The following is a 121,896-nucleotide window of genomic DNA, read 5'->3' as shown; positions in this document are numbered from 1 at the left end:
AAGTTATTACAGCATATTAATTACGTATATTGCCTTTTTAAAATGAATATAGGCATCAGGTTGTATACAGAATTCTCCCTTTCAATCCACACACATTACATAATGATATGAAATTACAGTACATAATTGGTTAGACATTACCCTTTAAAACTTCTTGAATCTTGTAGCCAATCTTAAATACTGCATGTACTCTATTAAATACAAGCTCACCCAAGAGACATAAACTGACTGAAGCTAGGAAATTCTAAACGAAGGCTCAAGCTGACATTGTGTCCCTAACTTATACAACTATGTTTCCTCATAATTACTCAGAATGCATATCCTAATGCAGTTTTTTTTCTTTATTTGTACAAATAATATTATTGCAGCAGTCAGCGTCTTCATTTAAGAAAGTAAGATAAATAAACCACCTTGAAATTTGGCCTTTGGAAAGACATAGTTATGGAGTCTCTTAAGAGGAGGAGAAGTTCTCCTCTTAAGCATAGAGGAGTCCTATGCTCCTTTTCTGACATTTTATTGAAAGTGTTTTCACAGATCTGATGAAAACAAAAACAAAGTTAAGAAGAAAATTTAATGAAATTCCCAGACTACTTCCAATTTGTGATTAAATAACTTCAGCCAGCTCCGAATGGTGTTATTTTAACCACACCTCTTGGATTGCTACTGCCAAAATAAATCTGAAAACAATAACATGAATCCATAGTAAACAAAAACAAAAAATAAAAATTCAACAGCTATAAGGGGATGAGAAAGGAACCCTGCAAATAATATATAGCCTTGTACTCCAGAGATAGGAGAAAACAGAATTTAGATCGTCCATCATGTCAAAAGTTAAACTGTTCAATATCACTCCCTTTTTACAGTAAAGTAGATTTTCTGTGAAGGTTTTTTCAGATTCTACATTTCTTTCTCTGGCTCAGTGATATGCTGACAATAGAATATCAAAGAAAGGTGGACTCAGGACAGAAATAATATCAAAGTTATTGTAGCTCAAAAAATATGATGCTAGTCCTCAAAAGCAGGATTTGTCAATGATTAGATATAAAAATGATTAGCAACTATTTAATAACAAGAGCCAATAAATATAAATAAAACAAAATAGGTTTCATCATGCTTCATTCTACCACCAAGTGTCCTCACATGCTTGGGCAAATAACAGTTTTAGAGCTTCATTTTGTCTGTCTGTTAAATGGTCTACTCTTAGCCATACTGCAAGGTTACATGGGTAGAAGAAACCTCTGTAAGTCTGCAGATGGATAAAAGCCAATGAATGTCAAAAAAAGTTCAAAATCTTTTATCCATAGCTGATTTCAGCAAGACAGTTTTGCTAAAACTTCAGTACAAAGCCGCAACGTGTTGCTGCAGGTGACTGACCCCAGTGGCTTCCATAAGTTAGCATTTGGGTAATTGGGACACTGAGAACAGGATCAAACATCATGTGGCCTGTTGAATCCTGAGCTGGCCCACTAACCCACAAACCACAACTGAGGTGCAGGGAGGTCACTGCTGGGACTGGAATATGAGTTAGCTGAAGTTTGAAAGAAGCAGATCTTCTTTTGTATTTTAAAAGACCAGTAAATATAGGCATGAGGTTGTGTACAGAATTCTCCCTTTCAATGCACACACATTACATAATGATATTAAATTACAGTACATAATTGGTTAGACATTATTAAACCAGACCAGTATTAAAATAGACCAGTATTTTTGTGGTGCTGTGCCTGTAAGTAAATTCCTTCAAGACCGTGGTAGGAAGCTCACCCTGCTTGGACTTACTGGTGTGGGATCTCCGCACCATACTGCACTGTGTTTAAAGCCACCAGAGGTCTTTAAGTAATCTGAGAGGTTACTACATTCAGTTTGCCCCTTATAGTCAAATTCAAACTCTGAGCTGCTTTTAAAACGCAGAAGGCAATTGGTTTTGTAAGGCGCCTTTTTTCTGTAATATAAAATTGCATAATTTGGTGGTAATTGCATAATTTGGTCCTAACACTCCTAGCGCTGTAAATCCATTTGCATGTTTCTCTCTCTTCTAACTTTACTTTGCATCTCAACAGACTCAGTTAGAAAAGAATTGTTCCTAGCAGGGAGATTATTATGGTTCACAGTCTGCCATCACTACTCATACTGGATGCTCCCTTACACTGCCTGTATCCCAATCAAATCACAGTGCTATTCACAGAATAATACAACCCCTGAAAAGGCTTTTTTCAGCTAGGAAGACGTTGCTGGTGCATTTCAGGTAATTTAAATACAATGTTTCCATTTGTTCCCTAAGATGTCATCTCAAACGCCTAACATTTTTAGGTTGAGTCTTAGACTTTCTATGACAGATAGCAACAAACAACAGTGCTGGTAAAGTGGGGAGAAAAGATTGTTATTTTTCAAATACTCCATTTACTAAAATGTCAGGTTTGCAAAGTGAGTCACATTAAATTTGACTAAAGTTTCTGCTGTTTTTTCCTTTTTGATTATCACCATCAACACTCAAAAAAAAAAAAAAATCCTTCCTGTCCAGAGAGCAGATCAAAAATATCAAGTATTCACAAACATTTGGTTTACTTCTCTTATCCTAAATGATTCTGGATGAAAAAGGCATTTGAAAGAGACCTAACAAGCAAAAACAAAACCTCTTAAGTGCTACAGTCAATAAAATGCTCTGAAGTCTCTCAAAGAAATGAATGACCCATGGGTTGGACATTTTAAACTACAGTGATCATGGCAACAATTAATGTGCCAGAAAGGACAAACCTACAGTGCAAAGAAGGATATCAGACTCAGAGGTCTTGAACACATTTAACAGCAAGGATATTCCACTGCTCCATGTAACAGAGCTTAAGTGAATGCCCACAAACATTTACTGCAATACTCACGTTTCTTCTCACTCTTTAATTTTGCTCCTTCTATCACACTACACAGTCCAATTAATTTTATAACCTCCTAAATTTGGGGTGAATTATTTTTTTCTCCTGAACAGCTTTATTGAATAAAGGTGTGATAGCGTAAATATGCATCACTTTCCTGGTATTTATTCCTTTTAATCCATTTCTACAAGGCAAAATGAAATATCCCTTGATATTTGCTCTAGGTCTGGAAAAATGGTTGAACAGACTCTTGTTGTTTTTGGCTGAAGACATCATTAGCTGCTTGATGCCTTCTTCCTGCTAAAGGAAAGAGTTTCCCAAACGGATCAAGGTGGAAGGTTCATCCAAGATTAAAAGCCTAAATTTGAAACATAGCTTTGCATTGTCCAAAGACAGATGAAGTTCCAAAAAACCCTAAGAACGTAGAGCTATTCAGGACTTTTACAAAAATCACTTTAATTTTTCTATGAAATCACTGTAGAGAGACCAGAATTATTTAAAAATGATTATTTATTAAACATTTTTCTTTACAAAGTACAATCAATGGTTTGCATTAAATTTTGTGTTTTGGTGTTTGCCTGTATGTACACAAAAGCTTATAAACAGAAAATGTGTCCTGATTTTACACTTGGGACACAATACTGAGTTATCTTCATATTCTGATTTCTACCAACATAAGCAGTTGATAATAACTTTCAGCTTATCTGCTGGTTCTAAAACTGAAGATGAAGAGACAACATTTCTGCAGAGTGTCAGTTTTTATCAATGTACTCAGAGATGACAAAGTAGGAATGAGTAATTCTTTGAGGATTTTCCACTGAGCATGGGCAGAACATGAAATTCTTTCTGGCAGGTTACTGGACTATCCTTATGATCCTAAAAATTATTCTTGCAGTTATAAGATAAGAAGAATTGAGGAGCTAGGTAAGTTTAATAATACCCTATTAGCAGCAGTTGATAGTAAATGCAACATAACGTTTGTTTTGTCTGTCATACAAGGACGTGTCCTAGCAGACACTATTGTATTGTTCTCTACTTGAACAAAAGTATCTGCATGTATTGTATGTCTTTGGAAAAACAAAACAAAAATAAAGAGACAGAAAGCCATTTATTGTCATGAGTGACTATTGCCATCGCTAATATGAATGCATTGCTAAAATTAGTGAAGACAGGAAAATGCTGTAACGTATATATATACAGAGTTAAAATACACTTCTTATCCACTAGATAGTGATTTTGTGGCACTGTGGTTTTCAGAATATAACGTCTGTTGAGAGCAATTTAATTTTCAGTGCAAGCTAAAGCAAAAATACCTGCCCGCTGTCATAAACATGACAAACATCTGGAATGTTCAAAGTAAGTTCATCTTCCACTTCTCCACTCTTGAGGCACGTTTTAAGACATGGCACTTACTGTAAACCATCTAAAAATCAAGAAAGCAGACACAATAAGCCTGAATTTTCCATAGCAACTTTAAAAAATCACTGCCAGAGTCACTCGCATACGTAAACGATGCCCATGTAAGGCTTGCCAGCAAAGCATCTTTCCTGAGAATGGAGCTGGGACACTCGTTGTGTATCATAAGTGTGCGTGCTCAGAGCTGTGATCGCTGTCGTGGCTGTCGTCGTTGGCTAGTGAGTCCCCCGTGTGCTGGAGACCAGCAGCCCCGATGCCAGAGAGCTCGGAGGGGAGCAGTGTGCCCTTTTTCACGTTCACCAGTTCCTTTTCCCGGGCTGCTGCCCCTTGCTGGCCCCCTTTTACCCTCTTCCACTTCATTCGTCTGTTCTGGAACCAAACTTTTACCTTCATTAAAGAGAGACAAAACACAAAAGTAAAAATGGGGTCGTTAAAGGTCAATAATGATCCGTGTAGCAGTAGAAAATCAGAATGCTTTTTATGTGTAGCACATTGCCTTTCCATCTGCTGGGGAAAAAGTGCAGCAGGGCTTCCCTGAAGAGTGGGCAACCCAGTGCTGGGCAGGGTGCCGACACGGGGCCTGTGCGGGTACCGACCATGGGCGAGGGAAACGGGTGCCCGCAATAATGCCGCAGAGTCACCTCCAGCACACAGCACTGCCACCATGCCCTCCGCAGGAAGAGCTCAGGGCTCTTCAGAAAGCATCAAAAAGTCAATGAATGTCTGTTCACAGGTAAAGAACCAGAACCAGAAGCAAAATTGCAGCAGACAAGAACTTACCTCTTGTGTAGTACAGAGTCCAGCGTGGTGACCCAGACCCACCCCATTGTCCCCCTTTCTTACAGTGCTTTTCTAAATACATTTCAAAGGATGCCAATTACTTTGGAAGAGAACTTTTCATTGAAAAATTTACATTGCCTTTTGCTTCTGTAAACTGGTGAGATTCAAGAGAAGCACTTCAAAAGCTCTCTTTTTTCTTGATAAAGCATCGGAAAGAGGATTTCTCACAATCAGAACTTATAATGACTTCCCTATCTATTTCACAAATATATTTAAAAGAACCTAGTTGACAGATCCTATTCCAGATCCTAGATCCTAATCTATTTAGCCATAGATCCTGGTCATGTTTTTCAGAGAAAAAAAATACCTCCATAACTGGAGGGCAAGGCATTTATAAATTTGCGTCAAAATCAACAAATAATTTTAGACAAGAATGGAAAAGAGTGAAAGATACCTTTTCATAGAATGAAAGACAAAAAAAGCATCTACAGCTAAGCCATAGGAAAACCCAAGATTTTACTCTGGCTGAAACTCATTTCCCCCCTTCCCCTTCTCTATATAGAACTATATATATAAAAAAGAAAACCTAAATGATTTGCATAGTTCTAAAGTACCAGCACTGCAAACCACAAGGACCATTTTTTCAATAGCCAAAAGAAGAAAAAAATGTGCATAGCATCTGTCAAATGTATTTGATCAGATTCAAGGCTGATTTCAAATCAATTTACAATACTGTCACTGAAAACAGGATTGGTGAATGAGGATTTTTCATCCATTTAGAGTTAATTGTGCTAAAAAAATCTCCTGTATGTGCCTTTGTGCATCTCTAAACATGAATGTTCTACAGAAAAATAAGCAATAGCTGCAATTTTTCTCTTGGAAACAAAGCAAGAAAGCTTGCACTGTCGGTGTATTGTCTGCTGTGTTTAGCAGAATGTGTTGCAGAGTTTTAAAAGAAACAGCAAGGAACACTCACAGCAGGACATATTGTACAACATGAGTAACAGAGCCACAAAAATGCTGTTTTGCTAAATGTGTCTTATACATCCAGGAAATACTGCAGTGTTTAACCTTTACTATCACTTTGAATTTTACAGAAAGATTTTACTACAACTGAATTGATAGTTAACATCACAATTTGTATGTACGTATGTGGGAAAGAAGAGAAGTATATTTATTTCTTTTATCCACCATGTTCCTGTTAAAGCCAATGTGAGCTGTTACAGCCAATCACTTGGGAAAAGAGCAAAACGATTCCAGGTTAGTTAAGAGCCTCAAAGCACAGCACATCCTTTCCTCTCGTCTACTCATCAGAGCCAAAGAATCTGGCTTGTAAAGTGAAATGAGTGTAAAGGGGAAGGTATTTATTACTGGCTGCTGTGATGTTGGGAATTATCATACTTAGGTCATATATCAGAGGTGGCCATGGAAACAGTGTCTTCAAAAGGGCACGGCGTTAGCATAGCACTGGCAGCGCTCTGGGGGAAGTTACAGATGTCATTTTATTTATTTTTGTTTTTTAAGACAATGAAGTTTCTCTTGTAAAAGACACTACTGTACTGGTGCCAGACAGCGTAGTAAAAGCAGAGTGAATGGAACTGCAGTCATAGTCCAAAGATCAAAAAATGACATACTTTGGATTCAACCAAGTACCTCAGAATAGTGTCACTCTTTTTTTCTGTGTATTTTTATATCCATGAACATTCAAGGAATACATCGCAGCTCTAAAAGCCTAAAACAAAATAATAAAGTATGCAAAAAGTGGTTTCAAGAAAAATGTGGTTTCAAGAAAAATGACAGTGTTGTATTTGAAGGAAAATTTCATTGCACGATCTGGATTCAACCTACTCTAGCTTACTGGAATCTCCTCTATGAACAAGAGAGGTCCTGGCAAACCTCCTTCCAAATGCATCCATTTCTTTTTTGGCTGCTTCGGAAACTAAAGGTAATGCTCCTAAAGGCACTCTCAGGGACTATTCTGGTTGGGACAGACGTGGGTTGGGTGTTTACTGCCTGGCTAGTGGCACAGGTGTTCATTTCTGTCCTCCTCCTCTCATAGATAGAGCCAAACCCTTGGATCTGCCTGCCTAACTAATTTTTTGACTGTTTTCTGTCCTAACCTCCTGTTTTGAAATTTTTCTTTTATTATTTTTGTTGCCTTCTTAAGCGCAGATCACTTGACAAAAAGGACAGTAGCGAGCAGTCTCTCCCCTTGAGCAGCAAACCCAGGAGAACTGAGTGGCACCAGCTTCCAAGTAAGGAGCTAGACAAGCTCCAGGTTGGCGGTTGCCTTTGGATTCAGATCAGCTACCGTCACACTAGCTCACCTGATGATGCCCTCAAACGCCTACCCTAGTGATGACTCTGGGTCTGCGTGCGTATACCAGCTGAGATAAATCAGTTATAGGGAGGTGATTTCCCTTTGCAAGAATAGGAGCAAGATCAATTTCTAAATTCCTCAGCGGATCCAGCAAGCGCTGCTACGTCTGCACATGAACCATGGTCCGGGAAACACAGCCTTCAGGGAAGGCAGGGCTAAAAGGACGCCAAGTATCTTTGCGTGCGCTCTCTTGAGTGTTGCATGAAGAGAGCAACCCTGCTGCTCCCAAAGGAGAATACACACGAATCAGTTCCACGGACAGGCATATAGCCCGTCAGGCTGCCCATAAAAGAGAGACTAGTAACAATTTTAAAAAGAAAAATAGGGGGAGAAAATATTTTTTTAATTAAATAATGACTTCAAGTAATTTGCATCTGATTGACTCAAAAATATCAAATAGGAAATTTTTTTATTTGGTATACCAAAGATTATTTCCAAAAGCTTGAAATAAATTATAGTGAAGTTTATTTTTAAAAGTATTTTTAAAAGTTATTTTAAATTTTTTATATAATTGATATATTAATTATTTATTATTTTAAAAGTTTGTTTTGATATCATTTGCTGCATTAATGTAGTGAGGGAATGTTATATGTTATACTTCAGGGGTTTTTTTAATGTTTTTATTTATATCCTCAGTTATAAAGTACTGAAATCCACTTTTGGCCTGATCCAAAGTACACGAATGTCAGTGTGAGTTTCTCCACTGGGTTCAATGGATTCTGGATGAAGTCTTTAAAGCTCAGATGCTAATAATATAAGAAAGGTCCTTCACTTGTTATTACCTCCAGAGATCAAATTCAGATATCTGAAATCTGAACTTCCTCTGCAGCTGAAGAGTCAATAATGGGAGGGGGTAGTAGTTACTGATATGTGATCCATCAGTATTTTAGTAATGGGAAGGAAGCGAAACAAATTGTATGAAGTACTTCGGAGCAATAATTTACACGGATTCATGGAAAACTGCTTTTCAAATGAACAACTTATTTGAAACCATTACAGGTGTATCACAAAACATGCAGTATATATTGATAAAGGAAGAGACAAAGACTAAGAATGAACAAGAAAGAATGAAAGAAAGAGCAAGAGAGAGTGAGAGCCAGAGCAAAACTAAAAGACCAAAAAGAGAGAAAGAGCAAAAGATAGTGAGAGAGAAAAAGAAAGAGAAGAAAAGAAAGAGAAAGAAAAAGGAAGAAAAAAGAAAAGGAAAGAAAGAAGGAAAGACAAGAAAGAAAGAAAGATCCTGACTGAAGTGAAAAAACTCTCAAACTTTTCCCCAGTGAGAAAGAATGTTTGCTCTATTTTCAACTTCTGCAGAAACTACATCCGTTAAAAGTAGTTTAAAGATCTACTATAAGAAACATAGTATTGTAGGTTTTCTGAACATTTTATGCTGTTTCTTCTCATCTAAGTTAGCTCCAGCACAAGTTGAGAGTGTTCACTATCTCCAAGAATCAGAACTTGATTGCCCATTATTATTAAAATGCATCCCCTCTTCTCCACCCTCTATCTAGCACAACTTAACTGTATAGAGCAAGCATGCGCATTTTTGGAAAGCATAGGAAGTGGAAGGAAATGAACTACATTAAAGACTATGGTAGCATCAACAGCTGTTTCTAAATCAGCAATTAAGAGCCCGTCTATTAAGCACATCTGCTTACTGGCACGAAAGCACAGCTTCTTTTCCCTTAGTCAACAAGTTGTTTAGTATTTGCATCTCCACATCTGATGATTAGGCTGTTACTTAAGACAGCAGTAAATGATTTCACATTGCACATCTTCTGATGCACAAGAGAAATGTTTTCCTGTGATCAATTTATTTTAAGGAGTCCTCTGCCAGAATCACAGGATGAGGATCAAAACAAGGGGGCTGACATTCTTAATAATAGTGTCTACATTACTAAAAATAGTCAATATATACCTATGATAGTAGGCCAAAGGGCCACATTAAGTGCTGTCTTCCACCTATATACTCAGTATTACTTCATAATGTGGACATCAGCATGTCATTTTGGTTCCAGAAGAACAAATCACTTAAACTTCTGATTTAATGCTGCTTCCTCAGCAGAGCACTTCAGTTACATTAGCTTTAAGAATGGTTAACTTCGATCATGCTCTGTCAAATGTAGATCCTTCCTCATATCCTGCTAAAAGTGGGATTTTAGCATTCTGTACTTGCAGAGAAAAGTTAAACAAATAATTTCTATAATTAAAGGTTACTCCTTAATAAAGAATTTTTTGTCTAAAAAATGAAAGGATTAACTGTCTGAGTTAAAACTGTACAACTACTTTAATTGCATTCTGCCTGTCTTTTTTTTTTTAAAGTACAGAGACATTTCTCTTTGAAAGAGCTCTCTCCTCAAATGAAGTATTTTGTCTTAATATCAGTTTTCTATTCCAGATTTTAGTGGCCCATGACTCCCAAACAAGATTAAAATTTCAGGCCTGATATCTCACAAACCTTAAAAATCAGAAATAAGAGGGCTGTAGACTTGAGACTGTTATTTTTCTATAAGAGATGCATACTTCTGAGTCTTTTAAGTCAGCATCCCAATTCCATGAATTTTATTACACCTATTTAGGTGTGGCATAAAGACCAAATCAACAAGCCTTTTAGGCATTTTTCCCCAGGTCAGCCACTGTCTGTTTTCTTTCCTTTTTATTTTTTTTAATCTACCAATTTATTTTACTCCAATAAACATGTTTACTTCATGTAAGCGTATGCAAAACAAAAATAATTCTGATTTTTCAGCATTAAAAAAATTGAAAGCCTTCCTTCTGGACTTTATTTAGCTCTGAAACAAATCCAGTAAGTACACATATGCTGCCAAGTTTTAGAGAAAGTCAAACTCCTGAACTTACAGAAATCACTGGTGTTATACAGATGAAACTTACCTTTTTCACAGATACAGAGATAATATTTTCATGATAATTTATGCAACAAATTTACAAAAGGAAATAGGAATGGAAAAACAGGAAAGCGTCTTTTCCTGCTGTAGTCTGTGAATGAATATGAGGGCTGAAAGAATCAAATCTGTTAGTTTCAAATATTTACAGAAATGGTAGATGGAATTATCAGTTAATTGCACTAATTATAACTAACATAAGTTTTTAAATAATTCTGCTAACTTTCAGCCATGTGACATTCATAGGAGAGAAACAATTTACCTAGAAAACTTAAGGTATTTATAATCAATTAACCTTATTTTTCTTGCTTGGATGATTTAATGGAATTTCGACTTCCAATCCGAAAAAAACACTCTTAAAAATCTTAAATACATTTTAAGCTTAAAACCAGTTTAAAAAAGTATGTCTGAATATTAAATGTCTTCTGAGTTATTACAAAATAGTAACAAAATATATCAGTGGGCAAAAATGAACTTTTCTTCAGAAATTAAGTAGTGGTACCAGTAACTTGTGAATAAAATTGCTTAAATCACCTGCTCACTGATTTAAAAAATCACCTGCTCACTGATTTAAAGCAATCTGTTCCGTGTTACATTACAGGATTTCGCAGCGAACGCACGCAAGTGCTTTGCAGCAGCTGTTGAGAAAAACGGGAGGTTTTGGCAGGTGCACAAAGGACAGCTGGAACTTTTGGCACCCAGGAAGGTGTAGGAGGGAGTCCTGGTTTTCTGTTACATAGAAGTCAGTTGAGGTTTGTGTCCTGCTTAGGTGATACATTCCCCTTCCTACCTCCCACGTTTAGACAGGGATGGAATAGACGTTATATTTCAGAGGAGGGCAGCGACTGGAGCGTTTTGTTCCCATTTCAGAAGTCTCTGACAACAACTGATTTACCTCCCTTTACTCCATCCGAAGAAATGGCACCTTCTCCACCAGTGAAACAGTTAACTCTCCCTACTCAGAACCTCTCTTAACTAGGCTTCAGAGTTAACATGCCTTAAACAGAATGAGACACACTGCTTCAGGTTGTCTCCTCTTACTGAAAATGCAGAACTGGTTTGTTGTATATAATCTAAGGGAGTATTTTTTATAGAATTAGTCTGTTTTTTTGTGCAGAGGCAAAGAAAGGTGGGGTGTGGGGCTGCTGCTAGGACTCCCTCTACCTTATTCTCCTACCGCATGTCTTTTAGGATCTATCTCCATCCAAATCCTCTGCATATATAGAGAAATCTACAAAACAGGCCCATGGCGGGAAATCAATCTGTGGGGAAGATTTTCTTCGGCTAACCTTTGCCATTGCTTTGTATAGGCATTGATCTGCACGAATTACTCGTGCATATAGCATTTTACTCCATGGTAAATTCTAACTTGTACCACTGCACCCATTTTGCTCAGGTCAACTGAGTGTGAAAGTTAAAAGGCACTAGGTAATTGGGGCTGGTTTTGGCTGAGTATACTGACACTTTCCTCTACTATTACTTTAATGTAAAGGAAGTTAAATGTCCAGAAGCAGGACTCAACAGAAAATAACCTCTGACTACTGGTCCGTGACAATCATCCAGGGCTCTACGGCTGTGGGAGCCACCTCCCAGGCCAAGAGAAAAGCACCCTCATTTGTATTAATTTAACTAGTTCCACAGTTCAAATCTAGAGGGATTTTTGCCTTCCAAAACAAGCCAATCTTGAGACTTTTGATGGTAAACTAGCCCCAAAATCAACATCTAATCTTAGAGCTAGCAAGCTTCTGGGAGCTGCAGCTATTTTCAGCTGGGCCTGCCCTGAAGAGAAGGAACTAGTGAAATCAGAAAAAGATTCTACATTTTTCAACACCTGGCAGAAAAAAAAAAAAAAAAAAAAAGCTTTGTTTTATAGGTATCCCCCAAGTCCATTTGTAAGTCTCCAATAAACTTTGTTTCTTACTGATTTTTCCTCTTTGTTTTTTAAAATGACCACAAAGCTAAAAAGCTCTTATCTCCTTTAAAGGTCCACAGAACAAGCCAAATCTTCCTTAGACTTGTGTATAAGAAAAGGGTGGGGGGTGGGGGGCAGCAGAGCCTTCCTGACTTTGTAAAAGCAGCCATATGAGCTGCTAACATGTCTGTCTATATTGCATATGCTGCTTGGCCCAGACAGAGGCTTCTCCCCACCTAGGAGCCCATGGGGTTTCTCTGCAGGTGCAGTGTCTGCTCACAGCGAGCAGCTTGAGGCACTTGGATCTTTGCACATGGGATTGCTTGTTAGAATGCAATAAATATTGCAGAAGTAAATACATTGTTTGAAGTTCTGCCATGTACCTTTTTTAAAGAATTATCATACAAATCAAAATTATGCATGAGTTGTAATTAAGTTTGCCAGGAGCACTCTTTCCTAAGAAAGAACAAACTGAGTTAGCATAGTAATTCTTATCACCAGTATTTACATTTCTCAAGAGAAACATAAAAGTATTACTGAGTTTTATTTTAAGAGTGTTACTTTAAATAAAGCAAACAATGCAAAGGATTTCAAGCCACACATGCTCATTATCATAACATGCATAGATAGTGTTGAATACATGAAAGTTTGGAATAAGCAGCTGCCCTTCAGACAAGATGTGACAGTACAATAAATCAGACAGATATGGTCAACTATGTTGTATCAATCCATACTTTGTTTTAAAGTACACTAGCGAATAATTTTGCCACCTAACCTTAGAAATTTAGCTTCCTAAATTGGGAAACTAGTCTTACTGTGTGATTTATGGAGAGGCAGGGCTCTTCTAGAGGTGATTCAGAACAAGAGACTAATTGAGGAGCTTTGAACTAATCTGTGGTGGAGCCTTTCTCACCCCAAAGACTAAGGGGAGCTACTCTTACCTTATGGATTGAAATTCAATGTCTAAAAATGGCAGTGATTATGCTCCCCTCAAACTCTGTGATGCTGAGAAGGATTTTAAGCAAGTCACTTGTGACCCAGGATTGAGGTAACCTTTGTCTGGAGGAAACTTTTGTTATGGGAATCTTCTTTTATTATTTGTATAGTCATAGCAGCAAAATGCTCCAAGATGGGTTACGGCCCCATTGCCCTAGGTAGTATCCTAGCATTGCCCAAGTGAATTTAAATAATAATGCTGTCTGCTTTTCTTTCTGGTAAAAGGTACTTCTTTTGTCACTTTTCCCATGTTGGGAACCATTGCTACCACATATGTGGAAGTTACACACAAGTGCAAAAGCACTCTTTTTTTTGACAAAATTTTGTTCTTTGTCTACCCAAAAGCAATGATTTCAGGCATTTTATAAACAATTGGTGGCTTCTGGGAGGGTACTGGAAATTAAAGTTACCAAGAAATAAACCCTCTCATTGCCATCAGCAGAATTTAATCTGACTAGGTGGGATTTTCCATTTATGTTGGCAGACAGAAGTATTACGTATTTGGACTGTTTATTCCGGTAACCTTAGCTAGCCTGCAGAACTGCAACATTGCTCTTTTGATTAGCTCCAAGCAAAAAGATCTTGTGAGGTGGAAAGATCTCCTACTCCTTCTATATTTGGCAGGACCAACTCCATAAAAATGTCCATTTTGCCATGCCTCTGATACCCCACTGCAGCTGCTTCCTCTCCTCATCCCACAGCGAGATATTAAAAAGTTTGGATGGAACCTTCTCCAAGTTTATCTGGATGGACAAAAAAGCCAAGAATGCGCTTGTCAAGGTTACAAATATCTAGGGAGCTAAGAGAGTTTTTAGTCTAACTGGCTCTTCAGAATAATATCATAGAGGCCTGCCAGCTGAAAATTATTAACTGCTGGCTGAGCAGGAGTTTTGAGTGCATTCTATAGGAGACAGAGCAGGAATTATATGTACCTATACTGCTGGAATTCTTACAATACCATAATAGAGCCATCCTACCACCAGATGTGCTTATAATGCTCTTAAACTGCACTCTTAGTATCTAGGCATTTGCGGCACTTATTTCATTTCATTCACTCTTGTAACTCAGATTTCCTTTTTAGGGAGTGATAGGATTAATTCCTTCTCCTGATCCATATGTTGTGATTTTTTTCATTATTATTTTTGTGAAAATGGCCTTCCATGAGGCAGTTATGTTTGAATTGATCTTGTAAGTTGTTTCAAAAGTCAACTGGAGCCTTACTTTGATGATTGTAGAAAACTTTAATACCCTTCTATAGCTTTTAAATATGGTCAGACATATGTTTTTTCTACAGCTTGTCTAAATGCCAGAAAGGTAATTATGAAGTGTTAGTTGGCCAGTGCCTCTTTTAAGCTGCAGCGTATGGTTGAAATTATCACTATAGTCAAGAGGAAGATAGAGCTTTCTTAAGATAATAGGCTCCATGATTTATCTCACATCTCAGGAAATAATTGAAAGTAGTAACTTTAGGATGACCTGACAATACTTTCCCCTGATTATTTTTTGCTCTTCTGCCTTCTGAGTAATATGATGCTTGCCATTAAAAAAAAAAACTGTAAAATTGAGTATGTTAAACAATTCATTCCATCAGGGGTTAGGGCTGCTCTCAAACCCTGTTTCTGAGGGGATACGTTTAGTTCATCTGATACCCACTGCTGGTTTTCCTCATTGTATTGTTTGAAGCAAGTTTCACTTCTCTATGTGCAAATTGAATGGTTTCATGAGAGATCAAGAGAGCTTCCAACATAAATAGGCCTACAGCCTGTGATGAGATGGAGGTTATAACTTGTGTGTTCACTTAATTCAAACAAAGGAACTACTGCCTATCAAGTACCATTTTCTGCAATGCAGTCTCTAACGGAAAAATGAGAAAGGGAAACTCTTCCAGAAATAGCAATTTTCTAAAAATACTACATCACTGGAAAGAGTGTTTTTGAAAACCCCATCAAATATATTTGGCTAATGAAAATGTATTTTATTTCGGTCATAAGAAATTTAGAGAAGGGATGGTTTTCTTTCATATATTTAAGATAACTAATAAATACGATCTCCTCAGTTGGGAGAACTAGTAAAAGTAATAAATAATACTAGTATGTAAATAAATAGATACTGATACTGACTCAAGAACAGCCACTCATTCTGCTAACAAGGAAGAGAGGTCCTGCATATACACTCAGGTTCTTTACTGAAAAGACAAATATTAATCTCATGCTAGGTTTATCCTGGAGTAATTTTTTTGAAATCACCAAAGTAATACTGATGTAAAACAAGTATGAAAGAAGGTTCAAACCCCTCAATTTACTGCTTTCAGTTTTTGAAGACTGCTATATGCCGTGAAAACAAAGATCCCAATTTCATGCCTATTTACGCCATTTTTTTCCATCAAAACAATTTATCTGATTTCAGAAAGGGACGTTTCTAATTAACAACATTGGAAGTGACATCACTATTTGGCACAGCGTGGTTTGGAAAAGTGTAAAACACATCCAGATTTTCCTCTGAATCTTTCTTCTTGTTTTCGATAAAAAGACAATTTTTATGCTGTTGATAAATTCTTTTTTTCCCCCCTTCAGATCATTTTACAGGGGCAAGATATAGAATTGGACTCTATCAAGCTAAAAAGCTTAGAGATTTCCCTTTCTAAGTAAGGTTGGCTTTTTGCAGGAAGGCAGGAAAGAAGGAAGGAAGAATGGAAGGAAGGAAGGAAGGAAGGAAGGGAGTTATCTCTAGCAGCTCAGTTGTCACTCTGTGATAATCTGGAGAAGCAGAAAAGAATCAGATTAGATAACAGAATAATTATAATTTGATAAAAATTATCACAATGATCAGAGTAATGCACAGAACTGACATTATGTGACAGCTAGAAAACAGTGAGTATTCCCATGACTTAAATGAATTCTTTGCACTTGTGTAGCACAGGCTGCCTTCTTTCCTTCAGAGACACACATTTGAATATTTTTCTGTCCCTTTTCAGTATGTTAATGTTTTTTATTTAATTATTTCCTTTAGAATATTGAACTGTCTCTTCACTTAGTTGTACTACTCCACCTGCTTTATAAAGAACAGAATTAAGAATTTATCAGGGAGAAAGTTAAATACAAGACCAAATTCACCATTACTGAAAACAGGGATATGTTTTCTGCAGTCAGCTGAGTGATACCTGACAGATTTGCACAGCGGATTATTATTTAAAATTTATCTGTTGTTGCTCAGTCCTATACAGAGTCTTTCCCCTTGTCACTCAGATAAGAATTCATTCCACCTCCCTTTAGCTATCAGTCAGGTGTGTAGGCTAATCCAATTGTCCAGGCTTATTTTAGTCAGTGGGTGGAATGGAAGAGAAAAAGGCAAGATTAAATTAATATTCGCCATTCATTTTTTTCACATTATAATACTTTTTCCCCACTGGTTTGATACCAAATGGTATGCTTTAGAAATATAACAAATATATTTAAGTAACTGAAAATGACCCCAGTAGAATCTGGTAGCATCTTCCTTTCAAACGAGAAATTACTGGCTTCTACTTGACAAGCTAGAAGGGAAAGCTTTTCTCTAGAAATCCTCAAAGAAAATGCTGTTTCATTTACTTGTATGAGTGAATGTGTGTGCATATGTACAAAAAAGGCCTGATTTTAATTGATCTGTCTACTTACAGGAGATGTTAATGAAGTTCAAGACAATTGATCCAATAGCTTGTCATATCTAAAGTTCACAAATTATGCTGCTATTCTTATCATCAAACCTGGTCATCACAAACATTTTCATATGTAGCGTTTCTCATATTCACCAAATATTATTATAGCTTGAGTAATATAGTGATTCGATGATCATGCATACACATACATACTGGTATCTCTACTCAACACGCTACTTTGATTCCTTATAATCCATAATACATCATCATTTTATCAACTGCATCTAAAAAAATCCTTCCATCTAACAGTGATTCCCGAGAAAAGCAGGACTATCTATCAGTGGGCAAAGGCTTTCAACTTTAATGATGAAATCATAGGTAATATTTCATATGATTTGGTGTAATTTGGGTCCAAAATTCTAAATGTCTTGACTAAAATACATTTTAAAAATACGTATGTTGATGTAATTGCTATTTGACATGTGACTTGACCATCCATTTGGTATGTTGGGATGAGATCCTGAAACACTTCAGTGCATGCTTAACACATGAATAACAGAAACTCTGGAGAAATGGCAACTGCATATATTTAGTAGACTAAAACAAGATGCTCATATTTGTTGCATGCAGGCAAATCAGCTGCCTGTACATGCCATACTTGGGGCCTACCACTTCCCAGCTACATCACTGTGCTCAGATTATAAAAAATGTGTACCAGTTTAACAGATATACCACTTACGCATTTATCTTCCACCTCTGCCTTGTTGATGAATATAAAAATATAGATTACCTACACAGCAAAAACAGATAATAAATGTGTCGCATTTTGGTATAAACATTCCATCTGATATACTGACATATCTATGAATAATGTGAACACAACTCCGCTGTGACGAGCTGCTAACCACTGGTAAATATTGAGCAAACATTCAAGTCCATTATTTTGCATCAGTACCTGTCTTTCAGTGAGGTCAAGGTTTACTGCTATCTCGTATCGCCTCAGCCTGGTCAAATAGTTATGATGAGCAAATTCTGCCTCTAGCTCTCTGATTTGCTCCTTGGTGAAAGCTGTCCTTTCCTTCCTGGGTTTACTGTTGACCTCTGACTTGTAGTTTCCTTCCTGGGAATCTGAAAAAGAAGATGAAAAACGGAAGTCATTACAAGTGTACAGCTAATTAGGAAACAACCCCAATGATCAACAACATGCTTGCCTTCTATGTGAGTTAAGCTCTTCACACTTTATTCTCTCTGAAATAAAGGAAACCCACTCTTTCTTTCATACGTATGGATCCTCCACTGTAAATCAGGATGGCAGCAGTAATTCTGACAGACATAAGTTGCTGCTTCCACTCACGCAAGGCAAACGTTAGCTCTAAAACTGCACACTTCTCTGTAGGATTTTTGCAAAGCTTGAGGTCTTTCCCATTTCTGGCAGCTCTCAGTGCATCCAACCATGACAGAGTAGGATGTGTACTCATTAAGAAATGATTAGTGTCTTAATGAGTAATACTTTAAGAGTTGTTCTCTCCTATCATTTGACTAATACCTTAAGCTAAAGCTCTGTTTTAAAGAACACGTGTTAAGGTCGAGTCCAGTTACACTTTGAGAGAAAGGTAACCGTCGCAGCATGGGAGATTCAGTGAGCATCACAAAGAAGTCAGAGAGCACCTCCTGCATGGTAAAGGGGTTCCTCGCCTTCACGCCTAGCTGCAGGTAGGGAGATTATGCCACAGCTGGTATCAGTAGAGAAAATTTTCTACCACTAACCCTCAATAAGCAAAGGCATACTTCTGGCCAGGAGCTATGCTGAAGCTGTCATTACCATCCTCCTGGTGCCTTTTACTGTCAGAAAGAGGCACATTTGGTCCTTAGCCAAACTACCACAGTCAGTCCTTCTGTTGCTGTCAGTTAAGTCTGTTTAAATAAATGCTGTGAAAAGTGATCAAACTGTCAGAAGTTAAAAAAAAAAAAAAAAAGAGAGAGAGCATGAGAGGGAAAGACAGACCAAAAAAAAAAAAAAAAACAAAACCCACAAACAGAGGACCGGACATTTATAAGTTTGGAAGTTTGGGAATGATACAACACCTATAAATCCAAAATTAGCAGGAGATCAGTAGGAGCATCATTAGTAAAATTCTGGCTTCGTGAACCATCTTAAAAATGTCACAGATAAATTCACACTTCAGCTGCTGACTTAAATAGAAACCTGCATCAACTTCCAAATGAACAGGCCCATAAGAAATCACTCCCTGGGACTCTGTGTCAGATGAATCATCAACATGCCTGAGACTGTTCAACTGGCCAGTGAGTCTGGTTTCAAAACTACAGTCAACTATCTACATTTATAAAGGTATAAATTTTTTTTTCACTTTTTGTCAGAGTTACCCCGTTGCTTGGAAGGAGAATGTCTCTTGGTTTTGCTCTGTCATGAGAGCTGTTGATGCTTGACTCAGTGCTACAGTCATTAATTTATAATGTTTTAAAGAGAATGAGTTTAAATCATCAAACCTCTTCACTTTTGCTGACATGACACACTGGATTTTGCTGCATATGTGCAGCATACTGCCGGTGTGTATGGCTGAGGGTATCCACCAAACTCACTGAGTGGATTTGGGACAAATGGGAGTTACTCAGCCACAAGATATTAGGGTGCAGGAGAAACCTGCTGCAGGGCTTCTCCAGGACAGGAGCCCCTTAGGTGGCACAGCCATTGGCAGCCAGGGTCAAGGTCTGTTAACCAGTCTGGTCTGGCACAAGACACAAGGAGCTTGAGAAGTGTTGTTTCAAATGCTATGGGAGAGACGGGCATGAGACAGGAGTCCACCATTTCTCACTGAGACTCAACATAGAAAACTTGATAGATGAAAACCACCCTGAACCTGGCAGGCATACAGGCAGCTCACATTTCTTCCTCTATACTAATTGTCAAACTAGAAGCACTATAACTTCTCTCTGCACTTTCCAGGTGCAGGAACATGCACATTGCTTTTCTCCTCTGAAATTTCCTCCTCTGCCACCTCACCATATCCTGAGGAGGTCCAAATGCTATGTAGACAACCTGAATTTAAATACTTATACCCCTATACCAGCACTCCAATGAATCACTGAAGAGAGATACCTCTACCATTTTTCTCTTACATTCCGACTTCCACCAGAGACATGTTTCATGCATGTTTGAAAGCATGTGAATGTGCATACTGCTCATCTACATTACAACACGGAAACATATTTTGTACAAGTCACTGCTACAGTCTTTTTTAATCCCCTGGTAAACCTGTGCCCATGTGAGGCCATGAACCAAGGAATCTTCCCATGTTGTTACTTGCCATAGGAAAGATCCATGATTCACTGGTGCCCAAACTAAAGGTTGTGACCTTAAATAAGAGTGCTGCACCTACAGATGGTGTAGACACCCTACTGAAAATTCAGTACTAGAAATGAAGACATAAGCCTGGAAATGCAACAGAAAGTGGGGTCATGGGTACAAAAGCTTGGTAGCTATTACTGTAGAGAATAGTCAAAGAGGAAACCTTCGAGAGTACCCATCCAAACACCACTCAGGAGAACCTGGATCTATATAAGTGACTGAGACTCATAACACAAGCAATTTTTGTGCAAGCAGATGGTTCCATGATGAAACCAGAGTTACTGCACAGCCAGTAAAACATAATAAGGCAAGTCCTGTTGGTTAATGTCCCAACAGTCATACTCTTATTTCTGAGTTTTTATGAATTTATGAATGCTGTTAGCATTGAAATTCCAGGTTCCTGGGATACCGGCATAAGGAGAAGGAAATGTAACTGCACGTGAGAAGCAAGTGTCCTTCATGTTTACCAGGAGAGGGGATTCAGCGCTGCTAGTAATGTTAACCCACACTGATCCTGTACAAATATAAGCCTGCTTGGGCAACTTGTTATTTACACATTCCTGCCATTACTGGATACTGGCTTTAAGGAACAGACTGTGAATGTCCAGCAGCTGCAGTTCTGTCAGCAGGACATTTCATCAGCAGACTAACACAGTCGCAGTTTCAATTATTTATTTATATGTTGTGTATGTCATTGAACACCTTTGTCTTTGCTCGCTGTTTGCAACCGCATGCCTGGTGAGGCACAGCCTAGCCTGTGCACTGGCCATAGCTGTGCACAAATCACTTGTTGGCTTTTCACTTTGTCATACAAACCTGTCTTGGCTGGTATGGCCTGCTAACACGGTCATAAATCCCTTATTTAGCATGGGGCAGCCTGGACAACACATTGTGTGGATTTTGACAGAGCCTACACCTGCTTACCTTCCCTGTAGCAGCTAAGAAGAAAATGTTAATTTCTACATTACATCAGATGTGTTCGTCTGCAGTAGCTCTGCACTTTGATGGAAGGATTCCACGTCATGGCCACTGCAGTCGTAGTAGCTTTTGCCACTTTGGGTGCCCACCCCAACTGTCTTTAGGTGATAGAACTGCAAGATTAACTCTTAAACCTCATTGCTGTAGTCACACTGAGTCATCATACAATATGTGGAAGAACAGAGTCACAAATTCCTGGTTGATAATTTTTTTTACAGTGTGTTACTATTTAGCCTCTTCGAGTCACTGGAAATGCTAACAGTTTAGGATACTTTTACAACTCAGCTCAAACCAAGTTAGAAATTATGAATCTTTTCAACCACATTGTTGACAATGTGTTTACTGACTCAGATTTTTGTAAGAAACACATAGAAGTGCCAGAAAAAATGTTAAACTGTGATCATTTTCATTTCTTTAAACAACCACATCTCCTACGGCATCTTGTAATAGTCAAAATACTCTGAGAAAGCACATGATATACTCAAATATTGCTGAAAGGAAAAACTGGAAAGGTATGCAGAAACCCTAGAAGGGGAATACCTCTCTCTCAGTAATGAGATTTATGCGACTGAATGATTAGACTTCTAGGGAATTTGGTTCAGGAAAGGTCTGGATGATGCTGGCATTGAAATCGGAGGGTTATCTAACCAGCTCTCTCAATTCTGAGATGCTCTGAGCTACAATGCCATGAGGTGATCTCAGCAAGTGTGTCTACTAAAGATTTAAGATAATTAGAGAGTAGTAACTATGCCAGCAAGACATGAGGCAATAGTATTTTGCTTAATGCATTTAAAATATTGAAAATGTATCTAAAAACATCCACTTAGATGGATGCCAGTTAGGGAGTGTCAGTTGTCAACTCTTGCTGTCCTTTGATTTTCTCTGCTGCAGTGTTCCTGTGGTTCCTATACAGGTTATCTTTTATTTCCCATTAACATCACACTACTCAGAACAGTAAATTTTAGAAATGTCACCTCCATGAACTTTGGTTGTTTTAATATCCAAAGCAGTAAATCTAAGGGTTTTTTTGATTGCTTCCTTTTTAACAGTCTCTATAGGGTCAGGATTGGGAGCTCCCAGATCTTTCTGACCTTCAGCTTTCAGTTCATATCACCTGACTTGTTTCTCTTTGGTGGAAAATGGGTGGGAGACTTGGAAGAGATTTTTGGCAGAACTTATGTCAGCCTACATCTGTTTCGCAGCTGTTGCAACTAAGGCAAAAAAAAAAAAAAAGAAAAAGAAAAAAAGAGAGAAGAAAAGAAAAAAAAACTAACAAACTTTAGTTTTCTTCTACTGGCTACATCTTACGCCAAATGGTGGGTGCAGAGGCAGAAAACAAAGCCTTGCGCGATCTAAGTTACACTCCTTACCTCTCAAAAAGCACATACAAAATATATACAGATGGTATAGACCACTTGATGAAAAATACAGCAATCTATATCATCTCCCAGCCAAATTCTAGCATGCTCTCAGAAGACATAGTCCACATGCAGGTATTAGTACCCTATCAGTCTTTCTTTTGCAAACCTTTGTTCTTTCTATCTCTACTATGTAGGACACTTAAAGACTACTTTGAGGGCTACAGGTTATGCCACTTTCCCAGAACTGTTATTATTAATTTTCAAAAACTCCAGTCAGGATCTTTAATATCCTGTTAGACAAAAATGCTGGTTGGTAACTGATGTAGCAGGTGGTGTTTGGAAAGACATGCAAAGTTATAAATTACTGTTCTACAGATCTGTTGGAGGCTTAAATCTTTTCCTGAGCTTAGAAATGGCTCCAAAATTGCTACAAAAATCATTACTACTTGTGCCCCATCCTGAAAAGATATTTCTACTTCACTCTAAGGAAAGGATTGCTGTTAATCCCAGCATTCATAAGGTCTTGTCAGAGTTTGTCTCCTCTCTATATCATTGCTTCGGAAAACAGGAGCATACCAAGTAAACACAGAATCAAACTTTATGTGCAGAATATGAAGAGTAGTCACTTTGGTATTTTTGCTTTTGATGCATGCTTAGGAAAAAAAGGACTACTTATAGAGTAGGGAAAAAATACTGGGCAGAGTATCAGTGATGCAAAGATCTACTAATAATTGGGTAGGGTCAGAATCATGCACATGCTGTTTTTCCTTGGATTATTTCAATAGCTGACATGCCATAATTTCTCAGCTAGCAATGAACTTTCAGCTAATAGCTGCAATGTTAGATCCAGATAAGAATTTTCAAAAATAAGTAAGATTGCTCCTAGTATTTTATTAGCCATTACAGACAGTTGTCAGATGCTGATATCCTTACTTACAGTAAGTAGTGACAATAGCCACTAATAATTTGGGACAAAAAGGCCACCAGAATTTCATGCCTAGAACTGTTACTCAATGTGCAGTTTTTGCAGCTTTAACTCACACTGGGGAGCACTTATTCTCAAAAAGTCCCTTAAATCCTTACCAATACAAGACTGAACAGCCCATTTCTAGATTTATTTCACTATAAATTTATTGTGAAGTTGCAAGAATTAAATATTCTTAATTGCATGCTTTCCTGTAAATAATGTTCAAGTGTTTGCAGGGAACAACTACTACATGGTTATTTACTTTCAAATGAAGCAATCTGTACAAATAAATCAATGTGAAAAGCTTAACTTAACTTAATGTTGCATGAAAGAGCATTTCTTTCAAACTTAATTCCTCTACATTTGTTTAAATCACTAATGTGTAAACAAAAGCTTTAGAGCTTCTAAGCATCAATAGGACACAACAATGGTATGTGATTCAATGCCAAATGCTATTTTTGCCTTCAAGACATCAGCGATATAAACATAGGGAAAATTACTTTAGTATCAGGGCAATAATCTAGGAAAATATCATTAATCTGAAATACGCATATGAAGAAAATATCAAATTTGTACTATACAGAAGCAAAGGGATATTATGAAAGAGAGAACAACTTTGTTTTTTAATGGTAGGAAGTACATACTGGTACACAGTTGAATTCCTTACCTAATTGTTTCTGATATTTTATAGTTAATCATATTTTCTGACAAAATGAAATAGTTTACTGAGACACAAGCAGGGAACTGGCATAAAGGTCTCCACTTGCTTCCTGCCAGCAACTACATGTGTGAGAAAGGCATCAAAATATACCCAGAAATGGTCAATTTCAAACACTTTTAACATTTAATACAGAACACTAGAGAGTTTTCCGTTACCTTTTTTTTCTAAATTTTCAGTAAAAAGTTTCCCAGAAATTGATATGCAAGCTCACTCTGGGTCCAAAGCATTGTCTAGTTGCTTTTCAGGTTCCTAACTTAAATCCTTACTCCCTACAACAGCTTTTGAGTATAATCTTTTTACTAAAAGAATTACTAAAATCCTGGGCTATATAAAACTGCATAGCTATGCTGACTTCAGTGCACCTATACTTATTTGCACCAGCTGAAGATACATGATCAAATGCTGCAGACTTAGTCTACTTTTTGTTTCATTGTTTTCCTTCATTAAAATAGTATTCTTAGAAGGTTTTGCTCAGTTAAATAGTGCAGTTCCTAATCACTGAGCATAGTCAGTTTGAGTGCCTCTTTTGGGAATGTCGTTGAAAGCATTTCTGGACCTGCAATTCACAAAACACATTTTTAGAATATTCTCTTTGAAAACTGGAACAAACAGCATCTTCGTTTCCATGATTCCAACCCTACATGTGCAAATGGGCAAAGCCGCACAGTAGCACTAGTGCGACATCAAAATTACATGAATCCTTCTTTTCATTCTAATGAAAACAAACTTTTGTTTGCTTATTGAGTTAATGCCTTCTAACCCAGTCTGTGACAATTTACAATTTAAAATGGCCTTATATCCCCTCCCAATAAAAACATGAATTGGCACAGCAAAACCCGTGGGTATTCTGAAACACACTATATACCGTCCTAAACCATTACCTACTAGTTGTTGCTGCCAACTTTTTTTGTTATTACTGCCTCCTGAAAGTACAAGTTCAGGAATTATATTACAGCATTGGAAACACTGATTCATAGCACTGTGATCGCTAATGTTGCAGATACCTTTGGAAAGATGTGCTTCTGCCAGTTCATCTTATCCATCCAACTATATAGCATATACCTGTCCCTTATTATTCCAACCTTGCAAATATGAATGCCAACATATGAATTGTCTCATGAATAATTGCACTACTCAGTAGATGTTCACATGGGAGACACTACATTCAGCCCCATTAATTTGTACAGTTGTGGCTGATATTAGTAAAAGAGACTTGGGAGACACTTTAAAAAACAAGAAAAAATATAAATTTGCCTAAAAAGTCAAAACATGGGAGTTCCCTTAAATAAACCTTACAGGCTGCATTTTAATAGAAATTTATCTAGCAGCACCTCCAATTCCCACTTTTAGTCCCAGAGATACATTTCTTACATGCACCAGCAGATAGCACATATGTGGAGATTGTTCACATATTCCCAGAACCATTTTTGTAACTAGCTTTCATTTGGAAGAATTTCAGTAAATGAAGGTGCCAGCCACCAGCCCTGTCTCTCCACAGATTAGCAGCAAGTCCTCTGGAGAAAAAGTTAACCTGCAGAACTAAAACAAGGAATCTTCCCTAAGACATACCTTTAAATGGAAGAAACGGGAGCTGATGCAGCAGTTTATGGAATTTTCCCTCCATCCTTAGGGAGGAGCCTTGTGGATCTCAGGCATCCACCGCAGTAGGGGATTTTTCCCTACCCCAAGGGCAAGACTCCCCTGGAAGCACAACAGAAGTTGGGAGAGACCAAGCCCACCCCAAACACTGCCCATGCTGCGGTCACCAGCAAACGGCTGGCCAAAGCCTTTCCCTGGGCACAGCCTGCACCAGCATTCTCAGGAGGGATTTAAATACTCCTTTGGGATCTACTTTGTTGTAAGAATATTTAGGAAAACAGATTTTTCCTGCAAAAATGATACATGAAAGATCTAAAGCACTACAAACCGTAGGGAAGTGGCTGCTTAAGAAAACAAAATAGCATATGATGCACAGAACTTACGTAAATAAGCGCCTCTCAGCAAGTCTTATCTCCCTAAAACACTGAGCTGTAGTTTTCATTTCAGCTTCATGAAGCAGGCAGACCTTTGTCCTGCCAAAAATACTAGAGCAGACAGCATAGGCAATGTTCTGGGGCTCAGGTTTAACAAAAAGCCATATTTAATTTATATCTGAAAAAGAAAAAAACTAAAATACTTACAGGATAAAGACTGCATTCAGTATGTTTTACTCATTTTGGCCAGTGAGCTTTTCAAGGGGATGTTTTCTTTCAAGAATAGGTGGATCCGCCTGTATGTCATGATTAAACTATAATTCAGGTTGCTCCACCACTTTACATGGATTTCATTCGCATAAAATACTAAATATTTAGCTTAGGCTATTGCCAGCAACAAAAACAGAGACGAGGCTAGGGAATGGTGAAATATGTTGCACTGCCTTCTAGCTAAGAAATATATAGCAAAACTATACCAGTATGTATCCTCCATGAGCTATCTAAATTTTAAATATCTTGAAAATAATTAGTTTTGAATTATTTTCTGCGAGTCCAGGCTGCCTTGATATTTAGGATCCAAAATACAGTTGGGATAGGAAGAGATGTTAACTGATGCATTTTAGAAACCTGTAAGTTGTTTCTAAATTAACTTCTGTATATAAATGACAATTAGTTTTACACGCTTTCAAATTTCCGTTCGAAGTCCCTTGCATTTAAAGAAGCTGGGCATTCCCAGCAAGACTAGCGATGTCTGCTTCCCAAATGGCAGTCGGCTCTTGCTAATAATTCTGTTGCTTGGAAAGTTCAGACCTTCTAGATGTTATTCGTAGGATCCAGAAGTAAAACACTTTTAATGAGGTGTTGGTGCAAACTTGCTAACTCCACATAAAGGTCTGAATTATTTAATTTTCAAATATCACAGTAATAAATCACTGTGAATTTCCAAATATCATTCTAATAAACAATCATTGTTGTGATTTACCCATATGTAAATAGACTTTAGTTTTTTCAAAACAACATCTATAATCACCTTATGGTGATTCAGCTCTGTGTGCTGAAATCGAGGCATGACTTCCACAGACTTCCCAAGGTCTAAAGCCTGATGCTCTTTCTTCCTTAGCAGAGGTGCTACGTACAGATAGTGCCCTCCCCTCCCACACACAAGACAGTACGTTAAAAAAAAGTAAAAGCCAGTGCCTACGCTAATAGTTGTAGATCTTGTAAGAGACCATATTGTGCCACAAACCTTTGCTAGAGCAAACAGCCCAGAAACGAGTGTGCCATTTTTGCCAGTTCCTAGGTATGGGCCAAATTCCTCTAATTACAGTGGTGCAAGCATGGAGCAGCTCCACAGATTTCAGTGGAACTGCTCCAAAGTCCCCAGGGTACCAAAGCCATTCCCGATCCTATTAGACCTCCCAGCTTACTTTGTGTGTGATCACAAGAGATCCTGAGTTGATTAAGGAAAGGTATTTTCTTAGGCTCCTACACAGTATTTTCTCAAAATATGTATGCTGAACTTACAGTCAAAATCTTGCTGTCTTCTAAGTTTGCTTTTTTTTAAAAAAAAAAATCTTGCTGCAAATGCCTGAGCTCCTGTCTGAACAAAAAATAAATAGCTTGCGCTTAAGCCAAAGAATCCAGGCTTTCAGTTTTCCATACTTAGCAATAAAAGTTGAAACACTTACTTACAAAAGTTTAATACAGTTGGAGTTTCTTTAGGGCTCCGTATTGCCTTACTCACCCGTTTTTCCAAAGCAGGTCTTCAGGACACAGGTACACAAGGAACAATAGAAATTGGTACCAATAACTCTACTTCAACTCTTTCTAAGAATTATTTTGCTGCTACAGGAAAAAGGAAGCCATTTCACAACAACCTTTTTCAGGGTAATTTTTCAGTGTTACACTGGCTATTTTTTTTCCCCCATTCATCATGAAACAGATTTGTTTGGAACTTCTTAATGATGTAGTGAAAATTTTATATATGTGGAACATGTGACAGAAAAAAACAGTGGCTGGAGCAAATCTAACATATAATATTTCTACTTAATCCTCTGTTAGCATGCCCTTTCTCCTTTCTCTTTATTTTTAAATCAGTTTGCCTCAAGTGCTTTTGCTCTTTTTAAAAACTTTCCTTTTAAAACACCCGTTAACTCGCCTCTGCAGTGTATATAGCACCTCGCAGAATCACTGGCTCACAAATCATTTTCCATTTCACAGTCTCGACCAGTGTCCTGGTCCTCCCGAGAAGCTGCACAGAGTTGTCCTCCGCCTTGCTGGCTCTATTTGTTAGGCTGGCTCAGCTTGTATGGCACAGCAGCTTTCAGTACGAGACACAAATGTAACCTCTCGCCGGTTCTTTAAGAGATATCATAGATTTCTCTGCAAATGAATATGCCTGCATATGTCTTAGTGATGTTTTGTAAATCTTATTATCCCACAGAAAGTATTAAAATGACGCCAACAGGCCCAGCTGTGCTCGTAACATACCTCAATAGATATCCAGACTTTTTTTTAAGAACAGAAAAAACACACGCCCTAAACAGGGTTGCTGGTACGTGTGTATTCTACTATTTCATTCACAGTTTACCTAACAACATTGCGCTGAAGTATAACACTAACTATAAAAATGGAAAAACAGTGGAAAGTACTTTCCCACATGCAATTAGATGGAATTACCTGTCTTTCAGGGGAAACCAAAATAAAAAGGTTTATAAAATAAATTTTTTCAGCTGTTTAAGCTATTTATACTATTGGCTTTCTGATCAACCATGAAAGTATTCATTTTTCACTTAAAACTACTACTATCAGTAAATTAGGCAGAGATCCTCCTAATGACTACTTTAGAAGTCCTCACAAACAGCCGTTTTTGACTTACAAGTCCTCCCACTTAGTGGCTTGCCACATTTTCCTTTCTTTGTGTTTTCTCAAATGATTATCGTAAATGGCAGAATCCTTCCAAAAAAAAAAAAAAAAAAAAAAACCCAAACAAAGGATTTGCCATGCTTGCAGCTAACACAATTTCCCTTTTAGAGCTACAGCATAATTGTTAAAAGATGGAAAAATGCTCATATGATTAAACAAAAAAACATGAATAGTTTTCTAAATTGAATATTGGGTAAAAAGGAACTAAATCTGTAAAAGAAAATCTAACTAACAGTGCAGGTTCAAGTTTTCTGTAAAATTTATTTTACTATTAATTTTACAGTCATGGCTTCTAGGGTTTTTTGGTGAATAATTTTTCTTGCTTGCTAACAATCAAACTTGATGTACAGTTAAAGTTTGTGACTCATAATGGAAAGCTTTGGCAGGGTGCAATAAAAAAAACCTCTCAACTTTGATGTGAGCGAGAGCCGCAACATAATTGTTTGGAGTACTTCCTATTATTTTAAGATTACAATGCAAGAAAATATTTACAGTATGTCTAAGAGGGAAACTCACTTTAACTAAGTGTTCAAGCATAGCTTGTGAGATGGCAAACCTCTTTATGTCACCGTTACGCTATCCCCTTTTAAATTTGTATGATATCTAGTGACTACAAATAAAGTAATTAAGCTTACTTTATACACCTACAATGGAGGACTACTTCCAAATTAGTTGATACTTCTTACATAGTCTTGCATTTTCATTTGGAAGAAGAAAGTGCAATAGTAAGGGCCTGATTTTGAAAACATTTCAGTATGTACATAAAGTTCTGCAGAATCAGGTCTTAAGCGGAGACTTTGAGAACAGCTATATTTAGAGATAGAAAAAAGGGAAAAAAAAGAAAGAAACAAATGCCCGCAAACCCAAGAGTGTCCAATAATTAGACCACAAGTCCACAGTACACTAGTCATATCCAAAGGTCAGTTTGTCCCCAGCTTCATTTCCAACTCTTTTTCAGTAATGGAAAGTCTTTCTGTAGTCACTATATTAATACAAAAGTAGAATCTTTTACTTTCCCAAATAAGAGAGACCATTTGGCACACAAATGTCAAATAACATGGCCTGACTCTCCCGTCACTCAGCTCGCACAACTCACTGTGCCTACGCTGGAGAAGAAAGGCCTTCCTGCTAAAGTGCAGTGCTACTGATACAGCCTCACAGTGCATGTCAGAGCATAGAAAATCCTATATATTTTTACAGTCCCAGCCACTATGTTCTACCCTTTCAAACAAGCTCATTTGAAATATCTTATTCTACTGGGATAAGAAAATTAAGAAACACAGCTGTTGTTGCTACAGTTGAAGAGACAAGTTGGGTGAATATAATTTTTTCTCTACATTAAAACTTCAATACTGAAAACAAATGCAAAGGTAATTTAATTCTTCTCTAAAACAGCCCAGATCCATCACCACATTCCCATTTGTGAACAGTTGGCTCCAGTGATGGCTGGCAGGCTGCAGGTAAAACACCCCCCCCTTTTGACTCTGCAAGTGCTGAACTCCATCTAAGGAATGAAAATTGCCGTTTTATTTCTTTGCTCTTCTTCCCAACCTTGTCAATGATGGTTGTATGCTCTGCAATAAGAGTGGACCCAATATTTTATATTATCAGGCCATAGATGTGAAAAAATGAAAAGACCAATAAAATCATCTAGCACATCTGCTGGGTGATGTGGGAGTGCACCCTGAAAAGCAGAGACTTGAAGTCACAGTGAAATTGCAGCGCATTTCTGGGTAACCAGCAATCCCAGGGCTGGACTAAGTGCTGTTGCAATGAATCTGTCAGTGCTAATGGTGTTGGGAGGGAGATAAATCCCCCTCTGAACCTCAAAAAACACACTCTTGAACTCTGTTTTAGCAGCTCTGAGAAAGAGTATGCAACAGTTCTGAAATGGCACAAAGTTCAGAGGTATATTAAGAAGTTGAATATATGCTTGCAGTTTTCCAACAAAATGAGATTTGGTAGTTAGATATGAGTTCTGGGGTGTTATCCTTTTCAATATAAATATTTTTCAATATAAAATAAAAATTTCAAACTCTTTCAGTATAAAATCTTTTCTGATGTTATTCTTTTCAATATAAAACTTTACCCCATCTAGCTTTAAACTACTCAGTCATTGGGTTTCCACCCAGTTGAATAAGCTGATTGAACACTGTTTTTATAAAGTGTATCTTATTTTTAAACTACATAGCTTTGAAAAACCTTCATGCCAACAAAAGGAGCTGTTTCAATACTTTTTATCCACTGATAACCACCCAGAATATGGGCCTCTCGCATTCTTCCTCAGGATCTTCATGTGGAGGCAAAGGGGAAGCCGGCGAATGATGGACTGCTCCCTCAGGGCAGCCCTCCTTGTGATATATTTACTGGCAGTTTATCCTGACGTAAAACAAAAACTGAAGGATCCAGTCTAAACGGAGGGCAGCCCAGAATACGGTATTACCCTTCCACGGGAATTGTCCCTTGGGTGACAAAGTGTCAGGAGATGCATGTAAAGGTAAGTTTTGAAAAATCTTCTCTTGCTCGCCCAGCCTTTTGGCGAGAGCCCTGAGCGGCACCGCGCGGGATTCAGCGGCTCACTGCTGGGTTAGTTAAAAAGTCCAGCTAGCACGACTTGCATCTCCCTTCCTCTGTGAGGTCCCCAGTGACTCCAGCAACCAGAACAAATGTCACTGGCACTTGGATTTATTTTAAATGCTGGACTGAACATACTTTCATACAGCAAAATCCTATAAAAATGGGACTTGTTGAATAACTGCGCTGGGTTGTTTCACATTGTTGCAACGTTTTCCGGGGGATTTATAGGCCTCTGGGGCACTGAAAATATGGAGCAATAGCCTCTTTTGCAGATGTAAACATGGGGTTTAGTAAATAGTTAATTTAAGCTGGTGTTACAGCATTTTGGTGGATGTTCCTAGTCATAAACAAGCTCTCTCCATCTTTCAAAACCAAAACAAAAACTGGATGGTGACTTTCTCCATCATCCAATCCCCCAGCTTTCTTCTGAAAGAAAACTGGACCCGGTTCATTTCACAACTGAGATCTGAGGCAAAATTCAAAATGAGGGGAGGTTAAAACGTTGGTCTGGTTAGAGTTAGGATTATGCTGCATTCACATAAAAGACAAAAGAGCATAACATTCTGATATATCTGATGTTTTTATGCAGGACTGCCTTGTTTCCATAAAATGGCGAAAAGACAGCTACTGTTTAACTGAAGAAACTGATGGAAAATCCTCATTACTATATAAACAGTGGTTTAGGCATAAAAAGTGTTTAGTTAATGCATCTGTGCGTTTAGCTGAACACTAAGCTTTGTCTAAACACAATTTAGTGCCTTCCTGCTCCCATATATTTTCACTTTCTTTCTGAAAGCAGGAAATCTGTGTCTTCTCATGCCTCAATAATGTAAAACAAAAAAAAATTAATGATTTTTGTATTGAATGTTCTGCCTAGTCTGACAGAGAATTGCAGTACATTGTTCCCAGAGTTGGACTTCTCCTTTCAAGTCTGTCTTTTCTTTTTTTACCATCATTGTAAAAGACCTCATTGGTTACATCATATATAATTATTCTATTTTGGGATTTAAACTGCTTGCTTATTTGGTGTTCTGTCATTCAGCTGGTTATCTAGACCTACAGCTGAAGGAAAAAAAAATCACATAGTCATGCAATTACAATTGAGTGTTCTCATTTTACTTGTCTTAGCTTTTAAGTCGTGTCGATAAAAATGTATACATAATCCAATTTTTAAACGATGGCTTCCATTTCTAGTTCCACAAATTTTACCTCTTACAAGCTGGTCTAGTCCCTAATAAAAAACTCAGTACCAATCCCTCTCTGTCTTCATTCACTTTCATGACGTAAGTTCAAGCCCTTAAAGTATAAAATGTCTTCTATATACAACAACAAAATTCTAAGTAATTTACATTTCCTTTGCAAACAGCTGTCATGCAAATTAACCTTCAGTTTTGCAGATAAAATGAGAGGATGATGATAAGGCAAAGCTGAGAAATAACATCAACGAATCGCAGGTCACTCCTTGCTGGATTGCACCAATGGTGATCAAGTAAGAACTTTAAATTAACTGTCCTCCTTCAATGTTTTAATGTGCATTAACATACCCACATACTGACATGCAAGCGAAACAGGATTATTTGTGTGGATAGGTGCTCTCTTCATAAATAGGACCAGTGCCAAAAGCCACTGAATAGGTCCATGCTTGCTTTTGTGTATCTTAGTACATCAAAAATGCCTTTTAATTGTTTAAGAGTTAATTCTGATTTGTTTTCATTTGCTTTGTTTTTCACTTGCACTGAGAAAGAATAGGAGCCTATTTCTGACAGGTTGCTACTACTTAGAATTATTCATCATTACTTCTCAGAGAAGGGGTACTGTCAGGCCCCTAATGCATGACCCTACTAAGCCTTTCACCTTCAAGGGAAATATATAAATAAATATTTTTTATATATATAAGAATGCTTGGAAACAACTACTGAAAAAAGCCTGTCTTGCTAGGTAGGTTAGCTCCCTAGCTAAAAGTACACTTGTTTTGTTCAAGAAATGTAGACAGACCCCAGAAGCTTTCTCCTTGAATGAAGACATCTACATACAAATAGAACACGACAGAGAAATTTCCAAATACGTTATTCTTTAGCATTTGTGCAGCAGTGTTGCCTAAAGGTCCCTTCACATTATGCCAGACACTGCATGCTAATAAATGAAAGTCCATGCTTCCATGTGCTGACATTGCATTTGTCAGACATGCTGCGCCCCTCTCTGTCACATTATCAAACAAGGGTACGCTTTGATCACTGCATGCCAGCTACCATGATGGGTATTGCACCTGAGTAGGTTTTAAGGAAAGACTGAGGGAGGACACTGTAGTTGCTATGTCCTTCTACTTAGTCCCCCAATGTATTTAACTGAAAACTACAGGAACTCTTATCTTGAATAAGACTTTGACTGCTTATTCAAGAGGTGGTAGGAGCAGGCCAAAGCCTCTGAATACTGATATACACAGATTAAATACTGTTTTCCGTATTAAGAGTATCTCAAGTATTTTGCACTTTAAATAACGGATCTGGGGGAGTCAGATTGTGTCTGATCTCGACAGATGTGTGCAGACAAAGGGGCACAGCAAAAGGGGGTAGGACAATGTCCAGGTCACTTCTTATAGAGTAGAACTGCAGAAGCAATGGCGAAGCAGTCTGTTTCTCTGAGTCAAAATGCCTTCTTAAGTGGGGCAACTCTGAAATTCGTTACGGTACGCTTTTGCCAAAAAGTATAATTAAAGTGAAAGGCTGCAGGAAATGAAAGAGTCATAGGAAAAGGCCAACATTTAGGCAAAAGGCTGAAAGGAAACATGGATGGAGTCTAAAACAAGTTAAGGAGGAAAGGCCAAAAGCAACATGAAAAAATACTGATAGTTCTCAACAAACCTATAGAGACTTCATAAGAGCTATGTCAACAGATACTCAGGTACAGGTCCACAAAGCTGCACAGTAATTCAGATTTGCTAACTTCTGAACCCCTAGTCTCTGTGGGTATGAATCAGCGTATCTTCTACATGACAAATTCGTTATATGAAATGTGAGTAAGATCTATTCCTTTTATAATTGAATGATTCAAACAGATGAAGAGATCCCTAGAGATATAAACCTGACCTAAAAACTCCAAAATATATTTAGGAGGCAGAGATACAAGCCACAAGTTCCCTGAAAAAGGTTTCAGAATGGAAGCAATCTCTTGAATTACAGAAGCACCATTGCAAATGCAAGATATCAATTTATCAGTTAAAGTAACTATGAAAATTAGACATTTCTTTTTAGGCAACTCATGCATCGAGTTTCCCAGGAGTAAAATCACTTATCAGTATTTAAACTTTCATCTTCCTAAGCTCATTTAGAAAATAGCCCTTTTGAAACTCCCTGTGCACACAAGAGATGTTTAGAGGAACCAAACGCATTTTAAAAAACTATGTAAAAGGACATACGGAGTGTATAAAATTCATTTGGTCAAATCCAGTTCTGAAAACCTGTTTACAAATAACAATCTCATGGAGCACAAATACAGGATGTGCACAGTAAGTTGTTTCACAACTCTCAGCAATCTGCGTTTGAAAAGAAACAAGTGGTAGAAAGTGCTCAGAAAAGGACATTGCCTTCTGTACCCATTTTTCTAGAGCAGAATGACCTTCCTTGACCCACAAGTCTGGAGCAGTCATCTCTCTGCAACTTGTGGTGTTATTGATCTTCAAATTTACCTGTCCCACTTCTAAGCGGTGATTATGCTCAGCCTTTTCTCTCAGATCCAGAACTCTGTGAATCATTATGAATAAAATGTCCTAGGATACCTATACCACTCTTTCCCCAAAGCATTTAGTATTTCTATACAAGTAATTTAAGAACTAGTAAGTCAATATTGTTGAGATGCCAAAAATGATGTTCAGCACCTCATTTACTCTAAATCAATATTAAGAAAAATGTAGGAGATGGCAATGTTATATCCGGTACAAATCATCACTTGCACAAAGCATAGCTGACTCTAGACAGGACCAAAGTACTTGTCTGAAATGCTTCCTTCTTTCTTCCTGAAGCATTTCTTTCTGAAATGCTTCCGCCTTGCCCCCCTCCTCCTGATGTTAAAAAGTGAAGGCAGATGCCCTTGTCACTGACTAGCCTCTGTGTATTCGCTTGTCTTGATTCTCAGTGTGTTTTACTCTCCCTCCAGATGATGAAGATTATATCTCTTCTTAGCCGAAACAAAGCAGGCACCAATGAGCAAACTGAATTTGCTAACTGATGCAATTCATATGCAGGTATTAAGTTGTGCATGCTTAAAAAAGTTTGAGCCAATACATAAACACACAAGCAGTCTGCTGAGCGTGACGATTCACAGGACATACCACTTTCTTTCTCTGCTTTGGGCACTGGCTCTCCCCTCAAGGTCTCTGACTAGCTATTTAAAACCCTCCACAGTAGTAGCTTTAGCAGCCTGGAAGCTTTGTCCCACCAAGATATTACTCTCCAAAGGCAATTGTGTTCCACTGAAATAATTATAAAATTTAAGAGTGTGAGAGGCTGACAAATGCAGAGCCAGAATCTTTTCTGTTTTTCAATCCCAAGACTGAATCTCCATTCCTACGAGAAAAGTGTCTCCAGAATGCCTGACTTACAGGAGCAGATACAAAGCACCCTTAACTCTGATTTAATAAATTACATACTACACAAACAAAAGCTTATTATTTATCACAAATTTTGTGAAGAACACCCAGGAAGAAGTTAATTCTTTAATGCCATATGAATACACAGAACTCATGGAGTAACATGACATCTTTTGCTTTTGAAAGTTAGCTTACCTACGAATATTATTGCCTGTTATCTCAGTTCAGCACACACTAAAAGCAGTGGACTGATATAACTAAAAGCAGTGGACCAGCTTTGAAAGACTGGCTGTAACGTTTGCTGTGAACAACCACTGAAATATTTTGATGCTTACCTGGAGATTGCCCGATGTCTCAAAGCTTAGATTCAGGTGACAGGATTAGTTCTCAGAAAAGAAGTATCTTTCTGTTCAGGTTTATAACTCTCTGCATGATACTTCTCTTCACGTCAACTTTTGGTTGGAAGACAAAGCAAACAGAAAACTGCCAAGCACTTAACCATTAAAAAGCTATCAAAGACAGAAATTTTGGAGTTTTGAGTTGTAGGATGATTTGAACCGGTTTGGCGATCCATTTTAGTATTAACTCATCCTACTATTTTTGATCTGGAAAAATCTTTTTCCTCACTGTATTATTTACAACTTCAGAGATACTAAATTAATCGATAGTTAAAATGAGCCCTTACATCCTCGGTAAAATGTAAAACTTCCTCTACAGTTCCTAGACAGTTAAATTCCATGAAATTCATATAATGTAGAACTAAGTGTTTAGGAGCCCTCAAATTTTGCTACTTCCTGTAACAAGGTGCTTTAGCAGTTACATAATTAAATCATCTGAGGACATAATTTAGGACTTTTATGAGATGTTTTTTTCACACATCCTGAAAGACATACCTGTGTTTATATAATCTCTCTTTTTTTTTTCTCTCTATTTCTTTTATAGACCAACTTGAAAGTGTCCGAATCAGGATTTAAAAACTCCACTCATCTGTGCAGAAGACCACATGCTGATACAAGGATACAGATGTGGCTGTTTCTTCAGGGACATAACTGAACAACAAACATCCTTTATTATTAATGATGGGCTAAAAGTCTCTGTGGAAAGAGAAAATAAATGCAGAAGACGACAAGGCCAACAGGCGTGACCAGGCTTTACATCTGCTACTTCATATTTCTTACATTCACACCAGCTAGATTTGAGATTTAGCACTTGCAGCAAATTCAACTTTTACAGCCCCTCCTGTTCTCTCCGATTCTTCCCCCCATTATGTTATTCATGCCAACTTAATTTAGATTAAGGCTTTGATACATCAGGACCTCAGCAGTTGTGAACTTTCAGAAAATGTGACATTTTAGGACTTGAAGCTATCAAAATCACATCACACAAAATCTCTTTATTACTAAGCACCTTTTCATAACGTGTATGGATTAATTTCAGGGTATTTTGGCAAATGTAATTTGGAAACTAATCTCAGTATTATAACTGGTCAATAAACAAATTGTGTACTCTGTAGGGATTAAACTGTCATATGTATGACAGACAGATACATGCCTTTCTTTTCTTCATTTTTGTTGTATTATTGAAAAAACACCACTTATGTGGCATTAAACATCATCCAGGAAATATACACACTGTTGACTGAAGCCCCAGGTTATTTCCAGAAGTTTTGCAAATGAGGTCTGACATCGCATTCCCCAGCAATTGCCAAGTCCTCTGGGTTTGGTTTTATATCATCTTACCCTGGGTCTGTTCTTACATCTCCCCCTCACTACTGTGATCAACTGTAAGTCTAGGGAATAAAAAAGGAGTGAGGAAAGGAAGAAGGGTGGAAGGGAGGAGAAGGTGCAGGAGAAGATGAAGGAGAAGGCAGGAAGCAAGGCGACACTCTCTTTAATACAGAGAGCAGGAAAGAGAAAGCCGGGCTTTCCCACAGAGAGACCTCAGGGGTTTTCAGCACGTTACCATTTGGCCCATGGGATCAATAAACATGGCAAAAAGTCTGGTGTGATGCTTAAGAGACAGAAAACCGGAGCACTGAAAGCAGCTGTATCATCTGGGCATCTTTGACCTATTGCCACGGCTCTGTTTTGCGGTAGCGGTCATGTTTTAGGATTTAAGGGCGGGTGCCGTCAGCATCCCTGCACGAAGGGAGGGCTGGGAGCTGTCACCCTCCCGCCAGCTCGCACGACGTGCCTGGGGCGCGCGCCTGGCCCGGCAGAGCCCACTCCCCTGGCTCTGCACAGCACAGGCTTTCTGTCCCGTCCCCCGCAGTGAGCCAAGAAAGCAACTCCACCGGGAAACAGGCACGTTTCAGTACGGGGCTGGGCGTGCGCAAACTCCCAGGCCATGGCAGGCGAGGGACAGAGGCAGCAATGTCCCCTTAGGCATCGCTTGTGAAAACATGTAAATTAACAACAAAGAAAAGGCAACATTAACCTATAAAACTCAGTTTTAAAGTATGAGAGTGCAATCTTTAATACAGAGGAAAGAATAAGCGCTTGGGATAGGACACAACTTAAGCCTGTGTTTACACTTGCAGTAATTACAAGAATATTTTCTACCTTATCATGAGTTCAAAATGTAAAGTACTAAATTTGATGGCAATAAGAAACTACACTGGAATGTCAGCACAAGTCAGAAAATAAGGCACTTAAAAGGATTTGGATGAGAACAAATCAAATATTTTATTTACAGGATTTAAGACAAAAACTTTAGTTGCTCAGGACACAAATGCAAGACAGAACATTTACTGCAACTTTAATAATACTGTTCTCTAACGCAGAAAAAAACACTTTGGAATTACTGTGTTAAAACTCTTAACAAGCATCAAATGAGTTAGAAACAAGCATAAAAAATGGAATGGATAAAGAAATCTGAAAGGTATTTCAGCACTATTTATAAACTATGTTATAAAGCTGTCCCATTTAAAATTTCTCATTAGCTTTTGTTGGGCCACGGGTGCACACCTAATTCATTAGATTTTTCTAAAAAAAAAATCTTTCTTCTATTATTGATTGTTCCTGTCATGAGTTCAGCTTCCATGAGCCATTTCTTGTATTTTTCAAATTCACAGACATTTGTACAAGTCAAAAGTCAGTTTTTATTAGGAAGAAAGCCGAATGCTACTTTACTGAAAAATAACTGCGAAGTTTTAACAGGAACATTTTTCTTCACTTTTATGAAAAATTAAACTATATTACTTAACACAAAAATGACTCAGAACCTAGCAACAAGGTTTTTTTCTTTCCCCTCAGAAAAACTACACTAGCCTGTCAAAAGCTCAGCTTCCAAAAACGTTTTCAGCAGGGAACGACCAGAAGGAATTAAGGACTTACTAGCTGTTCAAGACCGATTTTCCATATTAAAGACGAGGTAAAAGAGAAGAGTTAGGGCACCGAATTGCTGCAAAACAGAGATTGCAATGAAATAAATCCCAGCTCAAGAATAAAGAAAAAGCAGATGCGAACTTACATGTGCAAACACTTCATGCTAAGGGAAGTTAATGCACAGCGAAGTACTTTGTGCAATGAAACACCAAAAGCAGCAAGCAGAGGAGTATCTGGTTTGAAACGAGAGTCACAGAGGTGCGGAGGTCAGGAATATGGCGCGAGGAGAACAGCAGCTGACTCAATGGCTGCGACAGACCTCGAACGGCTTCCCGGCCTCTTTCTGCTTTCAAATTTCCTATGTCCCTATGAAACTGGCTGGCTCAAAGTAGTTTCCACGGGCCTGCAATTCATTTCTTGGCTAGGCCAGCTCACTTTCACTGGATGCAGTGATCTGAGGTTTGTCTGAATTCCTGCTGTGTGGAAATCTACTGTACTTTCTAGCAGGTGTGAGAACACTGAGGCTCCTTCAGTTGCAGCTCGTTTCCACTTACTAACTACTTTATCTCCGTGGATGAAGCAAAAGTGACTTTTGTGTTTCCTGGCAGTCTGCTGCTTCAAAGAACCTAATAGTGATTTGTTTATTTCAGAGGAAATGGAGACCAGTCAGTGATGACAGATTTATTGGTTAAATGGACATCACAAAAAAATTTTCATGCAGTACCGGCTGGCTCTAACCACACTGCGAGAACGCGTAGTAAGGGGTGATGTGCATTCCAGAAATCCAATCCTATTTAATCCACTCCACTCTCATCTGTACATTTATATAGCACCCTTCACACAATTTCCTAGAATGCGGCACAGAAATGTAATAACCACTGTACTGAAAAAAATCCAGGTATATTAATGGCTTACATTTAGACTTGAAATTGCTGCAAAAGAAGCCAGACTGTCGAATATCTCCTGGCAATGAGTCAGCCAGAGACAGACAAGAAAAAACTGGGTGTCTGATCTCCTCCAATGAAATCTCAGGATAGAAGAGACGTTCTTAGCTCTTGGAGAGGGAATTCACAATATGGCATAAGCATCAATAGCTCCCAGAGCTAAGGAACGAGATGGTGGAGAATTTTACATCGGAGCAATAAAACATAAAAATTAATATGAAACTTCAGTGGGAGCCAATGTAAATTGTACAATATGGCTGAACAAACTCAGTTCTAAAATTAAAGTTAAGTAAGTTAAGTAAGTAAGTTAATTTTTTTCTAAAACTATAAGTAGGAACAGCACTGAGTTTTCAGCAGTTGGTAGGTTTGGAAGGTATGAACACCTATTCAGAGAACCGCATGGCCTGAATATGAAAAATAAATAAATAAAGCATTCTAGAGTAAGGTACTACCAGCTTTACATTACTATATTCTTCACATGCTAACTGGACATAATATTTACATCTGTCAAAGAGGGTAGAGTTATGGATAACATTGAAAATCCCAGACAGCCTGACAACTGCCCAGTTTCTTTAAGAGTGAGGAACATTGATCCGGGCAAGCAATGAGGTCCAATCAGTTGGCAGGTCATTCCACTCGATCTGGATTCAATTTCAGAAAAAAGTCTGGCTGAGGTTGTGCATCAGCCAAACAAACACACCATTTGGAAAGAGCTGGAATATTTGTTGAGGCAGAGAAATATATCTGTACATCACCTCTATACATATGGTTGGCTAAAGCACATTGCCAATAATTGGCTCAAAAATAATCAAAATGATAAAAATGCCTCTCTTTTGGATGATAAAATAAAGTCTGTTATTTATTCTTTGGAACCACATACCTGCTCAAAAATACCATCATCAGTAATTCATCTAGCAATTACTAACAGGAATTATTTTCCTGTTAGTTCCACCTACTCCCCAGTCTAGCTTGACATCCTAAATGGTTTAGCTTGCTTTATACATAAACCAGCATTTCCCATTTTACAGCTGAAGAACTGAAGCATGGAGTAAGTACAGCACAATGTAAAGATTATTGAAATGACTCTGAAGGAAATGAAACAAGCAGGTCTACACAGGATCTCCTGTAAGGAGTACAGCCAGGGTGATTTGCCCAAAATAATGCACTTGCTTCCCAGCAGGGGCAATTTGCCTGACAAAAGCACCATGCTGACCCATATGTGCTAAATTCCAGCTCTGCAGATAGCTTGGGTGCTTCTGCACAACGTTGCATTAGACAGAAGTCTATGGCTGAGCCTGGACCTCAGCCTCTCTCTCCTCGATTTCTTTCCAGTGCCTTATTTCAAAGCCATCTACCTTCTTTTCTCTATGTTTGTGGTGGAGGATAGTATGGTGGCTTATTTATTTAAAATTAGTCTTCTAAACCTATGGGATCATCATTTTAGTAATCATATCTAAATTTAAAATACTGTGATCTGAGACTGAAGTCGAAAGGAGCTTTTGCAACAGGTTCAATATCTATCTGTTTATACAGCATGTAACATAATAACAGTTCAAATTCTATTTTCCCACACTGTGTGTGTGTGTGTGTGTGTGTTTGTATAGAAAAACTATTCATAATTAAGACCCAAGTGTTAGTATCTTTTCTTAACTATAAGAAAGCACAATAGATGCCTTGTTTGATCTTGATTTAACCCAATCTTGTCTGCCAATATCAACTGCATTTTATGAGTCTTAAAACTTAAGCACACCAACTTCTGTGTAATGGCTTGCAAGTATCAATATATCATGTATCAATACCCTAGTCTTACTGAAGAATCTTTCTAAGACTGGGAGCTTACTTTGCAGATGAAAGTGCACAGCCCTGGTTTCTTTAAAATATGTTATATTATTCATGAGTACCAACCTAAAGCAAACAAGAGCATGTGACTGTACTGCATTTTAAAGAAAGTCCACACCCTGCTTGAAAACATATTCCCGAAGCATTAGATGCAGAGCAGTGGGTCTCCAGTATGAAAACAACTTGAGAGACACACATTTTTTAAACTCAGCTGAAGGGGTTGCAATCCTGCAGTATTAGCACGGATGCTAAATGCTCGAAGGATACAGATGAGGGACAACTCTGGAACAAAATGTTTACAGTTAAGAGTTCTACAGCCAGGAAGAGATAGGCTAAAGCCTAAAAAGCTGCCTCAACAAAAAAGGATCGGTTTTCCAGAAAGCTGTACACCCAACTGTTACCATTTAGGCAACTAAGAACAATGGGGGCTGCTGGGTTCGGAGCTCTTTCAAGCATCTGGTCCAAATTCTTTCCTTCCATATGAATCAAAACAAATGTTTAGGCTACCAGCTTTCCGTTGCCCTTTTGAGTTTAATGCCAGCTTTTCAAGCTTTTAAATTCCTTCGTATAATAAGATGAATAAAACACTAACTTAGCAAAATGCTAGCTAGGGACTATTTGTAATATTTCCTTTTTTATTAGTAGCAGACACAAATTTTTTATAAAGTCATTGTAAAAATACAGCTTTAAAAACAGTATCTGTCAGAATGAGATTTTTGGTTTAATACATTTAAAAAAATATGAATCCATCTTATTTGGCTATCAAAAACTAATCACAGATTTGCTCACAGATTTGAAGATTAAACAGATGGAAAATCAGCATAAAGCAAAACACAGCAGCAGAAACGGTCAGAAAGTTACTAGTTAAATCAAATACGGAAGCAGAAAGCAGAATACATCCTCATTGGCAGCACAACATGGGTCGATTTGGGCTGTGCTGTGATGTGCCACACGACAGTAAAGGAAATTTTAAAGCTACACAATTTCTGCTGCTCGGGACAACTGGGTCCAACCTACAGTGCTGCGGAGGCTCATATGGGAGCTGCAATACTCTGCAGCAGTAACAATGACCTATCCTGAGCCTAGGGAGGCCCATGCCTGGACCTTAACGCATCCTACGATGGTCGAAAGCTGTGCTAAATAGTCATATGATTTTGTATTTAAATGTTAGAGGGCAAACATTGAGACAGACAGGCTAAATGCACTAGACTAAGTGCTAGCGCTGTATATCTGTGGCTGAATCAACTGGCATAGAAGCATAGAGCATCACTCGATAATAACCCTGGGAGAGTAAAGGCCCCTTTCCAGTCCTCTTCCCACCACAGGAAAAAATTGTTCTGCAGAGATGTGAAAATTCAAACATTTTAAGAGTTCCACTAGAGAAATTAAGCAGGCTTATCACTGAAATCTTCAGCACTTTCTAACAGGTTCATGAATAACCGAACTCAGCTGGACAAAAGGGAAGAAAACTGGGTATCTCATTTTAGTTTTACAACACATAGAGCAGCAAAGGAAAGAGCGGCTAGTGAAAATACAAAACCATGGGTGGATATATGGCTCTTTTTCTGAATGGAATGAGAGAAAGCTGCTTCAAGAAGCACATAAAGAAGGTTGGCAGGAAACATCTTTAATAATTTACATGCGCTATTTAAATAATATTTGGGGGATGGAAAGAAGCAGACAGTTCATGTTTAGCTTTTTTTATAGCAAATGAACATTCCTCTCATCGATGTTTTTCTTTTCCAATTTATATTCAGGGTTAATGCTTCTATTGCTTTCTGATCCTTACCTAAATTATCTTCTATAAGTGATACTGTTCTAAACAGCCGTTATGCCAAAGTCCCCTCTGACTTTCATTTGTAGAGTGTTCATTAAGAGAATACGTAATTTTGAAGCCGAATGAATGACTTGAAGATGAGAACAAAAAGTAATCCCCAAACTAATTCTGTATGAGGACACATGGGAATTGCTTTCTAATACTGGGGGATGAAGAGAAAGGAGGAATTATTTAGGATAGTAACAGACTGTGAAACAAGGCTCGCTAAAAGAATGTTCAGGGCATTTTAAGATGAGTATCAGGCCAAAATTCCTGCAAGTGAGATTTATTACACCATGCAGTCTGTTTCCTGAGACTATTAATGAAGGCAAGTTATTTTTTAAAGTTCAAATGAGCATTCAATAAATTAATACCACACTTATGAACCATACACATAACCCCTTTGGTCATACTGAATTGAAAAAAATCACCCCACATTTAAGTCTTTCAGTTGCCAATACTTCACGCCATCTGTCACTCGTCTAATAAAAGAATATAATATGGATTGCTGTTTGAAGGGCGTTTTACCTTTTCCCGTATAAACAGGATTCTTCTAGGTAAATTCACACTGAATTTTTGCAAGGGCTTTTTTTCCCCCCTCTCTTTACCTGTACTGTGTTTTCTGTTGTTCCAGTCATTCCTAGGTACATACAGGCGGACAGCAAAGTTCCTGTCATTAATTCTCTGAGAGGGCTGTTCAGCTGCCTACCACTGTCTCATCCAACCATCCTCTGGGTTAGTTAGACTGGAAGTAACAGCATCCCTAACAGAGTCTGTGAACTCCATAGCTCCTCTCCTTTCAGGAGCGAGGGAAAGCTTTCCCTGGAGTAGAGCGGAATGGGAGAAGAGAGGGAAAGAAGGGTTGTTTTTTCCTCTTCTGTGAAGGTTGGAAGTGAGGTGAGGTGAGTAGTGACGAAAGTCAGCATGGCTACGACAAAAAAAGCTTTCAGCTATGAGAGTTTTGCAGCATTTCCTGAAGGGGGGCAGCCTCTTGATCCTTTTTTATTATCCTTATTAGTCTCCAGTTCAAGAAGCGTGTGTGCGGACATGTTTAACTCCCATCGAAGTCAATGGTTCTTAAGCATATGCTCAAATTTTTTCACAAATCAGGCGTTTAATCTGTTCCTTATGTACATTTAGGATTACAGAGAAGTCTTCTGTTTTTGAAGTTGCTGGAAACATCAGCTAGCTGATTGGAGGTGGGGGAAGGGAGAAGGACTCCATCACTTTCAGAGGTCTGCAACTTTCTTGTTTAAATTTTTTCTAATTTTGGCCAGACAATATCTGTTTATCAGTTTCTGAAATGCTATCTATTAGCTTCTAATGTGTGCTGCAGAAATGCCACTCACTCACACAATGCTCTTCTGGGACTGTATTAAAGTCACAAATACTATGGCGAGGGTCCGATTCCCCCCCTTTTTCCCTATAAAGTTGATACAATTCTTACCAAAAAAAGAAAGAGGTTTATCCCTAGCAGGGGGAAAGAAGAGTTGAGACAAAAGCTGTAAAAATGTCTCCATGCAACACTGCAAATACACCTCAATTCTGGCATTGAGTGCTTCTGGCTATTTTAGTCCTGGAAAAGAATCTTCTTCACTGAGCCTGAAGGTTGTGCCGAACTCTATGGCGATTTTTGTGATATGGAAAAAAAGCCCACTAGGGACTTCCCAGAAAGCAGCCAATCTTGTGATCCGATCCTCATGTGAATTTATGTCTCCAGAGTTTAGATTTAATATCTTCTGTAATTTTACCATGCATTGTACTTGCTGATATTATGCTGAAAAACTCTAGATATTGAAAAGCACTGCAAAAATTGCCAAGCCCAAGCATTCAAATTGTATCGGCAAGAATAGGTACCTTATTTTCCTTCCCCTTGTCCAGCATCCCTCCCCCTTCCCAAACTATTTTAAAAACACATTCAGGAACAAAATAGCACAGTAGAACCAAGTGCTGGTCCAGTCAAATAAAGTGGACTATCCCAAGTCACTATCTACTTTTATTTTCGAATTGACGTGCACACACATGTGCACACACTCAACAAATGTTTATAAGTCTGTTACAACACTGAATCACAAAAATTCTTTTACCACTTTCAAAATTCCTCTCACAGAGTAACAGAGTGAAGGAACAAATTGCCAATGCTATTTAAAGAGTTTAACCTTCACTTCCAAATGAGACTTTACTTTCTTTGAAGCAGGTTTGCTCTGGAACAAGTAATTATTACCTAAAAACTTGGAATTAAAAACTATGTTTTATGGACATTAAAGCTCTTTTTTTCACCCATTTGGCTTAGTTTCAAATACTCTATTTTTATGCTGTGCTCTGCTCAACACTGGCTACCTCACTGGTATTAAATACTAATCATCAGCATTGTCATGTGTGGTTCATGCCTGACTTCAGCTACAGTCGTCCACAGACTGTAAACGCTACTCGTGGTGCACATCCTTGTGAGGCTGAAACCTCACGAAGAGACAAGAAAGCACATGAGACATCTTTTTCTTTTGTTTGCTCTCGGCCTTGCACACTTTTCTTACACACCATAAGTGCATAGAAAAGCCGTGACTGACCTACAGTCATAAGGTCCAGTAAAACAGCTGGTGCTTTGGGAACAGTGAGATAATGAAATAATATTGTTTCGGGAAGTTTCTTTTATGAATGTAAGCCGTACTGAAGACTGAGAAGAGTGTGGATGGAATGAGGAAGAACGTGCTCAAGATAGTACAGAGAAAGTGGTAAGAAACAGGATCAGAAATGTAGGCTGAGCCAGAGCTGGGCAAAGCCTTACAGGGAAGTAAAAGTTTAACTCTGAAGAGACAAGCTGGAACCAGAAAAAGGATTCTAGGGAGGGAATTTAAAAAGGGTATGATCAAAAGGTAGGATCATTTGATCAGCTTTGTTTTTGGCAGGGATAAAACAAGAGCCGAGAGAGGACCAGGACAGAAAAAACAGGACTGGATTTCTGCTCAGTGGTGTAGGAGACACTTGCAAAACAGTCTGGAAACATGTAGGAGACAGAGAGGAGTGATAAAAACAACTTGCAAACTCAAGCGGCAAGTAAGATCTTCTCAACCATAGCTCTCCTCCTGCTCAGAACAAGAAGCGGCCGATGGCCTTGCGCTGGGGAAACCAACAGCAATGTTGCTTTTCCCGGTAATAACATGGTTTGTGTTCACCCTCGTGTCTGTTTTGCAAGCATTTTTTTACGTGTGTCTGTGCATTTTTCTCCTGGAAGGAAAGGAGATGCTCTAATCATCTAAAAAGAAACCGATTTTGACTGCCTAAAGCTAACTTTTTAGGGCTTTACGGAGAGTAGAGGATTAGGAGTTACTGAATGAAATGGCAGTGAAGGTGCAGACCAGCGAAGAAGACAGACCAGCGAAACCTTTCTGTTGTGCTCGTTGGGCAGTAGGCTACACTTTCCCTGGGACTGCTCCAGTATGGCCTTTTCCAAACTTGCAGAAATACACTTCCTGAGGTATTTAGGGAACACGTACCCCCATGCAACTTCTGTACAAGTAGGGCTCCATATAGGTTCATAGGGAGGCCTCCGGTAAGAGCAGTCTCTTTTGCATTTCTAGCCCGGTGTGGATTTGACCTCCATCTTTTGTAATAATAGTCTTCTGCTATATTAACAATGATGCAGCCAGACCCCACTGAATGGGTAGCATCAAGCTTTCCACTTATCTACATGATTGAGTTGACTGTGTGTTTCAAGGTTAACATAAATGTGGCTTTTTGTGTGTGCATGTGTGAATTAAGACTACCAATTAGTTTTGGAAACACACTTGAAAAACACAAAGCAAACCAGAACCTGCATAAATAATATTTTTACGGTATCTACCCATATGTCGTGTGACTACAAACATTTCTTAGCCGCACACCACTGAGCGGAAAGAATCGATGACAGAATAGCAGCCAATGTGCCTGCGCTCAAGGTTTTGAATGTAATACTGTTAATTCCACTGAAGTTATATACAGTGACCAAAGCTTTGACAGGATTAGACCTTCAGTACACAGATTATTATAAAAGACCTAGTCTGGTAAAGTGCTGAGTGACTCTTGCAGGAACGACAGAAACGGCGTTCCCGAGAACACCAAAGGACTGGGTCACTCCGTAAGTTATGTTTCACTAAACATGCTGCAGAACAGCTGGACACATTTAGACACTGTACTTGAAACATACAATCTCTATCCAAAAAAAAGTATTCGTTTGGGTGTCATGTCTGGCAGAGTTCTCGTGATATGTTTGCAAATACAAAAATGTTAAATCCCTGATATTTTTCATGCCAACAGACGGCAAACTCAGTTGGCGCCTTCTCTGCATGTCTATATTTCAGTTTGGAACTAGTGAAATAAAGATAGCTTTATAGGGTTTGAATACTGCTAGATTTCTGTACGTGCCCTCATATTAAAGCAATAAAGATGTTTGCCTCATAAAGTTGTAGCAATGTATTGAAATGTAAAAAGCAAAGGGGGGCAGAACGAGGGGAGGAAAAAAATTAAAACACAACACTAAACCAAACCTACAGGAAAGTTTGGCAGCATATTTCTTCATAATTTAAACCAATACTGAATATTTACCCTCCTATCTCCAGCTTTTTCTTCTGCATTTGTTCGCATCAATTTTTTAAATTTATGTTTCAAGTTGTTCCATTTACTACTTTTAATAATAACACATTCCACAAAACCAAACAGTATAGACAGAATAGTCACTATTTTAAATGCCCGATAATTGACTCTTATAAAAGCATGTAAGTTAATACGTACATACAAGTTGATATAGAATACGAGAAAAGATAATAAACACTACAGATTCAAGTTGCCTTACGGGCAGCTGATAATGAAACCTTCTATTTTTATCTGATTTTGTTCATCAGTTCATAACTCTTTCATCCTGCATTACCTAATGGATTTATTGTCCAGTTCCGTTTAGTTGATTCCTGCAGTTCTGAAGTTATTGTAACATCTAATGGAAATCTGATTGAGATAAAAGAGTGGTATTTTTTGTTTTGCAATAAAGAAAGTGTTCTTTCTGCAAGGATGAATGGAAATGTAAAGGCGTAAGGACAGACTCCTTCTGAAACGTAATGTATAAAAAAAGAGAGAGTCGGGAGTTAGACCGTTAGTATGTGTTGTTCTAATGTCTGAAGAAGTGCAAAAAGTTTGACCCACACAGCTGCTGCTTGAGGTCACTGTGGTACCTTCCCAACACTTGAACATGTACATATATATATATATACATATACAAAAAAAGAGAGAGCTTAATACTACCATGTCACTTGTAAGTCAATCATCATTAATAGTTTCAAAGCACAAAGAGCTTGCAGTGCTGTCAGTTCTCCCGAAGCTCTACATAAAGTGAGCATGCTGCCTGCCCGCCATGCAGGTTCACTACACTTGAAGGTCTGGTTGAAAAAACTATCAATTTCAATGCAGTCAACATGCCTTATCCCGTATTAGACTGCTGTTTTCTTGTGACACAAAGCATCGCTCCTCATTCTAAATACAAAGCTTTACAACACGTCCTCAAGCAGTCGTAGGCTCTGCAGCCACACTGCCTTGGATTTACACCATTTTTACCAGTTCCGTGGACTAAAGCATCACAAACTATAGCACAATATAGTTTATCAAGACATCCAACTTCACTTCTTTTGCCTTCAATAACCAGCTGATAGTTTAATCATTTTAGGAGATATTTACTGTTCCTACCATTCTTTTTCCAGTAAAAAGCACATTTGAGCAAGCAGGCTTTGGCTGTCAGTAGATCCTAACGGGATGGGGCCGACAGTGTCCTGATATTCTGCATTGACTGGAAGAAATTAAAAGGCTTACTAAAAAAAGGGAGACCCAGTTGCCTCATGAGCCTCACTCACCCTGCTAAAATACCATCCCCCAAAGGAGCACTTGGGGAAAGGTGCGGAGATTCACAGTCCCTTACCTTCTTCTAGAACTTGCCGTTTTTGTGCTGGGCAGGTAGAAAACCCCACAGTTCATTCAGCTTTCTTCACAGCTATATCATCATTCCAGATATGTCTGACAGATTTTTAGTGTCTATTTTTAGAAGTGCCAAAGTAGGAAACTGGTTTTTTTCCGCTTTGTAAATTTAAGTGACTAATGCCCCCCACTCACCAAAACACATAACCGTACACTTAAATTCAGGTGTGTTAGTATCAAAGTAGTGGAGTTTTCTGATGTGAAATCCTGGCTCCATTCAAAAGTGAGCTTTGCCTTTAGCACACGCAAGGTTTCCTCTCCCACTGTACAGAATTAAATGCACACTGGCACCCTTGCAGGATCACACTCTACGACCAAAAACCCACAATCGTGGCAGAGGAATCTGAAGTATATCTATCATGATTTATGTAAGGCAGCATTTGCTCTGGCTCGCTTGCTAAAAATAAAAAATAGCTATTATAGATCTGAGAGAGTGCAGAAGGAAGAAGGACTTTTAAAAGCCTGCGGTAATCTGTTTCAGTTTTAGGCTTTCATATCCTATTTGCTATAAAATAATGTTCAATCAACCAATTCTTCTCTAGTCCAAGAAGCAGCTTCTGAGGAAACAAAGAAAGAAAGAAAGAAAGAAAGAAAGAAAGAAAAAAGAAAACAGAGAAAGGAAAAGAAAGAAAGAAAAAGAAAGAAAGAAAGAAAGAAAAGATTACTTGGCTTTCAGTTAGGGTTTCGTAATCCACTGGATTTTATTGGTTTAGTAAAACTATGTTCTTCTATCATAAATGAAAGATTTGACTCATTCCTTTGAGACTTGTTTCTTCTGCTGTTTGGTCAATTATTTTGTTTCATTTTTTGTTGAAAAGAAAGATAAAAGGAAACATAGGTTCAAGTACAAAATAACTTTTCTGTTAAATGACTGTTAAGTTTTCACAAATGTTTTCTTTTGTTCATATATTTGAAGGGCCCCTTTTTCTAGTACTTGAAGGTTTGCTGAGCACAGGTAATTTTCAGTACAAAGTTGAGATTACTTTTTTTCTATGTATTGAGCACAGCAAGAAGCCCCAATGATTTCAGTATGTGTAGTATTGAATGATTATATTCATCATTAAACAACAAAATATTCAGTAGCCATTTTCCAAATGTGATTTCTGATTTTTGATTTGATGTATAATTGTATGTCTATTTAGTAATATGCACACCTTCCAGGCAAGTAGTATAGCCCTAAAATTCAGAATTCTGTGTAGAAAATAACTCACGTTCCAAACAAGAGGTCTGTTACTGTCTTCTGTAGGTCCAAGATTTCAAAATGATGGATATTTAATATCTAATATACAATGAATATTGCATCTTTAATGTTGTTGGCATTGACATTAATAGAATTTTAACTGCTAAAGTTGTCTATTTATAATGTTTATAAGAACATTTTAGAAGCAACTCTGCATATATGGTAGTAAAGTGTCTACTACTTTATCCCACCATATATATGACTTTTTCCAGTTTGCATCATTCACAAGGTGTTAGGATAAAATGATGCAACTCTGTACTAGTGATACTGCAGATTTTTTTTTTAATAACAGAGATTGAAGAATATCAGCATGATGAAAATTTTTGTCTATTAAAATAGTATTTTGAAAGGATATTTTTAAAAAAGGTCTCGATAAACTGCTCAAAAGACACGTTTTGCAATATAAATTAATAAATAATAAGAACGACAAGTACGCTTCCACCACACCATAAGGCTAAGACCAATGGCAGCTGTCTTTTTTTTTTAAATGAACATTCCTTCGCTGTGTTTGCTGCTGTCCTCTGAAGCGTGCAAGACACAGTGTATCACAAAAAGTATAACCACAAGCAGGGCTGACCAGTCTCACTCCTTCACCTAAGCTAAGCTACATTCATTGTAAGAACACATTTGTTAAATTCTGGCCCTGTTAAAAATCAGTGGGATTTTTGTCACCAATTTCTTCCAGGTGAAACCTCACTTAGCATTTACAATTTTAAATCATTTCTTTTAATAACTTTTTTGGTGATTCAACTACTTCAGATACACGCAAGAGCAGACCGCACGTATCCAACACATCAGGCTACTTCTGAATTCCCATTTTCACTAAATACAGCCCAGGAGCACATACCCAATCGGCAAAGATCCCACACACAGAGTTTTCAGATGCCTTTTTGCTGTGCCCATCTATGCAATCACAGCAAATTCGCACGGCTAAAGGTGACGCGATTGCACTGCTGATTAATTGGCAGGACACTTTTTTCTGAGGGGTGGCTGTGCACTGCGTCGCTAATAGCTGTATCCTGCCACCAGCAGCACTTGAGAAATGGTAAGGCATTTCTGTAAGGCTTTAAAGCCTACTAAAAAAAACTCAAAGCTTTTCATTTACTAAAAGCTTATAGTTCTTCACACATGGAAGGAAAACGCTGCTATGGCCATTGCATAGGCTGAGGAAGCAGACATAAAAGGGACAGGGCACAGGTTTGAGGCAGACCGTAAGACTGGTTCAGTGCCCAACCATGCACTGATGTAATGAAGTAGCCCCAAGCACTGTTTATCAAACTTCTCTAACACCACACTATTTTTGTTAGAAACCTTATTAGTGGCATATGCAAGTATTTATATTTAAAAAATATGACTTTCCTTTCGCGTCCTTTCAAGTTGAATTCTTAAGTGTATTAGAAAAAGGACACAGGATAGCAGAGTAAAAGTAGGGACTGAACGCAAACCCACCAAACCTACATTTTCCTGATGGATTTTAAAATGCTTGTTCTAGCAGATTTAATTTGCTTCATTTTCCAGGATTAGGAAAACTGCTTGGATAGAATTCGCTTTACCCTACTGAAAGAAACATGCTGCAGACACCATTCATACTCCAATGCGGCATGGTATTTGCCAAAAGCAACGATCTTGCAAGCAGTATCGGATTAGTAGCAGAGAGCAGCAAAGAAAATGTTGTCACCTTCCCTTGAATTTCAAGATGCAGAGCGCAATCCTGCTCTTGAGGAATTCAAAGGTACAGCATATCGAGTCATCACATCACTGAAAAATGAACATTTCCAAACAGTGAGCTATATTCAGTTTAACGGGCTCAATTAAAAATACTTATTAAATAATTGGCACCTCTACAAAGGGCAACAAATCTGACCAAAAAAAAAAAATCCAGGATCTGATTGCTTACTGTGCAAAATACTGGAAAAGTTACACTAAATATGTTAGGATAAATTTTATCCTAGGATGCTGAAACCAATTAAATTAGAATTCAATTTATGTACATGATGCTGGATTAGGAATGCTCAAACTATCAAGCAAAGCTAATATTTTATCAGTAAGTATCTGCAAGAATTACAGATCATTGTTGTGTCCCCACTATCCAACAGTAGTTTAAAAATACTAAAAGAAAACTACAATCATGACTTCTGCAATAAACTTTAATGAAATTTTCAGTTTTCCAAGTATTGCCAACATTTTTGGATCTTTCATCCACATGTGTGTGTAACTCGTTCTGCATTTGGTTCTAGTACCACACTTCTTGCTCAGTCACTTTGCTTTGAAGACAGGGATCCTTGATAGGTTATCCTAAACAATACTTAAATAGCTTAATACTATATAATAAAAAAATTACATGCAATTACATTTCTATGTCAGAGATTGAAAGTAGGGTAACAGAATTAGGCTCCAATAGCTTAAATAACCTTAAGCACTTAAGTAGTTCCACTAAAGTCAACAGAACTTCTCACATAAACATTTGTGCTCCAATGTACTGCTGGATTGGGACTGCAATGTTTCTAAACGGAGCGGGGGGGGGGGGGGGGGAGAGCATAAATCATAGTAAATGATATATAAACTGACAGAAATATATAGTTAGAGAGTATACCTATTCCTATCCCCAGAAAATCACTCTTTAGCTATGAGTAAAGAATTCTAAGAATATATCAGTAAAATTGAAATACTAGTGCTCAAAATTTTATCAATTACATTCCCTGATAGCAAAGTGGACATGTTATTGTAAATTTTGATCTATTAAACAATCCAGACAATAGCCCACTAGGTAACCCAAGATTTGCTAAGCAATCAGCCTTATTAGTTTTCTCCTAAAAATGTGATTATTATTCATCACATTTGGAACTGGTTTCATATTTGTAATCTTTAAGTTTTTTTAATGTTAGGTGATGCTTTCATACTGGATACCAAGCAAATTAACTTTTTCAAGAAAAACTGTGCTTTATTATGTATTTTTTCTTGCTTCCGTTAACAACCATGCTGAAAAGCACCGACATATTGATGAATCAGTTACACAGCTCTTTTTGACTACAAGTGTGCAGCTCATTTTTCTTACTGATGTGTTTCAGAAACCAATCAGAAGTCCTCAAAACCAATGGTTTCACAGCATTTATAATCATTTATCAGAATGATCTGCTTTTAGTGACCATTTCAAACAAGTGCACATGCTTTATGATATTTAGATGTGTTTAAAATAAATTTGCTGGAGATGTAACTTTTTATTGCTCACATTTTGAGAATAGGTAGGTTATAAAAGATGTTCAAACATTAGAAAAAAGAGTATTGCTTTCTTTCCATGTGATTTGTCAATGAAAAAAAAAGCAGTATAACAGCTATTGAAACACTGGATTCCTGAATTGCTTTTGTAGGTTTGACAGTGGTGTTTCTACATGATAGTATTGTAAATACAGTTAAAAAAAAAAGAAAAAAGAATAGATGTTATTACCTACTAGCCTTTCACTGGAAAAGTGCATGATATAAAAACATTTTTCCATGTCAAACAAAAAAAAAGAAAAGCTTCTCATGCCTGAGGGTATGTTTAATTACATTAAACTTTTAAGTCACTGGAGTCAAATTTACTTTTAACACACATTTATGTATTGTAATTAAATGTTCAAACAGTTGTAGTGCTTATCAGAACTCCTTAAATAGTACTCACCCTCCCCCTAACCTTTCCAGCACGGCACTGAAATTTTTTGCCATAGCATTTTAGGCCTCCTCAGGGTTACCAGATTCACTTTCTTTTAGTATTTCTCAGTAAACCTAGAACATACTTTCTATATGTGCATTAACATGCTTTTCTTCTGACTAAAGTTTTAAGAAAATTTGGATCTCAGTATGCCAACTCAGACAATTGTAGCAGTAATTTTGAATTTGATGTGTTCTACATTGCCTGAGAATCATGACCTACTCAATAAAAAACAGAAATAAAATGGCCTCAAAAGTTACAGGCAACTAATGAGAGGGGAAGGCATTAGAAAAATCCAAGATACTCCATACAGAACAACTCACAGCACAAAGCAACAAAGCCCTCCAAGAATATGTTTTTTATACACTCAACATGGTTTTCATCCACACCTCATTAGCACACAGATAATTCTGACCATTACGGCACTTTAAAATAAGTGAATTTATTTGCAACCTATCCTCAGATTTCGTATCATCTTTTTTACTACTGCAGCCTGGACAGACGCAGAGCTTGAGTTACAAAGGCAAGGTCGTCAGCGATGCTATGCGCTGCAACATGTTAACATCTAAAGCCCCGTGTGCCCCCGTCCCCAGCTCGCCTGCTCACCGGTTTGCTGACCCACTTCTGGGCCTACGCAGGTTGAAAGGAATGTCCTGAAGATAATGAGCGAGCGGCTGCGCAGTATGCAGACGATGACAGCTGCAGCATATAGGAGTCGATGCCTAAGTAAGTACTATTTCCCAGGCCTTTATAGCAAGAACGGTGGACAATTTCCCACTGCTCTGTAGCAGCCTATTCAGTATCTTCAAAGGGGACTTCCCCAACTGCCTAAAACCTGAGTGAGGGCAGAAGAAAACTCTAAGTCAGACAGCTTGTATGAAACTACTGCAAAAGCACATTTCATCTTGGTTTCTCGGTCCCACACAAAACTGTAACAAAGCATATCGCAAATGCCATTTCTGCCTTCCCATTCCCCTGCAATGTGATCTTCAGGAAAGAAAAGAGCAAGCTTAGCCACAGACAGTCCATCGACCAAAACTCTACTTGCCCTCTGGATTGCCTTCAACAGATAGCTAAAAATATTACACTCCCGCCATCATAATAAATGAGCAAAATCATATATCTCTGCTGGTAAATTTAAAGTGTAACTATACAGTTAAGCAGCAGTTACTGTTTTCAGAGGTAAACGATACAAGTGATTTTCATGTTTTTCTTCCTTTAAACTATCTATAAAGTCAGCTTTAGGAATCAACGTTCTCGATCTCAAGCACTCAGGAATGAAAGCAAAGCAGCACAAGTAAGGGGGAGCCTAAGGTTAATTCAGTTCTGAAAAGTGGAGCAGAGTCAGCGTTCGAGAAAACCCTGAACATTGTGTGGCTTTGTGTGATGTGCTTAAGAAGAGGAAATATATCTGTAAATAAGCAATAGTATTAATAATTGTCCCAGAATGCTGGCACTGTAACTAAAACAATCTTTTTCCTTCTTAGCCTACTGAAGTAATTCCAAGTGTGATGATTATGTCTCAAAAGTGGGGAGAGGGAGGGTGAGATCCTTTAAAGTTCGGTAATTTGTTTAAAAAATGGATTAATGGGAAAAGTAGGAGATTTCTTCAAATGAGGAGCGGTTATGGATGACAAATACAGAAACACACCAACTGAAAAACAGTTCTTGCTGCCATACGTTGGGAGGACATTAAGTATCTAGCACTACTGTTGAGGTTTAATAAAGGGGTGGGGTTAAATGTTCAGTCCAAAAGTCAGGTTTTTCCTGAAGAAGAAACAAAGATTCTTCAGCTACTCAGTTGTCATCAAAAGATACCTACTTTTAGTTTGAGAGACTCCTAATCGTGTGAATGGACACAATATTTTTCCTTAAGGGAAGAGAGGATGAAATAGTTACCTGCCTTGATCTTCAGAAAGTCTCAGAAAGTGAAGTCTGGAGGACAGTGCAATATAAGCATAATCACAACTAAAGGCTCAAACTCTTGTCCACTAAATCCAATGGAAAACTCCAGTGGCTTCAGGATGAGGTCTGGGACATTCCCCACTGCTTTTTGCATTGCAAAATGAAATAAACAGAAAGCAATGCAGAAATTTCCCTGACAGTGAAAGGGATCAATAGCCTTTTTTCCTTTAGCCTTAAACAGACTGACAAAAGATAATAAACCCTTACACAAACAGGCATCCAGTTATTTTCCAGTAGCAATGGGACACAAATTTTAGTACTGCTCATAGACCTCACAGAATCAAAAAATTCCTTTTATTTCATAAAATGTAGTGAAGATGCAACAATCGATTTTGCCACAAATGTTTTGCAAAAATATGGCTTTCACTCTCAGAAGTTTTCAGCCCATATACCAGCTACATATGATAAAATAAAGTTAAACCCATCCCGAATCACCGTAAACGTTTCCCAGTGTAATGGGTGATGAACAAAATGATGGTATCCTTGAGGGGTCTTTTTTAAAGCAGCTTCTGTTGCTTACTGCTTCACCAAGCTCATAATATTTCAGGTGAAAGAGGTCACGGTTTCAACTGTGAACTTCGTAAGTATCTCGAAAATCCTTTCACTTTCTCTTCCTTGGGAACAACCAAACAATTCGCTACACCCGCTCCTGAGTTTTCAAAACACTGAGTTTTCAAAATGCTCTTTTTCAAGAGCCCACTGCCTGCCTCAGCCCGGTTTTGGGGGGCCTTCGGGCCGTGCATGCTCTGAGGGAAGCGCCACTGCCCCGCAGAAAGCCTTTTCTCGGGGGGGCTCTGACAGGCTTTGCCATGCTAAAAGCAGCGATGGGGGCAGGTTTTTGCACGCCTCGAGATGCCTCATCATCACCCTGCAACGGTTTCGCTCGTCTCTAAATAAAACGCCGTGGTGTGTTGGAAAGTCAGACAGCTCCTGCCTTACCCCCCGCCCCCGGCGCTGGCGCACGGGGCTGAGAGGCTCCCGGGGAGGCCGGTTCCCCCGTTTGGCCGCGGGACGCCCGGCTCGGCCCCCGTGGGGCGGCGGACGCCGGGCCGCGGCCGAGCCCGGCCGGGCCGCGCATCTCCCGCGCCCGCGCTGGGGGCGAAGCGCCCGGCGTTGTGCCGCCGCCTCGGAGCGGGGGAAGGGGCGGGGGGGAAGCGAGCGCGCTGTACTCTGAATTTTGGAGCAGAGGCGGCGTATCGGGCGGGGAGGGGAGGGGGGACACGGCACCAGATGCTAAAATCCTCATCAAAACTACAAACGTTTCTCCCCTGGACTGTACGAAACTCTCTTCCCCCCCCCGCAATTTCATGCTCTATCACGTGCTGGACTTTTCCTTTTTATTTTCGCCCCGCAGCCCTAATAAAGCCTGCTTTAATGACGGGGATCCCGAGCGCGCGTCTGCGCGAAGGCGCGACCCGGCAGCCCGGCGTCAGCGGGCGGCGGGCGCAGCGCGGAGCAGCGCGGAGCAGCGCAGCGGCCGGGCCGGGCCGGGGCTGCCCGCGGCGGCGGCGGCGGCGGCGGCGGGGACCCGCGGCCCAGCACCCTCCGCCCCGGGGTCCCGCCCGCCGGGGAAAGCGCGAGCCGTTACCTGAGCTGTCGCTTTTCCTTTTGCCGGACCTCTTCTCTGTTTCCACCGGCGACAGAGCCTGCCTGCCATAGTCCCCTGGCGCACACGCTGCCCCCGTGGGGGTGTTAGTGCCCAGGCTGGAAGAGTTTGAACACAGCACGGGGGGGCTGCTGCCCAGCTCCGGGGGTCCTCCTGAGTCGGGCTGGAGGCAGAGGCTGTGCCTGGCCGCGGCGGGAGGAGACGACATCTGAGGAATGTGCCAGTTCGTCTGCAAAGCCTGGTGCTGCTGTTGCTGGTGGTGGTGGTGGTGATGGTGGTGGTGGTGGTGGTGCCCCCTATGATGCTGGCTGGCAAACATGCCCTCCTCATTGGGGTATCCCGCTATTATGCAAGAGGAAGAAGAAGAAGACAGATCAGGGTAGGACATGTGGTCAGATCTTCCATGCAGGGCAAGAGAAGACTGGGAGAAAGGGTGCAAGCTCTGCGCGGTGGCATGGGGGCTGCGCAGGCAGCCAAAGAGTGTGTGATCCATGGCATGCAAGTCTCAGGTTCCAGGCAGGAGAGTTTAGGAAAGATCCAACTTCACCACCCTTTGTCAACTTTCACTGTAAACAGATCGGGGTTGGGATTTTTTTTCCAAAACGGCAACGACAGACTTTGCAGCCCGCAGCTGAGCTCAGATAATCCAGGTCTTTAGCCCTAGTGGCCAGTCTCCGCTGCATAAACACTCGGACCTAGATGAGCCTTTCTCAGAGCTGCTCGGATGTCAAGAAGTGGGAGAGGTTGAAGCCAATAGAAGGTGGTCCCAGAGAACTGCTCGAAGGGGGAAACAGCTCTCGGAGGTTATAAATACAGTAGTGTGTAATGTGAGCTGGGGGCTGGCTTAGGAGCACGGCGCTGACCACATGCAAACTCCCTCCAAAACGCCAGCGCCGTCCCCGCGCCCAGCCGCTCCGTCAGCGGGCGGCAGCGCTGCGCGTCCGCGCCCCGGGCGCCCGCGGCAGCCGCGGGGGGAGCGCGAGGGGCAGCGCGGGGCCGGCTCCGCGGGAGCGCAGCCCGCCTCCGCCTGCCCCCGGGCGGGCCGCGGGGAGCGCGCCTCGGCGCCGCGGCGGGGCGGGGGGGGGGGGAGGTGAGGAGCGCGGCCGCGGCGCCCCCGCAGCTGCGCGGCCCCACGCGCGGCCATCACCGCCCCGTCGGGGCGCTCGCGGGTGCCACCGCCCCCTGGAAAGCGAGCGGAGGAGCGCGATAAGCACGTGAAACACAGTCCGCGGGGGCTACTCCGAGGGGGCGGGAGGGGCCTAAAGGGGCCGGCGAGGCCCCTCACCTGCGCTCCCAGGTGGGCGGGCGCCCGCCGCCCCCGCGGGAGCCGCGCAGCCCCCGAGGGGCCTGTGCGGTGCCCGGCCGCACCGCCGCGCTTGTCCTCGGGCGTCCCGCAGCGGGTCACCGGCGCTTAGCGAGCTGCGCAAGGCGGTGGAGGAAAGAGGGTTTCCTTCTTTGCCCCCTGCCCCTCCAAAACAAGAACACACATTATTTTTATTCTCTGCACCTTCGTTTTCTTCGTCGCGGTCTTTAGTGACTCGAGTGGGACAGGCTAGGGAGCCGGGCTTGCCTTTTTTTTTAAAAAAACATACTCCTAGTAGAATTAACAGGAGCCACGAAGAAGGCAGTTACCTGGTCTAAATGAGGATAACGTGTTTACTGATCACTGACCAAGAGGTGCCCACTGCAAAAATATTTCGTTGCTTAGCCCTTCCTCCTCGCTCTACCTTCCTCCTCCTCCTCCCCCCAAATCAAAATTCAAAACAAAACAAAACCATAACGCGCCTGCAATTCAAGTCTAAATTCTTGGGTCCATGTGTAAAAGATAAAATGAATTTCAGTTGCTACTGGAAAAAATCAGGAATTGTATGAGATTTGCAAGAGCTAGTTTCTTAAACGGAAATTGAGTCCTATTTTGTGGGAAATTAGTTTTGCAGACTTTCTGAAAAAAAAAATCTAAAACTTTTGTTCAGCAGCTGCTCCACTTTTCCCTGCAGTTTCAGACTGAGCTGGAACCTGCAGCAGTCTTTCGACGGTAAGATTTTCCCCCCTTTTCTGAGATCTAATGCTTTTTAAAAATTGTCTTTAGATTTAGCTGTAACAACGCGGTCTTTAAAAAGAGCGCGGCGTCCAAAGCAGAAGTTGCTGCCTCTGTGCACTGTTCAAAACTTGATATTTCTTCCGAATAAAGGAAATACACAGTTACAACACTGATGAAATATTTTGTGCTTTTCATTGTGTTTATCGTTTCAATATGTGCTCTAATATTAAAAGAAAGGGGTACAAAGCAAACGCAGTGGCTGAGCGCCTCTTGGTTTTGCGAGCTCCCGGCGCTGCGAGCGCGGGGGTGTCACGCAGCCGGGGCCGGGCGCGCACCGCCGAGCGCGCTGCCTCGCGCTGCGGGCTGCGCCCAGGGCCGCGGCCCCGTCGGGGCGGCCCGAGGCGCCGCCGGCTCCGCGGCGGGCGGCGCAGGCCGAGCGCGGGCCGCCCCAGGTGGGCGCCCCGGCAGCGGCGGCGCGGCCCCGCGGCGGCCTCCATGGGGGCGGGCGGGCGCGGCGCGCCCCGCCGACCCGCTGCCGCCCGCCGCCGTCGGGGGGCAGGAATAGCGGCAGCCCTCCTGCCGGGGCCGGGGCCGGGGCCGGGGCCGGGGCCGCTGCAGCCCGGAGCCCGAGGCAGCGGCGGCGGCGCTGGGCAAGTCCCAGACCCGCGGCCAGCGTAAAAATGCTCCCCCCCCCCTTTTTTTTCCTTGCTTTTTTTAATTCTAGGGGATGGCCGCACAGGATTTCTCGAGAATAGAAAGCGAAATAAGTGGAGTACAATGAAGAAAGCGAGAGGGTGCGAGGGGGAGGGAGAAAGATTAGGTTTCCCAGAGAAATAAGAGACGGAGCCAAACAGCGCTTTTTAGGGAGAGGTAGGAAGGGCTCCAAAAGGTGAAGAAGAAGAAGAAGAAATAGCACAATAACAAAGTAATCACGGCAGAGCTAAGCATTCGTCATTAGCTTTGTAATCAAATCTGAATATGCAGGACTGTATCTCCGTTGGGTCTTAATTCCCCTAGTAAGTGCACAAGTCCCACATCAAGTGTTCTTATTTCTTCTTTAATAAGAGTTTTTAAGCACACAAGAGCTGGAAGTACAAATTTCTGTAGAGCCTTATGCTTTCATTTTAAATAGTATAAGGAGAATGAAAATAGAGGCAATTAATGTTGACATGAATAAACAACATAAAACGTTTACGGAAACATCCCCCAAAGTTTCTGTATGGAGTTATCAAATAACTATATAATACACCATCCTTTGTAAAAATTTGCAACCTTTCTGTCAAAGAAAATTCCGCTGCAAAGCTTTTCACTGAAATATTTACTGAGCAAAGTGTAAATAGTTATTACCTCTTGATATTGTTGATTGGATTCTCGTTCATGTTGTATCTTTTTAGAGTGTGCGTTTGACCTACATGTGGTACGAAAGCATAACTTAATGCCAGCAACTTTGCCCAAAGCTTACAACATCAAGTGAAAAAATAGAATGTCTTAAATATATGGAAACAGTAAACTGTTTAACTCATAAAAACATCTGGAGCCAACATAGTTTGGAACATCATTTATATTTTACAGACTAATATTTGCATATTTTTTTTAATTTACTATTTATGGTAAAAGAGATCATATAAAAAATTGACCCAAATGAATCAGTGTAGCTTTCCTCCACTTCTGTACGACTTCTGTAGTCTTGCTCAGCCTTTTACACTGGAGGCTAAATGCACCATCTTCCTGAATGTTGATCAGAGCATAAGTAAGATTCTTACACACTTCTTCCCAGTGTGCAGCTTAGTACTTTATGCATACTACAAGAAAATCAGACAAACAGTCATACTTGCGGACCAGTATTTCAGTGGTATAAACTGTTACGGCTTCTTAGCACTCAGCGTAAAGATGACATTTTTCGCCATTTGAGAATATGCTCCTTACTGTCAAAGAGGAAGCTTACAAATATGAATTCAGGTTATTTTAGCCAAAGATTTTATTGTACTCAAGAGCCTACCAAAGCAAGAGGACTAGATTTTATTGTACTGTAATTATGATCAGTTCGTATTTTTCCATGGCAATTTGGTGATACAGGCATCATTATTTAACCTTAGAGTCAATCCAGATTCACAACAGATGTATGTTTATTTTCAGTCTTTTCTTTTTCCTCTAAATTTTCCCTGTTTAACTCCCATTGAAGCAATATAATTCGTTTCTCTTGATACCTGTGCTGCAATGAAAACCTATAGATACAAGCAGTAATAAAGCCAGGGGATTATGCATCATTTCAGAGATGCTTCGATGCCTTAACTGAAAAGCCTTATGCAGAAAATGAATAATTTGTTGACTGACTTGTCAAAAATACTGAACTCCTGCATAGTTAAAAATGATGATAATCGCATTTACCATTCATAAATCTGCTATGCCAATATCTTCACTATACTTCATCATAAAAACAGTTTTTGTGAGAAATTACACTGCCGCAAAGCACACCGCATACCCTTAACATTGTATTTCTGTGGTGTACTTCCATTTCACTCTTTTTAGCGGATACATGTGCCATGGTTTAATACGTATCAGACACAATTTTCAGTTTAAAGACTACAACATATCTATAAAGCTTTAAGCCTGAATCCATATTTTCAGTTACTTCTCCTGTGTACATATGGATTGCGTTCTAATTTTCATGATCTACAAGTATTACAAATTTTAAAGCTATGCCAGCAATTTAGTGTGTTACATAAAAGCTGTGCTGAACTATGAGGCCCTCACTGAAACTGATTTACAAGTTTGCATTACATCATTAAAAGTTATTTGAACTGCCAACCCACTCTCACCAGTAAAATATCCTATGCTTCCTATTTAATTTAAGTGAACAGATGAAATACTAAAATAGTTAATGTACTTGAGGCTTCACACCTGAACTACAATGTTTCAAAAATGCTTTTAGAGTTTAAACTATGGGAAACTTGCCTTCCACACTAGATACTCAGAAGCCTCAAAATAAGTTCTTCTATAAACCTTGGGGTGTGTTTGTTTTAAATAGATAATTTATTTGCAAGCAGAACTGTCTCGCACAATACCATTTATTGCCCAATCTTCATGATACTGTAATTTAGCAATTGTTTCATTCTCTACTATTATCTCCAGTTAAGAACTCTGAACTGAGAAACAGCTATCATAACCCCTGTGCCGTAGTTTAGTAATACAAATCTTTCATTCGTATTTAGAAATGTATTCAAAGTGCATGTGCAAGCAAGTCAATGATGCCTGAAAAATGTTTTCCATTTTGTTTTCTCCCGATCTTGACAGTTAGACGCTGCATGCAGTTAGTTCTTTTATTAAAATTATTAATCATAGAGTAAAGAAAAGGCTTGTATTTTCACATATTATTCAGTTTATTATTTCATGTAATTTGTGTTGTGGATTTAATCTGATTTTCAGTTTGAAAGGCGGTTTACCAGGGCCCCAATCAAAAATACAGACATGGTAATGTATGGAATCATGGCTAAGTGTATTTCAAACACTTTGTATATTAAACAGTGACTATTCCTTATTGTGCTGCATAATTAATATTTTGCTGATTATACTTGATCATTTAATCAGAATAAAATAATGCAGCTGACTCAAATATCTCTGCATCAGATCTTTCAAACGAAGACTTTTACCTGTTTAGTAGGTAAATAGTGCTTACATTACAAAGACCAAACTAAAGAGAAAAACTACCATTAGCTAAAATATTTGTTGTGTTCTCTTGCGTCTCTTGTGTCATCCGGCTAACGTTTCTGGGCCTTTACAAGACCAGCAGCAGGGGATATATTTCATAATTTTGCCTCCATCAGCAGATGTTAGCAGAGTGATAAGTCACTAATCTTCATCACCTTTTCTATGTGTTAATGAGTAATGCACTATTCACAATATGAGTATTCCTAGTCATTCTGAATTTTCTTTCCTGGAGAGTGAGAAAAAGACATATGTGCATATATATATGCCCCAAGAATAAATAACTACAAAATACCTAGGTTTTAGTAGCTGTTAGGATTAAGTCTCTTACTTTGCAGGTATATTTGCGTATGATTTATAGTGTGGTGAGCTCTAGACTTGGACCAGAAAGCCATAACTAGCTGGTATTCGGAGCAGAAAGATATTCACTGCCATGAAGAGCTCAGGCTCTGCTCATTTTCCTGGTTTCACATGGGAGCACTCCTGTGCTTTTACGGAGTCCTGTTCATGTTCATGGCGATTTGCTTGAATAGAAGCATTTGCAGAGTTGGAACCTTAATTAATAATAGCTGGAGGGAACAAAGAGCTAAAAATTGCCTGTACACTTTTACACATAGCTGTATCGTGCTCCTCAAAGCCCAACGTCAGATAATGCTAACAACAGACACTGGATAGGAGAAATCCAATACGAAGTAACAACTGTTGGAAGCGATTGTTTCAGATGAAGCTGCTTCATTTAAATTCTGATACCAAGGCTTGTGAAAGAAGGAAAAAAAAAAAAAAAAAAGAAAAGAAAGCTAGATTTCTCTGAAAAAATACATGCCAAGAAGAGCTTAATTTGCAGCGACATGACCAAAAGATCAAATCACATCTGTTTCAAAGATTCTGATTCAGCAAACTTTTTTTTAAGTACGCTGGAGCCAATGACACTACTGATGCTTAAAAAATTAGACAAATTCTTAAGTATCTTGAAAAAGGGTCTAAGTGACATACCTGACATACCTTAATGGCACTGACACTTTCCAAAAACACATTTTTGGAGATAAACAATTTTTTGGTGTTATTTCCCTCAAACAGAATGCACCTTAATCAATGACCTGGGAATATATTATATTATTTCTTGAAATGAACCTTTCAGAGGTTTTTGTGTTCGTCATGCTGTATTAGGCAGTACACTTTGATGCAATGCAAATCGATCTCAGGGTGGGTTACAGAAACTATTCCAGCCAGAGACAGTCTTTGACCGGCTTTCATAGGATCTAAGTATACATATCTGACTTTGACACACCGAATCGCTCTCTGGAGCCACCTTCCTCTCTTCATTTATATCTTTGGCATTTATTTCATCTAAATTGGTTGCCCACAATAAAAGCGTGAAGCTCCTTTATTCCTACCCACTGTTTTCCATACATAACGTGCCTTGTACCATGTGCTTGGTGATTCTCAGCTGTACAACAAATAAGTGTATTATTTGGCATACTTTTCGGCTGACTGAGACACAAACGCAAAATACAGCATTTGGGGACACTGGCTGGATTTGTGCAACTCCCTTGTAGACTTTTAGTCCATGAGCATTACGCATTTGTGCGTTTTCACTGTAGGATGTATCACTTATTATTTAATAATCCAAGTATATTTCAATACAAGATGGCAAACTAAAAATATTTTCCATTTAACTGTTTCAAAACGCCATGTGCAAGAAAACACAACAAAATGGAATTAACTCGTAACATATGCAACTCTTATTAGTGCAAGAGCAGTATATGCCCCTAAATCCAGACTGCAGCATCTGGAGGCATAGCAAGTCTCTAATGGAAGAGAAAGGCATGAGACATGTCAGCTTCCTGGCTACGTTACATTGAAAGCTGTGCCTTTTCCTTCATGATACCCAATACAACTCTTATTGAAACTAATAAAGCAGATGTGACTGTTCAGGTAAAATGCCTTGGAAGCATTTTGGATTTTTCATCTCATCAGTTGTAGGCAGTAGGAATAAGCTGGGATAGATATTTACATTATTTACAATAAAATCTTAATTACAGTAAGGTCTTACAATAAAATCTTATGTAAGGCTCTTTAACTTGAAGTGATCAAATTTGAATGAAAACTAATGTTCTTTAGTATGAATCATGTACTCATAGTGCATCCAAAAGTAAAAATTTCCATTGTAGAAATAAGTTTTGCTGTGACCAAAGTGTTCATAGTGTATCTCTCTCGTTACTATGTTTTACCTCTAGCAGTATCATGGAATAATGTATTTTTTATCCTTCTATTGCCATCTAAGGTAGAGTCTCTGAAAACATTTTTAGAAAACCTTAAAACCTTAAACCATCCCTTAAATGTTTTATAACATGAACTGTCTTCAGACTTGACCTTGAGAAGTGCTGAGTCTTTTCTTTTCCCTAGTGACCTCACGGGAGATGCTTTACAGGAGCAGCTTCATTGTTAGACTGTAGTAGCAATTAAAAAAAGGACAGCTACACATAAATACTCTCTCTTGTGGTTAAAAAAAAAAAAAACCTACTGAAAACAGCATTTTGAAACAAACACGTGTGAAAGAGACCTAGTGTATAACATATCTTTATGAATGCATTTTTAAATTTTTCTTGCACTAAAATCCTAAAATGTTCTACTATAGATGTTCAGACCTCTAATATTAAATTTTCTTTCATTGATTTTTATCAATTAATCTCCTCCATTCCATTCACACTAAGCAAGGGAGAAAGTATGCCTGTCTGTTGTAGTGATTCTTATTTGAAGAAAATGCAAGTAAAAACTGAGAAACTGCATTGCTGCAAAGATTTGTTTACTAAATGTTGAAAATTCTGTCATGAATGACTTACTGCATATGTGTACACACACACACACACACACACACACACACACACACACACACACACACAAAGAGGGTGTTCAAATATGCAAAAATACGAGCATACCTCCAGGCTCAAATCCTTAACGTATGGTTAAAACAAATCAGGTTAGTGCCTGTTTTCTTTTAATAATCTGGAGAGTTCTTAGATGCATTATACAGAAATAAAATGCCTCACATTAAAGCACGTGAAGGCCCAGAGCACACTCTTTGCACAGACTACCAGAAAGCGCTCTGATTTTGCTTACTGGCTGAGCAAAATGTTTGCGAATGTATCTTATCTAGCACACCCTATAAAACTGTACAGTAGCCGTGGGTACAGCAGCGAGCTGTGTGGAAGTAAAGGTCACATCCCATAGCAAAATTCCAAGGTTTCAGCCTGCAATCCAAAACTGCCTGTTTAGTTTCTAAATTGTGAAGTTCTGTACCCATTGTGGGAAGCAGATAGGTAGGCTTCCCTCATACATGTACAGTGCTTTCATTATGTGTGACAAACTGCAGCTGTGGCAGTGAGAGTCTTTTTTAAAAAATATACCTTGACTTGAGGATGAGAATATTTGTCTCTAAAAATAAGTCGTATATTTCATTTCTGATATGGCAGGCATGGCGTGGGTCCAGAGGTGCACACAGTACATTTACCCTGTACAATTTGTAGTCAATCAAACTTTCCCAAATGAAGCCCCATAAATATGAACATACATTGCTTGTTTGTTTTCTTATTTTTTTTAAGTTTCCTTGATTGGTATTATAATAGTATGACCCAAATATAAGGAAATAACCATATCATATTAAATGCAGGAATACGCTTTCACAGTCGTTTATTGTGCATAGCTAGTAAACATTTCCTGGCAAACAATTTAGAGAGTCCATAAATTCCATCCTAACGCTACTTCCGTAGCTACATGCAATGCACTGTACACGAGGGTATTAGCTCAGTCTCTCTCATCCGGACTGGGTGGACTGGAATTGAAAATCCCCACCCCCCAGTATAGCACCATATGTCTCGAAAGTCTATCCTCTCTTAGGGCAAAGCGCTCCTCACAGATCCGCCTGATGGATCACGGCTAAAATGCTGCTGTCCCTTGCTATTTAATCTCACAGCATTGCTGAAGTATCTACTGAGAAAGCGCAACAAGCCGAGTCTCCCTTTGGCGATAGTGGCAGCTCCGCACACAGCCAGGAGCCGGGAGGACGGAATAGCGAAGGGAATATCGGCCGCGCCACGCCAATTTGTATGGAAAATTTGATTCTGAAGCGAGGGGCAGGGAAAAGAGTAAAAGCTCTCACTTCAGAAAGCTAAACAGTGTTCACGATTCCCTGGTTCCTTATATAATCAGTTAACCATTCTTAGTACACCGGCTTTGCAGCATCTTCAAAGGTGCTGAGTCTATTAGAATTTCAAATAATTTGCTCTAGATATCTTAGTTAGGTGTTTATAGAATGAGGGATTATTAGGGAAACAATTTACCCGTAAAGATTTTTGGAGGATTAGAATTCAGCTTGGTCTTTGTCAGTTCTCTTGCTGGGTGCATGTCAACTTATACTGGGGGAAAAAAAATCTTTTAAGCGACCCTCAAACCTTTTCACATTTGAAAGAATTCTTATGAAATGATCACGCTGAGGTAAAGTTCGAATGGCTAGTACAAGAGACTAAACTGGCATATTTCAACCAGTTTGTATTCTTATTACAGGTATACATTAATATCATTCCTATTACAGCTATTATTTCCAGGTTATTTTGGATTGAAAACAAAGAGTTAGCAAAAATCTGGACTCCTTCCAAGGCTCCACAGACCAGCTCAAAAGCTCGAAGGGGTTCAGTTACCATATCAGTGTTCTGCTTTACAACCTTTAATTTTACGGGATATAATATCAAAACCTCTCCCCTGTACCCCTTGAATCAGATTTTGAGGAAGGGTTGTGTGATAACAAAGATGACTAAGAGCAGAAAGATTTTATTTGCCTGATTGTGAAAGTCTTGCTTTTTACTCCTTGCTTTTAAAATTCTCATTTATTTATATCAAATGGAACCGCTATGAAACAAATAGCCCTGCTCTTAGTCACAGGCTGCGTTACAAATATTTGATAATGCGTTTATATTACTGTAATCTTGAGCCAAATGTGCTCTCCTTTGGAAGATTATTAGGTGAGCAGCAAAGGCTTCAGAGTAATAAATACAAGGGATTATTATACCTTTTGGTGCTAATAAAAATGATCAGGACATCAAGGTGTTAGGATTCTAGATTTTTTTCCGTATTCTCCTTTGCCTACTGCTCATTAGCAGGCCTTTCGCAAGGGTCCCTTGTTTTCTGGATGCTCATCTTTACCACATCACTGAACTTCCTCCAATACCTACATGGCAGCGCATTTAGGCATCCGTCCTTCAGCAGTTTTCTGAAGAGAAGTAGTTTGTGGTCTGCAATTTGCTCAACTTATTGTCTCATGATAAAGATCCTAATTCCTTTCCTGGAGGAGGACCTCAGCCAGCTTCCTTTCATTGTGCAGATGGGCAAACAGAGCAAGGAGAAAGATAACGCTCCGCTTGTTCAGCACAACTCCAGCAATCATTTTCTCTTTTATGTTTTCAGTGAATCTGATTGCTCACAAAAGCTGCCAGAAAAAGACAACTCTGATCAGAGAGAGCATGAGCAGAGAAAGTCCAGTTTCCCAGATACGCAGCCTCAAGGACTATTTTGTACCGGTGTTAGGGTACGTTACTCGCTGTGTCCCGTCAACCTTGGCCTCTCACAAATCGAACAAGTGTTCCTGCTTGTGTGAATGTTTTTTACTGATGATTTTGCTGTGGATGCTTGTCTGATTGGCACAATACACTTTTCTTATATTTAGCATTCCACTTCTGCATGGCTATCTGGATTTTTTTTCCTGATTATCCTCACGATACATAATGCCGATAACAAATTCAATTCATGTGTTTTATGTACATTAAATAGTAGGAAATACATCTGTGCAGAAAATATAGCTAGTTCCTGTACTTGCAAAGTCTCCCTGGATTTATTGTATTAAAGCCAAATCTACTGTTAATCCATTTAATACTGATTGCATTCTCCAAATATGTTTGGTGTTTCCTTTCAGAACTGTCATACATGCAAGTCAGTATTAATAAGCTAATAAGGTACTCGTGTAGAATCGCTAAAGAGAGGTAATACATTGCATCCTTGCTGATAAAATACTTATATCATCTCTAAATAATTTTAGATTTTGACCAGTGGAATTCATGGCTATATTTCAATATGATCTCTACTGAGATCCTTGCCCTAGAGTGTCTGGTACTATGCACTGAATAGGAGAGCTTTTCATCTAAACAGGCAGAATAAAGGGTAAGAGAAATGAAGCTGGGTCATTATAAGGCAAGTATATCTAAAATTAGAAATGGGTACTATAGACATTGAGTTCAGATCTGCTGTTAAGAATGGTTTGTTTACTACGCAAACAGGAATGCTATATTCACTTTTAGAAATGTTTCTAGGACATTATATAAAAAAAATTAGCAGATGCATTCACTGAAAGCGTTCTTATTTAATACCATTTTTGAATAGATTTCCCTCTCTTAAAGAATGGGATTAGGTTGGAATGAGGTAATTGGGCTTTATGGTCCAGTTACTGAACTTTACCATGAAACTAGTGGCAAGTTAAATCATTATAGTATGGAACAGCGTTTTGTGGAGAAAACTGCTGGAAGTCTAACAGTTTGAGTGCTATTGACTTCAAAGGGGCTAGAATTTCAGCCCTGATTTCCAGAATTCTATGATTTGTGACAATTATATCTGCAATTTTGGTCTGATACGTATTTCTGCTCAAAGCATTAAACTGAACAATGTGCATATGATACTGTAAAAAAGTAGAGACTACAACAGAATACTGTGAGTCTAGGTTCACATTTTACTCTTACAAAAAGAAAATAACCTGCTCCTACACTCTAAATCTTTCACACTTCTTTGTAACTATGTCAATATTTTAAAAACTACAGTCTATTAAGATGGCTAAGTAATAATTCAAATTGTTGTTATATCAGACTGGCATTTTATATCTTACTTTTTGTGTCTCATTTAAAAGATTCTCATTGCTGTAACATTTAAATAATAATTTTAAAAGTCTGTATTTCTTCCATGCAGGTCATATCTTAACATGGAAAAATGCTTATGGGGTACAGAATAATATTAACATGAGCTGGAAAACTCAGAGTGTTCATAATAAAACATCAGCTATATTAAACAAATGAAAAATGACAATTTCCTTAACTGCATCCAGCAAAGAGAAATTCTCTGCTAGACTTCATGGTGACAAAGAGGAATCAGAGCATTAAAAATTAATTGCTTATGTGCACATAACTACAACTTGATTATATTTGTTATGAGCAAATGGAATAAAATCAAATATTTATATTTGGTGATTTAAGACAGTTAGCTATCACAAAGTTAAAAGTGAGTGTGAACTGGTTATCTGGAAAAAGTATTAAAGGAAAAATTTCAGTGACAACTTCATACTGCTAAGGAGCACTTTAGTGGATGCCTCAGAAAGGGCACAATCAAGAAAAATCCTTCGTATTTTTGTTGATAATAACAAAATGATTTAGAAAGTATGTGAAGGCAGCTATTGAAAAAAAAAACAGAACAAAATGGAGGAACAGGGGAAGATGTAGCAATTAGCACAAATTAGAAGCTGGGAATTGTAAAACATTGAGAAACACAGGCAAAAGTCGCAAACAAAAAACAGAGATAAGAACAATATGAAGACATTTTGAAGTTATGAACAAAAAATCTCAAGAATTGCCTTCCTCCATTATTAGATGGAAATTGGTAGGACGGCTGATAATAACATAAAAAAGGCATTCTCAAATACTTTTCTTCTGTGTTTGGGAAAAAGTCAAATGATGTATTCATATCATATGATTATGATGAATCTCTATTTCAGTAGTAGCACAGGAGAACGTTAACTGGCAGCTAATAAAACTAGACATTTTTAAAATCAGTAGACCCGAATAATTTGCATGGAGGTATTTTAATACATTTGGCAGAGAACCTGTCTGTACAGTTACTGATGACTTTTAGTACGTCTTGGAGAACTAGGGAAGTTCCAGAGAACTATGCAAAAATATTAGTTTCATCAATAGTTAAAAAGAATAAATGTAATGATCTAAATGTGTATAGCCATTTCAACCTCACATTGATCTCAAGTAAAATAAGGAATGGCTTCTAGGAATATTAATTCATTTTTAGTCAAAGCAGAGAGAACAGAAGTTTATGGAAAATTATCTTGCCAAAGTAACTAGATATCTTTTAATGAGAGCATATATTTGGTAGGATGAAGGTAATTTTAGTAGCATTAAATATGCAGAGGAATACTGGAAAGTCTCTTAGTCGTTAATCACAATTTTTGATGAAGAAAAAATTTCTTGAAATCAATATTGTGCCTATTAAACAGACTCAAATATCAGCCTCAAGCATGTTGTAAGTGGGGAATAATTATAAGTGGTAATTATTTTAGCGCTGACCCATAACAGCACAGCCCTGTGTTTTGGGGGTTTTGTTTGTTTTTTTCTATCTGTGTCTCTTTTATCAATTATAAAAGAAAATAATTAGAAAATTTGCAGCTGAAATGATTAGGGGATGAGAAAATAAAGAGAGAGAGCCAAGTCACTGTGGAACCCAGATTTCTCGGGAAACTGGGCACAATTAAACAAGCTGTACATTGCAGTCTGGACAAAGGTAAGACACCGATCTAACAACAAAAAATGCCAGTCACTGCTGCAAGGCAGGGACTCTGTCCACAGGCTGAAGCCGTTCTGAAAAAGACTGCAGGGCAGAAAACTGGCCAGGAAGAGCCCTGAGTCTCATGGGGTAGACAAGGCTCTGACACAACCCATGGGACATAACTGGAGAAGTAGGCAACCTCTCTCCTTGGCACTGCCGCAGCCAGCTCTGGCATACGGGGTCCACAGTTAAAGAAAGAGCGTTGAAAATTGGAAGCGATTCAGTGGAAAACAATGAGCACGGTGAAAGGACTGGAAAACGTTCCTTGTAATGAAAGGCTCCAGGGGCTCAATCTATTTAGGTTATCAGGGAGATGTTTAAAAGGCCACTTGATCACAGCTTATAAATAACTACGTGAGAAACAGCTATTTGATAACACCAGATTTTTTAGCCCAGTGACAGGTATAATAGAAGTCCGTGGTTAGAAGATGTAGTTGGAAAAATACCCTGCAAGTGTTTAAATCAAGATCAAATGCTTTGCTCCATTTAAATCTATGCTACAGCTCAGAAAAAAAGAGTAATTTAAGAAAGTTCCAGTGCCCCTTAGAAAGTGGGGCAGGCTGAAGAGATGACCATAACAGCCTTTTACCTTTATAGCCCATGAATCTACGGCTTCAATTGCAGCCTTCTCTGCTCCTGATTTTCTTACGCCATCGCTGGGCTGATCCAACCAGTGCAAAGTTAATCGCAACCAGGTGGAGCCTGTCTTTGCGGCACAAGGGAGCTTCCCCCGAAGCTGCACTGGATAAGCCCAGGATTTGCCGGGACTGAAGGAATTAATATAGTACAAAAAGCGTGCGTCTATCATATTGGCACCTATCATTTGTAATTACCACATCAGACTAGTGATATTTGAGCAAATGTAAAACACTGACTGGAGGGGTGAAATATGGTAAATTTTAAGGCAAAGTGAATTTAACCCCCCCCCCCCCCCCCCCCCCGCACACACACACACCTTAGGGACTCCAGAGAAATAAAAGGAAATAGAAAATTACACACAAGCACATGCTGCACTGTTTAAATGAGACAGAATACAATAGAGAGGACCTACTCATTTGGCCTGATTTTTGCACTCCTGAGAATAGCATAGATCTGAAAACTTTACTTCCACCACAGATGTTTATTTCCGAATTAACGTTATAGTTAGGAGCGACTGCAGCGAGAGGTGGAGCAACAACAAAAAGAGAAATACTAACGGAAAAAACACATACAAACAACATACCATATGTAGGACACTCACCATATGCCAGCCTCACTTTTTTTCCTCTCCCTCTAACGTGGTCCAATAATTGCAGTCATCTAGAGGGATATTCACAGCATTCACTTCAGGCATCTGCTGTAGGTGCTTTGAGTGGCCGTGCCCCCTGCCCCGGCACCTCTCCCTCACTGCCAGCTGTGCGAGGAAGTACAAGCACCTAAGTTTAGTCCTAAATTACATACCTAGATTGGCCTGATGCGGATTGCATAAATACCTCTATTTGCTATTTAAAATATAGTTTTAAAAACTCATTGCTATGGAAAAAAAATGCTTAAATTACAGGGATATGAAAACGTAGGAAAGTTTACACATTCGAGGTCAGATCCTTAGCTGGGGCAGTTCATATTGTAATATTAAAATAAACAGACTGATTTCCATTTGTCCCAGTAAAAACACAGCCTTCAAGTTGGTTTTACAAATCTAGTAGATCACCTGACTCCTGGGTAGAGTACATACATTTCTATAAAATATAGAAAGGGACACTTCACAACATAAGTTCTTTAAAAAAAAACCTCAGAGGAGAAAAAAAAAGAAAAAGTTGTCTCGGAAACGGCAGCTATTGCAATCCGCATAAAGCGCTACTCTTAGAGAAGCAAATTAAAAATAGTGAGAGATCAGCATCAGGCTCAATCACAATTGCAAATAATATAGTTTTCTGAGAAAGTCTCCTACCTCCCTTTCTCCTGTCCTCCCTAAATAAATAATCATTTTATTTATAAAAGTTCTAAGCAATTTGCTGTCTCACATTAGCTAATAGCTTCACTGTATACTTCACTTTTATCTTGTGGTACTGCAGCACTCCAAACTAAGCAAAGAATGCAGTTCTCTCTTCAGTATAAAGCTAGATTTTTCACAACAAGAGTAAAGGCAACTTTGCATAAATATTGTTGAAGGACAGTGAAGAGAGAAGAGGAAATTCTGCATCTTTAATGCAAGGTCTTTAATGCTAATATATATCAAAATGCTCTGTACACTCTTGGAACCCTTCTGTTAAAATGTCTCTAACTCTAGGGACTCATTGTATAAGGCAGTTATGCACCATTTAAATGTGAAAAATGCACACTTTACTTGGAAAAAGATGTGTGATGTGAAGTGTTTTTAAGAATAATTGAATGATTTTGTGATTCATTAAATGCTTTTTCCTCAGCAAGCAAGTAATGGCTTTTCCACTAAGCACCCGAAGGGTGAAAAGTCAAACAGTTAGGAGTAAAGCGTCCTTAGGAAAAGGATCATATACAGACCTTTTTGTTTTATTCCTTATCTCCTTCTGTTCCAAGAGGAACAGAACAATGAGGGAGGAAAAAGAATGTGAATAGCTCCGTGTAGGAAATTAAAAAGATTGAATGCCGGGGACAAAAGGATATGTGGCAGTTGTCTATTCTTCGATTTAAGAGGAAATATAGAAAAACTGTGGCACCTAAGGTTTATTGAATATGGTTTCACATACATATCCCTGCTGAGACCATGGGATCAGTTCTTTTATGGGAGGAAAAAAAAAGAGCTGTTTTCATATACCCAATATATCTTTAAGCCAAAGTGTAAATCTTCAGTTTCTTTCCCTTTCTTTTCTTTATTTATTTATTTTTTTTTTTTTTTGAAAAACTAGGGAAACAATACACACCTTGACTCCTGCAAAAAAGATCTCTGGCAAAATCACAAGACGCCTGCTTAAGTAATACCCAAAAGGTAACTCCATGCATTCCACTGGCCAGAAATAATTCACAGCACGATGAATCCACAAGAAAGTCAAGAGGATATTATAACGCTCTTAGGGGAGCTGTAGCTGTAAGAGCAATGTGAGGCAATGCCTTAGCATGAGCTATCACTTTATATATGTGCTGTATACATGAGCATGAATTATATTACAACATTTGACACACTATGGCTTTTGATCTACTGTGACTTATGAACTCTGTCCTATCGTGACCTTTATGCCTAAATCTGTAGAGAATAGTTCAGACAATAGAACATACATGATAGATGATACTTCAATGGGATAAAAGTGTATGAGAAATATAAATAGTCATGCCCAGGGCATTAGCCAGCCGAAAACTGCCAGAGATTAGGAAGATACTTCCCTTGGGATATGATATTACGAATTTTCTTGCACCTTCCTCTGAGGCATCTGGAGCCAGGATACTAGTCTAGATGGACCACTGGTCTGATTAGGTATGGCAGTTCTAATATTTCTGTGAACTAGCGTGGAAAAATACAGCTTATGTGGTTAATAGAAAGTTCTGAATAACACAGGAAGGAGTCTTTGATTGATGATAAAATCCCTGCAAGCTTTCAGCTGAAAATCCAGTTGAACTTTTTATAGGTTCTGTTTCCATCCAGATCAGCTGTGATTTCCAGTTGATTTCCGCAGGAGCAGAACGAAAGCTGCAAAGAAACCCTACATACTCCCTTATGTGAGAGGAGCATTCAGCTTCCCACAAACAGCTATCATTTATTTTTAAAAGAGGTAATAACAATACCTGTAGATCTCAGGCCTCTTAAGATTTTCCAGGCAGCCAAGGCTGGTACTCACCTCCCTTTGGAAGTGGGAGAATTTGAAGGCAGTCTTTTATAGCTCACCTTTATCAGCCTCTGTTGCTGCTTTATTTTTCAACAGATCCAATTTGGTTAGCATATTCCAGCAGTTTCCAGCTGCAATCTTTGACTCCAAAGACTGGCTTCCTGATCACCAAATACCTGGCTCCGTGGAACAGTCCAAAGAACAGGCATTCAAATGCAATTAAATTGCTCTCCAAAAGAAAGCTGGAGAGCAAGAGACAGTGTTGGCATGCTGCAGAAAAGCAGGAAGACAAGGAATCCACTGACAGTCTATAGAGCAAAAGACTGGAGCCTTTGGCTAAAATGTGGAATTATACTGCATCTTGGAAAAAAAGTAGGGACAAAAAAGCAGCCGTGGAATGGAGATATCCATAAGGTCTTGGCTGGGAAAGCTTTCAGCATTTTTCAACAGATGGATGTAGACACATTAGTAAAGCTTTGCTTGTAAATCATATTTTCAAGATTATTAGCACAGTCTTTAGACCTGAAAATTAAAATCTTTTCATAAAATGTAAAATCTATGGTTTGTCTGTAAGGGGTATAAATGTAAATTTATTTAACTAACTCGTTTAAAAACAAACAAACAGAAAACAGTTTCTTGGATAGCCTTTGAATTTTGCAAAAGCTTAATTTATTTCAGTATAGCCCTGGCTGATTAGCTAAACAAAAACAAGCCAGTGAACCAGTAGCAAGGCTTTGGAAACCAGGATTTATATTTGTTTAAAAAAAATCTGTTTAAAACACAGGAAGTTATACCAGTACATACAGATAAACCCTATCATGCCCGTCAGCCTGTATTCTCAGCTCTGTCAGAACTGTGTTCTAACGCTGCTCCGTGGAATGAGTTGAATTTTATGAATTATAAAAAGTCCAGTGTTCCCACCATACACTTTGCAGCTTATGTGACAAGAGGAACCTGAATTATTGCCAACTTAACTTGTTATAAATCAGGAGGTAGTTCTATAGCAGTTCATGGAATTAACGCTAAGGAAAAAATGGTATAGGAGAGAAATATCTTGTGTTAAGCAAGGCCTAGAGATTGGCAAACTGCCTTTCTGATGGGAAGCTTAGACATATGCAAGTTATTAGTAGCATCTTATGATGTAACAAAATATACAACTCCCAGCTCAAACAAGCCTCAAGTGATACCTGCCATCTACACATGCCATAACACACAGATATTCTTGATCTGTTATCCTTGATATGCTGGGAATGTGATGGGAAACAGCATTTGAATGTGAGACGTCCAAAGGACAAGGTGAGTGGACTGACTTCTGCTGTCCTCTTTTCATGATGACTGCTATTACAGGGAATAGATACAAAGCATGCTAACTTACTGTGTTATAACCATTCAAAGCAATACTGCAGAATTTGAACACGCTGTAAATACTGCTCACTTGGGAGTATAATTTTTTCTTGATTTATTTCCATTCTCAGAAGAAGCAGAACTAGATATTGCTGTGCTGGCTAAATAATACGGATGCTAAGTGATATAAGGATAACAGTAAAAGGATTAAGCATTCTGAAGTGAGATTCACCTCACATAGGTTTAGCTGTTAATAGTATCGATGATAAAATGTCAGATCCCAGTTGGAAGAGGCAGGTACTTTAAAGCATAATACATCTGACCATGTCTACTTTAGATAAGATTGAATCACTCGCTATCCTCTGCTGACTACATCTCCAAATAGCTCTTAGTAGCAGAAAAAGATGCCAGTTGAAGAGTTGCACTCTGTTCTAGGCATATTGCTCTCACCAGAGTCCCCAGAAAAGACAACCCTTCTCTTACTGTTATACTATCATGAAACGAATCTATAAAGTAGTATGCAAATTGTCATTACTTTCCATCTATAATCTAGGGAAGGAATTGAATGGTACTATTATCTCAATATATAAAAAAGCATACGGATTGTAAAATAATAGGCTGTCAGCAGTACATGCCAATCTATTTAGCATGATTTGAGACAGAGATGCATTACAGAGAGAAAGTTGACACTGGTGGAATTTATATTCCCCCTATGACACCGAGTGTGAACCTTGCCTCCAGATCCTTTGTCTTCACACTTCTCTGACATTGTTCCTTTGCCTGTGCTCCTTCTGCCTCCCTGCTTTTCAAGTTGTTCCTCAAACACCTGGTTTTTTTTTGATGAATTTCCCAACCAGTGCTTTCAAACCATACATTTTTGATCTCACAGACATATGAACCGAGACATCATATTTAATCTAAAGAAAGAAAGTCAAAACTCAGTGTGCACTCAGAACAGAAAAAAATGATGTAGTCTACTTCCTGGAAAGTAGTGAGACTGGGCAAACAATACGGATTTTATTTTTTAAAAACAACCAGAAAAAAAGAAAGTTGAAAAACACATTGATTCCAGTCAATCCAAAGTACATTTTTGTCTTTTCTCTTGCCAAATATGATACTATACACAGAATTCCATTGATGCAAAGCATTTTATTTGCATGGATATGTAAAAAAGCTGAAGAAGCATGTAATCCACAGAACTGAAGGAGTATCCATACTTTTGCTTAGAATCAGGGCTATCATTCATTCCCATGGAGAAGTGTGTTCAATTCCCTTCATGTCATGCTGTATTAGCCCTGTTCAGTGCACCCTCTTTGTGATGGAGGACAGGAAGGTGGCAAATGTAATACCAAATATCTATAAATGAGAGATGTATGGAACTGCAGGTCAATAAATTGATTCTCTAGCAGGAAAAGCAGGAAAAGCTATAAGAAACAGTAAAATTAGTGGATAAATAAACTGTTATGACATAAAGGAGTTCTTTCAACAAATATAAGGCTAAAGATTAAGCCTACTGTTTTTTTGACAGAACCTTCACTAAAACTCCTTAAAAAACTTAACAGTCATGGGACGAAAGGGGAAGACTTCACGTTTTAATTGTTTAAGGGCACAGGACAAAATTAAATGGTTAATTTTCAGATTAGAAGAAGGTCCCCAGTTGAGGCCCTCAGAGATGCTGTTCAACACATTCACTATCTTTATCTGGAAAATAGGCCCAGGATTGAGATGACAACATTTACTAATTATAAGTTACTCAGGGGCAGTAAGGGTTGATTACAAGAAATTGAATGACTTTTAAAAGCCAGATAACTACACAATATAATGGTAGATTATTTTCAATGTAGAAAAGTGCAAAGCACTTCAATAAAACAGGTCATAATGGTATAAATAAAATCCTGGGATCTTTGCAGACTATTATGACTAAAGGACAAGATCTTTCATTTTAATAGATGGATCCATGACAATGCTCAGTCATAGAAAAAAAGCAAAGTAAGTATTACAAATTGCTAGGAAAGACACAGAAAGCATAATATCTATTCATTCCACTGTATAAATCTATGATGTGCCTATATTTTGAATACTGCATGTAGCTCCACCTGTGTCAGCAGATAAAGTAGAACTGTGACAAGGGAAGATGAAGGTCATGGAAAAGCTGCTAGAAGAGGAAGACTAAGTAGACCGGGACTTTTGGAAAAGAGAAAACAAAGAAGCAATTTGATCGCGGCCTATGAAATCATGAGTGGTGTGGAAAGGCTAAAAACAGAATGACTTTTTCTCCTCCAGTTCAGTAACTAGTGGGCATCAAATGAAGCTAGTAGGTAGCAGCTCTAAAACAGAGGGAGGTAAAGTAGCTATTCATACAAACACAATAATGCTGTGTGTGTGATTCCTTACAACAGAAGTTGAGGATGCAAAAAGTCACCAGCTAAACTCATGGAAATAGCTAGTAACTACTGAACGTGAGACAACAGTCTTCCTGGATGAAAAGTTCCTGAGTCTAAAACCACTGGCGACTGAGTAGTTTGGGGAATTAACAAATATGTACTTGCCTGGGTTTATTTCTTTTTTTTCTTTCACTTATCCATAAACATTTCTCTTCTATTGTCCATTTTCAGAGATAAGTTACTGGCCTAGACAGATCTTTAATATGATCCAGTATAGATTTATGATCTTTTTTCCCTTCATAGTGCCTAATTTCAAGAGCGTCCTTGATCTCTCTGATTGACATTGTTACCCTTCAGGCAGATGCAGAATATGCACTATGTCAGAGAAGATGGTCGCGTGTAGGAGATTTAACTGAAGATGTAACACCTAAGTTAAAAAAAGAGAGAGATAGAGACAGACAGAGAGTTCAGTTTTAGAAATCATTTCTCCAACTGTGGGGTGTTTTGTTTTTCTTTCTTTGCTTTCCTCTTCTGTAAACAAGACTATGAATAGAAGGTTTGTGACTGAGTTGACTTCTGTATGTCCAAAGTGTCCATTCACTTTCATGACATTACACCATTTTCTGTAGGCAGTTACTGTCTTTGCCACAGAGGCAGAGAGACAAGGGTTGGCCTGTGTGGATCCAGAGGGGTAATTAGCTTGGGTATATTGCAGGTGAACGCTGTTATGTTACCTATATGGCCACTTCAAATCCAGCAGCAGTTTTAACTCATTACTCCAATGATGAGTCTGGGGCAGCTCAAAACCAGCTCAGATGTCTCAGGATGTCTCCTGTTAAGGAGAGTGCTTTCTAGCTATATCCAAATGGCATTTAATGAGTCCAGATCACAGCCAGTGTAGCTGACACTGGAGGTACCAACACTTTAAGACTGCAGGCCTCAAAAGGCCCATTTTCACAAATTTCGCTCTGCAGAAAGTGAATAATACCGTGAGGTCAGTGCTGCACCTCAGTGTAATATCATCTCCTGTGATATGACGAACTTGGGAGCACAGTGTACATATGGATAACTCCACAGGAGACACCACAGAGCCGGTCAAGCTGGGCTTGGCCTACCTTCAGAGCTAGCTGCTTGTTTGTGTATGTGCCATGCCTTCTAACACCCATTTATGCAGGTTGGTAAATAATTTTGAATATTCCAGTCCTTTTAACTCCAGATTATAGACATCTGTTGATTTAGATTTCTCATTTTCACTGGTCTCCTTTTATCTTTGAGTGCTTATAATTGAATGCTTGTTACAACATCTCAGAAGTAACTTTATATGTGGAAGAGAGGGAAAAAACCCTTTTAATAGAGACACTTCTAAAAGCAGTTGAGACGTTTTAAAAAATGTTTTTAACAAGCAGTGCCGCTTGTTTGATCAGCATAGCTGATCCTAAACTCACATGTGGGCCGAGAGCAGAATGCCATCAGCACCACAATTTATACTATACATTTATGCTCACAAAATGGAGGAAGTGGAAGTGATGAATTAAGTGAGAAGCTTTTGTTATGATTCTTTTAGGTTTTAAGGGTAAGAAATTGAGAATGGATCTCCTTGGAGAGGAAGGATAGAGAATGGTACATCTGAAGGACACAATTTATCATGCTAAACATTGGTAAGTGACATTTCCTTGGGCAGTTCAAGCCTAAATGTCTTCTTTTTTTTTTTTTTTTTGACTTGTGCTGGTAGAATAAAGGAATCTCATGCCTTCATTTTCAAAAAGGATAGCCACAGTACAGTGAGCGTAATTTGGTACACAACCTACTGGTAGAGTTGTAGTTAGCATACTTAGCTCCATACAATTTTCCAGTGTGGCTATTTTGGGAGGAAAGGAATTTGTTTGTTTGATTTTGTGTGTGGTTTTTTATTATTTTTATTTAAGGTGCCTGTAATATGTTATAAAGCATCATGCTCACAGAAGAACTGCAGCCCTTCCTGTAAATTCAACAAACTGGTATTTGCTGAAAACAGCCTCTGAATGATTTACCCTTTTTACAAAGAGAGGTGAAGAGTAGGAAAGGGATGGGAAAACAACAGATTTTTTAAAATTATATTAACACTCACTACCTGCAAAAGCAGTTGTAGAGTTACCCAAATCTCTTGTGAGCATTTCAGCAGAAGTCCAATACAGAAATACACCAGAAAGGAATGACTAGTTGATTGGGCTACAGGCCAATCTCAGCTACAACTGTATGGTGTCATAAAACACCTTGGCCCCTTCCACAAGAAGAAGTAATCAAGTCTCCATGATACTGTATTCCTGAGGAATGTGATTTTTCCAGATAATTCTCATTTTCTTAGTCACTGTTAATTTTCTTTAGTCCCATGTACATATTGCACTCCTGTTACAAAGGGCAACACTTTATGGAAGAACTGAGATGGCCAGAAAGCAATAGGAAAAGAATGTTAAAAGCAATTACTTCCTCCAAAAGACACCAGTGGTTATTTGGGTGTCTTAAAAGTATGACAGGTTAGATTCAACCGTGAGGCTCAGGAAACCAACCACCAATCTCTCCTTGGTTTCCTCTCCAGCGTGGTAGCCACAAGGTCCCTAGAGGAGCCTCAGCAGCAGCCTGCACCACTGCTCCACTCAGGCAACCTTGGTTTCCTTCAAGACTCTATCCAACTGGGAATGAATATAGTGTTTTGTTACTAAAGTTATTGCTTTAAGACTCACCACCATTGACAAGTCAGTAAAATTCCCTCCTTATGACTTATTCTAACCACACAAATCTATCAGAAAAAAACCCTACATATTGCTATATAAAGTTATTCTAGCAATTATTTCAATTAAGTGATTAAGAATGGGCACCGTATTATCTTCCATATGTTATTAGAATACACAGTAGTTGTCCAGTGCTCACTAAGATTTACATTTGTGTTGGAATAATATTCATGAATTGGGAATTAAAAATCTCACTCAAACGTGCCTTCACACAGTGGGCCAAATAAAGCAAAGTTGTTCAACAAGGGACTTCTGTGTTAGAGACCTTGAAAATAATGACTTAACAGTATGCTAACTTGTTGAAAAGAATCTCATCAGAGGTCTGTCCAGCAATGACATGTTATGGATTTACTTTGGACTGAGCCAATGGGCTGAGGTATGCCATCGAGATGAAGGAATACAACTTGAAAGATATATATGTCTGTTTTAAGTAGGAATGTTCATTCATTAGCTCACTGCTTCATTCACTAAGCTGTGCACAAACTGCTACACAAATGAATGATTCAATACAGATGCCTTTAATACACCACATAGCAGTAAGTAAAGAACAAGGTACTTGCCATCATGACTCTCCTACCGAGAAAAGGAAGCAATTTCTTCATGGCTGCATTGCGAGGCAGCAGCCTTGAAATGGAAGAGTACAGGCTACACTGGGCAGAGTATTCTTTAACCAGAAATGATCTACTCAGAATCCTCCCTCACATGCCTTGAATTTCATGGATTTCTTTTGGGGGAGCAGGACATAGAAGTAGAAGAAATGAGTCAGTTCAAGGTTCAGGCTGAGCAAAACTGTCCAAAACAGCAGCTCCAGAGGCCACTGGAATAATATACAACCTTTCACAGTGCAAAGTATGCTAAAGTGGGTCTACTTCCAGATGTTCCAGCCCTCAGAGTGTTTCCTAATAATATAGATGAGACTTTCTGTATGAGGCCAGATCTGTTCAGAAAGGGGCAAAGCTTGTGCAGAATAATTTACTGGGATATAAAACAAAATAAACAAACAAATAAAATCATATAGTCCCTGTATTTAGAACTGAAGTGATTAAATTTTTAGTGTTAATAAAATGATTTATCAAAGTTCACAGAAAGCCTTTTTTTTTTTTTCCTGGAAAGTTTCCAAGCTCAAGAAATACTCTAAATAGAGGAGAAAGTTTAACAAATATCAAACATTGGCAGGATAAGCCTAAGAGGAAGCAGAAAAAAGACCAAGTGCTGTAAATGATAAAAGCTTGCAGGAAGAGTATTGTGAAGTGGCTGCCTATTTGAAGAAGCATTCAGTTTTAACACTATCTTTTTGTTGAAGTCATTAAGTATCTGTAACTAAGACTTTTAAGATGTCATTTTGGTAACCAGCCCTAAAAGGATGTAGATATTTTAACAAGAGGGCTTGGAATATGGACAGTGGCATATTCTCCAAATAAAGCAGTGTATAAAAATATATTTTAGTCACTAAAAAGAAGTCTGCCTCTTACAGTAGAAACAAATGAACAGTGCATTAAATAGCATTATATATGGACTCAAGCCAACAGAGTTTGTATTTTTGGCCTATATCTACAGAACACAAAATATAATTTACACTTGACTTTATGGGTCCTCCCACAGATTACTACATGGTACTATAGGATCTATGTTTCCTAAGTGAGTACAGTTGTTCTTATACTTATGTATATATACTTATGTGCTATAGCACATTCTCATCATAGAAATGAGCAACAAACAGTTTCTCATGAATTTCTTTTTCTTAAGAAACAAACAACCCCCCCCCCCCCCCCAAGTCTTGATGCCTTTAGCCTTGCCTTGCAAAATATTGTAGCCATTAATGCTCCCATTTAACAATGGAGTAGAACGAAGTGCCAGTGGAGGATGTGATTTAAGGAGGACAGAAGACCATAAGCACAGATGTGATGTATTTGTATACTCTTTTCAGTGAGATCCATCTGCACTCCAGGTCTTTTTGGAATAGCAAAATACAAGCTCTCTGTGCATCACTGGCACGTACAACCAAAATAACTGTACATCAACTCCAGGATTTTTTGCAGCAGTCACCATCAATTTAACTTGCCTGCTCTAATTTTGATTTAGGCCAGCAGTAGAAATCACAAAGCAAATTAAGACAAAACTGTACCTAGCTTGAGTAACTTGAATTGGACAAAGTAAGGAAGTCAGAGGCAGACTCGGTAGCAGAAACGTGACATTTTAATTGTCAGCTACCTGTTTAAAACAAAGAGTCATCCTTCCTTCTGTCATTTCACAGCACTTTCCCTTCCCACAGTATTTTTAATAGTGAGAGCTACCTTCAGAGTATATACACTTTTTTTTTTTTTTTTTTTTTAACCACAGAGCACCTTGGTTACTTTTTCCTGAGCAATTTTATAGCCAGAAGATAACTTTTGGTCATCTAAGTTGATCTGCTTTATAAGTTAGAGAACAATACTCCGTAATTTCTGCATCAGCTATAACATCTGTTCTAGACTGGATGTATTTCTGAGAGATACGCTGCAGTTCAATTTAAAAGCTCCAACAGATGGAAAATCCAGCCCATTGCTGTGTAGGAATTTGTTCCAAACATTAATTACTATTACTTGATATTTATGCACTGTTTCCAGCCTAAAATCACCAAACTTAAACTTTCATTAGTTCCATCCCTTATTAATAATTGGATAATAATCAAGCAATAGCAATTATTAATAATTAAAAATTAATTGTAACTGAGCTGCTTTAGTGTCTCACTATAAGATACACTTTCCAGACCTCATATCATCCTTGTTTGCTTCTGAGCTCATTCCAGTCTGCCAATGCCCTTCTCAAAGTGCCAGAAATGGGCACAGTAATTCCAGTAATGCTCTCACTGATGACATACGTAGGAGTAATATGACACCCTCTATCCATATTCCCTTGCTTAGACATGAAAGGACAGCGTTTGCCTCCTTAACCATAGCATTGTTCCAGGAGCTCACATTCAAATTATTAAGTCTTTTCTGATGTAGCAGCTTTCTAGGATTCAGTACCGCTATACTAAATGTTATCTACATCCTTCATCCTTTGGTCTCAGGTCTGGCTGTGCAAAAATATCCTGTTTTATTGAATCCATCTTAATGAGCACTCCACATTGGTTCATTCCCCTTTCTTCATCATTAGTTGCTTGTCAAATGATTTTGTGACCTGCAAGTTTTGTTATTCATAATTTCATATTTTCCAGACTTTGCTAAATACATTGAATAGTATTGGACAGAGAGCAGATTCTTACAGCACCACACTAGAAATATTTCCACAGGTGACTGTTCCATATCTATATTTATTTTTTAACACTTACATTTTATTCAGTCTTTTTAAAGCTTTTTAATAGATTTTTATTAGAAAATATCAGCACTAATATTTTCAAGTCTGCTCCAATTTTCCCAGCATTCTCAAATTCAAAAATGACTATTAGCACATTGAAATAAACCATCTTAACGTGCATCAAGTCTATCACCTGACCTTGCCAAATTGAAAAAAATGTAATAATATCTGTGCAGCATGCTTTCTAGCTACTGATGTGATAGAAAGTACCTATCACTAGCTGCAAGGTAGAAGCAGATCTTCCTGCCTTTTTCTAGGTAAAAAGCAGATGTTTATGAGTACATCTGTCTTTTGCCCTTCATGAACCATGTATTTTCTATCCTTGTTGAGTACTGGATTTAAACCATTACTAGGCTCTATTTCTTTATATACTTAAAGTATTATTTCTTATTTTCTTCAAACCTCTACAGAGTTTTTCAAAGATAACTTCAACTTCCTGTATCAATTGCCTGTATTTTCCCTAGAGTCAGTTTTAAACTCATTGCTATTAGTCTTGTTTTTACATTTGTGATTTTTTATTGCTGCCTTCATTTTCTCTTCTCAATGAATAGCATATTTTTAGACTGAAGATGACTTTTAAGTATTGCAAAATAGTGTGTCTTTTGACACTGAATTTATCAAATCCCAATTATATTTCATATTTTCATGTTTAAACGTTTCCTGCCACATAATTTTGCTCAGAGCTTTCCCAGTCTTGGGAAACTAGCTTTCTGAAAGGCCCAATATATATATTACTAGTCAAGTATTGCAAAGGCAGATATTGGCAAAACTACATAAATATTTCTGATGGGAAAAAATAACAATCTCCCTCTTCCCTTTCCCAAAATGCACATTAAAATGTAGAAATATCCTGTTTTTTTAATTCAGCAAATTAAATTAGCAATGTTTTTAATCTAAGCATTTAACAGTTTAATTCATCAGCTTGCACTGATTTGTCCTAAGGAAAGATATATAGTAATTTAGAAATTAATCCTGAATGCAAAAGAGCCAAAATCAGTTCTCTACTCTGACTGATTCCCTCTGTGATCTGGAAAAAATTGCTTAGCCTCTCTGTGCCTCAATTTCTTGCCAGTAAAATGGAAATAGCGGTTCTCTAATATGTAGAACATTTACAAACATACGTAAATGCAAAATTATGACATGACTGGGAAAATACCCTGTGAATAATATGTAAGTATTTCTGACTGAAAACTAAACTGTTAACTTACATGGATCTGTATTCATTGTAATAATGCTAAGTGCAGAAATGTCTTAGAACTGTCTGTAGTGTTCATTATTTGCATTTTGGAAAGTACAGTTTGGAAAGGTCAGTTGTATCTCTTCTGCTTCAGCAGTTCTACACTTCTTAATTTGAAAATTAAATATTAAATGCATGTGCTTGAGGCTAATAATACCAAGAAGTTCTTATTTCATTTCCTTATGTGTGAAGAGCTCAAAATATTAAGAAAGAAATGGATTAGTATCTTCTACAGATTTTATAGAGGTTATATTAATAGCACTGATTCCTCTAGGCATCTGTGGCTTCCTTGACTTCAGTGAGTGTCACAAAAAGCAAGCTTAGAGTTTGTTGTCTGCATCTCTAATTTAGCTGAGGCATCTGTTAAAAAGTCCATATAGGTAGACATTGTGACAACACTGCTAAATAGTCTGAAGAGTATAAGTTATTCCATCCAAAATCAACATTAAACTGGCATCAGATTCACCCTTTTTCCAATTAATGGCCCAGAAATAGTTTATGTGCTTCGAAAAAAAGACTCAACCATTTGGAGCCAAACCCATCCTGTCTTTTGGAGATTCACCAGTAGAACTGGAGAGAAAATAGAGAAACATAACCTTTACAGAATCACAGAAAAATGTGAATGTAAACGTGAAGTACTGGCTACCATCAGCTTTCAAATTCTCAATTTATAGATGCAGATCTGACAAGCGAATTTGTCTTTACACATTTAATTAACGTGTACATAGGACAAACACCAACTGTTTTACCTAGGCCACCAAAGAAGCTCCCTCTACCACCACTTCGTAGGAGTCTTGTTCAGACTTAAGCTCATATGTCATGATCTCTATTTTTTTTTCTCCAGGAAGAGAGAACGGTTATGAAGACTTCTGATATGCAAGCATTTCAGTTTTCAAAGGGAAGATTTTGTCATATTTCCTACCCAAAACCACAGGTCTCAGCTCACATCAGTGTACATAACATCCATCTCTAGAGCACAGAAACTTCCAACTCCAAACCCAAACATCTTAACCTTTAGCATCTGATCCAGATTTTGAGCATTGAAGCACCAGCATTTCAATTCCAGCTTGAGGTTCTGCGCAACAACGAATTGAGAATGTCAGCGTTCAGAGGTGTTTGTGTGTATGTGCACACCTATCAAATTTTCACAGGGTTAAAACTGAGCTTATGTAATCAGGAACTGGGTCACAAATAGATACATCTATGAATTTGCCTGTTTGGCTGAAAATACTCTGTTAATTTTCATTAAAACGTAACCCAGCTGTAACTTGACCCATTTTGAGCAGCTATGCTTAAACCAGTGTTATGTTTTCAGTACTAAAGACTGATAACTTGATAGCTCCCCAGGGTTTGTTGGTTACAGTTTAAGTACAGAGCTGACATTACATGCTATTTTTCTGAAAATCCCAGCAGTAATATTACAGATGAGATACTGGTATTCAGAGATATATTCAGTAATTAGGTTAGAGAGTGGATATCTTCAAACACATAGCATCAGCCACTGTTCTGCCCTTTCATTCATTTTCACATTCCTTTAATCCTATGAAAATGGAGCTGTAAAATCTAACAAAACAGCAGTTTGGAAGAATTCTTTGGGCCAAGCCAAAACCATCCTGGATTCTGTCATCCTTACTCACAGTGAATGGTAACTTACTCTGTAAATAGTCCTCATTATTTCAATATGAATAAAGGTCAGAGAATTTAGTGCTTAGGGTTTACATATTAATTTTTCATTTATATTTCTCAACTTTTTTAGGAAGCGTGCATAACATGCTCATTCTTGTTTCTCAGCTGGGAAGCCAATGTAAAGTTAGATCAAATAAGTTATCCTGTTTAACAGGACAGAAGGAGCCAAGAACAGAATCTCATTTCTTTTTTTGAATTGATTTCAACAGAACAGGGTAGCATTCTATTAGCATTTTTATTCTGCATTGCCATTTCCCAAAAGCTACATTTCAAATCAAACAGATGCCTACTCGATCTGTTTTTATTACTGTGATTTCTTAGCCCATCAGTGGATGCAAGCGATGATGCTCTCTGATCACATGGCAAACACTTATTCCGAACTCAGAAAAAAAAATTACCATAGGTAATCTATGAATCTGAATGATTTAAGGCTTTCATGCAGATTAATGGAGGGTTTTATTCTATTTCCCAGAATTTATGTGTTTGTTTTCTCATAATAAAGGAAGTTTCTAGCTTCTGGTTGTGAAGATAGCCTTGACAATGTAAACCAACATACTTTCATCTTGTTGAGTCCTCATCCTTACCAGCTAAAACAATAGCATCAAGAGAAGTTAACTTCCCCCATTCATCTTAGCGGAGTGTCAGCTTTGAAGCATAAACATGCACAATTAAATACCCACACTGTTAACCAATTCACTGCTTACTATCAGGTTAGAAATAACTAGTCAGCACAATTAGATAGTGGCTGGATGTTCGGGATGTTTCTTGACATGCTATTACTTGAAAATGTGGAATAATAATACAGCTGCACATTATTAATATGAAAAAGGGGGCAATCTACTAATTTTAAGATCTGTTTCCTAAAATAAGTATCTGCATAATGTCACACCATTAAGATTTGGAATGCTTTTAAACATCTCCCAAACAGTGACTCTAGGATTTCTCACCTACTCCCTGCCTCTAACTTCTCCATGGCACTCTTGGCCAATTTATTCTCAACTGCTAGCCTCCTCTGCTCTGACATGACTCACTGACAGATGATATATGTTTAACTTCACTGAGAGAATTGTGAGAAAGAAGCATTCCATATTGGCTCAAAAGCACCTTAATATACATATATCCTGAACTGTTTGAAGAAACCAAACAGAAATTACAAAAAGTCACCATCATCACAGTATTGCAAGAGGGAGGGAGGAGACAATGGGACCACATGAAACCTGCCCTGTCTTCCCAGGCTTCCCAGATTAAAATAAGCAATGCCTAGCTATTATATAACACATTTTCTCTCTAGAACTCAAAGCACTTTACTGATGGCTTTATTACTGCATCCATTTTACAGCTGAACAAACTGAGGCACGAAGGGGAAATGGTCATTCAGCAAGAGAGCAGCAGCAGAGACAGGAAAAGAAGCCGGATTCCCAAGACCGCTCTCAGTTTACTAAACTGCTTTGCCTCTGCTCAGGTGGAGTCTTAAGCACAAACTCTGCTAACAACTGCTGGGAAAGAAGCTTATCTTCGCTCTGGCCCCCTTACCTTGAATTTTTGAGTTATAGCATGGACCTGGAGCCACAGCATCAAACACAGAGAGGCAGAATCCCACCTTTGCCACAGATCAGTGAACAATGCTGCTATCTCTGCTTAGCCATGCTGCCAACCTGCCAGAGGACAAGGCTGGTGGAGGAAACTCGCCTCTGCTACAAAAATACTTTGTAAAGTCCCCAAACAATGGAAATGGACCTTAACAGGAACCAAAGGCATATTACTGATTCCTCTCTCTCTATTGTTCAGTGTGCTTTGGTTTGGAACAGGAGCAAATTAATCCAATTAATACACACTGCAACTACCTGATTCCTGGAAGTCTGTCTATGTTTCACCACTAGGAATTTTCCTTTTCTACTCACCTGCATTCATCTGCTGGATGAAAGTTTATTGACAGCTTTTCTCAATCTTTCTTTCTGCCTACATGTTCTTACCTTTGCCTCTTTCTTGAGGTCACCTTAAGATCATTTTTTTTCATGCTGAAAATACAGTTAAACACCCAATAATTTTAAAAGCTGCTATGCTATGAGTAAGTGTGGTATCTTCTTTAAATATGCCAGTGAAGATCTCTTGGACTGGGTACATTTCAGAATAAAACACTGTTTTCTTTTCTGACATAGTTCTGAGAGAACACCTATGCTGCTGTGTTTAGTGAGCAATACTTTACATACACTGAACAGTGATCATGATAACATTTAATTAGATGTCTTTGTGTCTTTAAATGTGAAGGGAAATATGTCTTTAAATGAAGGGAAGCTTTTAAAAGAGATTTCAAAAACTGTAATTACTTTCTCTGGCAAGTGTTTAGCTATTGCACAAGGATTCTTTCTAACTCATTTTTATTTAGAAGGCACTTTTTACTTTCAGCAAACATTCAGTTGAGTATTACACAAGTTGCATGATTATTTTGTTAATGCATTTATATTTAGATATCCCAGAGCGGCGTGCAGAAGCCACAGTTTGGAAGAAGAGCATGAACGAAGGCAGGGGAAGATACCAGACTGGTGGTGATCCCAAGCCTCTCACACGCTGACGGTGAGGACAGCACATGTGGGTGCCACATGAGCAGGTGAAACTCTGATTCCACACATGCAGAAGGGAGGATAGTAATTAAACAATCAGACGTACTAAGTGTGTCATGCTGGGACATCACTACATTTCAGCTGAGTTGCTAGGTTTGAAACCTAAGGCAGTGACTCGGGAAGTGGCCACGTTACAGTTGTAGCTGTAAGGTCTTCCACACAGACCCTGGAGCGCCACGGTACCAGTCGTGTCCTGACATACTCCCTGGTAGCATGCCAGACCCATCACAGCCGAAGGCGAGCATTATACATCTTTCAGCTGCTAAGACTCCCTGATTTTAGCTCTGGGTATAGTCCAAGACTCATGTCTTGCACGCCTTTAGATACTCCAGCTCTTTCTAGCGGCAGCCCGTGAGATTCGCCGCTGGCCACTGCTCCCGGGCTGGTGAGTTGCCCTCTCCCGCAGCGAAAGGAGCCCGGCCGCGACACAAGCCGGCTCGGCACTCTGCCCTCTGCCGATGGTGCGCTGGCCCCGAGCGGCGCCGCACCGCCTGCGCCCCGCTGCACCCGCACGGCTCCCGCAGCCGTCTGCCCGGGGAGGCCGGGGACCACGGGGGCACTCGGGGGGCCTGGGCAACGAGTCGTTGGCTTCCGATTTAAATCGTGGCTGCTAAAATAGTTGCAATGGTGACAAAAAGAATTTTAATAAAGCCTAAGGAGTTAAAAGCAGTCCTCGCAGTGCTTTGCAAGCAGTCGAAAGCTTTCACTGCGCCTCGGTAGAGCATGGCCTGCTGCATCCTGATTTTTGGCTGACACTCTTTGTCTGGACAGTGTTTTAGCTAGAATATGATAGTTACATTAAAAAAAAAAAAAGGAGTAATTTCTTTTGAGGTAGAGGTTATATTGGCTAGAGGACACGGATTTAGGCTTTCCACTGTAACTGAATATTAACCTGCACTGCATGGAAACGCTACACCAAATAGCCAAGCATTTGTTCAGCTGGTCTTGGCCTTTTTTAAAGCCAGGGAAGTTTCTCAAGAAGAGACAGAGTGGAGGGTCACAGAGGGCACCTGCCCCTCCGCCTCTGAGCCCTGACCTGAGCACCACCGTGGGGCCCTGTCGTCCCTCCTGCTCAGCATGGAGATGGAGCTGCTAGAGGGACTGTACAGTCATATCAGGGTACCGCCACATGTTTCCACACAAACAGGCTTTCCACGTGCGAATGTGTGAAGGGAAAACAAACAGAGCAAAGCCCCCGTGGATTCAAAAGTCACAACTCGCAGTGTGAGGCTCCTCAAAGGGAGCCATCAGGGCCAGGGGACCCGGCTCGGCATCTGGGACTGCTCCTCGCCCTGCTCCTGCCACTGACAGCTTTGTGGCCTTGTATAAGTCACTGCTCTTATATGTCTGTTTCCCTTTCCATCCTTTTTGTAACATCTGTATTTTAAATCATAAGCTCTTCTGGGTGAGGACTATGTCTATCTACACACTTACAAAGTGTTTAACGCAACAGACCTCATCTCTTGCATGGCCTCAAAGAACTACACTAATACACTGCTACTAGTAAATGTTTATCTGCTAATATTTTACTCCATTGTTTCTCACTGAATACAAAGCAGCTTGAAACTTTGACTCTCATGATAGAAACCTTGCATCACATAAGCCCAAGCTACTTCATAGACCACCTGCCTTTTCTTAGCCATGTGTAGAATTTCCTACTAGGGATCCTCATGTGTTTTATATGTTATTAACAAAGTTAACATTTCTATTGAATGCTACTCCTTTCTGGGATTTTCACCCAAACTTGAACATAATAATCAAGAAAAAACTTTCTGTCACGTTATTAAATGTTCAGTTGCAACAGCATAGAAGACTCTGGTAGCATAATGCCATGTTGGCGTCTTTCCAGTATGGGAAATTTTTTCCACAGTTTTTTTTTCAAATCAATTTATTGCAAAACAGTTGCTTTCTGTAATATCACAGATTTATCCAGAGTTTACAATGTAATCATTGCTCCTTGCTATTGGGAGTGATTTATTTAGCCAGTTTTGGCCTTCATTCTAAAAGGCTGAATGCCAAATCATTACAGTGTATCTGGTGTTCTGTTGTCAGAAAATATGATCTAGCATTAAGATACTATTCAGAGACTCTAAAAGCCAGAGAAAATAATTGTGGTAAATCAAAACCTCATAAATACTTTATAAAGTTGTTTTTAACGTCTGTCCTCATGTGTGACAAAAAAGTACCAGTTTACATGCAATGAGAATACATGGGTTTTGAGGCTTCAATTCCTACATCATCTAAGTTTTAAAACAATATTGAAGTCTATCCCACATAGACCCAAAATCAGGCAGTTGTTGACACATTATATATTCAGATACTACTGGCATTTTAATAAGCCAAGAGACAGCAAACCACTTTTTTAGAGTTAACTCCAAGTGACATATTTTCTTTCTATTTTTTTTTTAAGAGGATACTAAGAGGCAAAGAACCACATATGTGTCTCTGAAGCTGAGGCCACAACCGCGCAAACACATACACCCAGGCAATGCTGAATGCAGTTACAGAAGAGCACATGCCAAAGACTTAGGAGCAGCTGGCCCTGAATTTTGGCCTCAACACGGCATGTGAAATTGAACATATGTGTGGACTAGGTTTGACTCCCTTCAGATGCTTCTGGAACATGATGATGTCTCACTGAGTAGGAAAGTTGGTTTGTTTTCCAAACCAGCCATGCCAATAACGTTTTTATTTCCCCACCAAAAAATCCAGAATACTTTTCCTGTGTAGCACATCAATGTGACAGATATCAGCAAATGACAGAAGCTAGAAGATGGCAGTGTGTCTGGGCTGGATATTGAATTGAGTCTGTCTATCATTGTGGGGAGTTGGAGGAGGCAGAATGACAAACTCAAGCAAAGATCATGTCCAGATCTTACTCTGAAAATATTCCACTTTATTTTTTGAGTACCAGAAATCTATCATTTACCTTTAAGGTTATAAAATTAAATCACCCACAAGAAAACTGGGGGCCAGGGAAGCTGCTACCTCAAATGATATTGCATACCCATTCTGAAGGAACTAGCCAGTGCAATATGGAGAGTTGCTTTTTGCAAAGAGGAAACCATGGAGGCCAGGAGGGAGCACTGGGTTGAGAACGGCGGCTGCATTTGGAGGTGGTGCTGAGCCTCCAGTTGACACTGAACAGTTTAAACTGTGGCTGTGCTCCAGAGGAGGATAGAGGTTATTTACTCACTCTCATGCGTCAGTGATGGAAGACATAGAAGGGTAGGGAAAACCTGCCAAGATCTGATATTCATGCTAGTAAGCGATAGAAGCAGTAGCAGTTTGACCCAACCCTGTGCTTTTTCCTAGAGGGGAAGGAGACTGATCTATATCTTCACAAGTGATCAATAATTTTACGTGCTTTGGTCATAGAGAAGAGGTTTTCACAGGAGACTTGTTGAGCACTTTCTGAATATTAGGCAACTTTAATGGCATTTCATATTGAACACTCAGCACCTGATGATATTCAGAATCTTTAATCACCTTTGAAAATTCTGGCTGTCATATGGATGTGTTTCTGATAATAGTAGTCAGGGCATCTCACCAAGAAACCCAAGAACAGGAAGAGAAAAATCTGGGAACACTGTATACAGTCGGTCTACTTACACTTCTCCCATTGGAGTGTTTAATCCAGCCCCAATTCCTATTATATCAAAGAGCTTTGGAATAAGCAAGCCCCTCTGCTGATTCTGCAATGACAATCTCATTTTTTAAAATCTCCCAGTGGTAGCTAGCCATAATAAATATGGTATCAAAACCAGAAGTTCTGGAAGGGCTTGATTTTCTGCCAGGTAAGTCTCAAGATAACAGACTTGCACAGTATATTCCAGTTTAGGAGACCTCAGGTAAAATTATACATGGATTACTCCTAGTTTTATTAGGACTGTGGAATAAGAACCCTGCAGCTGGACACTGCCTTCAACAGTCCTTAAATGCCCTCATAGTTTGATGATAAGGCTGGAGTATAAAAGGAAACTCACTAGCGGTGAAAAAGGGAAAATTACAATGTAGGAAAAAAAAACCCCTTTACTCAGATTCAGCTTCTAAGAAACATAAAGAGTTTTATACCAACCAAAAAATAGTTTTAACTGAAACATCCTAACATATTACATACACATACTTACACACATCCTTACAGTTAAAGCACACTGAAATTTCATAGTGAAGCATTCAAAATTCACAACTTATTTCTATCTGAGTAATATTAATTCGTTCTCCTTAAATGTATACATTGCAATACTGTCTTGGACTAGGTGATCACATATTGTATTTTCATAGGGTCTTTGTTTCATCAGGAATATTTGTAGTAGCATCTAGTGAATATTTTATTTTGTCCGTGTTATTCGAGATACGACTTCATGTCATATTTTCAGTGCAAACTTAGTCCTCTTCTGAAGAAGGAATCTACATCAATTTTCTCTCATATTTCCCCACAGCATTCATTTGTAGAGCATTTTGATGGTACATCTGTTTCCATAATACCCGTGAAAGTTAAGGGGAAATCATCATCCACATGTTCATCCAGAAGGAACTGAGGTACAGACATCAGAATCTGTTGGGGCTGGCAGACCAATTTCACACCACCTAGGCATGATTTTAAAAATGTCATATGTATCATATCAACATGTATCACAGCAAGTGTTCTGCTGCTTTCCAAATCACAGCTTCCTATGCAGCTTAGCTACAAGTGTGTGTGCTCAGTACTTGTGCAAATCAGTCCTCCATAACCTCTGCCACCAGACACCCAGAAAGCAAGTAGTACACAATTGCTGATTGCCTTTGAGAAGCTTGTTTCTAGAAAGTCATGCAGTGCCCCCCCACAGGAGGCCCGCAACAGAGATAAGAAGAGAACCCAGATCATCAGGGCATCATCAAGCTGCTGCACGTGCATGGTCATCTTTGCGTCTTCTGCAGTCTCTAACTCGTTCAGCACATCTTCCAGCCTCTGCAGCAAGCGGCAACTGTTCCCTTCACTACAAAATCTTGATTCAGCCCTTGATGAGCCCACCCCGCTTGCTGAACAACTTTCTCTGCTGAAATAGTAGATGAACGTAAGCAAGCCTTTTATAATTAGAGATGTGGATGGGATTCAGGCTTTCTGGTAATGTTCCACAGGAAATTCTGCAGTTAAGAAATGTTGAATGTGCTTCTCAAATGCATAAAAAGTAAGTTTTCTGAAGCTGATCTGTTTGTTTTGTTTTCAACTTTTGGAGCTATTTGAAGTTTTCTAATATTGGATTTATTTCAAAATACAAAGCAAGCTGACAAGAAATACCAATGCATTCCACTCTGAAAACAGAGAAACAAAACCATCCAGCAGTATCAAAGCACCTTTTCCTCTCCCTCCCCACACTCCCACCATCCCAGGAAATCTTTGAAATTTCTAGATATTACTATAAAATATCTGTAACCTCAATTCTGGCACCACTCAAATTTTGTAATGTTCAGAACCACGATAATATTATTTTATATTGCTTGTGTATATGTTGTTTCTTAGGTCTCTTAAAATGTGGGCTGGAAAACCAGGAAAAAAACCAGAAATACTATCGGTTGGTATCATATTATCATCCACGTGGTTAAGAACAGGGACAGAAGACCTCAGTAATTAGGAGTTAATGGAGCAGCTGGCAGCAGCAGGAGGATTTGTGTTAGAGAAGTTTAAACTTTCCAACAAGTTTCATAGCAGGTTTCATTTGCCTTCTGAGAAGAAATGGTGACACTCAGGAATTCACAAGTCATCTGAGACCCTAGAAGAAAGCATTTTGTCACCAAAAAACCCCCTTCCTTAAAGCTTCATTCCTTCTTTTTGCTCCTACATCATGCTGCTCCACTCCCTCATCTTAGTCCTCTCCTCACCTTCTAATTATCTCTTACAAATCTGGAGTGGAAGATAGGAGTCCTGTGTCTAAGCACCATGTCTGTGACCACTGCTCCCCTTGATGGTGAGCAAAAATCCAGTATTGTCTCAAAGCACATCCTGCTCTGTCATCTCCACCAAGAGAAGATCTAGTCTTGCCCAGTATTTACACTGAGACTTTTGCAGAGGACAGTTTAGTTTATTCAAGCTAATAGTGCTTACACTAAGAATATTCTTAAGATCCCTGTAATGACAGTTACTAAAACTGAAACATTAGCAAAATAAACAAGATTTCCTATTTTATTTTCCAGGAACACAAGTTAGTCTTGACTTGGGACCTAAAGATGATACCATGTGATAAACTGAGTTCCAAGCAGTAAAGTTTTCATAACACCTACATGAAGATGAAAATATACTTTCAGAACTTCCATCTCTAACTTTTAAAAATTATGAGCAGAAGTCATTAAAGACCTTGTTCTCCTTCTCTGTTGTCTTCCCAGTCTTTCAGAAATCCTAGGATGAATAAAGACATTCACCTTACTAGATTCTATAGTTCACCAATACTTGGTCATAGTTTCTTGCTGGTGCCTTCAGAACACGGAATTTCCTTGTGATTTTCCCTCAAAATACTATATTATTTAAGAAATATTTTGTGTTTAGGAAGAATTAAGATGTAGTTCAATGAACCCACTACAGGCAACATACAGACTGAATATTTAAAACTGTACGTGAGGTTTTACTGCACTGTACACTCTCTGACATGACACACCAACAATTACTGCACTCCAAGAGTAAAAGGCAAACCCATCCCCGAAGAAAAAAGTTCTGTTGTCTATAGATAAGAATACACTGCTCAATCATCAGTATCAAAGATTTTTTTTTCTAAAGGTAAAAGTTTCTAGGTATTGAAAACTTCTTTTCACGGTAATATTCTAGGCAGCAAACCTTAGAAAACAGTTCTAATTCTGTCAGTCTGCATGTAAAATTCATGCTTATATCACTCATAGTTTAGCACACAGATGTGAGGAAGTGTAGATCAATATTTGCACACAGGACTCCCTTTGCTCATCCTTAAACCACAATCCTGTCTAGGGTGAAAGGCAACAGGCTGTGCTGTGCAAAGTTACCTTTATTTTCTGTCTTGAACTTGTCTAACAAGATGTTTCATAGGGCTGATTACACTTTTTTCTACTTCAGCTGCTTTTCAGTAGATATTTGGGTTTAAAGCTCTTTTTCCATTAAATCATCCATATTCAGTAAATAATTTCTTTTTTTATAAAATACTTTAGAATAAAAAAAAAGAAAAAAACCCAAGAATTGTTATGCCTCATTGTAATTTTAATTTACCACTTTGGAGGCAATAAGGAGAACATACACACTACTGAGATAACCTATAATAAACAGGGCTACATTTGCTATAGCGTGCTCGTTGCCCAAGGATGCCAGGTAGCACCATTTAACGCCTGCACACCTTCCCGCTGCCCCCAAGGAGGAATGGTCTAAACAGGGATTATAGCCCAGAGAAGGAAACGGGGACACAAGACTATGTGATGACATTTTAAAATGAAATAATGCAAAACAGATTGTTTTAAAGATCTATTATCTGTTCTATACCACAAAGGGGAATAAGAAGATAAGGAGCAAATTACAGTTTCCCAGCTGAGGGAATTCCCAGTTTCTGCTACAGTCATGTGCTTTTTGAGTTTTGGGTTTTTGACAAAAACTTACAGGAAATGTTGATGAAAATAAAAATTGTTTTTTGTTGTCAGTTATCAGTGAATATTTCATAGGGGGATGGGTAGACGTGGAATGAAAAGAGAGGAGAAAAAAGGGGGAAAAACACTTTCAACGAACTCTAATAACCATCTGATTTCAGCTGGCAACAGTTTTTGAACCAACTTTATTTTTATGCAAGGTGTTACAGGATTATTATTATCATGATTTCAAATATTTGTTCTGGTCAGGTTCTTGGTTTTTAACCTCAGAAAAATAGCAACACCCTTCCAAATGCAAAGCTCTCAACCCAGAAGAAAAATTACTTCTAACTCAGTAGGTGGTCTTCTTCCCGCTGAATCATTATCAATGCCTGCACCATCTGGGTTTTCCTTGGAGGCCTCCTATCCAAGGACTGACAAGATCCAACCTTACTTAATTTATGAGTCGAGATCATAGCCAATGATGATATGAATGCAGGCATGTAGAGTAACATTTGTTAGGTTTGCAAATATCATATGAAACAACTGTTGTATAAGTAGACTCTTAGAGTCATTATAACACCTTTATGGAATTCTGTGTCAGTGAACTTTCGTGGACTCTTCAGTTTACACACTACTTGCCTGGGAAAAGTACCCAGTAAAGAAAATATTATTTCATTTTTGTTGGAAAAAATACAAAAGGTTTCTTTACTGTACATGGATGATATTTTTAAACTACAGTATGTGCCCTTTTTTTTCCTGCAAAGCATCCAAAAGCAGTAGTTGAAGTGGTAGTGCTAGAATAGTTGCCTACAAAAATCTAGTTAAAGAATAAAACAGAGTTTATGGAGAAATCAAACAAAAATTTTGTGTCCAAAATCTTTAATTTATTAAGTAACTTAACTTTTTAACTGCAATTTAATTCTCTCATTTGGAATTTAACAGGGAAAAAAGGCTATCCTTTTTTGGAGGACTGAACATAAGAAAAGTATATTTTTAAACCCTGTTTTAGAAGAGCCTAAATTCCAAACAGAAGCTTATTATATAGGTGTAAAGAACTATGAATGATAATCGAGAGCTGTAAGCTTTACAAATCTCTGAACAAGGAATACAGCTGTGTCACATGCATTCTGTATAACACAGAAGGATGCTGACACATTTCATGATGAATAATTTATTACCAATATCCCAAACTTGAAAGGTTGTGGAAAATCAAGTTCATAAGTTCATATTCAGGTTTAATACAAACTAAGCTGAATTACAAAACACTGTAGTTCTGAGCTCTTACTTACTCATGAATTTTTCACGGTACCAAAAGTTTTTCTTCCCATCCTCTTACAGTTAGTAATTTGGCTACTTTCCCAAAGAAGCTTATTTCTACTAACATAAATATTACCCACCAGTTTCTCTCTTTTTTTCCCTCATTTCTTATTTTCTCATATCAATTATTTTGGTTTCTCTTTTTCTCTCTTTTTTAATAAAAAAGATCCACCAGGCAGACATTCATAGTTGCCTGGAATATTCAATAAAAAGATAAGAGAGAAAATTTAGCAGCCAATGTCTAGCAATAACAGGCAAGTTTTCCTTTAATATCCTCCTAAAATAAGAAATGCATTTGGCTTGTCTAGGCACAGACACAGGGTAAACCCTTTAGGCACCCAGCTTAGGAGCATTAACTCTGGACAAAAAAGAGAGGATAGGAGAAAGGTTTCTCCACAGTACCATTCAGACCACCTAAATGAGGGAATTACCTTTACTGATATTAAAAGCCTAAAATTAAATATCTACAACTTCGTGGTGAGAAGACTTCCTTATAGCTGAACTAGACCTCCAGCTTTGAGAAACATCTATAACCCTACTAATTCAGTGATGCTAGGGATGAAATTGAAGACTGGACCTGACAGCTGAGCATCTCCATGAGCAGCACTCTGTCAGCTGCTCTCAAATTTGCCTCCTTTATGTCTCAAACCAGACTCTGCATCCTGAAGTCAGAAGATCTTATTAACACTGTCAAAAAAGTCTCAGTTTAGCTCAGTTGTTCAACCCAGAAGTCGTGAAAGCACAATTCTTATGCACCTGCTGTATAAAGGAGCAGTTCTACTGACTTCAATAGATGTAACAAAAATGTTTACACTGCAGCTATACAGTACTCAGGATCTACAATAGCCTTCCAAGACCATCGCCATTGGCAGGACTGTTGCCTTCTGTTCTCCATGGCAAGAAAAGCACAATAACAACAGATGATACCTTGCTTCAAGAAACTCATTTCCTGCAGGTGAAATCCTACAAAACTGAACAAATGTCTACAAGACGATGACAATGGTACAAGACGATGGTACCTTCTTACAAAGGTACCATGACCATTCTTGTTTAAAAGTTGTTGGGACAGAAAGCAGAGCTCTGCTTCTCTCAGATACTTTCTTTACCTAAGAATTAATAATCATACCTAAAATGTCTAGCCATTTTGAAGTCAATAAGATTGGCAGCCACATAACTAAATATCATACAGATTTAATCATACATTTTCAGGAATAGGTATGAGTGGGGAGGCCATTCCCTCACTCAGAGAGGAAAGCAATAGATTAATATGATATTCTGCTTTTCATTTGCAGTTACACAACAGGGTAAGGCAGCAGCACTTTGAAAAATTCAGGGTTGTTTTAACACGAAAGTCAAATGCAACTCCTATTACTGACATTTTTTCTATGCGTTATGCACATCAATGGTACAGAGATAACTGCAGTATGCAAATACATATTCCTCCCTTTTGCTTCAGTCCCAGACTGTTTCTGACATATGGTTTGCAGAATGCTTGCAACTGTCTCATTTTTGGCACTTCAAATACAGGAAGCAATATGTTATTTGTATATTCTGTTAGGGACTAATACAATACAAAGTCCACTGAAACTGCTCAACTTTGGACCATACCCTTCAATTCTCTCCTGACTAGTCTACATTGTTTCCTGGAAAGGCATCACTTGGATTTTTTTGTAAGGCTAGTATGACAGCTGTTATACTGGTCATTACTAGTCTTAAGGCTTTTCCTGCATCCTTCTCTGTTTACCTTGCTATTTTGTTCTATCTCCTCTCTGTGTTAGGCTCCAGACCTGGTCTCAGTGAAGCCAACAGGAATTTTTCCATCACTTTATGACAAAAGATTTAGACTGGAAACCAACTCTGCCTTTCGGGATGAAAAGTGAATCGCATGACTTGCAACCAGAGAGGCTCCAGTCTACATCAGGACACTTGACTACCCCACCACACCCTAGTGTCTGAGTGCTTGTAGGAAAGCTACAGATTTGCTGTGTCAGCGTGTTGCACAGCAATGCTTATAAGGAAAACACACAAAATATATTTCTCTGATTCACTGTCAACTATACTTATATGTCATTTCCAGTTACATTTTATTTTAATATGGATTAAATTAGTGTCATCTAATCACAATTTTATTTCTACTGTACTTGTGTATCAGTCCCAATGAAGGCTGCCTTTTTAAAAATCTGACTAATCACAGAAAGCACAATACTAAATATTACATTTTAGTTTTTTTAAGCAGTGCACATTGGTCATTAATTTGCCCTTTGTAAAAGGACATTTTTTTTCAGCTCTGTCTTCCAAGATCTACAGTAAGGTCTTTTCTTCTAGGAAGAAAACAGGTTAATAAATAATCCAAAGTCTGAGGTTTATTGGCCTTTTTTGTCATTCACCTCCAGTGGGAATTATAGCAAGGAACAGTTGCCCTTGTTAACCTGCAAACATTTTTCACTCAGTTAGGTCACTGCCTCTGGCTCAAGGGTCCAATTTTCCTTTCATTCATTAAGCACATTGGGAAGCGGAGTTCCTAACCCTTTCCAGTCTAAATGTGGAACAATCACATCCCCTCACAATCAAATGCCAATGTGCTGGGACCTTTACGTTTCACTGTGATCTCTCAGTGACGCAAGTTTTTAACAATTGAAGGATATTAAGTCAAAAAGTTGTTTTCTAATTGGAGGAGCTCAGGGGATTTCAAATAATGAACTCTTATAAACTGGAAGCTGGTACATGTGCCTTTCCAATTATTTTTGTTTAAAATCGGGGGAGAGGGCACTGCTAATCTCAGAAAGCAGATTCCACAAGTTCTGCCTAGGAATTTAGGCCATGAAGCATAATGGTTGAGCAGACATAAACCATTATTACTTTGAGGGGATGAAATGACATAGTCTCATATGTCATTTTACCGGATGGTGTAATAGTTAAAGAACAATGTAATTCCAGTTTTAAAAACACTATGTGGTATAGTTAATTCACTTACTCCTTTTGGGGCATTCATAATGAAAGAAGGGAGAACAATTGTTTCCTATCCATAAAAGTCTTTGTTACAAAGAGTCTGTTGTAGGCAGAGATGGATGGATGATGGACGCAGGTTGGTAATTAAGAGCTAAAGACAGGATTTCAAAATAAATAGAGCTCTCTATGTAAATGATAGGTTGTGCCAAAATATAACAAAAATCTATCTGTGTGATAAGTTAGCAGAAGCGTTGAAACAGGGCAAACTCTATAAGATAAGCAGAAAAATCACTGATTCTTCACAACAATATAATTGGTGATTTTGTGAAGTAAAAGACTTTAAAATGGGAACAAAATAACTAGAAGGATAGCCTCTATAAAATCTCAAAAAAGGGGTAGTGGTGTACAGTAAAGGAGATGACTGAATAAGAGAAGCGTGGCATGTAGAACGGAACAGCTTGAATTCACATCTCCATACTGAGTTCTACTCCTGCTGAGTAGTCAGGAAAAAGTACAGGAAGGATTTCTCAGGAGCTGTATGCGTGATTTCATGGCAATGTGTGGGGGGGTAAGCTGGAAAAGAAATACAATTAGGACATGAGATAGAGATAAGCACAGTATGAACCAGAATCTTGGCAATGGAGGAAGAAGGAAAAGGGATGCAGCCCAAAGACTGAGCAGAGGAAAACAATACACATGGGTCTGGATGTGTGGGATGTGTGTAAATAACAACTCAGCTGCAAGTGGAGGAAGCATTAGGTTGACATTTACACTGGCTTTAAACAGAAAAGAAAAGAGCTGATGGACAGACATGGGGAGAAGAAAGGCTGATAAGAATTTTGATCTTGGAAATATTGAGCTTATTGTGGTCCTTAAAAAGATTCCCAGAAAAATAAGCAGACATGTCAAGGGAAGTAGAATATTGTGTGGCAGATTTACGCTGAGGGAATCCAACTGTCTCTCACATGGTACAAAAGCCTTGTACATCAGAGGTTCAGATCCTCACTCTGATAGAAAAAGTAGTTTTTCATCCAAACAGACAGCAAAAAAAAGGCTGAGTGGAACAATCTTTCTTTCCCAAACTGGACCATGAATAATTTTTCCCTCTTTTGTTATCCCCCTGAAAACCCAACCAAACAAACCTGACACATTTCTAAAAGCTTCTATTTCGACAAAACTCCATATTTTTTGTAAACTCCAGTGTGGTAGAAGTTTTCTGACCACTCTGCTCAAAGCTCTTTGGTATGCTAGAACAACACCATGAGGCAAAGGCCATTTTCCAAAGTGCTCCTTGGACTGTGGGCTTGAAGTAAAGCTGTGTGAAGACCAGTGAAGACCTATTTCATAGGGAATGTCTAAATTTAGTTTTGCCTCTATTAAACTAAATTTAGAAATACCAAAATACTCTGTCAAATGGGATAGATACTTTCTGCCCAGTTCTAGTTATAAACACAGGTGTTACTGGAAGCTTAAAGGTCTTGGCTAGAGGATAAAATGAATGATGATAGAGAAAGAAGACTGTTGTCAGTACACATCCCAAGACCTCCATGTCAGCAATTCTTGTAACTTTACTGCAAGCCCACTGCTATTTGGTGGTGTTCTTAAAAGCCCAAATCCTGGAATCCTGCACAGACGCATGAATTTAAGTGCAATTTTCCCCTTTAAAATAGATTTAGGTTTGTGTTGGCTGCCTGGAAAAGTTTTAAATTATGATTCAAAATGCTCAACCATCAGAAAGCAGACGGAAAAGACCCTTCTCTTCCATACATTTTTTTTAAAGCTCAGGAGTTTTAAGGCAGTTCCCTGAATTTCTGGAGCCCAATTCATAATATTTGAGTGCTCAGGTTTGGCAACACTTGATTTGTTCTTTGCCCACACATAAGCTGATGCAAGCAAGTCATGAAAAAAAATGGCTGAATATGTCTAGTTATAAGTCTCTGCCAAACCTTTGTTTGCTGACAAAAGAAGCATTTTGGAAAGGCCTGAGCCATACTGCAAATTTCTCTGCCAACTTTGAAAAAAAAAAAGCCAGTTGCACCTCTATATTCTAGGCCACACAGACTGAAATCATTTCTGAATGGAGATTAGACAGGACAGAATGTCCTCATATACATTTGTTAAAGCACTGAAATCCAAATGCAATACTGAATCTTTACATTATAAGTCAATGTTACAAGACAAACTTTAATTCCAAGAGTGTATATGGTAATAACAACAGATTGTGCTAGTCTGTTCAGGAAGAAACACTTGTAGGTTAACTTCTTGATCGTATTGAGAAATTATTTAAGAAACACTGTAAAAGCTGTTTACACTTTCCATGTATTATATATAAATATTTGTTTATGGAGCAACTGTGTGTTGCTTTGCCTTTGTCAGCAACTGGAATTTGTTACTAATAATGACATCCAGGGTTATAAATGCCATAACCCCAATCTGACTCCAATAGTACTTTCCAAGAAATTGCGAAGTGAGAACTCTGGCCTGGGCCTCAAGGAAGAGTTATGCTGAGATACACAAAAGTGTTTTGTGAGAAACTTGCTAAGTGCTTTCCATACTCCCCGTTATCCCCTAACTCCACAGCCATGAGGAGAAGACTCTGTGGTTTTACACAAAGGTGTGTTTACAGTGTCAGCTAGCCACGAGTCTGAGCCCATACTTAAAATCAGACACCTCACCTCTATCGTGTACTATGCAACATCACATCATTCTTTTACTCTCTGTTGTTCATTCCAGACTTCTCCCTTCACTCCTCTTTCCACTCACTTAAGACCCTGATCTAAGCAGCTCTGTAGGCATTGTTATAATATACATACTCTTAATAGCCCCAGTCTTTCTCCTCCCATTACATTTTCGCATGCTTGACACTCTGGCACTCAGTTCACTACAGTAAATGCTTAATTCCTGATAATATACGTCTCACAAAGAGCTAAAGTTCTAAAGAGTATGTTAAGACATGTTAGTAATCACTGTAAAGATTTAAGGGGGAGCCAAAATTGAGCATAATTCCCCTCTCATGTTCAGGATAGCAGTATCAGGCTTTGGCCAGCTATTTGGCTACTGATGCAAAGGCCTAATGAATTTCTTTTTTGTGTAGTTTCAGGACATCAGGTCTTACTCTATTACATGGCCAGGTGAGATGCCAGTGGAGCAAGACAGACAAATCAGCACAGGGAAGCATGCCAGGCGTTCCTCTGTACAATAAGGCCCTACTGTAGTCCTTCAATAGACACAATTCCCAGATCTCAAAAAGTTCTCCCAGAAAAATTAGTACAGTATTCAGCCCATTGTTAGCATACTATGCTTAGCAATCTCTAGCACACAACAACACCCAGTGGCTTTTGTGGGTTCAGCTTTCTACAAAACTATTTCTTTCCTTCGTACAAAAAAGGACAAAAAAGAAGAAAACCCACAGGCATGGGAAAGTAAGTTAGGCAGGAAATAAGTCTGTATTCACATTTGTTATGCAGAAAAAAAGTACATTTGGAAAAAAAATACATATTTAAAAAGCTTAACGTTTTAGCTTAATTTTAATTAGTATTTATACAGAGAGTCCTGTGGGAAAGAAGAATGAATGATATGTCACAAACATATCTGATGCTGGAAAGCCCTGAATATCCCCAAACTCACGTTGGTTAAAGTAGGAGCTGAAAACATGGGAACTCAGGATCCTAGGTCTATATTTTTGTTTGTAAGCATAGTCTATGCCACAATGTGATGTAGTTAAGTAAAGCATTAGGGAATTCGTATCATGCAAGTATCCCTAGGAGAGCAATCCTAGAAGAGTTATTTTTAAGGCTGTGGAAGAGATGAGCCTTATCTGCTTCAACTGCTCGTGTGTGTGTGGTCAGTATATTTAAACGCTAAAGTCGTCTTTTTTACACCAATAGCCACAGTTTCATTGAAAGACAGATTTTCCTGGTTCACATCTACAGAACAAATAAATGCAAATACAGGGATTATGAGTGGAAGCGTCTCAGTTAAATCTTAGCTATCATTAGAAAAGCAGGTTCAGAGCAGGTCTCTATTAAACGATACAGTTTTATAAATTAAAAACCTAGAACATTACTGAGAAAACTCAGAATATAACAGGCAGTTTATAGAGCTCGGGCACAGCAAAACTCGCTCCACTATTTTCTACTCTTCATACTTGGTGATAACTAAAACTATTCTGAATGTTACTCTACAGTAACCAAGAATGGTCTTGATGAAGTCCTCATAAATAAAGTAGAGTAAATGATAGATGACTAAGAACATATGAGATTAAAAGTAAAAAGTCACTATTGTCAGACACACCCCAAATCCTCAATTTCTTATTAGTAGGTGGCTCAAATCCTAGAACTTTAGAAAGTTGTCTGGTGACAAGTAAGTCAGGCTTTCCCTCTCCACCATGTAATGCCCCAAAATACCTCTCGCTCTAGCTGCAGAAACCCAATCCTCTAGCCACTATCATCAAATGAAGGATTGAGACTCCTCCCTGTGTTCTGAAAGGCTTCTCTCCAGAAGAGGGATTATCTTCAGCAGTGAGCATCCTTCCTATTGGTAGAAACTCTCCCATTACTAAAATCTTACCTGCAACACTACATGTCACATTTCTCTTCAGAACTATCACTGTCATCTCTCAGAATCCTTTTGTCTTTACAGTGCACCAGGTGGGCGCGCACTGCCCAATGCTGACTGTGGTTTGGAGGACCAGTACTGTACACTCGATCAGGTCTGCTTGGCTCTGGCTTGAGCAGCAATAGCTCAGTCTGCTCTATAAAGTCAGATGCTGACGATGCACAAAACAGCCTCTGCTCTTGCAGCACAAGCCGAAGTGTGGGGGGAAAACAGTATTACTAGATCTAATAAAGTGAAGAAAGAGTGCTGTGTACACACTTCAAATTCATCATTACATTTCCTAACAGCTTGCACAGTAGACACTCTGGCCAGGGGATGATACAGCACAATCCTGCTATATGGTTTATGAAAAGACTGTAAGCAAGAAAAAGAGGTTTCTCTGCGTCATTTTGCAGTATATATGTGAAAATAAAGGAAGAATATTTCCAGTGAGGATTTGCTTTATGAAACCATGGCAGTGCTGTCAAGATATTACTGAAATGGTGCATTTGATTCTATGAGCACTGGCAATTGTTGATGCTTAGTAGGAAATACTTCTTTTTTTCCTAGTGTGGGTTTGTCAGTGGGAGGGTGGAACCATAAAGCTCAAAATATTTCCTGAAACACTTCAAAGTTTTAAAAAAATGAAAGACATTTTCAGTGAGTAGGAAACTATTTGATACATATTTCCATTGAAACAGATATTGACTTTGAAAACAACATCATTATCAGCCTAAAAGCCTACTCTCCAAGCCTTTAGTAGAATGAAAGGGTGGACATAGTGAGTTATTTTTCTTATTGCTCAAAATTAAGTTCTCCACCTACTTCTCAACAACTGGCTGAGCAGAATTTTGCAGGCTAGATTTCTTTCAAGCAGCATAAAAGAAAAAAAAATCAATTCCAAACCCCATTTTATGTATGACCCACCAAACTCTAAATGTAATGGTGTTAACCATTGGCTTGCTTCTCCGATCTATTCTCTGTTTCAGAAAGAAGATGCATCCTTCATTTAAATCAGCCTAGCTCACTCACAGTCAGTCTGCTGTGAAAACAAAATCACCTTTTCCTATCCTGGACAAGATGCTTAATTAACTCATTACTTTCAAATGTTTTCTGAACACACCTATATTTCTTGCTGAAGACAAGCCCCCAGATGCCTGTCTGTGTTACCCTCAGAGGTAATTAGGGTTTGAATTCACACAAACTGTACACTTACCAGGTTTTCCAATATCAGCTGCATCAGGATTCCGCTCAAGAAATTTTTTTTATTGCTTTGATTCATATCATTCCAAAGGTCTGTATTTTTCCTTATCCTATTTTCCTATCCAGCAGCTGTTAGCTACCTTTGATCTAGGAACATAACTTGATAGACTAGGTTACTGTGTTCTGGTTCCTCTCTCCCAGTACCGAAGAGGTCAGAAGTCCACATGTGCTTACTTAAAAGTGCCCAAAGGTAAATAGCCATAATTTTGACAGTCTCTTCTTGTATATAAGCTTGTATTAGCTTCCTATTCTTCAGTCGTTGGTAAAGCCTTTAGATAATATTCTTTCCTTATTAAAATCAAGAAGCATTTTCCCACTGATGTAACAATGTCTAGATTTAATTTTCTAAATGACTATCACAAAAAGATTTTCGTCTGTTTCACACTAAGTGTCCAGACCTTCTTGAACACAGAAGAGAGACAAAAAGAATTTTTGAGCTAAAACTCTAATTTGTGAGTATAGTTTTATACCCACTGTCAACTGTGACCACAAAGGTACAGATGTGCAAAGAGAGCACTTGAGTGTCAAACTTCAATGTGGCAATCATATGACACTGTCATTTGGAATGTATCAGTCCCACCTGGGAAACTAGATACCTGAAGAACAGTTTTGTATTTGCTCTTTGGAGCCTTTGTGTCCTGACCACATTCCCCTTTTTCTTTCCTTTCTTTGGAGGCCTAAAACTCTTTTCTCATTCCTATCCAGTTGCCTCTTGTACAATATATTTATTTCTTCTGTCTTTCATGTTTGCATAAGAATCCTGTAGCACTCAAGTGCACACATTGAAAAATCATGATTAATCACATAAACTGAAAACTCAGAAGAAAAGAATCAACTGAGCTGAAAACTTTTAAAGTCCTGCAAGGGTTGAAAAGGTTACAAACTGAAACGACCAGGGTTTCTGGAAGCAGACTTATGAGTAAACAACCTTCCTATGACCTCGTGCTCACATAAGGAGTGAAGAGGAGGAGATAGACCCACTAGGCAGGAAGTTACAAGAACTCTGCTGAGCTAAAAAACAGCAGAGAAAATAATATATGAAGATCTGCAGTTGAATCTGAAGAGAAGGAATCTCCAAGGACTAACTGGAGAGAAGAAACTGCATTACAACATTTTCCTGGCCCAAAAGCCTAAGCGGGGAAGTAAGCAGGGCCCAGACCCAGTGCCAGATCACTGGGATTCACTGAAGCTTCCTGGCTGCCAGAACATCCTCCAAATTGAACAAGAGGGAACAGAGGCAACAATGACCCTTTTTTTCATAATCTTTGCTAACTAGGAGCTGCAAAGCAGCAAGACCTGGAGGACTGACCTGGAGATGATCCACATGAATCTGCTGAGCTGTCCACAGGAAGAAAATTCCCAGAACAATGTGTGAGAGGGCTGAGCTGAAAGGGATTTGGAGAGCTATCTAAACGTAAAGAAAGAGGTTCATCTTTCCTACCAGACAGGATACCCAGTAACATTTGAAAGGAATTTCTGCAAACTGACCTTATTATTTTTCTAGCGTGAGAAAACATGCTAGGTACCTAACAAGTGAGGAGACAATACCAGTTCAAAGAGAATTTATCTTAATCTAGCATGACACCAGTAGCAATGACTGTAGAGAGAAAAGACTGGAATGGCAATCTGTACCTATTTATATTCTACCTAACTGGAAAAAGGGGCTAAAGAGCTACTGAGGAAATGTAGTTAACTGGGAAAGCATTATGTTAAAGTTAAAAGGAAATATGTGAGCCAGGTTAGGAAAAAATAGGAGCTACAAGTCAGTAAAAAGCCTACAGAGGAAAAAAAAAATGTTGCAAGAAGCCAAAAGGTGTTTCTAGGGAACAAGCGAGGAGCCAGGGAATGGAGATCCAATAACAAATCCAGTGACTGTTTTAGGATGTAAGGAGTCCCATGATGTATGAACTTGTAAATAATTAATATTATTAAATAAACTCAGCCTCCTCAGAGTAATAGATTGCTTTCATATGGTGATCCATACACAGAAAGATAGCTGTACTGTGTTCTGCCCAGAGTAATGCATGGGTTCATGTCATCCATTCCTTCATGGCTTCAGGCAATTGTGCAGCAGGCATTATACTAGAATGGCTCATCCAAAATACATGCAATGCCATATATGCCTGTGCCTCACAAGCTGAAAAAACCCCACTTCTCTACATCCTCACATAATTTAAACCTATTGTGAAAAAAATGGGAACCAACAGAAGGTAGGATGGGAGCATATGGGCATTTCACACCACACACCTTAGTCTACTGACTTTGGAGGCTTCCTCTCTGATATTCTTCCACAGTGACTAGAGAAGGACAGGCAGTTTGTAGACAGTTTTTTAGCAACGGTGTCTGGATGAGTCCGTATCCTCCACTGAGTATACATAAGAAGTTTAGGAAGGCTAGTTTTCCAGCTCGAGTGCTTCAGATGAGTGCCCAAAGTCAGACAATGTGACTATCCCCAAACAATCCCTCATTCCAGTAGTTCAGCGATTAAGGTAAGAGAAGGGTTCAGGAGTCAACTGTCTATATAAATGAATTCCCTTGACTCTAGTTTTTACTTTATAGTATAACTTTGTGGAAGGTTCCTATACATGCAGACTACATAAGGTCAGCATTTATGTCCTGTAAATGAGTCCCTTAAAAATTCTCCTGTGCTCTTGAATTGTTTTATAGAAATATTTGTTCCACATGAACATTTGCCTCACCACACTTGTCCCAGCTTGTTATATATTTCTTTGTTCAAAGGCTTGGCTTCTTCTTTCACAGCAATCATTAATATAAAATACAAATATAAAAGCTACAGGGTGTATAATGTATAATTGTTTCCCATTCTTGAGCTGCCAGGTTTCTCCCCCTACACATACTCATGGCACTCATTTAGCAAAGAGATAAAGAGAGAAAGCATCTTCCTGAAACATTGTAAATATCATTGAAGCCAGCCAGCGAGACAGGATCGCCAATAAGAGATAGGAGCGGAAATAATAACCTCTCAGAGATGAAGGATATAGAAACTGAGCTGATTCACAGGAGCAAGTTCAGCGAAGTTAAGCAAGGTGTGAGTGGGTTTGCAGGTAGATATGGCGTATAAAGGGAGCAGTGTGTGCGTACACATATGCATACACATGTGTTTACTGTAGCTGGAGGAACAGAGTGAATTCAAAGCTCTATAACTCAAAATAAAATGAGCTGAATTCATAACACGTATTTGTGTGGCAGCCTTTACGGCACATGTCATATCTGCAATGATCTGGACTCCAGATGGCTGGATAATGAGAGCCCACTGGCCTGTCCTGGACGAGGTTCCCAAGTCCCTTCTCACACACGTTAACTCAGGGAGCTGCAGCTGCTGTGCCAGTAGGCACAGGATAGCACAGGCTATATACATACATGTTTGAACCAACTCCAGCCTCTGTAAATGAATCCATCTTGGACAGGTAGGAATGCAATAACAAAGACTGGAGTAATATTCTGACTGTGACAGTAAGAGGGACGTTCTGAAAGAAAGTGTTTCATTGCTAGCCTAAGAAAATTGTGATATAGTGCATAAGCAAGCTACACTCTAAAACTCAATTGTTTTCAGTGAATTACCAATAGGTGACTGCTCAGCAATGAAAACTATTGGAAACAGCCATAAAAACAGCATATCAGGACTTGGGTACTTTAACCCCATTCATTCTTTTTTAAAAGTGCTGTCAGGCTGTTGGCTCTCCTACAAAAACAGTATGAGCTAAGGAAAGGCATGTGAACTCAAGCTTGAAGCAGCGTTTAAAGGGAAACAGACTCTATAAAGTACTAAGGCTTGTGGTGGTGATGGAGACACATATGCACAAATTCTGAGACTATTGGCTAGTTACAGAGAAGGGATTTTCTATAGGGGAAATAAACTCCAGTCACGTTATTAATATTATTAATTCATTCTGGAGCATCCTTTCTGCCAGCTCCACCTATCATTCACACTTCATGGGTAGTTCAATTAAAAACACTAACAATTGCCAGCTTTATAATGTTAAAAGAAAACAGTTGTTATTAAAATAGAAAATAGCAGCAACTCCTATCATCAGACCACCATAATTTTGCACAGCTTGGCACAAGTCTTAAAGTCTCTACTCTACTGAGGCTCAGTCCAGACCACACACACAGCCTGAAATAGAATATAAATGATTTTTAAAAATGATAAAAATAAGATGGCATGTCCTAATCAGAATTTGCACTATAACCATCTGCTTTGCCTAATCTATAAATGGCAGAGCTGATCAAAAAAGGACTTGCAATCCCAGGGGAAAGTCTGATTTTCTGATACTTATTTTTATCATTAACCAAGACAAAAGTTTAAAAGTTATCCTTGTTCTTTTTTTTTTTTTCAACTTTTTCAGCTGAATTATTTCAGTATCCCTGAATCAACATTTTTTATCTGATCTGTCAAATCCAAACTGAAATAAAAGGATCCATTCTCTCTGCTAGCATGGATCCCCAGGGACTGACTGCCATGCAGTACTGAAAACATAGTCCAGATGCAAAGCATCTTTTCTATTGGGAAGAATAGAGCATGAGGGATCCAATGCAACAACTTCTACATGTCATTGGTAAGCTTATGCTGAGGCAGAAATTAAACACTGCTTAACCTGAAATATTTCCACCTCCTATGAAATCTTTGTAATAGTGAATTTTTTTCCTATGAACATTTCTATTTTGATAAAGCCATACTTATTGACATGGAAAATCTTATCAAATTTAATCACCTCACCAGTTTAAATCACTGTCATTTCTATGTGAGCATAAATAATAGACACTTCAGAATTTGTACACTTACATCCTGCAACAAAATCAAAAAAACATCGTACAACCCATATCCTGGCAGGTTCAATATCAAGCACACAACGGTTACGAAATCCCTGAATGAAGCACAGCTTTTCGATTCTGTTACCATTCTCTCATGCTTGCACATTTGATACAATCTTTAATTACACAAACCCTTACTATTTTTTCCACAGGCCCCCTGTTTCATTCAGCATGTGGAGTGAAAGGTGATGTAGGAATGAATCAGTGCTCTGCAGTGAATGAGCCCATTGTCCGGCGGTCCCTCGCCTTGCTCGCTGCACAGCTTACAAGGTGTCCAGTAAATGAGGCAAAAGAGTGCAGGAAGAGGATTGTTCATCCCGTGCTCAGTGTGCCTACTAAAAGCACCATATACAATTATGCAATTAAACATACTAAGTGCAGGGCTCATGCCCAGGGAGACCGAATTAATGTTGTCTATAAAAACTTAACAATCATTTTCTAACTTTTGAATATGTAAGTTTGCAATGTTCTTTTATGCATAGATCAGTAGGACTTCTGCACTTGATGTCAGACTTGAGTAGGCTCAAGTTTTCTCCAGAGAAAAAGACCGTTCACTGAAAAATTGTAAGTCTAATTCTGCCCCCCTCCCCAAAAAAAGGGAGCGAGGGAAGCAGTGGGAAGGGTTTGAAATAAATTCCTGTAATACTTGAATGAAAGTTGCTCAACCATTAAAGAAAGTGAAATCCACTTTATACCACTGCTGCTAAGGGGGCAACTGTTCATTTCAGTATCAGAAAGCTTGTTATGTTGTGTCAAGCTGATGCTGCTGAAGACTACTGAAGTGCTGATATGTGAACCTAATTTGGAGGATTTGCAAGCTGTGGAACTAGTAAGATCACAGATAACAGGGGGGTGGATCTATTACACACTTTCTCTGGTTTCATCATGACATAATGCTCCAAAAATCAGAAAGTAAAATACAGAGTTGGCTCCAGTCCAAGCATCCCAGTATGTTAACTACAAAGTTACTTAGTGGATGCAGTATCCAGTCATTTTTTCATTTTTCAATCATTTTGGTTTAAAAAATGAACAAAATCAACAGCACTGAAGGCTTCCTCCTAGGGGTGGACTCTAGTGGAAGGCTCAGGAGGGCTATTGCTCTCACTCCTTCCTTTTCCCCTCTGGTTAGCATCACTTAGCACACCACAAACTCTGGGTCACATATAGTCATATGGTTTGCAGAGCTGCAGTCCTCCTTCCCCTCTGCACATCACAACTGTGCTCAGCCCAGCCTTTGGCTGCAACATACCTCTAGCCTGAACAAAAAAGATAATTTCTACAGTCAGGCTCAAAGTTCATTCAGTCTTTGGCTGCTTTAGTAAAACTGTCAAAAATAATGCAAATGTGTTGCATTTACTGTAATGATTTTTGTGTTGTAAACACCTGGTCTTGATGGATTAGATATTTTGTATAGGCCATATAATGATGATTTAGATTGCTGCTGGCTTTGAATTTGAATGTGTTACTGAGAGACTATTAAAGCATTTATATTAGAAGCTGGGTGAGAAGGGATATTTTCATACCAGAAAATTTTAAGTTTCTGAAGATTTTCCCATCTAGTGTTGGGATGAAATAGACAACTTTTTGAGTATTTGAGAGAAAACAGAAAGAGTGAAGCACCAGAATAGCCAGTGCCCCGAGACAATGTAAAAGAGCCAGGCTCAAATCCCCATCCTGAATCTGATGCAACACAGACTGAGCCTCTCTTCTCTCCCTCAAGGGAAAGACCCCAAACATTTAGCCATCATCACATCTATGGTTTCTGGGCTGGGGCTTCTCTGACTAGAAATTCCATCTTGAACCGGCAAAGACTCTCCTGAGGAAAATTTCTTTGAATTTAGCATGCTTCCCTAGAAAGTTTGACTTGGTTTCTGCACTTGCCAATACAAAGAATCACCCAAAAGCATGAACAGCATTCCAATTTATATCTCATTTGTTATCTTGGCACCTGAATTACAAACAAGTTTCCTTGTAAGCATGAGAATCTCTGAACTGAACTTACCAGTTTCTTCAACAGCCAAATCCCCAAGTTTTGTCTGGTTTTAAATCTTGAATCTGATGACTTGGAACAGAGATATGAGAAACAAGACATTTGGCTTCTATTTCCAGTTCTGTCACTGAGTCTCTGTTGCAACTTGGATAAGTCATTTAATCTCTCTGTCCCACAGTTTCTTGATCTATTAAATAGATACAGCAGTATGCAATCTGAGGGTATTGTAAAAGCTAAATTAAAGCCTTTAAACAAAAAGTTCTAGAAGTGTCATATCCCCTTTCTTTTTGGCTAGTTAGAAGATCAAAGAGTGAGAGAGTGAGCATATTGGGTTTATGGGCAGTGAACATCTGATAAGATTCCCTGGCAATGCCAATATCACTGTAACGTCCTTTGAACCTTCTGTCCCCAAATACAGAAAATAAAAAAGAATCCTATGAAATAACAGCAGCGCAAAAGACTTTCCAAGGTGCAAAGGACAGTTTTGCATATGCAAACACCAATAACTTTGCCTGCGAGTGTAACAATTACTGCAAACCACAGTGGGCTTCTTAATCCCCCAAGTTTTCTGATGATTACCACCACATAAGTTTTCAATGGTTGACGCAGACTCCCTCTTACCAGTCAAAATCACTTTGTTTGACGTCATATTTATGTTTCTTAGATTCATTAATCCCTCCAAAAAGTTAAGACAAAATGGCAGCATGAACACACATTTCTTAAGTTCCAAGTGTAATTGCTTGTGCCATGCCATGTTGATACTGCAGCTGTGTATCAGATCTTGTAGTTGTATGCACAGATGGATAATAAGGAACATTACTCCCAAATTTGCGCAGAGTTATACAATTGAAAATTGTTCCCATACACACTTCTATCTCTGATTTAAATGTTTGCCTGATGCCTTTACAGTGCATGTCAACAGAATTTGGGAGCATAAACTTATTCACACTGTCATCAGAACACTATCATGTCAGAAATATTCATATCTCCAGTGAAATAACTAAAAGAAATAGCTTCAAATGCATTATTCAGCAGATGTCATTTCTCTCATTCAGCACTGCTAACTGATGAAAAAACTTACATTTTTATTTACTACTGTAGGCATAGCATATTGGATAGTAGAAGAAGTTTTTAGTTGGAAAAAGTCTTCTACAACTTAATTTCCTATTGGTTTTCCATTCTGCTTACATTTGACTTCTGCAAACTCCCAGTCCACATCTGTTGTTTACAAATTTTTCATGCAACCTACACAAATTTTTGTCCTTTATCTAACCACATTCTTCAGTTTCAGCTTGACTGATTTTCATAATTTCATGGTTTTCCAAAGGCTCTGGCATAATTACTGTGGTATTCCAATTGGATCAACACTTTTCAATGCTCTTATTTTCTATTTATTTTTTATGTCATGGCATCTTTCCTAAATTTGCCTTGTCACAAGAACCAACATTTCAGTATTAATATAAAGGACTTCAAATCTATCAATGTCAGTCTTCAAATCCATCAAAATTAATCTATTTGGTGATAATTTGCTCTGACAATCAGGAATTTACATCCGCTTCTGTTATGCCACTATTTTTCCACTTCCTACCTAATTACAAACTCTAACTTAAACTGTTCCTGGGAAACACACATTTTGCAATTTCATATAGGCCATACTTTCCCCATAATGTCCAATAAGTGAGATGGATACTCTTCCAACTAAACTGTGTCATGATATCATACTCTTTTCCCTATATTTCAGTCCAAAAGGCCAGGAGTTGTAAACAGATATAAAAGCAAAATTAGAAACAAGATTCCAAACATTTGTCTTCTGTGTCCCACCCAAGGCAAAATATACAAAAGCCAAAGTCACTATTGAGTTGTGAAAGATTTCCTACCAGACAACAACCTACTTCTTCAGGAATAAGATATTCCAATATAGTATGGAACTATACTATAGCATAACATGGTAGCATGCTAATGGTATCAGTATACTTGGTAGCATGATAAGAGCCGAAATACCCTGGATTTAAAAAAGGGTATATGGCCAATTCAGACAGGCCAAGAAGGAAGGCAGAAGTTCATTCATTTTCTCAAACATCAAAACAGAGTGATGTCTCAAAGAAGACAATACTATTAAAGCTGAGAGTCAAACTTTACACTCCTTTATGGATGACTAAGGAGTGGTAAAGAGATTTACTGATAAGGATATGGCTGACCTCAGACAGGTCATCTTGGGATATTACATTTTAAGCTGGAAGGGCCAATAGTGCAAAGCTATGTAAGTAGTTTCTTTGCTTTCCTTGCTTGGATATTCATGGGACATCTTTGATCCAGCTCTATGCATCGTGTTACATCATGATCTTTCACCATTATATCCTCAATCTAGACACCAAGTGAAAATGTCGTATTAGTTGGACTGTTTGCCTATTAAGGCAAGTAGTCACAAACTTTTTATTCAGGAAAGACTGGACAGGAAAGACTAATGATCCTGTTTTGGACACAGACTTCTGGATGAAATGTCTGTAACTGGACAATAGTGTTTCAGGCACAAGATATGAAGTCATCATGGGGAAAATCATCATCATGATCATTACATCAGCCTTGGGCCTTCTCTACCAATGTCCATGTCTCAGGGTATATATAAAGCTGCTTCAAGACTGCAAAGAAAAAGTGTTTACCTAGGCAAGAGACAGGATTTTCTCCCAGACCTTTCAAGACTGTGCAATGGGCCCACTCACCAAGAAATGGCCTTTAGAAATCTCATCAATTTTTTCTCCAAGTTCAAAGCACATTTCTTTGGGCTGGAGTTTTATAAATGTAACCATATCTATAAAAAGACAGAGACAAGCCAGAAAAAGTTCTACCAAAACAAATCTAAACGTATTTTCTCCTTTGAGAATAGGATCAGAAAAACAAATACACCATGATATTTCTCAGCATCTTACTGAAGGTGCTCAGATACTGAATAAAGGAAGGCAACAAAAAAACAGGACTGAAAGCACATGTATAGAAAGATACAAGAAGAGTAGTCCAAGGTGAAACATCCATAGACCAGAAATGCTCCCCGTTTAACCATATTTATTGTTTGACCTCCCACCCCTAGGTCAAAGTTCTGAATAGTTGCAGATTTACAACTCTCCAAACAAAACAATCCTGTATTACATGTGGAAAGACCCTTTCAAATACTCTTACATACTTTTGCCTGAGTTCACTCTCACTCAATATAGTGGGACAATCATATTCCCGAGATTTAAGCTATGATCCATCCTTGAGAGCTTTTTTATCTAAACAAGCATTGCCTGACATTTTTCTTATTGCATCTGGAAGTTTCAGGGACCAGACACACTTCTTATTGTAAAAAACATACATCTAGACTGTAAGAGATCCAGTAAGCAAAATTATTATATAATTTCTATCTAAAGATTCATATCAACTCTCACTAACATCATAAGCCTATCTGCTTCATTTGACTTTATCCTTTCGATTTTCTCTGATGGTGTTTTAAATCCCCTTTCATTTTCTGTTTTCAGCCACATGTTTACTGTATGTATTGTATAAAAATAAAGGTTATTCTTCTACCACCCACCTATAGAGACTATTCAGCTACCAGAGAATGCTGAAAATTCTGCTTGAGAGTTCACTCTAAACTGAAGATAATCAACCTGTAAAAAGCCAATCTATGATATACAATAAGAGTCCAAGAAGTTGGCAAACAGAAGATAACCACTTGACCAAACAAGCATGTTATTTATTACCTACCCTGGAATGAGAATCAGGTCTCCAGAGATGAAGGGCTAGTGCATACAGCCCTGATTCTAGGGCTGGAAAAACTATTTGCCTCTGCACATTGTTTACTGACTTTAATCCTTTTTCTGTTTCCCAGTTGTCCAAAACTCAAAGCACACTTTGGCCGTACTGGAGCTCTAAAAAGTTTTGGGTTCAGCTGGAAGAATTCCACCTAATGGGTGTGTCACACTTGTGGATATTGCCATTATTTGAGACAGAGGATATCTTCATTCTACAGTGTTCCTACAGCAACCTGTGTTTGCATGGCACAAAAATAGCACTATCCCTGACCTCAGATTTCCTCTCCATTCCTTCCTTGAAGCATTCAAACAAACAAGGCATTCAATATTCTATCTGAAATTACAAGTTCTGAGTTTTGTTTCTTAAAGATGTCTATTGCTCATCATAAGTGTATTCAGAAAACACTACTAAAGTATATAATTTATGTGAGTCACTGAAGAAATGTTTTTTCTACTATGTCCAAGAATTCCAACTCAGAAGTTTTAAAAAACACAAATGGAGAAAATTCTTTAAGTAATGAATGTATAGATTTAGCTTTTTATGTCAAAAATAATTTTCTTGCTCTGATGAGATAAATCTGACACAGTCTTGCAATATATTTCCGCTGTGTGACACTTTTATCTCCTTTTGAACATCCTCTAACGTGACTGCCAGAATACTGTTCTAATTTGGGGGATAATTTTCTGTATGAGAACTGACAGCATGAAAATAGATTCAAAGTTCCAGGAAATAATGAGTTCCCGATTATGTGTGTGATCGCTGTCGGCTCAGGGAACTTAGAGAATTCAGAAATGGAGGAGACCACTTTTCCTTTCACCGGACTGGGACCCCTGAGCTGATGGCACAGGGAGGAGACTTTCAAATAATTTTAAATCCTTCCCAGTTCTACGTGAGAGTTATTTTGAGGTCACATTCACATTTCTAGACTGCATAAGATTCTCTGGTAGAGACATCTGAGTCTTATCTGCCTCTTTCTGGCTTTGTTTGAGAATGTTTATGTTATTCAATGTGGGAGACTTGAACTCATGACAAGGAACATGACAAATTTTCTTAATCAAACTGGGTATCAAGAGGTGGTCTGTCATCATTTCCCTTTTGCTGCACTGTGGAAGAAAGCAAATAAGGAGCATCCAGTGTGATCCCCACTTCTGTTTCAAGTCTCCCCACCAAGTCATTAAACATTCTCTGGCCTTTGTCAACAGCCTGGTAAACATCCAGAGAAAGAATCAGAATAAAATAGTTTATTTAACATTCCTCTCCTCCAACTGCTGATTAGGATAAATAGTTTGGATAAAAAG

General features: G+C 38.7%; 1 protein-coding gene and 2 long non-coding RNA genes across 5 annotated transcripts; 2 read left to right on the top strand and 1 right to left on the bottom strand.

Annotated features, from left to right (window-relative positions):
- Positions 1-3,356: 3,356 nt before the first annotated feature.
- On the bottom strand, positions 3,357-59,568 carry MEOX2 (mesenchyme homeobox 2). Its single transcript, XM_026105143.2, has 3 exons — positions 58,740-59,568; positions 17,841-18,013; positions 3,357-4,667 (listed from the first exon to the last, which is right to left on the bottom strand). Exons 1-3 carry the CDS (start codon positions 59,248-59,250, stop codon positions 4,443-4,445), a joined length of 909 nt encoding a protein of 302 aa, XP_025960928.1. The 5' UTR covers positions 59,251-59,568; the 3' UTR covers positions 3,357-4,442.
- On the top strand, positions 31,488-37,960 carry LOC135327295 (uncharacterized). Its single transcript, XR_010387398.1, has 4 exons — positions 31,488-31,674; positions 33,144-33,243; positions 35,907-35,994; positions 37,282-37,960. It is a non-coding gene; the product is annotated as an uncharacterized LOC135327295 (long non-coding RNA).
- Positions 59,569-60,581: 1,013 nt separating the features above from the next.
- Positions 60,582-99,169, top strand: LOC112986054 (uncharacterized). 3 transcript variants are annotated; one of them, XR_010387655.1, is made up of 5 exons: positions 60,582-60,792; positions 69,964-70,084; positions 82,215-82,308; positions 92,149-92,254; positions 97,131-99,169. It is a non-coding gene; the product is annotated as an uncharacterized LOC112986054 (long non-coding RNA). The 3 variants fall into 3 exon arrangements; XR_010387654.1 differs by having other exon boundaries at positions 96,744-99,169; XR_003259910.2 differs by lacking the exon at positions 69,964-70,084 and having other exon boundaries at positions 96,744-99,169.
- The last annotated feature ends 22,727 nt before the right edge of the window (positions 99,170-121,896 follow it).

Source organism: Dromaius novaehollandiae, chromosome 2 (genome assembly GCF_036370855.1).
Source record: "Dromaius novaehollandiae isolate bDroNov1 chromosome 2, bDroNov1.hap1, whole genome shotgun sequence".
Lineage (NCBI taxonomy): Eukaryota > Metazoa > Chordata > Aves > Casuariiformes > Dromaiidae > Dromaius > Dromaius novaehollandiae.
Note: the sequence above shows the minus strand (reverse complement) of the source record. Positions and strands in the feature narration are given on the sequence as shown.

Excerpts from the sequence above, each read along its gene's own strand:
- MEOX2 (XM_026105143.2), bottom strand. The coding sequence starts at position 59,250 with ATGGATCACACACTCTTTGGCTGCCTGCGCAGCCCCCATGCCACCGCG. Across the intron at positions 18,014-58,739 it reads AAGGAAAAGCGACAGCTCAG|ATTCCCAGGAAGGAAACTAC; the intron begins GTAACGGCTCGC and ends CTTCTTTTTCAG. Across the intron at positions 4,668-17,840 it reads TTGACCTCACTGAAAGACAG|GTAAAAGTTTGGTTCCAGAA; the intron begins GTACTGATGCAA and ends TCTTTAATGAAG.